This window comes from Vicugna pacos, chromosome 5 (genome assembly GCF_048564905.1).
Source record: "Vicugna pacos chromosome 5, VicPac4, whole genome shotgun sequence".
NCBI lineage: Eukaryota > Metazoa > Chordata > Mammalia > Artiodactyla > Camelidae > Vicugna > Vicugna pacos.
Window position 1 is genome coordinate 75,579,184 of NC_132991.1, and position 144,179 is coordinate 75,723,362.

A 144,179-nucleotide genomic window follows, 5' to 3' on the forward strand; every position below is an offset into this window, starting at 1 on the left:
GAAGAAGGACAGGATAAAATATATCTAGGTAAGCATTGTTAAACATAATTGTTGTATCTATGCAAGATTGTATCTTTGAGATATATAAACCAGCAGAGTTGCTGGGCCATAGGGAATGCCGGCATTCATTTAACTAAATGGTGCCAGATTACTTTCCTGAATGCCTGTGGCACTTTATACTCCCACTACTTTCCAAGGAAGATTTTTATTTCTCCATAATCTTAGGAACACTTGACATTATTCAGCTTCTAAATTTTTGTCAGTCTAATAGTGCTAAAGTGCTACCTTATCTTTGCTTTAATTTGTACTGCACTGATTACTGATGAATTTAAACATGTTTTCAAATGTGTTTTGGCCTTTTGCATTTTTCTATTGTAGTGTTTCTATTCATGTCTTTTGCACTCTCTCATTAGGGACTCAACTGTTAGGGCTGCCATAACTGAGCATCACAGAGTCGGTGGTTTAAGTCAGGCAATTATTTCTCACAATTCTGGTGCTCAAAGTCCCCGATAGAGGTGTTGGCAGATTTGGTTTCTTCTGAGGTCTCTTTCTTTGGCTTCTTTATGGTCATCCTCTGTCTCTTCCTATAGTTTTCCCTCATTATATGTCTTTGACCTAATTTCTTCTTATAACGATACTCATCATATTAGATTACGGCCTCATTTTAACTTCATTGTTTCATTAAAGCCCTATCTCCAAATATAGTCATATTCTGAAGTACTTGGGATTAGGATTTCAATATATAAGTGCTTGGAGGACACAGTTCAGCCCATAACATGTGTCGTAAAAACTGCTGAAAAGATTTGAGATCTGAATAACTACAAAATAACTGTAAAATACTATTTTTTTTGAGTAAATACAGGGCTACTTACTATACTTTCTCACTTACATCATTAATTTCTTCATACAGCTTCACTTATGACTAAATGAATCATAAAACAGGTGAGAGAAAGGATATCTATGTTTTGGTATTGATTAAAAGATTCTGTAAACATCCTTTTAAATTATTATCTTCTGTCTCTGGCCTTTTAGTACTTAAGCAATAACTGCTTGTTATATTTGAATTTAGGAACCTAACACAAATTCAAGGAAAGGCATATACTTTATATTTTCTTTTAATTTAGAAATTTAGATATAGCAGATCCCATTAAATATCAAAGTATTTTTCTAGATTGCACAACCAATAAACAAGAAAACCTTTTTGATCTTAGCACAGAAAAATTGCTGAACGGACAAAAAACAAAAAGTTCTGCCTTATAATGCAGTCTTAGTAATACTTAGGAATTATTTCAAAATATGACTAATATTCCATGAATTATGTAAAATTTGAAACAGATTTTCTAATTTCATGAGTTTTTATCATGTAAATTTAAATTACATTAAAAGAAGAGATAAAAAAGGCCCACCAAGTTCTCAAAGTAAGAATCTAAGAAATAGCCCTTGTGGCCCTGGCAAGGGAGGGGAACACAACCTCTCTCTAATTAACAACACATAGACAATCTCCAAAGCCAACATAAAAACAAAGAACTAAAGGAATATAAAGTCTTGGTACTTGTAGCCTCAACAAACTTAAATACACACTAAAGAGAAAGTGCTAGACCTGGATGACTTTACTGGTGAATTTTACCAAACTTTTAAGAATAAAATTATATCAGTTCTTCCCAATTTCTTCCAGCAAAAACTAAACTCATTTTATGAGGCCAATTAAAGGAGGTCAAATTAAAAAATCATGTAAGATAAACACATTATAGAAGAGAGAACTATAGGATGAATATCTTTCATTAACATAGACACAAAATCAACAAAACATTAGCAAATGGAATTCAGCAATATATAAAAAGGGTAATACATAATGACTAAATGGTGTTTATTACAAGAAATTAAGAGTGACTCAACATTAATGAATCAATGTAATAATTATTAAAAGGCTGAATAAGAAACTCATGAATAAACATAGTTATATCAACAGATACAGAAAACAACAACTTTAAGCCCACTGATAAAAAATCTAAATTTAGAAGTTGAAAGCAAGACCCTTAACCAATAAAGGAGCTATAGTAAAATATGACAGCTGGCATCCTATTTATTTAAACATTCAGAGACTGAACCTTTCCCCTAGGATAGGATAACATGATTTTATGTATCACCAATGCTATTCAATATCCTGCTGGAAGTCCTGGCTAGAGAAGTAAGTCAAGAAGAACAAATAAAAGGTATATAGATTGGAAAAAGAAGGAACAAAACTCTTAATTAGCAAATTATATGAGTATTTACTTAGAAAACTCTAAACAAATCTACAAAAATTACTTTCTGTAATTAACAGACTATTACAATATCACAGAAATAAAGGTTAATGTACAAAGCATAAAATAAAATACACAATAGATGCTCAACATCATCTGTGATTCAGAAATTGCAATTAAAACCATAATAGAACCCACTACACATCAATTCTAACGACTTACATTAAAAAAATTGACATTATCAATTGTTAGCAAGTATATGATGCAACAAGAAATCTCATTCATTGCTGGTAGGAGTGAAAAAAGGGTCCTAAGCAGTGATGGAAGGCAGTTTTGGGGTTTCTTACACACCTAAACATTGACTTACCATACATCCAGCAATCATGCTCCTGGGTTTATACCCAACTAATTTGAAAATGTGTGTCCACACAAGAAACCTGCACATGAATAGGAGGTTTATTTATAATTACCCAAAGGGCAAATAACTAAGATGTCCTCCAATTCATAAATGGTTGTGCTTGCTTATGATTAAATACTAGAGTGATAAAAAGGAATGGGCTCTCCACCAAGGCAAAAATCTAGATGAATCTTAAATGCATATTGTTAAATGAAAGCAGCCAATCTGTAAGGCTTTAAGATTCATTTTTATGGCATTCTAGAAAAAGCAAAACTATAGAGATGTGAAACAGGTTAGTGGTTTTCATGGGTTTTAGGAGGGAGGCATTCTGAATAAGTGAAGCATATAGAATTTTTTAGGACATGTGCTTAATAAAAGTGTTCTGTATGATACTGTAATAGTAGATAGATGATACAATCTTCTAAAATCAATAAAATTTTACAGCACAAGTGTATCTTAATATATGCAAATTTTAAAATTAGTTGGTCAGGGGATCCTAGGTGGAATTCAGACTTTTACAAAAGACTTTACCTGTATTACAAATTCATTAAATTTTCTCATAGAAGAAGCTGGGGGGAAAAGATGCTAACTTTAGAAATGAGTAGAGATTGTAAAACTAAAGGCAAAGGGAATTTTACACAAATTCTGTACTATACTTGGTAAAGTGCCCCCTCCAAAGGGTACAAATCAACAATTCTGAAACCACTGTATACTAGAACAAAGCAATTGAGTAAATGGATGTTGGATGGTGGGAGCCAGGTTATACACCGCTGGAGTGGGAGTTTACAGACAATCAAGGAGATGCCTAGAATGATTCATGTGGTAATGGGTTAGAATTGGGTCATCAGTATGAATTCGTATTTAGTTTAATATAGAACTACATACATGGAGATACATAAATATATTTATAGATATGTGTATATTCATAAGATAGTATGTAGGCATGTATTTTCTTTTTCTGCCAGATGACAGAGCCTAGAAGCAATGACATCTCAGGAGCAAGGAGCACATTCAGTGATCCATTTTAATTTCAAATATTGTTCTCCAACAAAAGGAACCAAAACTTCTCAGAGAAATGGCTGATATTAGGACTTGGACAGGGAATACACGGAATGAGCCTGGAATATCTTAGTATCCTACAGTATAAGAATTTAAAACATATTAATAATAAAAACAAGAATTGAAATATGTAGCAGGGTACAGTTGTCAACTGAAAGAGCTCCTAATTATAAAAACTGGACAGGTTTGAGTAACAAAATAAATAATATAAAATTTAATTACAACTCAAATTATAAAATAAATATCCATGAGTCCATTCAGATATAAACAAATTAATGAATATATAAGTGAGGGAGAATAGACAATCCTTTTATAGAGAATTCCAAGTCATTTATACAGATGTTGCTCTTATAAGAGAGTGAAGCATAACCCCTCATTCTTTACATTTGAGCTATGTAGACTGACTTCTTTCCAAATAGTATAATATTCCAATAAGAATGAGGTAGAGAAACCTGACAAACACTACCTTAGCCAGGTGATGAAGGTTAGCATCAACAGTGATACCATGTTGATGGCATGTACCCTTGGTTTGATGTGATGAGAAGGGAACTTTATCCCTGTTTCCTTTCTTTGAAAACACCATAACCCTGTCTAACCCTGGGGAAAACATCAGACAAACTAAAATAGAAGGACATTTTATAAAATACCTGATCAGTACTCAAGAATGTGAAAGTCATCCAAAACAAATTCCGAGCAACTATCACAGAATACATCACAAAAGAGATTGAATTAGTAGTTAAAACCTCCCCACAAAGAAATGCCCAGGCCCAGATGGCTTCATTCATATACACTGGTGCCCTGATGTTTGATAATTATAAGAATTATCAGAATTCTTATAATAAATTTGATAAAAATTGTGTAAGATTTATACCTGAAAACGTCAAAATATTATTGAAATACATTTAAAAAGACCTACACTAAAGGAAATATATCTCATGTTTGTGAGTCACAAGAGTTGTTAAATGGCCATAATCCTCACACTGATTTCAGATTCAATGCAATGCCCCCCTTTCTATCAGAGTCACACTTAATGTCTTATAGAAACTGATAAGCTCATTCTAAAATTCACAGACACACAAAAGGAAACAGAATAGCCAAAACAATATGGAAAACATTGAAAGAGAAGAACAAAATTGGAGGACTCAAAATTTCTGATTTTAAGACTTTCTACAAAGTAAGTTTAATGGATGGTGTGATACTGGCATAAGGATATCCATATCAATCAATGGAATAGTATTTAGTAATCCAGAATATAAGACCTCATATTTATGGTCAGTTGATTTTTCACATGGGCCAGTTCAATGGAACAAATGGAACTGAGACAACTGCATACCTAAATACAATGAAATGAATTTAGGCATCAACTCACATTACACATAAAAATTAATTTTAAATGGATCATAGATCCAAGTGTAAAAGATAGAACTAAAAGGCTCTTAGAAGAAAGCAGAGGAAATATTTTTTTGAACTTGGTTGGATCCTCTCTTTTTAGATAATGACACTGAAAGCATAAATGATCAAAGGAAACATTAGATGAACTGAATTTATAAAAATTAAAAATGTGCAGTAAACAATGCTGCAAGGTGAAAAGACAATCACAGAAAGGGAGAATATATTTGCAAATTATATATCTGATAAGGGAGTTGTATATAGAATACATAAAGATCTCGTACAACTCAATAATAAAAAAGACACTAATCTGATTCAGAAAGAAGCAAATGATCCCTACAGACTTTTCTCCAAGGAAGATATACAAGTAGCCAACAAGCATATGAGAAGATGTGCAACATCAATAATCATTAGGAAATTGCAAATTCAAATCACAACCAGCTACTGCTTCACACTTACAAACATGTAACATCAAAAAGCCAACAACTAAAATGTTGGCAACAGTGTGAAGAAACTGGAACCTTCATACAGTGCTGGTGCAAATGAAAAATAGTTAAGCCACTTTCAGAAATAATCTGGTAGTTCTTCAAAATGTTAAACACAGAGGTAGCATATGACCTAATACTTTCACTCCTACGTAGCACTCAAGAGAAATTTAAAAATATGGCCCTTCAAAAAATTGTCTATAGCAGCATCACTCATTGTAGTCAGAAAGTGGAAATACCTAAATATATATCAACTTTTAAGTGGATAAATAAATATGGTATAGCTACATAATTGAGTATTATTTGGTAATAAATAAAATGAAGCATTAACATATGCTCAGCATGGATGAACTCTGAAAATATTATACAAAGTGAAAGAAGGCAATCACAAAATATTACATATTGTAAGATTCCCTGTACAGAAGTGTACAGAATAGGCAAATGTATAGAGGTAGAAAGTAGATTAGTGGTTCTATAGGGCTGGCTGACAGAGAGGTATGTGGAGAGTTATGGTTTCTTTTGGGGTGATTAAGTCTAGATTTAGATTGTAAGAGAGGTAGCACAACTTTATGAATATATTAAAAACTACTGAATTGAACATGTTAAATAGGCACAACTTATGGTGTACATAATTTAATAAAGCTGTTTAAAAGTAGGTCATGGAATAGGGGACAAAATGTAGGATGGTGAATTTGTTTCCACATTATGTGAATATTTAATTCTTCACTAAACTACAATACATAGATCACACTTAAAAGAAAAATAAGTGATGTAGCCAACCAAATAGGAAAGGATTTTTAAGAGAAACTGAATATGTAGAGGCAAAGATATTTAAACCAATTATTAATCCATTTTACTTAAATAAATATCCTGTATGTGTCCATGTCTGTGTTTGCATTTCAAGAATCAGCATGAATTACTTTTACTAGTGGTTGTGTTTATTTATTGAGATGTATCTGTGTCAAAGAAATGATCATATGATACAAACTGTTTTTGCCAAATATTATTGATTGTCAGTATATCTCATGATGATTTTTCATTAAAAAATCTGTTACATTAGGTTACACTGACAGTCAGTACACTTTCTGGCTAATCAGACAATACAATATACAAAATGTTGAGTAGTGAAAGCATGACACCCCAAAAGCCTTTTGTAGAAAGGAGCCACATACTTCAGAAAGAAAAATACCTTCATAGTCCATTGATTCTATTTACTAGTGATAACTAAGATTTTATGATAACAAGCTACAAACTAAAATGATGGATATAGCTTTGCTGTACTTGTTATGCTTACATTCACCATCTTTGCTTCATATATGAATTCACCATTTATATTTAGGATAATGAGAACTGTTATCTCCTTTGCTTAAAATTAAGAAATAAACACTAAGTAGTAAGTTTAAAAATCACGGAAGAGAGTAAAAGTGTGTGTTTTTATATGTATATTATAAGACTGTATATAGTACATATGCTAGGATGTAAAACTAAATACATTTAGTAGAATTTCATTTGTTACGTTAATTACTATTAACCTTAACCTTGTATAGCAACAACAACAAAACATCACTCATATTTCAAGGTATAAAACAAAGTACTATTTTTCCATCACAGAACAAAGGAAGGCTATAGGTATTCTACTAACTTAAAGTCACGATAATAAAGCTCTTTGGTTTTTATTCAAGTGTTCTTACATTTTTGTTTTCATTTATTCCATCAGTGAGTCATTTCTCCCAACTTTTATCTATCTGTCTGTCTGTCTGTCTGTCTGTCTGTCTGTCTATCTATCTATCTATCTATCTATCTAGTATATATGAGCACCTACCTGGCCACTTGGATATTGATCTGCACAAGATGCTAAATAAATATTTGAAAGATATAGTAATTTGCTTTTAGCATGAATCACAGGCTATATGCTGTGCATTTATTCTTTCTTTTGACCATATGATTTCCTCTGTGACTTCCCAGAATAGTAGCTTTTCTGCTGACTCAGGTACAACCTTGCCATTATCTTCTTCTGGGAAGAAGTTTTATAGAGGCATATTTCTCTTCTATCATTTTCTGCTCTCCAGAAGACTAAGTGAAAAGTCCTGTATTATAAGTTACCTCTAACACTGCTGCATTTCACTTGGAGTTACCTTTTAGAGAGTAGACATTCATTAAGACTAACAATTACTAAACAGATGGTAATAGAGATCTTAAAATAATTACAGATATCTAACACATTAATATTTATTGCATATACACCACATGTTAGACACTATTTTTAACTTCCTGGATTATCTTATTATTGAATCACTTTCATTATTTCATGAACTAATATATACATTTACAGATGAAGAAGAATTCACTTTTATGCCTTTTTCCTCACTCTCATCCAGTATTACACATCAGATTTTGTCATAACCTGTCATAACCTGGAACCACACACATGCTGAAATTTAATGTTGTATGCTCTGTTTTCTGGTTACAATTTCCTGTTTATCCTTCTTTCTCACTTTCTTTTTTTTCAAACATTAGAACCTTAAGATATAATACAAGCAATCAGCTTATTTTTCAACATGCATCTCAATGCACCCAAAATTCAATGATGTAAACTTTTAGCTATTACTCTTCAAACTCCTACTTTTTTTTTTTAATTCTAGATAAGCCCTATCAAACACTAACTCTAGGACAAACCATTTAAACAGAGGAAAGTAGGTTAAAATAATTAACCTGAAGGATGACAGCAACAAAACAATGACAAAGGCTAGATACTACATACGTAACACTAATTCCTGGTCTTCAAACAGTTAAATCGTTATGCCATTTTGTATATCCAGCAATCTTTCCAGAGGACTCTAGTCATTTTCTTTCCCATTTTCTCCACTAACCACCCTAAACTCTAATTTATAATGTGATGTACCTTCATCATACCAATCACTTTCAGAACTTCACTGTGAAAACTGAAGCCTTCTGACAAGACATTCCTTTTAGTTCTTTGTCTCTTGCCAATGATTTCCATTTAAATACTCCTACATTCTTATTTGTGGTTATCTTAGTGGACTATGGGGTTCATTTCTACTTTGCTTTTTCTCTTTATTTCCTTGGCATCCATCTTAAAATAAGAATAAATGTAATAATTGAATAATATATTTCTCTCTCCACTTACCTATATTTATATTGCCACTTATAATGTCTAATCCCCACATATTATTTACTTCTCAAGTAATCACATTCATCCTGAAATGACTCTTTATAAGATCATCAGTGACCCTCCTTCAGCTCAAGAAAATGGAGAATTAACTCATAAACTTTCTGCAGTTTCAGAACTGATCATTCTGTTTTCTTAAAACTCTCACTTTTCTAATTTGCTGTGTTAATTTATTCTTTGGATTTTTGTGTTGCTGTATTGGCCATATTTTAAACTCTTATTTATGTATGCATGTTACTCTGATAATGCCTTAAATATTCTTAAGGGCTAATTCTTTAGTTGTTGCTCTTTGAAAATTATATACTTACTCAGATATTTCCTCTAAATCATTTTTATTACCTAATAGACTGTAACATCTGTGCAGTCAGAGAGTGATTTGTTTTAATATAGATACTCCAGTTCTTAGCACACTATGTAGATTTTCAACATGCTTTTTTTTTTCCTTTTAATGGTTACAAAACCATTAAAGATTTCTCACTGAGCTCCAGACAATTATATTCAATTTTCCATTGGACTTTTCTATGTGGATATCTCACAGCTACCTCTAATATATCTAAACTTCACCTTTTCCTCAGATCTATCCTCCCACACAGAAACATGTAATTCCATTTCCTTTCATAAGCATCACCATCTGTACAGACCTTCTAGCTAATGGGTTTGCTACTCTAGACCTTCACACATGTGATTTCCTTTTCCTGATGTGTATATATTTTATTGGACTTTATTTGCTCAATTCCTACTTGCATTAAATAATTCATCTCAAATTAAGCTCTCCTGAAATGTATTAGCTGAACCCCTACATTATACTGATCTGTGTTCTCTGCTACCACTTACCACTTTACATTGGAAGAGTTCTCAAATGGTTTTCTTTATAGTACTACCTTAGAGATGGACTTCGAAAAATGTTCCAGAAGCCAAAGAGCTGTCAGAAATGTTGCTATGGCTTCTTTCTAGATTTTGGATTTTGTCTATGAGAAATTTCTTAAATTTCACAGTCATTATGTTGTCTTATTTTAAAAATGAATACAAAGCATAAAGCATAACACCTGACTGATACATATTTCATGTAAAAGTTATCTAATATATTTCCCATTATAATAACAAAGTTGATTTTGTTTACTGATAACAGAATGGTCTTTCTAGGTCTGTACTATCCTATATTTTTATGAAGTATTTAAACATGCTTATATAATTCCATGAATTTTACTTTACCAATGATATCTTTGTTATTTCAATTTTTAAATGTATTTTTGTAAATGAGAAAGGTTATTAAAAAATATTTCTATGAAACAAAAGGTTTCCCAATTAAAGTACATTTAATACACATGTCTGGGTTGGGAATATATGAAGGTGTTTCTCCAACACTAAAATGGTGAAACATTCTGGAGCAATTGAGAATATATTTTAATTATCTTGATATAAAGCTATGCTAATAAAACTTTTAATTTTTTATAGAAATTTCAGCAAGAAAATGTGTTACTCCACATTACAACATAAATTTTTACCTTGTCTCTGATGTGCTTTAAGATTTACAGCTTCTGACATTTTCCTTACAATATCTATTATGTTCAGCCAGTGAACACTTAATTGATAATGATGAAAATGATCTCTATATCTGTGGCATATGTTGAGCATCTGTTTCAGGCCATGATTTTAAATTGATGCTTTGTGTTTAAAACTCAAGCTTTGAGAAAATAAATTTTGATTTTTCCGCTTCTTTTAAAAATTTTTGACTGACCAATGAGACTAAAATTATAGTAGAGACTTTCATTTTAAAATTGGTTATCTCAAGAAGAATACAGAAGAATCAGAAGCACAATCCATTTAATTATAAAACATGACCTATAAAATAGTTATCTTTTCCTAACTCGTATGTATCTGTAAATATTCACCTTTGTGATCATATGGGCATGCATATTTAATTTGCCAAGTTTCAAACATCTATCCAAAATTCACTGTTCAGTAAAGTGTATACTGAGACCTATGTGCTCATCTTTCCCATTAAAGTGTCCTGAAAAGGAAAGAAGAGTGAAGTTTAGAAATTTCCTATTTACAAATTCTTTTGCCTCGGCCAAAATGAATATACCTCATCTTTCTGAAACCAGTAATACTTATCCATATTGTGAACATTTTCTTCTTTTTCTATGTGGCATCTCTTTCCCCTTCTTTTGGTAAAATTACCTTGTATTTCCTAAAGCGTATTTTCACACTTCATTCTATCTGGTTCTGGGGAAGATTCTGTTCATAGAAACTACTCCCCTCTGACTAATACCCGCTATAGCGGTAGGCAGGTGATCCAAATAAGGCCATCAATCTTTAACTCCCCATAAATTAAATCCTGAGTACAAAGTCAAGTTGAGGTAAGGTTACAGTCAATGACCCCAATGTACAATCCATGTGTTCCTGACTGAAAATTCTAGAACTCTGAAAATTCCTGTTCTTCATTAGAAATGGTTATTTATTTTTTCCTTACCCTCTTCCCTCTATCTTTTTTTTTTAAAGTTATAACTATTTGTTAAGCTAATTTCCACTTAAAAAATTATGGTAGCCAGTGTAGATTTCTGCTCCTTAACACAAAAGAATTCTATCCAGTTCAGTACTTCACAGAGCTATTGTGAGAATTCAATTTCACTGACTGAAATAACATGTGAAATTGCCTATTTAATTTGATTATCTGATTCTAACAGGGCAGGCTGAATAATTACTTTTTGCCACCTTTGCTACATCGGCATCTTCTCCGATTCCTATTAACTACTTTCATGATTGTTTTAAGCACTTCATGAGTTTTGTTTTAGTATTTGGGAGTCATGGAATGTCATGTCTCAGACCTTGCTTAGTCTGAATTAGACTAGGTAGATTAGAATCTGTCTCAGCCAGGAATCTTACTGTACAGTAGTTAAATACCAATGTAGAATTTAAATACTTGTCTTTGTATTTGAGGAAGTTGTCCATGACCATGATTTCGGCATGTACCTTTCTGCTTAAAGACAGAAGCATTTGATTAGTCATTAAACTCATGGACTGTACTTGAGATTGTTTGTGCGTGTGGATGTAGCCTACAATTCTCGGAATATTACTCCAGTACCTTAAACAATATTTGTCACACAATAGTTCTGAGGTAGATTTCTGTTAAGGGAATTATCATCTTCGAATGTTTCTATTTATAATTCTACTTCTTAGGTTTACAATGATCACAACCCTTTTGTTTCAAATAAGTCACAGCTTTCATCTCTTATTACTTAACAAAAAGTAGCAAATATACTTAGCTTAGTAAAGACATGTATGAATTTATAATGTGCAAGTAAACATGGTTCAGGAATATACATATACATAGAAGTAGAGATAAAGCCAAAGATAGAGGTGTAATACATTCCATCAGTGTTGTTCTTGATGAAAAGTCTGTTTACCATGTCTCTGGAGATAAATCTGATTTATTAATTTCCAGTTTTAAATGACATTCAATGCAAAATTTAGAGTACTTTTTCCCAAAATATGTTATAATATTAAAATGTAATAACACCTTCAAATTGACTATTAGAAAACTACAATTTTATAACTCTTATTTTTTTTTAAATATGTACTATATAACCAGAGTGGAGTAACAGGGTGGTTGTAAGTATTGTAAGGTAGAATAATATTGAAAATGAGAATAAAAACTTATAATATTATAATTATGTATTTTTATCCATAAGTAATATATCAAAGTATCCAAATAAAATTTGTTTAAAAATTAATAAAATTTACCATAAAATATATGAACTTATAGCATACAAATTTGCTAATGTGCCAATATAATAGTCTTATAAATAAGATGAAGAGTAAGGAAGAAAAGGAGATTCAATCCCTTAAGTAGAAGCTGAATTTGTTTTGTTATTTTACCCTCCAAATGGAGCACTCAGATTTACTTTAATGCTTATCTGCTTACAAGTACAGAATAGAAGTGCAAAACTAGTTCCATTAAATGCAATGTTGTTGAGAGTTTCGCTAATCTACCCCATTGTCTTGCTGCCTGAGCAGTCATTTTGTTTGACCACCGCGGTCTGCAGGAACCTCAAACTGACACTAGCACCTTCATGAAAATGCATACCTAGATAAAAGCGCACAGAGTACAAGCAAATAGAAGTTTCTGACGTGATTTCTCTAACAGCCCTTGTGATCAACAGTCTCTCACACCTCCTAGAGTCTTCTCACTGTGGCACTCCTTAGATAAGACCCCCATGGAGCTTACCAAAATCCCACTCATTCAGTTTGAATTGACTGATCTGGCCTTAGCCCAAGAACCCCAAAGCACCCTACTCACAGACCCTAACAGAGGGACATGCCCCAGATACTATCACTGCGCTCTGTATTAACCTCCCCATGTGCTCCCTTGAGGTATGATTTCTACTTCCTCCAGGACCTGTAACAAACTTCTCTATTTCATTTTCTTTTGTGGTCTGTTGATGGACAGCCATTCACCATCCAGCACCCTGTGCTCCTCTTAACAAATGTTAATTTAACAAAGTTATAACAAATGCAAAAGAATTAAGAAACATAAAGAAGATTGTTGGCACTGGGATAGTAGTCTGTGAACGTCTAACCAAACTCACCGTGAATAAGAAAGCCTTGGTGAGGGAAATTAATGAATTTACTCAGATTTATACAGTTGGTTATTTGAAGAGTTAGTCCTTCTGTCTCTTCCACATGGTTCTGAACCTTCTCTTCTGGTCATCCCTTTTCTTGAGCATTTTGTTCACAGATCAGCAAATTCAGGTCTCAGATTAAGTATCAAATCTTTAAAAGGAATCCTGGCCACTTAAAAACAGTGACTTCCCCTCACCCATACTATTTGCTCTTTTATTTTTTTTCCGAATTTGTTATTTTGTTTGTTTATAGCACTTCATGTTTAAAATTAACTTACTTGTTTTCCTCTGGCTCTGGCTCTGCCTTTCAAGCTCCATGTAGGCAGGGGCCTCACCTCCCTTGTTTTCTAGGGCCATATCTCTGTAGCCTAAAACAGTAACACACAGGAAGGATTTAATAAATACTTACGTAATGACTTGTTGAGAATTGCTCACATCTAAAATACCACCTCACCAGAGGCTTTTTCTCACCATCCTGTCCGATGGTAGCCTCAAGGCTGTCACCAAAATTTGCCACATGCTACTACAACTGAACAGCTATTAATAGAAAAATTACTATATATTCATCTCTTGCTGCATATAGTTTGACCATTTTAATTTAACTGAATTAGTGTGAGCAAGTTAATAACTTTCGCTATTATTTATATATGTGCTCTACTGATCAAGTTAGCTAAACAAATTCTGTACTATGTTGAAATATTTTAAATAAAAACTCTCAACTGATGAGAAACAGCTCATCAGACATACTGCTAGTATCAAGATGGACTTTCTTTCATTTTTTACTAAGTGCCTGAAATTGTGAATTTTTTATTGTGATTACTGGAATTCGTAACATTTTAAGGCATGTTGGGCTTTGTTTTGGTATGCAGTTCACTTACAGGTCAGTTTACTCCTCTACAATTTTATTTTTAAGCTTTGTTAGGACACAGAATAGACTACTTTAGTGCTCCTCAATGAAGGCATAAATCTTCTGAGGATTCTACCTAATCTCCCTTTTACTATGAGGACTCTCTGACTCTTGGGAACATGAATAATTTTAGTTTTATGTGAGCTTAGCCAATTGTTCAGCCTATTACTTTCTAGTGGGCCTTTTCCACCCTCAAGAAGTATTGCCATACAGAAGAGCAGATCAATGCACAGGAAAGGAAGCTAGGATTAAGGATATTCCTCTTCAGATCGCCAAGTGCTCTCTCTACAGGTCTCCAAACACTGGCATTCTGCTCCACAGATCCTAACTGCTTTGGCCTCCCTCTATCTGCCCAACTTAGGTCGTTGGGTCCTGTTTGGGTTTTCTCTCCCTTCACTGCAACTTTAAAATGATCTTCAGGCAGTATTCGAGGTAACATTTAGGACTCACATTATAGGTTTTTCTTCTATAGGGGACAGAGTCTAGTGTTGACCCTAGTTCAATGTCTGAAAACTTGTTTCATGTACATTTTTTCTAGTTTTCCGTTTACAAAGAGAAGACAACCTCCCTAACAATAAGCCCTTCATAGCTTGAGGCAGAAGTCTTGGTATAATTTTTGATTTAGTGTTTTGGCCTAAGTGGGGCAATTTCAGAGATTTATTCTTCAGTTTCCCCATTAATGTAGCTATTATATGACAAGCCAAGAAAACAATGTGTGGATTCACTCAAGTATTTTAGACCAGGCGCATTACCACTGATTTGGTTTGCAGACACAGCAGATCCTAATCCCCTTTTATTATGAGGACTCTCTACTCTGACTCTGGGAACATCATCTGGTAGACCTGGTCCAACACTCAACTTATTATGTACCTCCTGTATGACGCATTGTAACAGAAGGCCATGGCAATGCACTATGTCTCTGGATATTAAAGCTAAATTAGACCCATTATTCAATACTCCACAAAATATCACTTTTTTCCTTGTCCCCACTATAGTACCCATGTTAAAAGACATAAGTCTTTCAAGGATGTGGGGAAGAGTTATTACATGCATTTTCCACAGTGATACAAGTCCTCTCTCCTAGGGACTCAAAGTTTCCATCTGATGATGGGTTCTGGAACTGAGAATAGACTCCAGATTAGAAAGTAGGCAAGGTATTGTGACTTTTTTTTACTGCTGCCACTGTTCTCTGTGCTCTGTTTTATTTTATAAATCAAGTCATCTTTGATTTATTTTCATTGCGTAGATTGAGAAATTCCTTTGTTGCTACTCTGTCTTTTCCCTAGGGACACCATGCCCAAGAGCCATCTTGATAGCTCTGTACAAGACAAATCCGCTGGCTGCCATTCTGTCATTGTCACTTATTAAAATAATTTTGTCTGCCTTGTTTCTGGTTAAAGACCACTATATGGAAGTTATTATATAAGGATCCTATATTCACTTTTACCCTTAGGGGATCCAGTTCTTAAACAGCTTCTCTTTGCTTTGGCCTACAAAGAGAAGGCACCATTGAGTTTCTCAGAGGTACTCATATCCTTTCAAAAGCAAATTTCTTCTCACTCTGGAAAACAGATTTCTATGCCATCACACAAAATATAGTTGGTTTGTATGTTTTTAGCCTTCTGAGATATCCTGCTATTTTGCTGAGCTTTTTGTTGTAATTTATCACTGGCTTCCATGGAAGTTCTGGAATTTCTACTTTCATTAGTATAGGCCTTTAATAGTTCCAGGCTTTCAAAAATCAAAACAGCTGTATGTAAACAGATCTCTCTCTTGATTCTACTTCCACCTCTAGATCCCTGACAAAGTTTTAAATCTCATATCCAGAGAGTGCTTCCATAATGATAACCAGCTCCTTTATTAACTTTATGTTAAATTCCACTCTTAATCCAGGGAACTTAATATTATTCTAATGGTTGTGTCAGGTTCCTGCAGCTCCAATGGGGTATCATGCTTTTTATCTGTTAGGTAATGGTGTGAATTGAACTACTGGTTTTATAGCTAGGAAGAGAGATGGGGGCAAACTCTAATAAATATTTGTATTATTTGACAAGGCAGAGGTGGTTATGTTTCTTCAGCAAACGTTAGCCTTCAACTGAAAGGACTGGGTCATTTTTATAGGCCCAGAATGTGCAGGAGGATCTGTGACTCAAGATTCTCAAGTACTTTAATTCAGAGATCCCCGTCCCATATTGCAAGTTTAAAATTCTACACAAACAGTCCTCTGACATTGGCATAGCAGACTTAAATTAACAAAATATTAACATTTTCTTATAACTCTGCTTCTTCCCAATTGTGAGGCTCAATTAACAGCTCTTAGTACTCTATAGTTGAGGTGTGAACTTTTTTATATACTGCTAAAGAGGTCCTCTGGCCGTTACACTTCACCTAAAATGGTGATTGATCACCCTCAGTTATTCATTTCTATTCTCCAATGCATTTATTGTCACCTAACTATCAAATGCCATCCTTCTTATAATTAATACTTTCCTCCATACCTTTCAAAGACCTGATATGCTGCACCCTTCAGAGAATTAACCTCCACTGGTATCCTGTTTTGGTTTACCATCTGATACGCATGAAATTTAACAATGACATTGATAGAGAATTCCAGGAACCATATATATTCACTATACTACCAGTGAGGCAGCTTTCATTGCCAGCTGATGATGGGTGATTTAACTGCACAATTATGTATCAGTGTTAGCTTCCTAGGACCCTGCAGAAAGAAATGCCCTAGGTTTGTGTTCTTAGAAAACAGACTCTGAGATTTGCATGGAGAAGGTTTCATGAGAAGCACTCTCCTTTGAAGTAGAAGCGGTCAGGGAGAGAGGCTGAACTGTGGTGCAGTGTTAAAGTGGCTTCAGTCAGTCCTACAAAGAGTGGTGAAGCTAAAACGGCCTTTTAGAAATGTCCTCCATAGAGCCAAGGGGAACACATTTTATATTGCCTTACTGACCAGATGAAAACACGTGTGAGGTAGCTACCTTCAACACAGAAATCAAGCCTAGGTCATCAATACTCAAAACCTCAGCTACTGGGTTATCAGTGGAGGATCAAGACAGTGCACCATACCAGGCACTATAGGGTTACAAGGTATTCAAAGAATCAACTGCAATAAGTTGTCATATGTCATATGACTATGAAGGAGAATTAGAGTATGTTATAACTGAATATATTTGTCTCTTCAGCCAAATCAGGGGGCCAGGGGATTCTTTCTGAAGAGAGATACCTTTATATTGAAGGCATATAACAAGTGTTTTCTAAGCATGAAGAAAAGATTATATGTTAAAGAGTCAAAGAAATGGCTTAAATATTAATTATATTAGATAATACTCAGGCAAAGAACTCAGCTGCTTTATAGCCATTAATAATAATGCAGTCAACTATGCAAAGAATTGTGTGCCTTTTGAGTTCCAATAATATGCATATAAATATGGGAATAAACTTTCCAATAATTTTAATGTTTCATATATCTAAATTAGTGTTCCCGTAAGAAACAGTCAGTGCAGGTGGGGGGGCTCCATAAATGCTGAAAAGCATTGGTATAGAATGAAACAAATCTTTTGTCAGTGACTTCTGAAAAACAATCCCATTGTTTTGAATCATACCACAAATTTCACCAGAAACCACAACCTTGACTGTTAGGTGAGAATCTGAGTGAGTTTGAGGTATTTGTAATTATAAGTTATTATCAAAAGAATGAAAACATTGGCCATTACTGGGAATCATCAAAAGAATATGACATAGGATTTGAATGAAAATTCCTACAACTTATTGCTTCTTTATAATAAAGTCACTGAATTCTTAGTTAGTATCTTTGGACACTAGATGACATTTTTTACTAACAATACAAATTCATCTCCTTGAAATAACAGCAGCTGATATTTACCTCTTTCTTCACACCCTACCAAAAAATCCTCCTAATTCTTGTCAAGTCATGCTGCCTTGTATTCCTTATTTTTCATCACATTAATGAATATATGGCATACTAGTTTAAGAACCAGGTGCTACAGCAGCAGACAGAGCAGAAGAATAAATGACTTGTAAAGCACTTACAGAAGAATATCTGTATCTACATATATACAAATGGTAAGACACATTGTTAAGTAAATGAACACACAATATAAAGGGGTTTGTCACAGGATATGTTAGGTTTACTTAAATTCTCCTTATATAGTCTGTAATCAATGAAACTAACTTAATGAACAGTGAGAAGTCCAATCTTACAATCAAATATCTTTAATCATTTTCCATATACCATCCTCTCTATCTCCACATTTTCTTAAAAAACGAGTTTCAGTGGTCAAAGAGTAGAGAAAAAGTAAGTGGAAAAAATGCATCTCAATGGGGAATGAGTGTAAATCCATCACTAACACTGAAATAACTAATCCAATGGATCAGTGGCATCGTTGTTATATGTGCAGAACAACATATTTCCCCTGACATCACCTCCTGACTCTATGGAAACAGTCAGCAGGTTATGGTGGCTGTGCTGCCACCAATAAATAAACTATGGAATCAAGATGTTAGGAGTGGTTATCATTATTCATTTTTTCTTACAATGCCACATTTTTCATTATGTTTTAGGTGCACTGCAAGGGTGTATTTCAACTCTAACCTGCACGGCACTGAGCAAAAATAAATGTAGATTTCAGTAAGTGAAGAGCAACATTTCATTGGACAAAACAGCCTTTCAACTTTAATGATAACTGCTTTGACTAAAAACTGGCTTTGTTCCTCTACATTTGCAAGTGTGAAATGCTATATATTACTCTCACAGTTAGGGATACTGGCTTTTAACTCATCCTTCCAAAATATCACCAGATACACAGTAAACACATGTGAATATTGTATTTTCCTGAATGTATAATAACTTAGAATACATAATTAATTACTTGCTTATTTTTAATCCTGTTATACATATGTCCTCAAATGTCAATTACGGACTACAAAGAGCTTCTGAGACTCTTTCAGGGGACTTGCAAGATATAACTACTTTCAAAGTAATTATTATGTCATCTGACTTTCTTCGCTTGTTGACATTTGAAATGATGCAACATTAATGGTGGGTGAAGCTGCTAGTACCTTAACATGCACCTAGGTATTTACTCCAAACTGCTCTAGTAGTCACCATACCTTTCACTGACACACATACACAGTTAAAAATAAGAAAGCTAGTTCCAATTTAAAATATCCTTGTTTAAACAGTATAAATTAATTTTGTCATTTGACCATGTATCTTAGTATTTTCTGTGACAAATGACAGGTGTACTCAAAGCATATAGAAATGTCAGAAATGGTTTCAAGAAAAAAAAATACTTGCAGAACTGAGTGGCCTAAACTAGCCACTTTTTTACACTGAATAGTGTTTTTGCTGAAAGTCACAATATGATTATCTCAGCTTGGCATCTGGCAGATATAATTCTGAAACATTTACAGGTCATTAATATTGAATTCAATTTCATTGATTTGGCTGGATTTATTTCTCTTAGTTGACCATTTGTTTTCTGTTTTTCTTCCTCTTATTAACTGAATGCTTTTTTTTGGTAGTCCATTTGAATTAACCTATTTGGAATATAACTTACAACTCTCTTTTTTTCCTCTCTGCCTCTTCTCTGTCTTTTTCTTTATCTCATCACTCTTTGTATCTGTCTCTGTCTGTCTCTCTCTATATATATTTATACACACATAATATACACATATATACACATAATATATAGAGATGCATACATATATATGGATTACAATTTCAACCTTTTCTATTTTATTCCTCTCCTATCATTTATGCTGTTATTGCAAAATAATACCATGTTATAAATACCACAAGACAATATAATACTTTTTCTACAGAGTCATGTATATTTTAAACATTTAAGAAAAAGAATACAATATTAGAAGTTTGTCCTCAAGATAATTTTGTTAAATTTAGAATATGCAACTGATGTATGTTAGAATTGCATGGTAAAGAATGATTAACTAAGTAGAACACTGAGAAAATACTAAAAAGGACACAATATATGACTGTGGAATTTTTTGTATAAATGGGAAAGTAACTTCACTTTGATAGAAACAGAACTGAAACTTATGTCTAGTTTTAGAAAAGAATATTCTCCCCTAACATACATCAGTGGTTTCTATAGAGTAGGAATCAGTATATATATTTTTGAGATAAACTGAATTGATTCATAAAATAATGTTATAATTTTCCTCGACTGAGAATTTTATATTCTGAAGGTGTCCTTTAAAACAATCATTTAAAAAGTTTATATATAATCTGAAAATAAGATACTATAACCAAAAACTTTTCATACATTAGTGATTAAAACTCAGACAGTTAGAACTGATTCACATGCTTTATGGAAGAGTTAATAAATAACAGATTTGAACCAAAAAATAAAAGGAAAGAAAATGATCACAAGCAAAGAGGTGGCTTGTAATTAAGAAAATGACTGTACATTTTCATCTTACCAATCTACATACTATACTAGTTACCCCGTCTACCTTCAAGTTAGTTCTTCAGGAAGCCAGAAATCAAAGGATTGGGCTTAATAAATTGCCAATGGCTCTCAATTTCATCATTTTCTTGTGTCTTTTGGGTGGGATATTTTAGATCATTTTTGAAATGATGAGGACTAACAGAGAAAGTCGAAAGTTGTAGAGGAATTATTAATATTATAGAAGAGTAAAAGGTTGTGAAATGATTAGATGCAGCAAGAATTGTACTTTGTTGCTCAAGTTGCAAGTCAAATTAAAACAAAACACTAAAATAATGACGGTTATAAATACAATATTAATGCATTCTATTTCCATAGACTTCTTTTTTAAATTCATCTTCTATTTATTGATATAACAAATCACTAGGAACTTAGTGGCTTAAAACAACACAAATTCATCACCTGAGAGCTCTGTTGGTCAGAAATCCAACACCAGTTTCCTTGAGGTAAGATCAAGGTGTCACAGGGAACTATATTCAGTATCTTGTAGTAACCTCAGCAGGTGGATCACAGAGTCATTCTGGTGTCTTGCTAAATATTCTCTTCATTAATTTCCTTTGGCCACTTGTCAGATGGGCCAATAGCAGAACATGGAGGTTAGGAGAAACCATTTCCAGAGACACCAAGTGGAAGTTGGTGAGGGTCTTCCAAAAATTTAACACAGTAGGAAACATATACAAATCTCAAAAAACATCCTCCTAAGTGAAAGAAGGCTGACCTAAAAGGCCACATATTTTATGATTCATTTATAGCAATTTCTTTAGAGATTGGTGGTTGTCTAGGTCAAGGGATGGCAATGAGTATTAATGGCAAATGAGCACAAGGGATATTTTTAGGAGTGATTTTAAAGTTCTAGAACTGGAATGTATTTACGGTTACAAAGTCATGTTTACTAAAAATTATTAGACTGTACGCCCAAAATCTGTGATTTCTGTGTACAAATTAATTATGCCTTAATAAAGTAAGTAAAATATAATTAGGGCCAGATCAAGGTGTAATTTAACTAGCTGTACCTTAAAAACAGTCTTAAATGTCTGAATTATTTTACTATCAAATCATAATCCTCTAAAGTATAGATATTTTCTGTACCCTTTGTTATCCTGGGGCTCAGTTCAATACCTGGTACACTACAGACCATTATAAAAATATAAAGGCATACATCAAAGATATGGCAAGTTCAATTCCAGACCACAACAGTGAATTAAATATTCAAATAAGGCTAGTTTTTTGGTTTCCCAGTGCATATAAAAATTATGTTTATACTACACTGTAGTCTACTAAGTGTGAATAGTGTTATGCTTAAAAATCAATGTACATGCCTTTATTAAAAATACTTTATTGCTAAAAAATGCACACCACCATCTGAACCTTCAGGGTGTTAATCTTTTTGCTGGTGGAAAGTCTTCTCTTGGTGCTGATGGCTGCTGATTGATCAGGATGGTGGCTACTGAAGTTTGGAGCTGTTGTGGCAATTTCTTAAAATAAGACACAATGGAGTTGGCCACACTGATTGACTATTCTTTTCACCTATGATTTCTCTGTAGCATGCAATGCTGTTTGACAGTATTCTACTCTCAGTAAAATTTGTTTCAAAATTGGAGTCAATCCTCTCAAATCCTACTGCTGGCTTATCTTCTATGTTTATATAATATTCTAAATCCTTTGCTGTCATTTTAGCAATCTTCACAGGATCTTCATCAGGAGTAGATTCCATCTCAAGAAAATGCCTCACTTCTAATTCTACTTTTCTTGCTATTTTCCACTAGATCTGCAATTACTTCTGCCACTGAATTCTGAGTCATCCGTGAGAGCTGGAATCAATTTCTTCCAAATTTTTGTAATGTGGATATTTTGATCTCTTCTTATGAATCAAAAATGTCCTTAAAGAGATCCAGAATGGTGACTCGTTTCCAGAACATTTTCAATTGACTTTACCCAGATCTATAAAAGGAATCACTATCTATGGCAGCTCATTACACCTTTATGAAATTTATTTCTTAAAGAATACATTGGAAGTTAAAATTACTCCTTGATCTATGGGCTGGAGAATGGATGTAGTGATAGCAGGCATAAAAACAACATTAATCTCATTGTACATCTCCATTAGAGCTCTTGGGTGACTAAGATGCATTGTCAGTGAGCAGTAATATTTTGAAAGGAATCTTTTTTTTAGAGCAGTAGGTTTTGACAGTGGGCTTCAAATAGTAAACCATGTTGTAAACAGACGTGCAGACTTTGTTGTTCTATTTCTAGGGCACAGGCGAGAAGATTTAGGATAATTCTTAAGGGTGCTAAAATTTTTCAAAAAATATTTTTATGAAAATATTCAGAAATATCCCTGTAATTATTTTTGTGAAATACAGCATATTATAGTTTAATGGAGTTAAATAAATAATTCTAAGTAGCCAATTAGACACTGGTATAAGTAAAATAAATGTGAATAGATGATAAAATTAATGTAGACATGCTTTTCATTCATTACTATGTTATCTTACTCCAGTCATTGTTCCAGATTTTATAACTGACCATAGCCACACAGCTAAAAGCACATATATTCATGAAATCCATAATTTTCTTCTGAAACTTATGAAAAGTAACAATATCTATAAAAATATATTTATATATTACTTTTATATATTGTTACATAAATTATACATTAGACTTAATTATACACTTAACACACATAACATGTTTCATATTATATATTATATTATAAAATATTTTTAAAACATAATTTTAAAGCCAAAGTTTTCTAAAAATGTAAAATAGGTTGCAATTAATTTTTATAGAAGAAACATAGATAAAACTTTACTTTAAATTTTTTATCCAAATGTGTTACTTGAGAATTCCATCTCATCTGCAATGCCAATGCACTTAATAGGACTAAATGGAATATCAATAATATCAGGGATTATGTCTGTTTTATTTACAGTTTTATTTATTTTAAATGGTTCCTGGTACATTATAGGCTCTCAATAAATTTTCTAAAGTGAATGAGTAAATAGTTCCACGTGCATTAAATGTATTTAATCTATGTGCTTAAGTACAACAGACTTTTCTGATTAATCAGTCCAGAAACAAACTACCATTTTATATTTTGTATGTATATATGTCTTATATGGCATGTAGCAGATGTTACTTCAGTACTCCAAAAATTAGATGTAGTTAGGATTTGTGTCACATGATCTTGTGAATATGTATATTTCCACATACATGTTAGGAATATTACAATTATTTAATAAAATAAAACAACATTTTCCAGTTTTACAGTTACATATCTGCATTTTATTATTTTTTTCTATTCTTAATTAAAATGTTGTCCCCAGTAAAAGCTTTTTATATTCAGCTGCTTTCATTAAGCTTATTTTGTTACTTCAGTGCATTTAGTCCCTTCAGTAAATTCAACCTGCATTTCTGTAGTCATGAAGGTCAATATTTATACTATTCCAAAATGCTAACTTCTCCAAGTACACAGACTATGCTTTCTATCCTGGAAGGTGACAGTTTGCTTTGCTACTTTATTAAATCTACTGTCAAAAATAGAAAGGAGGAGATGACCCTGAGGAATAAAATCTGAGAATATTTTGTTATCTTTATTGACACTGAAAATTTTATGCATTTTTCTGACAAGAAATATTCACTATTTTTTAGTGATACACCATAAATTAGCTGATGGTTAGGAGTTCAAATCCTTGAACATTTATGATCATTTTCTCTCACTAACTTGCAACTAGAGAACTTGGCAGTGGGGGCAATTTTGTGAAATCCTGCCACACATATGGAAAATTATTATTGCTACTACCTTCTTTGTACATACTTTGTAATATTTTTTAACTATGCCAGGAACTTTAAATACTAAAATGTAATAAAAAACATAGAAGTGGCCAATGTTATAAATATTTATATGTAAGTATAGTAAAGCTATACTTTTCTTTTTACCATTAATCCAAAAGCAATGCTAATTTTTAGAGAAGTAGAAATACAGTGGAATTAAAGGAAATTTTACCTGTTACCCTGATATTGACTTGAATTTTTAAAATCAAAGCCCTTTCCAACATTTTATATAATAATTTGTATTACATAGGTAAAACAAGGGTTGGCTCTTTATATAGCTAATTCTCAAAGAGCTTTTATAGCTTATACATTTTCTTAGGTGGCAGCAATGACAACTGCCCTCGGGCCTCTACTGTTGCCCTTCATTAACCCCAAGAAATGGGGTGATGTAGCTGTGTAGCCAGGGCCAGAAATGGGCAAAGCTTTCCTGTAATATAGGAAAAGTTTGGGGCTTTGTGGACCAGGTTATCTGTTGCAGTTACTCCACTCCACTGTTAAACTGTGAAAGCAGCCACAGACAATATGTAAATGAATGGGTATGGCTGTGTTCCAGTAGAGCTTTACAGAAACAGACTGCAGACTGAATTTGGCCAAGGGCTTTAATTTGCTACTGACAAGTGCCAGTATTGGTATCCTTTTTTTGTTTCTTTTTTTGTTGGTTTTGGCTTTGTTAAAATATTTTCCATATTCTGTAAATTTCAGGTGTGCAATATGTTCATTTGATACATTTATATATGGTGACCTGATTGCCTCTGTAGCTATAATTAGCACCTCTATCACTTATGGAATGATCCTTCCTTTTCAGTGGTTGGAATCTTTAAGTTCTGTCTCTTAACAAATCTGATTATATTTTTTACACCCACATTCACAGATTCATCAGGTACTGAAGCTATAATATAGTTAAAAATTAACATCATAAAGAATCAGAAATCTTTCTGAGTAATATTTTGTACTTTATCCTGTAAATAAGAAAATGCTAATCATGAGACATATATCTGGTGTCTAACAAAAATATTAAAAGTAACTATAAATATATTGTTTTGCTTTATTAATTTTATACCTCATTTTTTTCTTTATTGGTTTGTTTCTTTGTTTTGGCACAATAATTTTATTGTATGCTGAATTTTGTATTTGTTCCTTAACTAACATACATAAAATTACTTTCAAAATATTATATTACTGAATTAGGCATTTTATTAATAATCTTTAACAATGATACACTAAATATTGAATCATGCTTAGGACAGTATATCAAGATAGCAGAAATCCAGCCCAGCTCATTTGAAATCAAAGGGCATATAATCTCACTATCACTTACTTATCATCAACAAACCAAATATTCTGAGAAATTTTCTGTAGGATAAATGACAGCTCTATTTGACTGATGAAAAAACAGTAGTGAAGAAAACTTCCTCCAAAGCACTAGCATAAAATGATTTATCAGATGGTAGGTTTAATATGGAATATTCAGAGATAAGATTATAGATTTAAGCTTTGTTAGGTAACATTTGGTATATTTGGGCCGTGTGAAAAAATCACATGCTATCACCTAAACTTCTGATCACAAGCAGTAATGATAATTTATCACTGTTGTAGTAAGGCAGTGTATGTGGATTTAATGGTTAGAAAATGACCATAGGAGTAGGAAAAACTGGCAACTCTCAGAAGTGTAGTGTCTCCCAAATCCCACAACAAGATACTAAATCACAATAGCCAACCCAACAGTACATTCAGAACCTTTAGCAGGATCACCAAATGTTTGAGAATTCTGCTACTAAATGTCAGTGCAAACTCAAGAATCAACAGGGCGTGAAGACAGATAAGAGACTCTACAAATAGTAGAACTTATAGTTTCACTGAAACAATTAATAGACAATTTTAAAAGATTGTTAAATATGTCTGCTCTGTTGAGTGAGACAGCATTTAGAATTGTAACAAGAAGAGATAACAAAGCAAGACCAAGGCCTAAATTGCAATAGAGCAAACTAAAATCCTTAGCCAAGAAATTCTTCTAAAATATTCCAGAGAGATATCAAACACAGCAAGCAGAAAATGAAACACAAATTCATGGAATATAAACCTAAATATTTCGATATCTAATAGTAAATACAAAGGGAGAAAACAGACAAATAGACGAGAGAACTATCTGAACAAATAATGTAAGAAAGTTCTCAAATCTTAAGGATCCACTAAGAATTAGAAGTACAGGATTAAAACTCAAAAACAAAAATTAAACAAATTAAAAGTAAAATGAGAAAAAAGGAAAATAAAACAAAGAAAATAAATATTTCAGTGAAATTTCTGCACATCAAATTTGATGAAAATGTTCAAAAGGGATAACAGATAAAACAGTTGCCTATAGAGGAATAAAAATCAGATCAACAGTGTATTTCTCATCAGCTACATTGATAACGGTAAGAGATTAACTCTATACCAATTACTGAGAGAAAAATAAATTCAAATTAAAATACAATATTAAAATAATATTTAGTATCTATGAAGACATTATAAGCTTCTGAGGAGAAGTAGATTATATCCAGTTACTCTCTGAAAGCACAACTAAAGAATCTAATTTGAATTTAAAAACTGTTTAGAAAGTCACCTCTGTTTACAGACAAAACAGAGTATCAGGTACTGGATTTATCCTCCTACCTAGGATAATAGCAACAACCCAGAAATGTGACACAGCAATCCTGAGACACTTTACATTGGCAACAAAGGATTATTAATCATTGTAAGATGGGAAAATAAGTAAAAGGAAGCCCTGCGATTTCACCAGCTCATTGTCTTGATGCAGATTCCAGCCCATGTTGCAGGTAGGGGAAGGCCAAGACAGAGAACCCACCTTTGCTAGGGAGATGGAGCTGAGTGTCTGGTAGTACAAGGCAGCGAGAGTTCACAGACTGAAATAACAGAGGGGAGAGCTTCACAAAGTACCTCAGCTAAGTACTAATCAGAGAGTGTTATGTGAGGAAATTACTCAAAACAAGGGAAGATCTCCAGTAAAAAAGTTAGTGTTTGTTACCAGTACCCAGACTGGAAAAACTCCTAATTCATGAGGGATTTGATAGATTGCCTCAGTAAAATCTCACCTCATTTGTGGAGCATAATTACAACTACCCTTAGACTTGGCTGTGTTCTGGGCATAACAAGCAAGTCACATAGGTGAGTTCTAAAGGGATCAAAGGTACAGTTGACCCCTGAACAACACGGGTTTGAATTGTGCAAGTCCACTTATACATGGATTTTTTTCAATAAATATAAATAAATATAGTACTGCACAATTTATAACTGATTGAATCTAAGGATGTGGAACCTTGCATACAGAAGGCTGACTATAAAGTTACATGCGGATTTTTGACCAAGCAGGGGTCAGTGCCCCTACCCCTATGTTGTTCAAGGGTCAAGTGTAGCTTCATAAAGAAGAAAAGCTTAAGAACAGTTGTAGCTATACCAAAATATCTAGAACCCAACAAGGTAAACTCTCAATTTATGGCATTCAATCCAATAGTGTCAGATATCCAAAGAAGCAGAAAAACACAACTTAAAATGAGGAGAATTTTCTATCAATTGAAACAGACTCAAATAGTGCCAATATTCAGAATTAGCAGAAAAGAACAGTAACATAGTTCTTTAATTGGTATTCTATATGTAAAATATTAGAGACAGAATATATTTTTAAAAAGAGACACAGCAAACTGCTAGAAAAAAAATTACTATTTCTGAGATGAAAAAATATCCTGTATGATATTAATGGTAGATAAGATATTGCAGAATAAAAAAAGTTAACGTGAAGACAAAGGATAGAAAATGTTCAAGTGAAGTACAGAGGGACAAACAGTAACATTATAAAAAAGTACACCAGAGAGATATGTGAAAACATTAAATGGTCTACTATATACACATTATTACTTCTTAAAGGAGAGGGGAGAGAGGAAGGAACAAAAATATTAGAGAAAAAAGTGTTTCCAAATTTGAATAAATATTACAAATCCACAGTTCCAAAAAGCCTAATGAACATTACGCAAAAGAATTATGAAGAAAATCATGCTACAGGATTTCATAATCAAACTGATCAAAATTAGTGAAAGGAAGAAAAACTTAAAAAGAGCCAGATTTTTTAAAATAGGGGGATCAAAGATAAGGCTAACAGCAAACCTTCATTAGAGATATGTTTCAAAATGAAGGAAATAAAGTTTTCTATAAAACAAATACTAATTTAATATAACCAGAATAACTTCTTAAGAAATGTTAAAGTCCTTCAGGCAAAAATAAAATGGTACTAGCTGGAAATATAGATGAAACAAAAAAAAAGAGGACCAGGAATCATTCCGACATAGAAAAATGCAATTTCTCTTATTATTCAAATATTGTTAAAACATAATATACTTTTAAACAAATAATTTTATTTATCAGGTTTATTATACATGTGAAAATAAGTATGACAAGAGCATAAAGATTGATGGGAAGAATAATAATAAGTTTCTTATACTTTATACGAAGCACTATATTATCACTTGAGGACAGGCAGTGATAAGTTAAACATGTGTACTATGTACCAATTGTCAAATATAATTACATATTATACTTTAATAGCTAATAAATTGTTGGTGAGTCAACAATGGTGATGAAATGGAATCATAAAGGTACTCAAGTAATCAAAAAAAGCCCCCCCAATAAAAAGGAAAAAGTGAAAAAGAAGAGATAGTATCAGTAAAAAAGCATTTTGCAAGATGGTAGATTTAAACACAACTACATCAATAATCATACAAAATGTAAATGATGGTCTAAACAAGGCAATTAAAAGGCAGAGCTTATCAGACTGTACTAAAAGTCAAGATTCAAATGATGCTACCCCAAAGAAACTTATTTTTTAAATTATAGCATAAACAGGACATAAGTAAAAAGGATGTAAATATACATACACCAATTAAATAAAGATGATGAAGCTGTAATAATACCAGGCAGAGTGGAGGGTCATTTCATAACTTTAAGGTGCTTATGTCATCAAGGGGACATTATAATCGTAAAAGTTTTGTATGTAAACAGAGCACTTTAAAATACATGAAGCAAGCACAGGAAACTTGTTCAATATCTTGTAATAACCTTTAATTGAAAAAATATGAAAACGAATATATGTATGTATATGCATGACTGGGACATTGTGCTTTACAACAGAGATTGACACATTGTAATTGACTGCACTTCAATTAAAAAATTTAAAAATAAATAAGATACATAAAACAAAATTGACATAACTATAAAAGGAATATACAACAGCAAAATTACGAGAAGAGCTTTTAACAGCCACTTTCAACAACTGGTAGATGAGAGACTAAAAAGCAGTAAGCTATAATAGGGCTCATTCAAGTAATACATAATATGTTTTCTGACTACTGCGTAAGTTAATTAAAAATGACAGAAAGATACAAACAAAGTTAAAATATTGGAAACAAATAGCACATTTCTAAATAACTCATGGATCATGTAAGAAATAAAAAGGGAAATCAGAAATTATTTTGAATTGAATGTAAATAAAAGAACAAACACAACATACCAGAATTTGTAGGATATCACTAAAGTTAGACTTGGAAATTATACCATTAAATGTTTTTTTTGAAAAGAAAAATAAAATGTCTGAAATCAATAAACTCAGTTTCTATTGTAAGAACAAAAAAGAAGAGCTAAATAAACCCAAAATAAGCAGAAGAAAGAAAATGAGGATCACAGTGGAAAACCTTACAAGATAGTAAAACAGAATAAATCAATGAAATCAGAGCTGCTTTTTCCAAAGTAAATAAAATTGATTAACCTCTAATCATAGTGTTTGATAAAAAAAAGAGAAAGGACACATTACCTATACCTAGACATATTTACTGGGAAATTATATTACAGATTTAAGAAAAAAATATGAATTACGCTCAAAATATTTTAGAAAATAAGAGGACAGAATAGTTCCCAATGAGTTCTATCAGTTCTATAGAAATCCAAAAAAGAAATTCCAAGGGAAAAATACTAACCAATGATATCTCTTGTGTACATAAATGTAAAATTTCTTAACAAATTTTTGGTAAACAGAATCTAACAACATATTACATTGATAGTATATCATAGACAATGGAGTTAGTTTCAGGAATACAATCTTGGTATAACACAAAAAAATCAGTTAAAGCTAAATTCTTCGTGATATCTACATTATTATCAAAAAGTGAAAAAATAAGAGAAATCTGAATAAAGTGTGTAGTGTAGGCAATTGTTTTATACCAAAGTAAAATTCTTAGTTTTCACAAATGTACCATGGTTTTATAAGACGTCAGAGTTAGGGAAAAGTAGTGACTGGTGTGCCAGAGCTCTCTATACTGTCTTTGCAACTCTTCTATATTTTTAAAAATTCTACAATAGTTTATTTAAAATAAGTCAATGTAATTCACAATATTAACAGACTAGATGTGAAAAACCTTAATATTTCAGGTTTTTTAAGGAATTCTACAAAATTGAAATTCCATTTCCGGTAAATACTGTTAGCAAACTTAGGATAGAAGTAAATTTCTCCAAGTTAATACAGAGTCTATGAAAAAATTTTCCTCTTTCAACAAATAGTATTGCAACAACTTGACTTCCACATGCAAAAAATGAATATAGACACAGCCCCTATACTTTTCACAAAAATTAACTCAAAATGAATCAAAGACTTAAACATAAAACACAAAATATAAAACTCCCAGAAGGTAACATCGGAGAAAATCTAGATGACACTGAGTTTGGCAGTGACATTTTAGATACAACACCAAAGGCACTATTCATGAAATAAATAAATTGGACTTAATTAAAATAACGAATTTCTGTTCCGGAAAGATGATGTTTAAGAGTATGAGAAACAAGCCACAGACTGGGAGAAAATATTCCCAAAAGACATATCTGACAAAGGACTATCATTGAAAATATGCAAAGAACTCTTGAAATTCAACAATATAAAAGCAAACAATCCAGTTAAAAAATGGACCAAAAAGACCTCAGCAGACACTTCATCAAACATATACATATGGTAAATAAGGTATCTTATTTAAGATGGCTAAAAGATGCTCCACACTATATGTCACCAGGGAAATACAAATTAAAATAACAAGGAGACATTACTACATAGCTATTAGAATGTCACAAGTCTGGAACACACCACCAAATGCTGGTGAGGATGTGGAGCAACAGGAGCTCTCCTTTATTACTGATGGGAATGCAAAATGGTACAGCTAATTTCAAAGAATTTGATAGTTTCTTATAAGACTAAATATATTCTTACCTTATATTTCAGCAACTGTGTTTGTTGGTATTTACTCAAAGAAGTTGAAAAATTATGCCCACACAAAAATCTGCTTTATTAATAACTGCTAAAACTTGGAAGCAATAAAGAAGTCCTTCAGTAGGTAAATGGATAAACTATATTATATCCAGATAATGGAATATTATTCAGCACTAAAAATAAATGCACTATCAAGCTATGAAAAGACCTAAAAGAACCTTAAATGAGTGAAAAAAGTCAATCTGAAAAGGCTACATACTGTATGACTCAACTACATGACATTCTGAAAGGAGCAAAACTATAGAAACATTAAAATAAAAAGTGGTTTCCAGGGGTTAGTAATGAGGCAGGGATAAATAAGAGGACAACAGAAGATTATCAGGGCAGTGAAACTACTCTATATCATACACTCATGGTAGATACATGTCATAAATTTGTCTAAATAGACTATACAAGACCAAGAATGAACCCTGATGTAAACTACAAGCTCTGTGTAATAATGATGTGTCAGAGTAGGTTCGTCAAGTTTAAGAAATGTACTAGCCTGGTGTGGGATCCTGATAACGGGGGAGGCTATCCATATGTGGAGTCAGAGTATACATGGGAAATTTCTGTACTTTCTGCTCCATTTTTTTTGTGAATCTAAAACTGTTCTAAAAATAAAACCTATTAAAAAAAAAGAAACTACCACTGGTATCATATTTAATGGTAAAAGACTGAATTCTTCTCTCAGAACTCAACAATTAGAAAAACATTGTAAAGATAGGTGGAACTCAAAACAGATACTTCACTAAAACAGATGTATGCAAGGCAATTAAGCTCATAAAGAGATGTCACCATTATTGATAATTATAGATTTACACCTTAAAACCACATTGTGAAACGCATTTATGAGAATGTCTAAAATTAAAAAAACTGGCCACAAGAAGTGTTGGCCAGGATGTTGAACTCTCATACACTGTCAGCAGAAATATCACATAATACAAACACTTTGGAAAACGAGCAGGTGGTTTCTTCACAATTTAAATATATGATCTAGTCATTCCATTCATTCACAGAGGAAGGAAAACAAATGCCCACACTAAATATTCTACATGCATATCCAGCACAACTTAATCTGTGATAGCCCAAAACTTGAAAGAACCCAAATGTTTATCAACAGGTAAATTGATACACAAATTTTGGTACAGCAATAAAAAATGAACTACTAATATATGCAATAATATGGATGCATCTCAAAATAATTATTCATAATTAAATCATTCCAAAACACTACAGAAAATAAATGTGTCTGAATTTAGACAGTTTAATAATACTTCTGAATCACTTGAGGCTATAAAAATACACCATTTTTCTAATTAAGTGTAACCTACAATGATATATCTAAGAGAATTTGGAAGAATATTCTCTTGTTTTTAATAAAGTAGTGATTTGTACCTCAATATTTTTTATCTGTTAAGATATTCTTGCTAGAAGTCTTCTATGTCATACTTTCCTTATATTAAGAACATAAGACCACATAAAAGTTCTTTATCGTATTTGTAATCTACTCTAAAAGAATTCATTCAATTTAGGCTCCAGGAGATTAGCTTTTTAAACCTGTGTTATAATGAAGGTAATACTGATTATTTATTTCTTTTTCCCCCCTCCATGGAGCAGAATTCTACAATTGATCTTGGGATGCTAGATTTGGTGACATTCACAACTTAATTCAAATCATTACACTGGGTGCCATAATTAGGGAGATAACAGATACAACTTGAAATTTGCAATTTAATTGGTAGTGTCCAATGTTGGACTGAGTTTACTTGCTAGTGTTTTACTTTTTACTAATACAATATAGATTTTCTTGGTGATAGAAAGATGACTCTCAATTGAATTGTGAGAAAACAGAAGTCACTGCCGTATAGAAAAAGAGAGACTTTAAGCTTTTGGAACAGCATATATCTTTGACAAAACTTGGAATTCGGAAGCTAGTGGATATAAAAATATCAGCAAAATGTCTGAGCTTACTTTAGTTTTTGTAGTCTCTGCATCTCTGTTTTATATAGATTCTGATTACTAAATTTGGTAGTAGGATTTTGCCATGTATAATAAAAAAAATTTTTATCCATATATACTCCATAATTAAGTATGCTTAGACTCTATGCTAGTACTTTTATTAGGTTTTGTCTGTCAAAGATTTCAAATACCCAGTTTTCTATATTAAATTCCTTTCAGAAGCGGAAATAGCTGGATTTTCTTTTTTCTATCCAAAATCCTACACATGAATACCATGAATACAGGATCAATATTATTAAGTACATGTCTGCAGAAACAGTTTTTACTTACAAATCCATTTACCAAATGTTTAAGGACAAAAGATGTAAGTAAGCATTTTCTGTAAACCAAAGACATCGTCTTTAATATGATTATGATTTATTAGAAAGTAACTGTGGTACAGTGGAGAGCAAGGACATTATATAAAAATAAATCAAATTCATGAGAAGAAAAATTAATAAAATTATGAATGCAAATTATTGATTAAAGTAATTATTAAATAATAATTATTATTTAAATAAATCAACCTTGTTTAGAGCTAATTATTTCTAAGTGGTGCTCTTCTTTTAAGCAAATAAATAAACCTATCATAGTTATTCAGAATACACACACACATATGTACTTCAATTTGTCTTTTAAGAGTGACATCAAAAAATTCTACTTTACGTATTTTTGTTATGTTTAATTCAAAATTGGAATACCAACAACTGATGATTCAACAGGAAATACAAAGTCTTGCTTCTAAGAATGAGGAATAGCAAAGAAGATACTATTATTGCTTAAAATAACATTTTTTACATTATATTCAAATTATGCCATATTGAATTGGTTACATAGTCATATACATGTTATTTACAATTTGAATAACTGCAGTAGAGACAATTCTATATCTTCAACAGATCACTGTCTGTCTCAGTGAAGCATAAGTTTAAGACTACGTTTCCTAGTCATTCTTACAGTTCTGGTCAGTGGAACAATTAAAAGTTAGGTAATATACTTCCTGAACTGTCCATAAAAATGTCCCATGTGCAATTTTTTTCGTGGAAACTTTATTGACCACCAGTAAGTAACTGGAACGAGAATAGGAGGTGCCAGTATCTCTGAATCACTTCTTGTAGAAATCCTGCCTACAAGAAATATCTAAACTGGATTTGGCATGAACAAGAACTAAATTGTTCTTATGTTAATATTTAATACACTGATTTTCTTGTGGCTTATTACAGCAGAGGACATTTTTGCTCTGATTATTACAGCATTTATCCTAATAATTCTCTAGGTATCCTGAAGGAAATAAAAACTTTGCCTCTGCCCAGAAGCCTGCAATGGGACAGCTGCCTACGGAAATATTTTGATTTTGAAAATCATTTTTCATGGAGCCTTTTCAAATGATAATAAAAGAAGCAAATAAGAACAGTTAATCTGTGTGCCCTGGCAGTGTAAAATCTATTTTCATATTGTATTTGAAGGAGGATTAATAAAAGGTTAAAAAACTATGGTAGACTTGAAAATACTAAAATATTATTATCCAGGAGAGAGATTAAAGTGCGAAAGGATACCCACGAAGTGTAGTAAACTCACAAGTTAAGGGATTTTTATTTATTTATATGCTCTTAATTGAGAGATCGACTGCCTTGGGGAAAATTGGCTAATAAATTATGAGTTATTTTATCTACCTAATTGAAGAATAGAAAAGAGGCATGAGCCAATTAAAAAAAAAAAAAGAAAGAAAAGGTTGCACAGATTTTTAATAATCTGTTTTTATACAGAGTAATAATTAAGCATTTAGAAAATCGAAATCTATTTATTTTGACAGTGTGCCAAATAAGTGTCTGGATGATAAATACCATGAAATTAGAGTGCTATTTCTGATTCTTAAAACTACTTATAACTCAACTATTGGTCAGCTTTAGGGTGGCAGTTTCCCTGTTTTTCCCCTTTTTACGGATTTTAATGTTTACTCTGTATTGACTTCTATTTCTATCTGTAGCAAAAATGTTTTTAAGGAGGGACGCAAAAAGAAAGAGCATGACCTGCTAACTTTCTAGAGCATGTACTTGGTTTGAAGAAATTTTTAGAGAATAATCAATAAGTTAATCAGAGGGGAAAACAAACCAAATGTAAATATGTTTCTGAAAAGTACTAAATGCATCTTTCAGTAAAACTTATAATGTCAAAAAATTCTAATAGTGATAAAAACTGAACACCTATTAGATAATGTTACAATGTACAGTGTCAATAGCCTTAGAAAAACAACAGCAAACTAGACTTGCACATTCCAAGTTAGAAAACCCAGGCTTCTGACTTGAATGATTATTTTCAAACATTCATTACTTCTAATTATAGACAAAAACCTATTATTTCTTTCTGCAAAAAGGAAGAGTGATCATCAAGCACGATTCCTAGGGAATATAATTTTCAGTTTACTCTGAACATCAGTTAATATTTACTGTACCACGGCCCAGCTAAGAATTATGTATTTGCTCTTACCAAAGCAGAACTTCTCCTAAAGAAGCAAATATAATTCTTAACTTACTCTTGATTCAATTGATAGTTAATAATATTTTTTTAAAGATAAATGGTCTTGGTTTTCCTTTATATCACCTCCTAGTCCTAAACTCCTTTCTGGAGCACCTACAGTAAATAACTACGCTTAAGTTGCAAATGTTGAATGCCAGATAGTAGACCTAGAAAGAAGCTATTACACAAGCATCTTCATTTACAACATAATAATATAATTTATATTATAATAATATGACATTTTTCAGAGCATTAAATCACAATGCTATAGGAAAGAACAAAACCATCTTCAAAAGGGGAAATCATGGATTGTGACAGTAAAAAATGTTTTTTAATTATATAAATTTCACAGAGTTCTATTTGTGTACAAAAGTAAATACTATATATTTTTCACATAGATTCTGAATTCCAAATTGTTAAAGAAAAATATTCAATGACAGTTGTAGTAAATGATAAAGTAGACTTTATCAGGACCATAGTACTAGGTAAAGGGACTACTACAATGGGAATTTACAGTGGGGGAGATTGGTTTCAACTCTCGAAACAACAAGCGCCTGTGGGAATTTATAGCCAAGGAGGGGTTATAGTCAGTGGATGGAAAATTATTAAGAGGAAATATCAGGTATAAGGGTGATTCTGGCTAACCTAAGAGGATTCTTACTGAAGGCACGCCAGGGTAATCAGATATCACCTGGGGGATGATGGAGGATGACGATCAGATGTTGAGGGTGATCAGGTATTCAAGGTTGGGGGGCTCTGGTTAAACTGAACTAGCAGGTTTCTTGCTAACACTGGACTTCACAAGAAAATGCACAGGTGGGCCTAGGAGGAGATTCAGTAGACTGACTAAAGTCAGGTCAAACAACAAATTTTTGTCAAAATGAAGAACTGTGTTTTAGCTTGATGTACAACTTTTTGATCTTTGACCTGTTGAAACCATAAAGCATTATATCAAATATAATTATAAGAATGGTTAAAGGGTTTTGAAATTGGATTAGACTCCTAGATACATTAAGAATCACAACAATAACAAATAATATTTGCTAATGAATGATCTGAAAAAGTAATAGGAAAAAAGACTGAAACAAATAAAAAAAGGAAGGCTAGAACCAGTGGAATCAAAGTATTGTCAGGGAGAATTATAAGATGGTTATGATATTTGGGATTTATATTCTATGGTGACTGGCATGAGCATGGAGAGCAAAAATCACATTACAAGGGTAAATGGAAGTTAGAAAGAAACAGTAAGCAATAATGAAGTAAGATGAGTCCTTGGAAAATAGAAATAATATACTTTTAGGATAGATTTGGGAGGCAGATGAGAAAAGAAAATGAAGATGGAAAACATTTATTACTGTTTTAGCATAGTCAGTAGAGAAGGAAACAGAAACATGAACACAGTTTGAAAACCATGTTAAGAATGGTGGTATATAACATTAACTCTATGGAGTAAAATTGGAAAATAAAAAACATATGGATTATTATTTTTTTCTCTTAGATTTACAAAACTGATGCTATTTATAAATATAAAACTTTCTACCTCTCTAATAAAACCTGGCATAGTCTATAAAACCATGTAATACAAATATTTACAAAATTAGTCTATAGGGCTATCTGAAGGCAATTAGCTTACAATTAAGACAGATAAAGGAGATAACAATCAAAATTTCACTTGAGGTATAATGATACAGGGTACTTTTAATCTTATAAGTTGCCCAGAAAAAAAAGTAGATATATGCTAGCACAGAGTTATTAGAATAATATTTTTAAGCCATACATGTTCAAGAAAGTGAAATTAAATGCACTGAAGAATTTATCATTATTTATTAATGGATTGGCTTAACTGTCTAAATGTGTGTGAATAATATAAAACAGGGCTGCTTATTTAAATACTCCAAATAAATAATTTTTGTTTTTTATATAACCACATTTTAACTTTCGGCAATATTTCTGCAGCAATATTTCTTGGGCTTCAATATTGCATAGCCATAATTTTCCATGATATAGAAGAGTCAGTTACAATTTACAGAAAAACATCGCTTGTACTGCCAAGAGAATAACCAAATTTTAAAAATAAATAATGCATTTTCAAAATAAATGCACTTTTCTTAAGTATAAAAGATCTTCTAAATTCTGCTAGAATTTTATTAATGTGTTTATTTAAACACAAACACTTGGATGCTGAAAACACTTCATTAATAAATCCATACATCCATAATTCAAAAGATTAAATCTAATTGATGTTGTTTTATTTTATACATATGACTATATGTTAGAATCAGAATAAGTAGTGCTTAAATGTACTGTGTGATGAAATATATTTTAATAAATAAGAGTTAATGTACAGAATAGTTTTCATTTATCTTAGAATGAAAGACAGCAATAAAATAACACTGAAAAATAGTAAGCCCTCTATTTCAAGGTACTGCAGTTTACTGAAATAGTAAAAATATTTTACAGTTATTCCTGCACCCCATTTTCTTGCCAAATATAAACAGAAAAATATGTGTAAAATACATTTTATTTGTTATGTAATTTATTTTCTTTATAAATATACACAGAACATCTGCATTTATATCCCTACCTTTAAATAAAATAATGTTGCTGAGATAGAATCAGAAAATAGAGCAAGCTAAAGTGCAGTATAAGAAAGTAATACATGCAAAGAGGTAACATGTGAGAGCAAGACCCTAAAAAATGAGATAAGTTTGATGAAATTAATCAAAATGCATTTTTAAAACAATGTACTTGTGAAGAATAGGTAAATTTAAGTCTTACAACTCTAGTGAAAGGAATAGCTGACAATGTACACAATTCTTAAAATCTCAGAGATTCTAAAATTATTCTAATGGAGAATAACTTCCTGATAATAATGCCGAAAAAAATTCTCATTGCATGATTCCGTACAGAAGATACAATGCAAAGAATGAAACACATTTTAAAATGTCCACATATTTAACAGATAAAAGAAGAAACTTCACTGCTTATTATTGGAGGTCCAGCTACTCTTTTACAACACCAAAACAAATCCTTCGCCATGGATACAATTGTCCTTGAGACAAGAAGAAGCATATCTTCCACGTGCAGTTAATAGAATATTGAAGACAGGGGAAGTTACTTCTGAAATTTAGAACCATGAATACTGAACATACTGTGGCATTAACTCAGTTCTTGTCAAAGACGAACTGTCCCACACAACTTGTCAATAGTGCCTTGGTGGAGAAACTATATCTAAACCCTTCTTTAATCATTCATTAACCTATGGACTTTGAACAACTATTAACTATAGTTTCCACATTTATAGATTCTTAAGTTTATGTCTACCTATTTTGCAGCAATCATGCCCCATTCACATTAACTAAATAATATAAAATATTTGGAATCTTATGAAACTATTTTCCATTGTAAGGTATAACCTAAAATTAAATCGAATCATAATTAAGTAGGCTCTCTCAAATTTTTTCAAGTTATTCCTTACTGCCACAAATAAAATTTAAAGATAATTTTGAGAAATCCAGTGGAGCTTAATCAATAGTAATTTTTAAAGTTATATTATCTTATAATAAACATAAGATCTACCAGTTTTCCTCCTGTATATCTTAAAAAGCTCATTTTCTTTTAAAATCATAACAAAGAATGATTTATTTTAAATAGTGACTGGTTCTTGGTTTAAAATACTATCAAGCTAATAATAGTTTATTTTGTATCTCATCTCTAGTCAGGAAACTAAGAAAGACAAGAAAGACAAACAAACAAACAAATCTTGAAAAAATATGTGAAATAAAACTTTTGACAAGACTGCAAGACTATGGGAAGAATTTCTAGTAATTATAAAAACTTAATTGTTGAACTAAAAGTCTAAATGAAGATTCAAAGAAGATGTCTGCCTTTGCATCATAGACGTCAAGATAAATTAACTTCTGAGATAACTAAGGTCCTCTTACTCTAATTTTCATAATCAATTCTAAACATAATGTTAATCACTCTGTGCACAAACTTCCCAGAGTAATACTCTGCCTTGCTCAGGTGACCATGACGCCTATCCTTAGCCTAAGACAGTGAGCAACTGTGCCATTTAGATTTAGTAATAAAAGTGTGCTTATTTAGTGCAAGTAACAGATAGGAAGGGAGGAACAGAAATACAGTAAAAGCAAGGATTTTTAATACCTCACTTTCAAAAATGAATATATTATCCAGACAAAAATTCAATAAGTAAATAATGGACATAAGCTACAACTTACACCATTTGAGTCTAAAAGACATATATAGAACACTGTATCCAATAGCAGTAGAATATACATTCCTCTCAAGTAAATATGGAACAATCTCAGGATAAATCATATGTTAAGTCACAAAACAAGTCTAAGTAAACTTAAGAAGACTGAAATAGTATCAGTCATCTTTTAAAAAGGCAATGGTATGAAACTAGAAGTCAATTACAAGAAACCTGGAAAATTCACAAAAAGGTGAAGATTAAAACGACCTGCTCCTGAACAACCAACGCTTCTTCAAAGAGGAAATAAAAAAATAAATAAATATCTTAAGACAATAAAAATGAAAACACATACCAAAATCATGAGATGCAGCACAAGCTGTTCAAAAGGGAGGTTTATAGTGATAAACATCCATATTAAGAAAAAAAGAAAAATCTGAGATAAACAATCTAATTTTATACCTAAAGGAACTAGGAAAAGAAGAACAAACAAAGCTCACAGTTAGTAGAAGAAAGGAAATAAAGATTGGAGCAGAAAAAAAAGTGAAATAGAGACTAAAAAGATAATAGAAAAGATCAATGAAACTAAAAGCTATTTTTAACAGATAAAACTGACAACCCATTAGCTAAGATTACCAAGAAAAAAGAGAAAAGATTCAAATATGTAAAATGAGAAAGAAACAGAAGACATTAAAAATCTATGCCATAGAAATACTAAGTATTACGGGAAACTATCATGAATGAGCATATAACTCAAACTTAGATAATCTAGTAGAAATGGGTAAATTCCTAGATATATACAACCTACCAAGACTGAATCATGAATAAACAGAAAACCTGAACAGATCAATAATGAATAAGATGATTGAATCATTAATCAAACTCTTCCCCAAGAAAGAAAAGTCCAGGACTAGATGCCATCTCTGGTAAATTCAACCAAATATTTAAAGAATTAATATGAATCCTCCTCAAATTCTTCCAAAAACTGAAGAGGTAGTAATACTTCCAAACTCATTTTTATTAAGCCAACATTATCTTGATACAAAAGCTAGACAAGGACATTGGAAGAAAAGAAAATCACAGACAAATTTCCCTCATAAACAAATATAAAAATCCTTGACAAGTAACTAGCAAACTGCATTCAATAGCATATTGAATCATTCCTCATAATCAAGTGAGATTTATCCCTGGGATGCAAGGATAGTTCAATACATGCAAATCAATAAAATTGATACACCAAATTAATAAAATGATTAAAAATCACGATTATCTGTAACAGATGCAGAAAAAGTATTAGATAAAATTTAACACCCTTTCATGTTAAAACTCAACCACATGTGTATAGAAGAAATGTAACTTAACACAATAAAGTGTATATATAGGGCATATATAACAAGGCATACTTAACATCAAACTCAAGGGTTGAAAAGCTGAAAGCTTTTCTTTTGAGATCAGGAATAAGATAAGGATGTACATTCCCATCATTTTTGTTCAACACAGCCCTGACACTCCTAAGCAGAGCAACTGGAAAGAACTGAAATAAAAGGCATCCAAATCACAAAGAAACAAGTGTCTCTGTTTGCAGATGACATTTGAGGTTATATGTAGTATATAATCACTAAAATTATCCAAAAACCCATCAAAGAGAATAAACAGAGTTTTGTTTACATAGTAGAATTCTATGTTACAATGTAAATGAACAATGAACAACTGCAGAACAAGGAAGAATCTCACTTATATAAAATACAGGAAAGAAGTCAGCCACAAAGATATATCCTATAGAAAAGATACATATACTATAGAAAGATATATACTATAGAATTACATAAGGATAAAATTTAAAAAAGAAACTTAAAAAAGGATAACACTTCTCTTTAGTGATAGGAGTAAGAACAGTAGTTCCTTATCAGGGACAAACTAACTAGAATGATCATGAAAAACTTTTTTTGGGTGATGAATATATCTCATATCTTTCAAGCCAGATAGTAAATATATCAAGTTAAGGCTCAATTTTAGAAAATCAGCAAACATTAGGCCAGATGCCAACTTTAGAAGCCAGATACAAATTTGGATCCATCTTACAATTTCATGTTTGTTTTATTAATGTTTCCTTAATTTTTTCATATTTTCACCTTTATATTAAAGTGTTTCATTTTTGAAATCTTACTACAAACATATCATCCAATCATTCACATTGTCCATATCAGAAGCTGACCTTTTCACTTCTGAAGTAAACCAACTGTTCATGTCTGCCATGGTCTAGAATCTCTAGGACAGCACAGAATACCACTGTTCTTGCAGAGACCCTGTGTCTTTCTTGCACTTTGTAGGAATGATTTTTATATTTCACCTACAATTGTGATGTTTCCTGGATATTTATTTCAAAAAATCAAATACACAAAAATGTTTTAAAATTGTTAATGTCTACTTTTGTTCAGTCATCTAAACTAGAGAATAAGAGCCTGATCCTTAAGTAAAAAAAGTATTTGTGTCTGGATTTTCCCAATACTTTTATACGTGAGTGAAAGAGAGGGTAAAGTTGGTCTTAAGGGACTACATGTCTCATCAAGAAGAAAAAGTTACAGAATTGAACTTTAACTTCAAATAAATTCAAAAGGAAAAAGATAATGTGTGAATCAACAAATATATTCCAAAGACCCACATTATTCATGCAAATTGCCAAAAATTGCTAAATTTAGAGTTTAAATGGAATCAGATGACATCAAGTCCATTTAATTGCCATGAAAATTGAGGTCTGAGTGCCTTATGTGATTTTCATTGCGTGTGTGTGTATAAAATTATTCCTAAATTGTTATTTGTGTATATGCATGTTTTTCTAATAAATGCTATTTTACATGAAGACACTTCTTGAAGCATCCATTTTCTAGGTCTGTAAAGATTTGATTGTCAACCTTATATCTAATAAGAAACTAGCCCAGTCTTATGACAATTACTGCCATGACTATAAGCAGTCTCCTTAAATAAGAAAAAAAAATCCAAAAATTTCCCTTAGAAATTCAGTCTCTGTATTTCTAAAGATAAATATTTTTGATATTACATAACTTAAGTGCTTTATATACTTAAGCTTCACCACTTTCCATTGGACAAAAGTGATCATAAATATGTAATATATGCTTTAAATACCTAAAACAAATATTTCGTCAATGAGGATAACAATTCCTGTCATTTTTATAAAGAACAAATGAGATAATAGAAATAATCATGGAGGTTTATGTGTAAAAGTAATGTATACAATCATTTAGTGCTTTCTCTTCTTTACATGTATTAAATTTGAGGTATAAATATATTAAATATGCTAATAATTACCACAGCTATTTATGTTTGAAAATTAAGACTAGAAAATTAGCTTCTTGAGATTAAAAACAGTATTTTCCCTTTTCATCACATTGCCAATGAATATGTATATTACACTGGAAAGAAATGGTGTTTTGAAATATCCGATGCCTATTAAACCAGAAAAATCTGGGGCCAATTTCAACACATCCCCCTACAAACTATGTGATATTGATATATTAACTGACTTTGAATGACTTGTATACCTGTGCTTTAAAATACATATAATGATAATGAATTACTAAGGTTGTTACAATACTTAATTAAGCCAAAATCTATAAAGGGCCAAACAAAAGTGTGGGCATTCAACAAATTTGTTTGTCTTCTATTTATGTTACTATGGCATTTTGTCACGTGGTATTCTCTACCCCCCCCCTTTTTTCCATATTCTAAAAGGTTAGGTCACAGTGATATTTATCTATATTTCTTTTTCTAATTTGTCCTGTGTTATTTAGTTTACACATACATTGCAAGAATGAAACTTAAATGAAATTAAATTCACCTTATATAATATTTTGATTTTTTGTTCTATTCAGATTTTTATTCACTGTGTTATGCTTAGAAACTCTCTACTGAGTTAAATGGACTAGAAAGTATTAAAATCAGGACAAATGCTAATAACTTTGCTCAGTGAAAACAAATAAGGTTAACCTTTGCTCAGATCAAATATATAACCGATTTACACAAGGGTCTTGAAACAGATCCCACTGGTAAGGTCAAGCTAAATGTCTTCTTTCTATCTCACTAATATATATCTGTATATATTATTTATGAAAATAATATATTATCTGCATGTAATTATTTAATTACAGTTTCTTAAGAAACTACTCATATTTGGAAACTATTTTTTAGTTTTCAAACAGGGAAGAGTGCAAAAATTCCTGGATTAATAAGAAAATTGTCAATAGGAATACATCCCTATTATCTGTATTCAATTAATTTGAGTATAATCAGGAATTTAGTCTAAATGACATACAGAGAAACAAAGAAAAACAGTTACACACTTCTTTTACTGGAAAATTCTATTAGAAATTTTTTCTCTCATATAACTATTACTTATTATATTCATCCAATTTGAAATTTGTATCCCAATATGAATACTTGATTTGAACAGCTTGGAAACAAAGAAAATCTGATTTTATGAAAAGTATGAAAGTTTACATATTATATACGAGCAGCTACCAACTAATTTCATTAGTTAAGAGACTAAACTACTAGTTATATATTACATAATATTTTCAAATGCCAAATTCATCCCTATATGAACTTCAGCAAATATAAAAAAACAGCAAATGTATTAAATTACCAAATAATTATGTTTTAATACTGTGTTAATATTTAATCATATAAACTTGGCAATTTCATAAGTTCTTTTTTATTTTAGTCCTGTAAAATAAAACATAATTTTATGAGGGCAAGTCTCTGAAGATAGCCCTCAGTGAATCCTGTGTTGATAAATGTTTTAATGACTGGTTTCCCAAAATAATTTTAAAAATTTAAAATCCTTAATTTGTGATGTTTGCTAACTTCTGTGGTGTGTTTCATGAAGTCACAGAACACAGGATTAAGAAGACATATGCATAATAACCTTCTAAAAACTTGTTGTGTTTGTTTTCAGTGAACAGTGTTTGCTAGTGGATTCATTTCATATAACATGTAATTTTATTGGGTTGAAGTGAGTAGCATGCTACTGATCCAGCACTCATTGGCTACATAAATTTATCTTCACTTTTCAGTAAATAAGAGAATTATGAAGGCCTTTCCACAATTGTATTTACATAGTTAATGAGATTTTAAATGAGTTTCATTGCCAATAATCTCTAGAGGAGCAATACTTTAATGTGTCACTTTAAATAAAGCTTTTTCAGAATCAGTTATGCACTATGTTACATAGTAATCATGTTTTAAAATTAATATTAATACTTAATTATAGTTTTTAAATTACAGCAGCAGCAAACACAAGCTACGAGGCATTAGAGATTCATGATTAGATGACTGATTACATTGACTACACTGGAGAACTGTGATTATATGCCACTTTTCACCTACTTTAATATCATCTCAGTTTCTCTATTCTAGGGTTCTAACCAAAGAATATGTATTGTGTTCCCTTTGAATCCTTAAAAATATTAATATAACTTCAAATTCTTGAATCAGAGAAGCAATTCTAGAATACTATGTTTAATATTCCCATGTTTAATAAATTATAATCTTATTTCCTTGACACTATTTTTGATTCCCAAATCGTATCATCCATTGGTTATACAGGAACACAGAAGCCTCTCTAAGTATTAAAGGTAACAAAGGTTTCACATATGTATTAAGATCCAAGACTTGGTAGAGCTGTAGGAGCAAAAGTTAGGAAATTTAACACTGAAAATTCCAGTTTGAAACACTGAAGCAGAAACTTCTCAAAAGACAGAAAGTTCCTGCATTTAAAAAAATTTTTTTGGTTTTGAAATAAGTTTAGACTTACAGAAGAGTTGCAAAAATATTGAAAATTGTACAAGTTTCTTTCACCCAGCTTCCACAAATGTTAGTATCTTATATAACCACTGTATAATTATTAAAACAAGGAAATTAACACACATAATACTATTAAATAAACTACAGATTTTATTCAAATTCTATCTCTTTCCTTACTAATGTTTTTGCTTGTCTGTTTTCTGGTCCAGAGTCCAACGCATGATTTCACATCAAACTAACATTGTCATGTCTCCTCAGTGTTCCCTATTCTTTATATTCCTTACATTTTTGTTTGTTTTGTTTTGTTTTTGAGACACTGTCAGTTTTACAGAGCACTGGCAGAATGTCCTTAAATTTATGTTTGCCTGATATGTACTCATGACTATAGTGAGGTTATGCCACAAGAAACGTCATAGTCTTCTCAGTGTATCATACCAGAGGGTATATGATGTTGATGTGTGTAATTACTGGCAAAGTTAATTTATTGCTACAATTCTAAAGCAACTTTGAGAAGCATCCAGAAACTGCCTTAGCTGGCTCCAGTGAAATGACTGACTCTCAGGAGGTCATCAGAAAGCTACTGTTAATTTTATGTCTGCTACATCTAGCCTGCATATGCCTCTAAAAATTAATGGCAATTCTCCTTTTTTGCCTTTCAAAACTTGTACAGTTTATTTTCATTGGAATTTTACCACAAAATCTTGCATGCAAGGAAATTTTGATAAATATAGCTCTGTATTATCTTATGTAATATAAAGAGAATCTATAATAGGTATGATAGTATCCATTTTTGACAACAGACATCAGAATTAAATCCTACTTATGTGTTCACCCCTATTTACTAGGAATTTTAAAAGGAATATTTTGAGCTTAAATGATAAGAAAGTAAATTATTTTTACAGTAACAACACATTTTTACATTCATATTCTTTTTGTGAAGGAATGTGCAATTTAGAGAGCATGTTTCCTATTTATTATCTTTACTGAACTATTAAAACACCCTGAAATTTAGGCAGTGAAGGAATGTTTCCCCTATTTTATCAATGAGGAGGATATAGGTTATTGTTTACATAATATATCTAGTAAGTGAGGTAACCTGAAGCTCTAGAATTAATCTAGTACCAATCTAGTACTTTTTACATTCTATTATACTTTCTCTACCTAAATCTTGTGAAGCAATAACAATTACTTTAGAAAAAGCCATGGTAGACTATCTCATTTCTCTTTCTCACCAAAAAAAGTAAGCACTGTAAAAATAACTATGTTAGGAATTAATATATTTTTAGAGGCTCTAAACCTTACTAAAACAAAAGGGTACTGAAACTGAAAATCACAAGCCCATAAAGGAGATAAATTGGTTAGTTTTTCACATTGCTTAATAAAAGATACCTATAAGAACCTATACCGTTCTATATTTAAGAAAAATACATCAATATACATATATATGAATTTGTATATATATGTATAAACATATATAATATAGTTATTCAAGAAAACCTTAGTTCTATATAATGGTCATGCAATGAGAGAGAGAAAAATAAAATTCAGTAATAAGATTAAAAGTATAGTAGAATGGAAGGAAAAATGATGTAGAGATAAGAAAAAGGGAAATGCAAAAGACAAAAACAGGAAAGATATAGAGCTCACTAAACAAATCAAAGACAGACATTAAAAAACAATATACTTAGGTTCTAAAGATGAGCTAATTTTTACAACAATCTGCAATAAGTCTGCAATCTGAAATTGGAAGCACTCTGAGCTTCCAATTGTCATTACTCTTTGTTTTCCCACCACTAAACTAATGGTTTAACTGGTGCTGCTGTTTTCCTTTTGCTTATCTGAATGGGTTAATAGTAGGCTCAGTGCAATGAAAACTGCCTCAAGTCTACAGCAACTGTCAAAAAAACACATTCCTTGTGGAAGGGTTGAAATCAAACAAACCCCAGATAAATTTCCACTATATGTTTGTTGACTAAAGCAGATAAGCAAATGACATCTGTTAAAATACTCTCTAAAGCTACAACACAGCCACACTAAAATTTAGATTTTCCGGTCTTTTATTTATATGTATACATTTGCAGGGGAAACAAAAGGGAGAGTATTGTGTGGTTAAATATTTTATTTAACCATTTTAAAACACTAAATTTTAAGTACATATGAATTGTCTTCACTAGATTAATTTGACCTCACTCACTGTTTTAGAAGACTTGCTTCTTACTTCACTTTGAGTGGTAGGTACTATCAAATTATTTTACACTACTGAAAATAGGAATTGTGTGTTCTTCAGTTGATCAGAAATTTCCCCTTCAAGCATACAATAATTCCTCAAAAGAAGTTGTTGACCCATAGTAATTATATACTGTGAAGTACATAATTTTGAAGAAATGGATTAAGATATATAAATTATGCATATGAAATATATTTAAGTTAAAACATAAAAATAAAGCTGTACAATCATAAATAAATAAACCCACTGCAAAAATAATCACATTATTAATCCCTTACTCTTTCTATTTGCAATATATCATCTATTGCGGGACTGATTATTATATATTACATTTTATGTTAAGACTATAATTGCTAATATATTTTGTTTTTAATGAAAGCAGATAGCAGCATGTTTTTTATACATGTTGTTAACATATAGTGACATGTTTCCATGCAAATTACTTAAGTATTTTTGAGTTTGAATACACATATCAATGCATTTTTACACGTATTAAATAATATATAAATTAAAGATGCTATCATGAACATAAGGATACTACATGCATTACATGCATTACTGCTGGTAAATATTGATAAACTTTTTTTATGTCATCCAGAAAATACTACCAGATATGTTATAATAATAACTAAAAATGAGAGAAAAATCTCTAAACTAAAAGTCTCATAGAATATCCAAACACGTACAAAAAATGGCTTATGAAAACAAGATCCTGAAAGGAAGAATAAATGAGGATAAGACATTAATGAGAACTAATGATTAGAAAGTTAGTATCTAAAATAAGATGAGTCACTAGAACATATTACATTTTGTTTTATATGGTTATTCATATACTGAATTAAATTTCCTTTTCACATTGAATTACTCCAATGATGTGTGCAAAAGACACATAGTATGGCAAATGTTTATTATACTTACTAGATATCATTGGTATTAGTCAGTTTCCAATGAATATTTTTAATAAACTTTATCTAATTAACTAGACATTAGTTTAATGTTAAACTGACATATATGTATTGTAGCTCCATATATAATTCAATTATTCTTAAATTTTAAAATGTAGGAATATTCTATATTTTCAAAAATATTTTAGACAACTCTCATTTTATGAGAAAATGTATAGAAAAATCCCAATGAACAATGACTGCCCAGAATTAAGGCAAGTCAGTTACCTAATTTTTCAGGCAGTTAGAGTTACTGGCATATTGTTCTCAACAGGTTTTCACAGCTTTTAATGTACCAAGAACTTTGGAACTCATGTTTGTGTCAGAAGCATTTTCAGTTACCAACCTTTATTTTCATAGGTAACCCCTACAGAGGAATTAACCATATAAAATGTAACAGGAATCTTATCTAATATCCTGATTTTGGAAGTTAATATAAATCTCCATAATTTTCTGCAGTAATTCAGGTCATTTTTCATTTAATGTTTGGTCAAGGGCCATTGTGTAACTTCTCATTTAATAAATTTTTGTCTTCAGAGTGAAAATTCTTACTGGAAAATTGGAATCAATTAGCAAAGACACATTCAGAATGGAAACATCTGAAGAGCATTTCTAAATTTTCTATCACATTTCTTATTTTAAAAATCAGAATAGACACAGAAAATAAATTTATTAAAGAATATTAAGTATCCCTCCTCAAGGCCATAGAGGCCCTAAAGCTCTCTGGAAGGGTACCCAAGCACCCCTCATGGGCTGCACTAATGATACAGCTTGGCAGAGGACATCAGAGCCCTTCCAGTGCTACACCAGAATAAATATGCATTTCTGTTCTGGCACAGGGACTGATGCCCTTTCATGCAGCTTGCTTCTCACCTTGTTCCTTCCTGAAACAAAATTTCACATAAATGTGTCTGATTGGCTAAACTTGCACTTCTTAGATGTAGGTAGTCTGGAAAAAAGACTTTCCTGGTTTCTACATTTGAACTGTAAAACTCAAAACACCAGGAAGGAATTGAAGGAGGTTTAGTGACTTCAAATGTTCCATATCCCCTGCAATAAATAACCTCAACTCTGAGGTAGATATAAAGTGGTAAGGGAGCAGGAGAGGATGACGAATGTGTGTGTGGCTTGTGATGTAGTTACATCAGTTACTAACAGCAAGTGTCTCTTGGAGTAACTAATTTGGGGGTTATTCTGAAAGAATCTTAAAGATACCAACTATTTACTTCTCCCCTACCAAGTTTCAAGAGAAATGCTGGCATTTAGCAGAAAAAAGAAGATAAAAAAGATGAATGGCCACGCATAGTGATCTGACATTTCAAAGTGTGCAGAGGGCTACAGGAAGTTGTCAGTCTCTCACAGATATGATAGAATACAAACACTGGAGTTATTAAATGTTTCAACGTGTTGATTCTAAAGCTCCAGGAGCTAAAGAAGTAACTAATATTATATTATTTGGAAATTTCAATATTTGTTTTAAGATTAAAATCAGTATTAAATATCATTTTTCTCATATTAATCATATTAAGCAATATTAATGTAAATAAGATAGCCATTAATATTCTTTCATAGGTCAAATCTATCATGTATAATTAATTATTATCACATAGGACATTTTCTAACTTATTGATGGTTTTCTATATCCTCTCTTTTCTTGTGATTTCAAGTTTATTTAAAGTTCTGTTCATCTTGCTTCTTGAACTTATTCCTAACAAAAATAGGAGAATTCCTATTCTCCTCTCTGTGTCTCACTGAAACCAGAATGAAATCAGACGGAAGAAGGGGATTTTAAATACACATATACTTGCATACACATACATACTGGATAGAACTGTATACTGCCTGCTACATACATGAATTAAGGATTAAGCCACTGGTGTTCATCATTCTACTTTATTTATTTAATCCATCAAATATGTATATTATTCACATTCACATATTTACAATTTAGTTTTATACATTAATCAACATGGTGTAGCACATTTTTAACCTAATATCAGAGATTATGAAGTTTATATGGATTCATGTTGCTTGTTAACAGTTCTTATTTTCAAATTTGAATATTCCCACTGACTTGAAATAGAAGTTTTCAAACTTGAAAAATTATTTGAAGCCAATTATTTAAGAACTATTTAACTAAGTTAAAGTTGAGAGAAATTGCTCAAAATATTTTATTTTTGTAAAAAGAAAAAATAGTTAATTGTTTTAGCCTGAGCAAACTAACACATAGATAATGCATGCAATCCTCCAATCTAGAAATATTCTGTAAATAGAACTGACATGATCTTGGGAAGATTACTTTTAAAATCAACTGTAAACTCAATGCTGCTTATTTGGTAAACTATTATGCCTTTATTTGGGAGGAATCAGGCAGTCTATATGGCATCTTATCAGCCTATGATCCATATATAAATACCTTCTAGGCTGCAATTATTTAACTGAATATTTCCTTCTAATTTATAGATGAAAAATCAATAAACTAGGTCAAGATATGTTTTTAAGCAGTCTCTATAAAATGTGTTAATGTCTTACCAGGAGAACATAATCACTGACCAGTCTCCATCTGCAGTAATATAATAACTGAGGTAAAAATGGCAAAGCTGAGAAAAAGTTATATATATAATTTAAATATATTTTGTGTTTATGGATACATATACAGCATAAAGACCACTAATAAGGTTATTTCTGTCATTATTCAATGTTCATCCATTCATTCCTTAAATATATTTATGGAGTATCTATGGAATTGGACATACCAAGACAAAGAAAACTAAGTCTGTGATTTTGAAAAGTACAGATTCTACTGAATAATATCCAAACACATGGAAGGAGTATAGACAGGGCAATCATGTGAGTGCACATATGAAGCCTCAAACCCAGGGTGGTAGATTAGCAGTAAGGAAACAAGGAACAGTTAATCAATTGTTCAATAGGAGAATTTAAGGAAACATTTTGGATAAACAAAGTAATTTGTGCAAAGCAGTTGAGGTTAGAGGGAACACTACAGTTATTTACCAGAATTTGGCAGGGCAGGGCAAAGAAATGAAAAGTTAGACAGAAATTATAAACATATCAGGAATCAAAGAGTTGAGAATTGTCCACAATATGCACATAGTCATGGGGAAGCTCCTGAAAGTTCTAAGGTATAATATTGCCAGATTTACATGTTATACTGTTTACTGTGATCACAGGAAAATTGATAGCAGTGAGATAATGCTGAAGGGAGATGAGTCACTCTCTGAGCCACTGTAATGGGATAGCTGGAAACTGGTTAGTCCTTTCTGTAGAAGAATAACAAAGAGGATACTGCTAATGGTTATGTGGAACAGATAAAACATGAGAACCAATTAAAAGTATAACTTACGGGAAAAGGAACAGTCAATATATGTTGCTGTTTCTTCCTCTGACATAGGAAAACAGGAGTGAAGAAAATTTCATGTGCCCAATAAGGAATGTAGTTTTGTGTTCTCTTGTGATATTAAAAATAATTTATAGATAGTTCGTAAGACACTAGTATAACTTTATAGTCTAACATGTGATAAAACAACAGAAAATTAAGCTACAAGAAGTAAGTTAAGAATTTGCTATGAAATTTGAAAATGGGATTATGAGATTGTAAAAATAAATGACTTCACAAAAATAACTTGAAAATCATAAATTCACTATAAAACTAAAATATACCTCCAAAAATGCATGCAATATACCGGACAAAGAAGGAAACGAATACTCTAAGAATAAGGTAAAAGATGAACTGCATGGTTTTACCACTTAAGATCTTTTACAATCTAATTTTCCAAATTGGATTTCTACACTCTGTCTCATTCAATTTTGACTCCTGAAAAAATGTCATTTATTTTAATTAATGTTAATTTCCATTTGATATATATCTTAATATTTCAAGATACCTTTTGTTTTAAAAACCACAGTATTTACACACTGTATTACTTACAAGATGAAGCCATTTAAAAAATAAATTAAAACTCTTCAATAATATGATATTCCTCAGAATATTTAAGTTAGTCATACACTTCAAATGCCTTGAAAGTTTTATAGAATATATTCTGAAGGAATTCTTGTTATAAAGTATAATTTTCTATAACATTATTTATATTTTTTCTTCCTATTTTCTTATTTGAAGTCTATTCTAGATTTGTAGTAAACAAAACTTTTTATTAGGTCTTCAGGAATCATAGTTATTTTATAATTATTTTAGTGTTCACAAAATATTAATAGTTTCAGAGTAAGATCACTTTAGTATTTTAATGTATAGATAAAAGTCAAGAAAAATGATCATAAACAAATTCTGCTATACAGTTTCTTTTCATATCATTACCCAGTGGAGACTATCATCATAGTTTAATCTTCTGAACCAAAACTAAGTGTAACTTACACATTTTAAATAAAGTTAAGGAAATAGTAACATTTCTTACATTATCAGTTTATTTCAATTAGTCCAGTAAGTTAGGCACATATTTGATAAGATAAATTGCATGATTAATTGAAACATGAGTTTTGTTTGCCTCACTTTGTATAGCTGTTCAACCCTACAACATACTGGGCAAATACCCCTTCTATTCAGATAGGTGTTCCTTTCTGACAGTAGAGATAGTAAACTAAACCAAGTCTATTTGGTATACATATTTTTCAGTGCATGAAATATGGCCATCGAAGCAGATGGTAGTTATAAACTACTAGAAATCTGAATTACAATAGAGCTAAATCTATTTCTGCAAAATTATTCCTCTCTGATGAAAAAAAGGAAAAAACAATGGGTGTAGTTATCATATAATATAGTCAGCATGCCTAAATGCCCTCACCTGGGGACAGTCAATCATCAGTATTTTTCATGTGAATATTAAACTCACATTGGGACCTGAAGAGTCAGATTTATGTTGACTTGTTTTAAATAATTATATTCATAACAAATTTATGAGAAAATAAGTACAATTATAAAACCATAAAATGTATTGTTACTGCATTTTTATTTCTTCTACTGTCTTCTATTCCTAGTTATCCTGATGTAGAGAAATGTTTAGAGGAGCATCTCAAACTGGAGACTCAAACAGTGGTGACTCTAGTCTTAATAATCAGAGAAAAGAGAGCAGAAAAATTTTGTAAACATACTATTTTTAATATAATATAATCTAGAAGGAAAACAGGAATTAATGATATGATAAAATATTGATTAAAAATAAATCCTACTGTCTCCTTTGTAGAATATAGATTATTATTATGGTTACTTTTTATTTTCTGATTTGGCAACCATTTAGTACTATAAGCCTAGGAGAAAAGTTAATATATTCAAGATATATTAATATCTGAATATGAATATGCAAAGTATTTTTAAAATGTGGTATCATAAAAATTAAAGTCCTTGAGCATATGCTGATAGATCATTTGTCTGTCATTTCATATTGAAAAATAGACATTTAAAGGTTAGAGACATAATGATTTCCCCTAAATCGTCCATAAACATTTTGACTTATTTCTAAACTCCATGATTTTGCTTCTGAACTATTCCAAAAACAGAAACAAGAAATACAAATTTAGACAACATAAAACAATAGTTTAGATTGTAACATATAAAACATCCTTATGAAAGTGTCTTATACTTACTGCATTTAGAAAAATAAGACCCACTGGGGTTTTCCAATGTGCAATGCTGAGAATTGTAGACAGTATCTCAATGTGACATACTATTTTAGGAGCCTACAGACTCTGGTAGGTCCTGGGCATACATTAATTGTTTCATTTAATCCTCCGAGAATTCATTTAACTAGGTATTGCTATTCTTATTTAACTAATGTTGGAAACTGATGTTTAGAGAAGTTAATAGCCCTCGCATTCTAAAAAGATATCCTTAAGTAACAAAATTGCAACTAGGCACAGGGATAGTGCAATGACTGAAATTCAGAGCTCCTGAGTTCCCGGTTTCCTTCCAGTAGTTCCTCCTTGCTCTGAGAAAAGCCTAGTTCCTTCTGGTCTACTTAACAACAAGATTTGCCTGGACTCATCATCTCTTGTCAATTCATTATTAATTCCCCAATTTATCTCACATTTTAAACATAAATTACTTATATGTCCTGATCCAGAAACTCATCCTCTGAACTGTCTCAATGATTTGCTGGATCAGCTATGTCCGCATATCTCTAGTTGTGCCCATGGCCCTCATGTCTAACCTTAACAAACTATCAACACATCACAAAGGCTAGAGCTAGGGCCAAACAAACAGCATGAGCATACTGTAATACCATTTCTCTATTCCATTTTGAAGGGAATTGTAGTTTGAAAAAAATTAAAACTAGGAAAGTTACAGATATAGTATGATGGAGCCCCAAGAATTCTTCACCCAGATTCACAACTTTGCCACATTTACTTTTTACTTCATCTTTCTTTCCCTTTCTTTTCATACAATGTTGACAGTGAACTACAGTTGAGTTATGGGCATGGAACATGTCCCTACTCCAAAAAAGCTTCCTTAGTTGAAAAAAAATTATTAATGCCTCCTCAAGCAAAACTGCAATCTTATACACAAATACTTATAACTATTTGTAATTTCTTAAATGTCATAAAAGAAGTATCCAACTTTGTTTGAAGAGTCTGGAATAAAACCTAGAAACAACAGGCTAATTATTTAGCTGAGATTATGTTCAATAAAAATAAATATTCCATTGGTTTTATGTCTTTTATATAGCCCTTAGCAATCATTTTAAAAGAAGACAACTTAAAAAAAATTTAAAAAAAATAAAAGAAGACAACTTAATAGGTAACAAACTTTTATAGAACTATTTACAAAGAGGTAGAATTTAAGTTACTACACTAAGATTGACTAATGGAAAACACTGATGCCTTTGTTTTCACTGATGCTTGCTTGGAACCCTAGAGTGGTCTGTTTTCTTTATAAAGAAAATATATTTAATCAGCTTCATGCTGGAAATTAAGTATGAAATAAAAAGGAATATGAAATTGAAAAGTTTCACTTGACTCTCTAAACTACTTATATGTCAGCAACCCAAGTTTATATCCAAGTGGACTTACATATATTTAAAAATTAATAAAGCAAGAATTCATCATGTGGTGAGTCTCTCCATCCTCCAAGGAACCACAGGAACATCTGGACTCCAAGAATCACTTGGAAAACTTTGGGATTAAACAACTGAGAACAATTGGCTAACAGCTTTTATTTTTCCAGTACTAAAGAATTTAAAACAAAAATAATTTTTCAAACTTCTCAGTTTTTATACAAGAAACAAAAAGTCCTCAGTGACAGAACAATTAAATCACACATTTATAGAGAGCAAAATGTTTGGATAGAGCTAGAAACAGTTGCATTAACTTATTTTCCTCAAAATTTCAGCTAAAATGTTAGCAAGATGTTTGGAAGCGTTTTTCTCAGGGCAAAAAATCAACTACAAAAATAACCGTAAGCTGAATTAAATATGAAATTAACAGAAAATTACTGCCAATGGTGGCAATAACTAATCGTATAAAAGCATTATTACTGATTTACTAAATATTTTATTAACATATTCATAGTTCTTATCAAAGATTTATCTAGTACTAGAAAATATTACTGAAGAAAAGTGTGAAAAATAAACTAATGAGGTAATTTTAAGTGCACTGCCCACTGTTTTCAAGTGAATGATGTTAAAGGTATCTTTGGTATAATTCCCAAGTATGTATTCTGCTTCCAAATAAACGTATTTATAGAGATTTTCCCTACTATATAGTCACAGGAGTAAATACATGTATGTATGTGCAGCCACATGGATGGATAGATAGATATCCAGTTTCATTTCATTTAACAGTGAAACATTCAAATGAATATGACATGGTATAAATATTGCAGGCAGTTTCATTCATTCATTTCATCCCTAAATAAGAAGAAGAAATTCTTGCCAGTAGAGTAAAATCATTATTTTTCTCCTTTAATGTACATTTTTAGCATCATGAATTGAGCAAGACTGGACTTATTAGGAATAGATAAGTAAAATTGAGGATGCTGAATTAGGCATGTCAAAATTGTGTGCAACGTGTAAAGTTAAAGAAGCAGGTCTGATTCATTGGTGTGCTAGAGCTAGCTTGTATCAATTTGTGAGATCTAATTGTTCACATTTCTTCCCATCTCTGTGTTCAGCAAGGTACCTTGGAATTGTCCATGATGAGAGTATCTGTAGCAGGGAAGTCAGTTATAAACTCAGGGATCTTCCCTAGCGATTCTCCACTCCCATTCCAGACAGCTGGTTGTTCAACATTTACTAGCACATCAGTGCTTTAATCCAGCTTCTGTCTCTCTTTAACATGGAAATTGCACCACAATTACTTTACTGCTCTCTACATCATATTTCTCAATTGCCAGGGAACAGCAATATTTATCTTAAAGAAATGCTGGGACAACTAAACACATTTTTTTTTTTAAATCACCTGACATTCATTAGATGCTCAAATGAGTTGATATGTAAATTAAGATGGACTTTAACAACAAAGAATTCAGAAGTCACTGTTTAATCTTATGACTATCAAGTATTACATATTAAGGAAAAAACACAGCAGGATTTAATTCATAAGTTGATATTAAAGATACAGATGTACAGGTATATACAGTGTGTATAAAATGCTACAATTCTAAGTATGGGTCTAAAAATAAGTGCAGTAAACAGTACTCAACAACACAACAAAAATATATATTGTAATTTAGCAGAAAGTCAGAACCCAAAAGGTAGTTAAATCAAAGGCTCTAAGGATTTACACTAGAGGACCCCAAAAAAGAAAAAAAAAGAAATAGCATGTTTTTCACTCATGCCTTTGTTTTCTATGCCAAGATACTGAATATCTATTAAACATTAGGCATTACTCTGAATGGTGGTAATGCAAAATATAAAATATTAAAGTTCTGTAAAACCAACACCAAGCTATAATTCTTGGCATACAGATACACAATAATTACTAACAGTTTTATTTTTTTGCAAGATACTACTCTAAATATATTACTATTACCTACATTTTACAAAAGAGGTAAGTAAAATAGTAGAAAGTTATTTAAAAGTTGGAAAATGCTAGATACCATGTTTAAAGTTAGAGAAGAAAACATATATAGTCTTTTGAGGAATCTCCATACTGTTTTCCATAGTGGCTGCACCAACCTGCATTCCCACCAGCAGTGTAGGAGTGTTCCCTTTTCTCCACAGCCTCTCTAGCATTTGTCATTTGTGGACTTTTGCCTTATGGCCATTCTGGCTGGTGTGAGGTGATACTTCACTGTAGTTTGAAAATACTAGGAATAGACTTATCATATGACCCAGGAATCCCGCTCCTGGGCATATATCCAGAGGGAACCCTACTTCAAAAAGACACTTGCACCCCAATATTCATAGCGGCACTACTTACAATAGCCAAGACATGAAAACCGCCTGAATGTCCATTGACAGATGACTGGATAAAGAAGATGTGGTATATTTATACAAAGGAATACTATTCAGCCATAAAAATGACAACATAACATCATTTGCAGCAACATGGATGTCCCTGGAGAATGTCATTCTAAGTGAAGTAAGTCAGAAAGAGAAAGAAAAATACCATATGAGATTGCTCATATGTGGAATCTAAAAAAAAAAAAAAAAAGAACATAAATACAAAACAGAAACAGACTCACAGACATAGAATGCAAACTTGTGGTTGCCAAGGGCGCAGGGGGTGGGAAGGGACAGATTGGGAGTTCAAAATTTGTAGATACAAACAGGCATATGTAGAATAGATAAAGAAGATTGTACTTTATAGCCCAGGGAAATGTATACAAGATCTTGTGGTAGCTCACAGCGAAAAAGAATATGACAATGAATATATGTATGTTCATGTACAACTGAAAAATTGTGCTCCACACTGGAAATTGACACATTAAAAACTGACTAAAATTAAACGATTAAAAAATGTTAAAAAAGTAAAAATAATAAATAAAGAAAATATATAATTTTAAATCAATAAAATAAAATGCATAATCCAGCACACACCTTTGGTTTGTTTTAGCAAAAATTGTAGATTCACATGCTTTTGTAGGAAATGAGACTGCAAGAGAAATAACATATATCCTTTACCCAGTGTCTCCCAATGTAACATCTTGAGTAAGTACAGTAAAATACCACAAGCAAGAAACTGACATTGATACAATCCATCTACCTATTCAGATTTCATCAGTATGAAACATATGTGTGTGTATTTAGTTCTATGTAGTTTTAACACATTTGTTGTGTTATACTCAGGACTTTTATTCATTTTGTTAGTTGGAAGAGAGTGGAAATGGAAAAAATGTGACCACTTCATCTTGGCTAAAATCAGAAGTCCACACAAGTTTATGTTGATGAATGAGAACAAATTTTTAAAAATCAATTTGAGGATTAATACCAACCCCAGGTATTCTTCTTAAATTATTTACTTTCAAATTAGTATTATCATTTCAATTTCCATTTTCCTAGATAATTAAGCCTCAAATAATTTTTTCTGCATATCAAAGGCATTTTCTACAATTTCACCATGAAGAAGTATCCATATAAACAGCTCACATATGCACAATGGGTATTGAATAAGAAGAGAAATGTTCTAACTCTATAAAGAGATTTTGAAAATTGCTTTAATGCTTAGCTAAACTAATCAATTTCATGTTTATAGTCTGTAATATATTTAATAAATTTCACAACTACTCAATTATATAACTTTTTCATTTTTGATATCCCCAGATATTCTTGATTGTCCAGTTTTCTTAATGTTTTAGTAGGCTTAGAACATTAATCAACATAGTTCAGTTAGTAAGTGAGGAAAGGTCAGGACTCTTCTTATGATAATCTGAAATGATTTAGCCTGGAGAATGCTTATGATTAAAAGTATAATATCAAATTGGACATCAGTTTTAAATATTAGTATAATTATATCTTGTAGTATTTGAAAAACTAGCGAATCTAAAATTCATGCTTTTAGAGGTATCCTAGCAGATAGCATTTTTATTAATTATATACCAAAGTATATCTGATAATATACAACAAATTATAAACCAAAATGATATGCTTTAATATTTAATTAAAAATCTGAAAAAAACATTATTTGACTATATAACAATAGGAAGATTTTATAATCTTTGTTAAAAATATTCTGTAGTAATATTTTATTGGGGGAGTAATTGAATAATATTTATTTGAGGGGAAATAATATAATTTAATGAATAAAGTTAGTATTAGTACTGGATAATAAAGTCATTGTTGCACACATTTCCTAATTCAGATTTCCTTAAACTGTATACCATCTAGTGATCTAGTGACAAAATTACAACTTTTAAGTCAGTGGATTTTTTTGCAAGCATTGTCATCAGAATGTGATGAACAAAGACAACAATGAAAAACAATTTATTTAAGCTTGAACTGAACATCTTACTTTGGTAAATAACTTTCTGGGAAATTTTTCGAATACTCAGTGATTCCTATTAACCTGCACCTTAACTGATAAAGAGAACTCAAGAAAAAGGCAGGAGTTACTATGGACTTCTGTGATTTTGTTATTTATGAGAAATACTTATATAAATGTTATAATACATGCTCATTTTTGTCACTCAGAAGTAGACATAATATTTCAGGATTGCTATATAATTGTACTATACATAAATATATATTTGATATACTCATATGCTCTTGAGTTTCTGTTTCATATAAATATATATTGGATAAAATGTTTGCTAAACAAATAGAAAGGAGTAGAGAGAGGCAGATATTAAAAACAATTGGCATAGTGGGGAAAAGGCAATTTAATGTCTTCTTACATCTCTCTCTCTCTTCTATACAGTTTACTTAAGTAGATGCTCTACATTGGCTGCCAGAAAAAGTGATACTATTCAGATTTCCTTATCATTTATGTCAAAAATATTTAGAAACTGAAATTTTTTTCTAATCCACTAAATATCCCTGGATCCACACAAACTTCACATTTCTCAAATTCACAATCTAATCTTCATTTCCTCACCTTCAATATATTACCTAAAACATCAGGTTCATCTGACAGCCTCTTCACCTCCAAGTGCCTTTATGTCTTTATCCTTTGTCTCCAATCTAACATGAGGGGTAAGCCTACTTCCTCCTCTTCCCTTTCTAAGGTTACTTTCTTTCTTAATTCTAGTCCCTCCTTTGTTCTCTGAACCTTAGTTCTATCAAATTCTTCGTTGCACTTAATGGCAGCAAGCTCTGTGTCTGTAACTCCTTCATGTGAATTCAAACTTTATAAAAACAACAATAAGACAAAATACTAAAATCTCACTGATTAAGGTATCCAGTAGTTTCTCTATTTTCTTCCAATCTATCAGACATACTCTTTCTAGATTATTTCTTATAAGCAAAATCTAACATTTCATACAATCATTTAATCTTGAATTTTTTATTTCAATTTTTCGGTAATTGGTCTTTTTACGCAAAAATGAAATAAAGTACTATTCAAAGGATTATATCTTTATCCTTGTTCTCCATCCTTTTCCTTCCTTCCAATCCAAGTTTTTATTTATTTTTTTAACTTATAAATTGTCCTCAATTTTTTTAAGTTTTAAAAGTGTGCATTTTTGTGTGTGATAACATACTATTCACGTTATTCTCCACCACAGTATTTCTTACTTAAAAGTTTTATCCTGGTGTGGATACCATGGAGAAAGAGTTTTCAACCTTGGCACTACTGAGATTAGGAGCTGGATAATTCCTTGTTTTTAGGGACTGCCCTACGCATTGTTGGATGATTAATAGCATTCTTGGCCTCTACCAACTAGATGTCAGCAGGAACGCTAAGTTCTAACGATCAAAAATGGTTTCAGATGTGTCATAGGAGTGGGCAAAATTACTCCCCGATGAAAACCAAAGACAAAGTAATATGTAAAAGATATCTCTCATTTCTTTTCATAGCACCCATTCTTAAAAATGTATCATCTTTTGTTGACTAGTCCCTAGTGAAAATTCTGGGTCACTTTGTATTTTGGTTATTATTAACAGCACTACAATTAAAAGCTTACCATGTTTTAAGAACCTGTCTCTAGAATTGATTTTTAGAAGGCAGACCACTAAAAAAAAATGTAACTATGTAATATCCCTAGATGTTGCCAAAGTACCTTTCATTTGAATTTCCATCCCTCACACATGGGTCAGTGAATTTTGAGTACTATACCTTTACTGAGAAAACAATTACCTATTTCCTACTTGACTGAAAACAGTGATCCTTCATCCTGATTAACTCTCTTTACTTCCTGTCACACTTCGGTGAATACAATGTTTAGTTCCATATTTCAATATTCTCATTGATTTAATATTTCAATTTGTAGCTAATTATTGAAAATACATGATTAGAATCTATACTACTGCTAAAATAAGAAAGCAGTTTAGTTCTAAAAAGCAAAAAAAAAAAATCCACTGGGAAATTAAAATTTAAAAAATACTCATGCTGATTGCCTGTCCTACTCATAGCTTTAAATGTGATAAACATAGAACATGAGCCACATAAAATACAGTTTATTTTGGACTCACTTACCTAGTACCTCATTTATCTTTTCATTTACGCTTTTTGTCAAAAACTGAAAAATATACTAGATGCCAATAGTATGAATAGTCAATAAATAAGAGGGACCAGACAGAATTTGTACCATAGAAAACCTATAGAATTATAATTGAAATATATTTCCATTTATAATATATCTTCATGTTTCACTTTAAGTTTTTCATTATACTTTTACAGTTATATAAAATAGTGTCTCTGTCTGAAAGAGGTTCTTTGGATTTCTAGCACAAGGTCTCATTTAATGAAAATTTCACTAACCTATTTACACAGGGTTATTGTGATGAGAGTAGCATTCTATGGGGGCAAGTCCAGTAACCTTTACTATAATCAAAGGCATTTCAAAAGAAATTAGCAATTCTTTCTTACATTTTTAAAACAAAATAAAGCAAAACATTAAAATTCTAACACTGGGCAAAATGAAGAATGATTTTTATAATTTTTTTTTTGGTAAATATAACTTATTTTTAAATGGCACATTTTCTAAATATATGTCACAATTTTGTTTAATGTTCTGAGTTACTGGATGGCTCCCACTGGTATTCTCTTCAAATTACCAGATTTGTGTTTTTTCTTCTGTAAGTTCTGGGCTTTGCATTTGTTGTAGAAATAGGTCCAAGACTGTCAGTTTCAAAGGAGAAAAGACTGGTCCCCTTTAAAATTTCTAATAAAACACCTGTAAATCTTTAACATTTAACTGTTTCATATTCACATAAAACTGGAATTCTGCATGGCACAGCCACACACTTCACAAACCAGAAATGTCAAATAAACCCCATCTCCACGTCGTCACTCTCACATTGTGATTTTTTTCAGTCCACCACTGAATAATACATGATGATAAACCAAGGCCTCTGGACATCAACCCACCTGACCAGGTTAAGATACCGTGAAGAAGCAGAGGAGAATCTGCCTGCATGTAAATTCAATCCCCAGAGAATGGGGAGGAGTTTAGCCTGCAGGACATTCCTCCTTAATCACCACTTAAGAAATAAGAATCAATTTTATTCTTCAGGTTTTCAGAGGTATCCATATTTTAACCAATATTAATTTAGATTTATTCCCCCCAAAACAAAAAAAAATAGTCTAGGATTTTAAAGTAAGAGCATTAATATAAGAAATTGGTAAGGTGTCACAAGACAGAGTGGTCAGATCTCTGCAATGCCGGCAAGGAGACAAAGCAACTGATCATAGGGCTAAAGGAACAATGAGAGAAAGACATGGAACCTAACCCAAGAACCCTGGACCTTTTGAGGACTAAGAAACCACAGCCATATGAGGGGTTGCTTAGAGAGAGAGGTGGAATTCTATAGGAATGGGTACTTCATTGGCAGCGAGAGCCACAGAGAACAGAGCAACTGCTGGAGATACCAGAGACAAAGAGAAGACACTTCATTTTCTCTTCTTCCACCTCCCAGTCCCCCACCAATGTTTTCTTTTTGCTGGTCCCAGTTGGAATCTGCAGAGATCAGTCTCCTTGTTATACACAGTGGAATCAAGAAAGGGTAAGAAAAATATCTGAAACCAGTCAGGCAAATGACCTGCTCGAAATTCCTTCCCATTCTTGTTATTATTAATGGTCCTTTATCAGCAGAGAGCCTCTAACTAATTGAGAACTAGCTTCTTTGTCGCTATTCTTTTGTGGCTTTTAATATAATTGAGGGCTTTTGTTTTTGTTTTTTCTTACTCTGACATTATAACTGTGCATATTTTTATTACTGCAACATTATCACTCTGTAATAAAATGCCATAAGAACAGGTATGATCCTTCTATTTTGTACACTGCTCTGTCCCCCATAGTTAAAAAAGAGCCTGGCCTATATTAGTTGGTCAAAACAATGTGGTGAATAATAGATGAGTGCATATATCCAATTTATTAGAGAACAAAACCATGGGTAAAATATAACATTCTGAAATTTAATTTAAAAGAACTATTATTCTGGCTAGTGTGGCTTCTTATTTGAAATTTGAAACACAAACGCCATTGAGGATGTTGATCATCTTTTGATCAGAAGATACGACATGCACACATCTCAGTATTTTAAACACAAAACAGTATTTTGTCTTTATGTTTATATCATCTTTACTTCAAAACATATTATCTATCAACTTATCCAAAATGTTTCTGAAACTTTCTAGTGTGTGTGTTTACCCTTTGTTGTATTACAAGAAACTTAAAGAGTCCATCTAAAATTTTTATATCATACATGATACTTGAACAGCTAAGTAACCAACAGATGATCCATAAGACATCTGATTGTTCTTCTTAAAACTAAAAATGTTAGAAAGGTAATTAAGATTATGTATTCTAAAATATATCCCGAGAATAAGAGAAAAAAGTATCTATGTAGATTTACAGATTACATTAGAAAAATGAAGTAGACATCCACAGAAAGAAAAAAATTTGATGTTTTCTAAATACTTTATGTAGAATAATTAAAAAAACAGCAGTTTTATCTTTAAATTACTGAATTTACAGCACATACATGTGATAATATTTTGAAATAGGAGGACTAAGAACAGCCTCACTGTAATATGTCCTTAGAAGTGATGTGTGTATTTTAACATAATTTTGTCAACTATGGCTAATTGAAGTCAGAGAATTGTATTTAAATTGAGAGATTGATTATCTCTGATAAAGCTACAGTCCTGGATATCAAGTTTGGTTTTACTGTCCATGACAGCAAGGCACTTTATAGCAAAAGTAATGTTGAACAAAAGTTACATCACAGGACAATACTTTTTCCATTATTCTCAGAATATTATGGAACATGCTCATCAACCACAAACAATTTGAGAAATGTTTAAATTTGCCTTTTTTTTTGCATTTTTTGCAAAGGCTCGGGTACAAATCTACATAATTAGGATGGTTTAACTTAAAAATATATTCAAACAGCTCCTCTCCATTATATATTTATCTAGAATAATTATATGGTTAACTTGATATGTATCAATATATCTGTCCCCAGGTGATTAGTAGTTATCACAGTAATTTTCACAGTAATTCAGCTGCATTTAAAAAAAAAAAAAAACTGTTGTAACTAACTTGTCTGACCATAGAATCTCAATGTTATTCTAATTATAGAGAAAAAGATTTGTTTGAGATAAATTGTTAGTCTCCAAATAATATTTAGGTCAAATATTTAAAAATGTAAACATTTAAAAATCTAATTATAATTATAATTAAATGATTCACCTTTGACTTTCATATCATACATGAGACAGAATAAACTTCAGAGTTTAGTCACTGATATAATGAGAAATTATAATTAATTAGCTTCTCAGTTTGATTGTATCCTCATAGATATTCCTATCAATAACTGAGCTCAATTTCTTAGATTAAAATGATTCTTTGGTCAGAGTACAATCTATTCATTTCATTCTGTCAACAAAGAATTTTTAATAATAATTCAATTGTCCTTTAGGGAACAGCTTGGTACTTATTCATATTCACGAAATTGACATTTCTTTTCTATTCTTGTTTATCAGAAAGCAGATGACTTCCTGACTCATGTTTTTACAAAAAATATAATAAAGAACAAATTACAGGGTAAATCAACCAATGTTCTTTACAAATGCAGCCACTCTAACTAGACTCAAAATTCTATCAGTATGTATTCTGACATACAAAATACCGAATGAATCAATCTGATCATGCATATGTACAGAAGAATTTTTGCTAATATACTCATTATTTTAATTTAAACTATATGATTACAACAATAAATTAAAAATAAATTTCCCTATTATACTATATTTATCTCATAATCCTTAATTATCTTATCATTCTATCATCAGGAAGTTATTAAATATTATATTTTAAGTATTACTTTGATTTTTTTTTATATTTCCAACCTTAGACAATGTTGAAAATAAATCTCCAATCACCTTAGTTTGTGAAATCTATTGTAGTTCTCAATTGTCTTCAAGCATTCATGTAGCCAGAACTCAACCATAAAACAAAAGAAATCAAACATAAAAAATATGAATTTGATAGGCTTTTAAAAATTTACAGAAGAGGAAATATAAGTGTCCAAGACAATATGTGAAAGGATGTTCTACCTCACTAGTATTCAAAGAAATGAAAATCAAATTTACATTGTGACATGATCCCTTTTGTTGAACTCATAACATTGTAGAAAACTATCCCCAGCTTTTTGAGAGTACAGGGAATATTTACTTTTATTCCTGGTGGCAGAACATATCATGCTGACATGCCTTTTGGAAGACATGCAGTTTAAAGACTTAAAAAATGTTTATATTCTGACACAGCAATTCAAACTTTAGAAAGGCACAAGAAAAACAGATGTGGTTTACCTCACAAATGCATTCACATGGTTATTTATTACAATATTGTTTGTAAGTAAATTATTAATATACATCATTTTTATTTTCAAAAGTATCTCAGTTTGCACAGTTTTTCATGGCTACCTTATTTGCAGTAAGGCTTTTAAAATTGCAAATCAGTGGAGGAGGCTGTAGCTCAGTGGTAGAGCACATGTTTAGCATGTACAAGGTCCTGGATTCAATCCCCAGTACCTCCATTAAAATAAATAAGAAAATAAATAAAACTTAATTACCTCTTTCCAAAACAAAAACAACAAAAAAATTTTTTTAAACTAATAATAATAAAATTGCAAATCACTTTAATGTCCAAATCGAGTCTTGGTTCCATAAATGTTGATAACTCAACATTACAAAGTAGCTACTAAATAGCTATAACGTATCATAAGGAAATTATTAGCAACATAGGAAAAATTATCTTTTAAATGTGCATCTGCACAGGGATATAAAGACATGTCTACATAATCCTTTTAGAAGTAAAAACTGTTTAATTAATGGTAGAATTACAAAAAAGCAAGGCTTTTTATCAATATACATTTTCCATTTTAATAACTTTATTTTTTAAAGCTAATGTCTTTTTTTTTAAAGGAAAGGCAGAGACTATTTAAAAATATTGGCTGTGTAGGTTAGTATCATTAATATTTGAGCTTGAGTTGGATTGCTCTATGAAAATTAATCTTTGATGAAAGTTAATAGAAATTTATTTATATTCCATCCTAAGTTGGTAATTTAAGTACCAACTAACTAATGTTAACTTATGAATTCACACAAAGGACATTTGCTTAATACATGTTGTCTTTACCAAGTCAGAAGGAATCAGGATTTCAGAGAAGAATGAGCAGGCTTATGTCTTCAACTAATTCATGACAGAATGAAAGAAACAAACATAAATACCTGAAGTACATGGTACAAATAAGTGATAGTTGTAAGATAAGGGAGATTAATTCTGACATAGGATTTTAAAAGACATCATGATTGAGATAATATTTAATCTTGAGAGAGAGAGGATATACAACCCTCCAAATTAAGGAAAATTCTTTGTGGGGAAAACAACTTGGGCATGGATATAGAAAAGTACAAAGTTAGTTGCAGGAATGCTGAGTGTCTGAAATATAGACTGGGTTTTCAAGATACGGAATGGAATAAATTTGGTAAAGTAGGTTTTGGTTAAATTGCAGAGGATGATAAATACATACTAATAACCATATAAAGGAAAATATGGAGCTTGGTTAGCAGGGTGTAATATAAGCAGTATGGAGCTCAGTTCGCAGGGTGTAATATAAACAGAGCTGATTCAGAGAAGATGGATCACCTTTCCTGCATATAATGGAGGAAACTGAAACCTGGGAGACTATTTGGGCAGCCTTCCAGAACTTTAGGCAAGTGTTAATTTAAAAATTACATTAAAGAGAACATAAACTGGAATAAAACAGCCAAATACTAAAAAATAACAGTTAATTTTAGAACCAATACTATATATGACCTATTCCCCCTAAAACAAATTCTGAAGTCCTTTGCTTTCTATTTCTCTGGTTTCAAACTTTAGAAGCACTTTACTGAGAAATAAAAAAACTGATTAGGCTGGTCACTCAAATTATTAAAGGTTTCGTTAAAAGCACACAAAACAAAATTTTCATGTAATGATATCTCTAGCACCAGTATTTCTAATACTTTTTTATTTATTTATCTTCATTTAAAGTGCTTCACATATATTTTAGACACTTTCACCACTTCTTGGGTTTCAATGTATACAACTAATAGAGATCATTCTGACAGACTGGATTGACTTACTGTTCCTGGTTATTAAATTTCTCATAAGTCAGAATGTTGAAATGAGTAAGTGGAAAGTAGTTTGAACTTCGGATCTCATAATTTTATTATTGTTTCCAATTTCTTCTGTTGAGCCTGAGAGATTTCTCTTAAGACATTTTGATGTTTTGGTATATTTAAATGAATGTTTTATTCTTTTAACTTCACCAAAATTGTCCTGCTAATCTTTTAATTCAAAAAGCTTCTAGTTTTCTTTACACTTTTTTTTTCTAGTCCTGTATACTCTCAATGGTGGTAATCATATACTACTTCATTGCCTCAATCAGAAAATGTGGAATTCTTAATTGTAGATATCTCAATATGTCTGCAATTTGGCATGCTTATTATATTTTACATGCTTTTTGGGGACATTTTCTAGCATGTATGTGGAGCTCCATTTTTAGTAACAAAAGCACAGAGATAATTATTCTTTATTGTGCATTCAAATGTCCTTTCATAAATCTATTATTTTTTCACACTGTATTCATATATACAGGATACAGTCTAAGCTGCATTTCAATAATAGTAATTTAAAATCTATATATCTTTCTTTTTGTTTGACAAATTAGTACTAGGCATTTTGATCTTAAAAATCACATAAGGTGTATTCTGAGAGGAAAGATGAAGTTTGGATATTTTCCAGGAACATTTTATCAAGCAAGGATGCAAAGTTCCAAATGGCTCTTATCTTAAAATATCAACTTTTCCCTGATGGCACTGGAAGTTAGTCATAACCATATACAATGGGATATAAAAACATAATTATCTCTCTAGTTCGAATAGTAAAGACTATGTTATACCTAAATAAGATCTGACCAGAGTGTTTTTACATATACTGTTGCATTGTAATGAGAAAAATACAGTGAATGCTCTGGCATGGAGTTCTATAAAAGGATGTTATACACGTGTAAATTAAAAAGATAAGCAACTAAAAATGACATATTTGTAATAAAACATCTTAAATAAGTTGAAAATATAGAGAAAACTTAATGATAGTGGTGGCCTTTGGTGTGTGACTGATAGAAATATAACAGGGTATGTGGAACAAATAATGCTCTATCAAAATAAAACATTACCATAGTTTGTATATAAATATATCCTTTAGGGTCTCTAAGTAAAAATAAAATAAAATAATTAAATATCTTCTTTTAATCAAGTCTAAGCAATATATATATCTGAGATTGAAGTTTTATCCTATATAATTTTAAAGTAGCAGGTATAATATAATATATTAAAAGGTTTGTAACTTTACATGAAATCTGGCCAAATATCTTGCTCTGATTTTAATGTGATATCATTTTAATATAAAAGGAATTTATAAGCTATAATTTATTCCTATTAAATCTTTGACTTTTCAATTAATTTTGAATGACTGTTTTCTGAAACCATATCCAGGGGACTCATTATCTTTAGGTTTTGCAGGAAATTATTACACAATTTCTTAATCCCAAATTCCAAATTCTCTTTATATTACATATCAATTTTCACCACAATAAGATTACAAACAGTAATATATTTTATGTCATGAATTTTATCAACAATATTGTCTCTGGTAATCTTAAATTTTGTCCAGATAAATCACTAGACCTAATTTAATATGTACCCTTTCTTATTTATTTACCATGTTCTTTTGACTCTAAAGTTGACTGCTATAATTTTGATGCATAGTGTAATCAAATATATTTGTATCCAGGCACTTAGAGTAGAATACACTATGAATGCTGTACTTGGTTATATATTTATTTTAATTTTTACATGTTTTTCTATTAATTTGTTTCTTAAGAAATTCAATGATTTTTCCCTATAGAACCCATTTTTTTAATGTAAATTACAGTGTAATGGCTTAATAGTTTAGGGTAAACAATCCCGTTCAAATCTTGCTTCTGCCTGTTAATGACTATGCAATTTTTAAAAGACATTATGACAATTAAATGAAATAATCCCTGTGAGTGCTTTTAATATAAAACCTGTTTCAGCAAGCATGCAATCAATGCTGTTATTTTAGTAATGTTAATATTACTTTCAATTCATCAGTATGATATCCACATTAAATTGATATTTTTCGCTTTAATGTGTTATTCATCCTACATGTATGTGCCTGATTAGTGGTTACATTAGGGTAAAGACAAAAGTGACAGTATTTAGAGTATAGGAAGAGGTGAATGCACTACTTTTAAAACAGGACAATTATTTTTTAAATTTTCTCTAGAATATATGAGGAAAATCTTTAGAATTGTGCTTTATTGTTTGTTTTTACTTAACCTATGTGACTATCTTTCATTTTTCCTCAGAATTTTAAAATGTTTACATGATTAGGGTTAGAATGAGAAACAAAGGAAACAAATAGTTTATACCATTTTGCTAGTCAATTGGGAGATTGTTGAAAAGCATGATGCTGGATAAAACTTTTATTTGAGGAACAGACATATCATTCTGCACATCTCTGAACCACATCAATGTTACTTGGTTTTTAATCTGTACTTGGGTTTGATGCCTGCAATATTTACCTGATTTCCTCATCCTGCCTTTTGACCAGTAGGGGGATTTTTTTCTTACTTGTTAATGATTGGCTACTCCTTTGGCAGAGTTCTGGAGAAGACTGGAACACAAAGGAACTTGCATGAAGAGAGAGACAACAGCTGACAGAGAACAACCTACATTTATTCATGCCTGAAACGTGTACATTGAAGTACTGCCCCTGGTTCCTTAAACCAGCATTATTTCCTTGTTAGGGAAAATTATAATTTTTACAGTTCCAAGTCTTGATGGCAGCTTTCTAAATAAAGAAACTAAAAGGGTATTAGTTCTGTGACTGTTTGTAATCACTTGTGTGATTTTGGACAATCATTTAACGTGACTAAGAATCAATGTTCTCCTCTTTATCTGAAGTAGTTTGGGCTAAATGATCTGAAAATTCTTATCTAGTTTCAAAGTTCTATGATTTTAACGAATGAAATAAAGGCTGTTTTTATGCACTGATTTGCTCATTGGTTTCTGTGGTACTATTGTAATAAATAATGATTTAAAAAATGATTCTTAAACCTCACTAACTGATGTACAGTTTTTCACAGAGAATGGATATGCAAGTTCAGTGCATATCAAATTATGGTCCACATACGTATTTCCTTTTCTCAATTCTCTTAGGGATTTTTGGCTATATGTACACTAGCTTATCTTCTATGAGATAAAAAATAGAAAATAGGACTCTTCATCTAAGTGTGTTTGTGTGTGTATTGTTATAATATTAATTTTTATGTAGAGTAAACATTACCTTTCAAAAAAATTTTACCTTTACCCTTCCTTCACGTAACAGTCCTCAGCCCATCAGCTTCCTCCTACCTTCAAAATGCAGTAACTGTAGGGTGAACTAAACGAAAGATGTGAAACAACTCCTTCCAAAATAATTTTGTGCTAAAATCAATGAGAAGAAACTTCTGGACTCTGGGATAATGCTATTGAAAGAACATGAACCTGGTTTTTGTTCACTGATCAGGTAGTTGTTTTTGGTTTTTTGGTTTTTTGGTTTTTTTAACTCACAGGTTATTTGTGGACTGTTAAAGAATGAGGCCAATAAAAGTAAAGAAGAGCTGGAAGAGGGAACAGCAATGGTGGTTCTGATAATCACTCTGAAGCCCTGGATCCAGTTTTGCTTGAAAACAATAGTATCAACCTTTATTCTTCCATGGTATATTGAAAATAAATCATTTAAAATGTTGATGGCTTTTTTTTTAACATAAGTTAATTTGGGTTAGGTTTCCAACAACTAAAGGAGTCATGTTTTTCAAATACATATATTTGAAAATATATCAGGTATAAATCTTATATGAGCACATGTTTAGAAGGACAGTTGGTTGAACAATTATTCATTAGGACAGCAATCTTAAAATGGTAATTTAAATGGCCAAGTACTTACTCTATGTAGGAGTAGAAGAAACAATATACATTTATATATTATCTTTTCAAATAGCTTGGGTGGGAAAAAATCAACCCCTATACTCTCTTATTAGCTTAAACTTTTATTTTAAATAATAGACAACAAAGAAAATGTTATATAGGAAAATATAGAAAATATAGGAAGATTTTTCTATTCTCCATATGTGAATAGAATACAGATCATGAGGCTGTTGTGGTAATGAAAAATAACATGCTTTCCTAGCTACATAAATCACACAGTTCCTCAGGAAAGAGAGACACACCACTGTTTACTAGCTTAAGATCAGCCTCTATCTTGGTAATTAACTGTTATTTCTTGACTACATCATCATTATAATAGGTGCTTCAAACAAATTACACTATAGCATTTTCCACCCTTATGACATAGTAATGTGAAAAGGTAGATTCAGCTGTTCATTGAGTGCTCTCCCAGACTGATAGTATCATATATCTAAATATATTTCAAAGGCAGCAAACACATTAATTGATATGGTAAGTGAGTATGTTCTCAGAGAAATGTAAAAAGCACTGCATGTTAATATTAAAGAATATTCTGCTTTCCATCTGTGACAATTTTCTTAAATCGTCTATGTCTTTATCCATATGAGTAATATACTTAGACTTCATAAAACAAAATGTCTCTTTTTTATCATTTACCACTCTGTGTGCCTTTGGAACAATATTAATTTTCACTGATATATAATTCAGAGTTTTAAAACTGATGAATCAGAATATGTAATATTTAAAATGTATAGTTTATCCCAATAACCATATTTAAATATAATTCAGTATTAAGGAATTATGATGAGAATTCACAGATTATATTTAAGAAAATAAATTACATGTGCCAAAGGTTAACAAAGTAAGGAATGTGTAGTTAGAATAGCTGAAATCAATTAACTAATAAAATGAATGAAAAAAATGGAGTTACTAAATCTCTAGCTAAATTAAAATTTTAAAAAACAAGTAAGTTCACAAGGGTGCTAGAAGATAAGTTAAAAAAACTGTTAAAAATAATATTGTTTGTATGATAAAGAACATGCAGTTTAATGTAACAGTTTTGAGAAAAGAGGATTATTACAAGTGAGAAACCCTTCAGATTTGTTTTTATTAGGAAGGGTACTGCAAAATTACTGTAGTTCTTAGTTTCAAAACATTTTCATCATACCAAATAGAAAACCCACAACCATTAATTAGTCACTCTCGAGTCCTCCCTATCCCCACCCCCTGGCAACTACTAATATGCTCTCTGTCTTTATGAATTTAACTTTTATGCAAATTTCATACAAACAGAATACACAACATGTGATCTTTAATGTTTAGTTTCTTTTACTTAGCATAATGATTACAGGATTCATCATGTTGTAGTAGGTACCTGAGTAATACTCTATTGTATACTTCTTACATTATATTTTGTTTATCCATTTGTCAGTTGATTAATATTTATGTTGTTTCTACCCTTTGGCTACTGTGAATAGTGTAGCTATGTACATTCTTGTAAAATGTAGAATCAAAAGTTTCCAATTCTTTAAAGTATACACTAAAAGGAAAATTTCCAGGTTAAACGTAATTCTATGTTTCATTTATTGAGAAATTAAACTTTCTAGAGTGGCTGCAACATTTTACATTCTTATTAACAATGTATGAGGGTTCCAATCGTTCCACATGTTCACAAATACATCTTACTTTTTGTTGTTTTGTTTTAAGCTATAGCTATTCTAGTAGGTATGAAGTAATATTTCATTGTGGCTTTGATATGCATTATCCTAATGACTAATGATATTTAGTATCTTGTCATATATTTGTTGGCCATTTGTTTACCTTTTTTGAAGAAAGGTCTTTACAAGCTCTTTACCCATTTATTGCTGTTGTTTTTTTGCTGTTGTTGAATTGTAAGGGTTCTTCATATATTCTGGATACTAGAATCTGATCAACAATATTATCTGTAAATATTTTCTCTTTCTGTGGGTTGTCTTCTGTCTCTCTTGATAGTGTCCACTGATGAATATTTTTAATTTTGATGAAGTCTAATTTAGCTATTTTCTCTTTTGTGTTTTTGTGCTTGGTGTCATATCTAATAATGCTGGTGAATCCAAGGTTACATAGACTTATCCCTATGTTTTACTCTAAGTCTTTAAGACTTATCTTTTATATTTAGAACATTGATTCTTTTTTAGTTAATTTTGTAGATGATCTGACACAGGGTCCCTCTTCATTCTTTTGCAAGTGGATGTCCAGTTTTTCCAATACTATTTATTAGAGTCTACTCTTTTCCCATTGAATAGTGTTATCTCTTTGTCAAAAATGAATTGCCTGTAGACATAGGAATTTATTTCTGTACTCTTGATTCTACTCCATTGTTCTGTATGTCTCTCCTTATATCAGTGCCACATCGTTTTGATTAATGTAGCTTTATAATAACTTTAGCAATCAGGTTGTGTGAATCTTCCAACTTTGTTCTTTTTTTCAAGAGCTTTTGGCTATTTGAAGTCCTTTTAAATTTTGTGAATTTGAGGGTCAGCTTTTTTTATTTCTGAAAAAAAAGTTGAGATTTTGATATGGATTGTATTAAATCTGTAGATCAATTTGGGTAAAACTGCACTCTTATAATGTAAGTTCTCCAAAACTTGAACATGGGATACCTTTTCATTTATTATATTTTTCTTAAATATCTTTCAGAAACATATTGTACATTCAGTGTACAAATTTTGCTGTTTCTTGGTTAAACTTGTTCCTAAGTATTTTATTCTTTTTTATTTTTTTGGTGGGGGTAGGTAATTTTTTGTTTTTTAAGTGTTTCTTATGTTGAATCATTCTTATATTCCTGGGATAAATTCCATTTGGTCATGTTGTACAATCCTTCTAATATGCTGCTAGATTCACTTTTCTAGTATTATCCTGAGGAATTCTGTTTCTATATTCATAAAGGATATTGGTCTGTAACTTTTGTTTTGGTGATCTTTGTCTGGCTTTGGTATCAGAGTAATGCTGACTTCTTCTATTTATTGAAAATGAGAAATACTGGTATAAATTCTCCTTAAATGTTTGAAAAAACTTATTTATGAAACCACATACTCCTGAAATTTGGAATTATCTTTGCTGAGAATTTTGAATACTGATTCAATTGCTTATAGGACTGTTTACATTTTCTACTTCTTCTTGAGTCACTTCTGATAGTTTGAGTCTTCCTATATTTTTCTGTTTCCTCTAAGATATCTAAGTTGCTGGTGAACAGTTGTTCCTAATACTCTCTTATAATCATTTTCATTTCTGAAAATTGGTAGTAAATCTATACATTCATTTTCAATTTTAGGGATTTAAGTCTTCACTCTCTCTCTTTGGTCAATCTAGCTAAAAATATATTCTTGACCCTTTCAGAGAACCAACATTTGCTGATTGGCTCTATTGTTCTAGTCTCTATTTTAATTATCTCCACTTTAACTTTATGATTTCCTTTTTTCTATAGGCTTTGGTTTTACTTTCATCCTTTTTCTAGATCTTTAAGGTGTAAAATTAGGTTGGTGATTTGAGACATTTATTTTCTTTTAATGTTGGTATTTATACTTACAAATTTCTCACTAAGCTCTTCTTTTGCTATGTCCCATAAGATTTACCATATGTTTTATTTTCATTATTTCATAATATTTTCTAATTTCTCTTTTGAATCCTGCCTTGATACATTGGTTATTTACAAGTATATTGCTTATCATTTACATATTTGTGAATTTTTTCTATGTTTTTGCTGTGATAGATTTTTAGTTCCATTTCATTTGTGAGTGTGTGCGTGTGTGTGTGTGTGTGTGATAACATATGACCTATCCTGGAGAATATTTTATGTATATTTAAGAAATATATGTATCCTGTTGTTAGAGTATTATGTATTTGCCTGGTAGGACTAAGTTACTTGGTAGTATTATTCATATCTTCTATTTCCTTATTGATTTTCAGTTAGCTTGTTCAGTCCACTATTGAAATTGAGATATTGTAGTCTCCAATTATTATTTTAGAACTGTCCATTTTTCCTTTTATCCTGTCACATTCTGCTTCACATATTTTGGCGATCTTTTGTTGAGTGAGTACATGTCTAGAATTGTTGTATCTTTATGGATTTGCTCTTCTAGAAATATATAATAATCCTCTAGTTTTATGTAACTATTTCAACTTAGAGTCTATTTTGACTAATATTAGTATATCCATCCCAGGTCACTTTTAGTTACTATTCGTATGGAATATATTTTTCCATTCATTCAGTTTCTTTCTTTTGTGTCTTTACATCTAAAGCAAGTCTCTTTAGGGAGCTTATAACTGGATCAAGATTATTTTTACCCATTTCAGTCAATTTTGCCCTTTGATATCCCATTTGTATTTAAAGCAGTTTCTAAGTTGGAAATTACCATTTATATCATTTTTTTCTATATATCTTATATATTTTTTGTTCCTAAATTCCCTCATTACTCTCTTCTTTTTTTGTTTAATTTATTTGTAATTTGAGCTCTGCCTTTATGATGGTAAATCATCTAGTTTATTTAATAAAATATATTAATTAATTTCTTTGGTAACTTTTTTACTAGCCCTACAACTAAATTTGCAGAACTATCAGGATTAATAAAACCATTTTAAAGATAAGAATATAAAAAAATCAAGGCATAGAGAAACAAAATTAAATATATTTACAACAGGAAATTTTGTATTTTCAGGGTAATTTAAAAGTCACCCCACCATCCAGATGTTTTGCTCCCCAAATTCCAGGAACCTACTGTTGTAATAGCTACAATTCTTGAAATTTCAGAGAAATACTCTGTTCCAAGGACCAGGAGATTGAACTAATTTGTTTCTGAAGCCTGTTTTCTGGGGATGATAAAAGACAGGTCCAGCTACTACAACAGATTTGTACAGGGCAAAAAGTTCTCTTCATAAATGCTCGTGTCTATAAAGTGCCATATTTCTTTTTCTTCAAACAAGCAGAGTATAGTCTAGATAACAATTACACACTATATGAATCTCTTCCTCACAAACGCAACTGATACTGATTTGTTTAGAGAAAACATTTTAATTCTATTTTTGAGCAACACATGATCTCCTTCTAACATCACATTGCATCATTATGTTCTTTTATTCCAATTATTCTGCTTCTCAGAGTGTCCTATTATTATCCTTTCTGATCATGAAAATACGCACTGGTAATTTTCAAAAGTCTATTTAGAGACTCATCACTCATTGTATCAAATAATAGGTTTATAATATTCCCCTGTGAAGTGCCATTTTTGAGCATAAATTCATTAAAAATATAGCTTAAATCTCAGTTTTACAGAAGAGATGTCAAGCCATTTGTTAATTAAAGGCCACTTAAGAAAACTAAATAAGCACAAAGTGCCACAGACTGATGAAGGTACATAAATATGATGACATGAAAGGAAAGAGCTAAAAGCATTTATTTATATACGACATGAATCTGAACCTACCCAGAGAGTGCATTTTTATTAACTTAAGAAACAAATCACCAGTAATGATGTTAGACTGCATGAAAAACATTGCAGGTTGCCTTTAAAACAAGAAAAAAGCTGATTTTTTAAAATAAAAATTTCTTAAGTTTATAATATTGTGATGTTGACTAATATAATTCTCTCCTCTCCAAACTATACTTACCCACTAATGCATTCATAGGTTTTTAATTATTCTAAATTAAAAGTAATCTATAAAAAGGGAATTAAAAATCTCTACTTTGAAAAACTAATATAAAATTTTCTTTATTTATAATGAGGAATTTATCAATTGTTTTTTTTCTGCTCAGCATGTATGCCCTTTTCCTCTAACATTAGTATTTAAATTTCTCTTAAAGAGATCATTACTCCTGCATGTCCAGTAATATGATTTAGTGAAGACTTACTATACCTCAACTTGGGCACGGCATGGCTATGGCCACTTTACTGTTACTATTTTTATAAATTAAAGTCCCATCAGAGTGATATTAAATAGGGATTTGTTATAGGGATTTGAGTTTATAGATTCATCATAAGCAAATTACATTCCCAGTAAGTTCTTTTTAAATGGAATTCAAAAACTGATTATATTATGTGGAAAAGTAAATACAGTAGAAAAAACAAAGGCAGAAGACTCAACACCATCTTAATTCAAGACCTAAAATAAAGCTAGCATTATCAATACAATATGAATGAACAAACTTGAATTGTACATTGTGGACCTATAGACTCTTATGTATATGTTCAACTGATCTGATACAAATGTGCCAAACAACTCATTTTAGTCAGGTAATGATAATGGATTAACTGGATATCATATACAATCAAATGAACCTCAAATGTATACATTCTGCTACCCACTCCCTCCTCAAAAAAAACCTAAACTAAAAGTCAATCATAGACCGAAATGTAAAACCTCAAATATATGCAGTCTATAAGAAAACACTGGCGAGATTCATTGTGACTTTGGGTTAGGCAAAATTAAAACATTCACAAACTGGACTTCGAAATAGAAACTTCTAACTTTCGAAAGTCACTATAAAAAATTAAACAAAAAGGCACAAATAAAAAGAATTTTCAAAATGTCTGTCAGATAAAGTACTTATATTCTGTATGTATAAAAACTCAAAATTCAGTAATAGTATTTTTAAATGACAGATGATTTTCGTACATAGATACCAGAATGAGCTACCATGACACACCTAATAGAATGACTGGAAGGGAAAAAAATAAAGGCAATTTGACAATACCAATTGAGGAAAACATAAACTCTCATACATTAATATTGAAAAACAGTATAGGTACTTAGGAAAACCATTTGGCAGTTTCTTATACATTTAAATATGCCCTAAATACATGACCCAGGAGTCTCAGATATCTTACATATTTGCCACAGATGAATGAAAAGATATGTCCACTAAAACAATTGTACATGAATATTTATAGCAGCTTTATTTAAGACCTCCAGACCTGAAAAAACCTGTGTGTCTTAAACTTGTAAATACGTAAACAGACCCTAGTTCATCCATATTATAGAATACTACTCAGCAACATAAACAGATGTGCTACTGACACATACAACCAAATAGTTGCAATTTGAAAGCATTATGGTATGTAAAAGAAGCAGAATCAGGACATTTATGCTGTATAATCCTATGTATATGACATTTGGAGCAAGCAAAACTACAGAGAAGAAAAATCACTAACTGCAAGGGAATGGAATAACAGAGGGGTTTCAATGCAAAGGGCTTAATGGGACTTTTTGGTTTATGAAAATAATCCCATGTCATGATTATGGTTGCAACATGACTGCATTTTTTGTCAAAAAGCATAAAACTATAAAGTCTGACATTTACTCTATGTAAATTAAAACACAATAAATCTGATTTTTTTAATGGAGTACACAATGAATAAGAAGAGATCATTGCCTCAGAAGATCTGATAGCTTAGTGGAGAGACACACAGCTATAAATGGATTATTTGAATTACAATGTGGTAAATTCCACAATAAAAGTATAAGGCTATTTAGAAGAGAAAACAATTAAATTTGTTTGGAGAAACATGGCGAAAATCTTTAAAAGAGAAAAAAGGGCCTTCAGTGTTTTTCCAAGAGGAAGAAATATAAGAGAAACATAGGCAGAGGGATAGCATTTGCAAAGACAGCAAACCTTCTTTTGAAAGATACGTTTAAGTAATAGTGAAAAGTTCTGAGCAAACTATACTTGGCCAGAAGTGGCAGTGGGGATGATTGAAAACAGTTACTTACTAATAAAATTTCAAGATTTAAATTAATTCTAACTTTATTTTGTACCCATTCACTGTTGCTCACTAACTTCCATACATGATAGTCTTTGGTAAACTCAAAGAAACTGTTTCTCAAATCACGGTGTTTTCACAAGCTGCTTTTATGTTTGAAATGCTGTTTAGCTACAACGTTTTCAGAGTCAGATCCTTCACAGTCTTTACATTTCAGCTAAAACATCATTTCCTCAGAGAAGCCTCTTTTCACACAAGTGAGATCCCATGGCTCTGTCATTCTCTATTTTAGTCATTAATTTAGATTCTTTCATAGTATTTACCAAATTGTGTAATATCTCATTTGTTTACTTACATTTTTTTCATCCCTCACTAGAATATGCATTTCAATAGAACATGAACTATACTGCTTTTTGTTCATTATTTTACCCAGACTGTCTTGAATATGAAGTTATTAAGAGCTCAGTAAATCACAATAAAGGTTTCAAAACTAAGGAAAGAAGGAAGCAAAGGAGGAGGAGGGGGAGGAAATAAAGGAGAGTAAGGAGTAAGGAAAGAAGAAAGGTAAGAGGAAAGGAACGCGGATGGGAGGAAAGAAAGAAGCAAAAAGAGAAAGGAAGGAAGGAGAGAATGAAGGACTTTTGAGTCGGGCAGCCTTGGGTTTCAATTCTGATACTAATTACCCATTAACTTAATTGAAACAAACATTCCCCTCATCTGTACAATGGGATAATATACTTACTTAATTCTATTGCAAGTATTACATGAACAAATACATGCAAAAGCTCTCCATGCTGTCCTTTCTACAATGAACACTGAAGACAATTTTGTTAAAATAAAATTATACTGTAAACAAAAATTATGAGGCAATGTAACTTACCAGTTAAGGACACAGGCCCTGGAGTCAGACTGCTGGAGTTCAAATTCAACTTCTTTGATTTAACGTCTCTGTGATTGACAACTAATGTCTCTGTCTTCACAGAATTTATACCTAGTAAGGAGAGAAGAATTATAAGCATATAAATCACGAACCAGTCAAATAATATATTTGCAGTGAGGAATTCTTCCAGTGAATATAATTAATTCACTATGTGAACCTTCTTGTTCTAACAAAACTGTGAGTTAGGCAGTTCACAAACTCTCCTCCTAGAAGTAGCTAGAAATGAAGCCAAATTAAAAATGAAAGAAGAGTAAATAAGAAATCTGGCTGCCTTCCCAAGAAAAATTCTTAAATGCAAATTAAAACATTAATGTGATACCACTACACACCTAACAGAAGGTCTAAACTCCCAACAAACAATACCAGTGAGGATGCAGAGCAACAGCTCTCACCAGCCACTAGCGGGAATGTTAGATACCATCACTTTAGAAGACACTTTGCAGTTTCTTGTAAAGTTAAACACAGACTTACCATACAATCCAGCAGTCGCAGTCCCAGTGTGTAAGGTGAACAATTTGAACAGCTCCACAAGCAGCAGGCAATGTCTAACCTTAACAAGGAGTCCATCACCGGCAAACCCCACTGAGGTTCCCCAGAAAAATAAGATGGAATCAAGGCCATAAGGTATCTGCCCCTCTTTTGTCCGTGGTTTAGCTCCACTTGTATGTAGGGCCTGTGTGCAGAGGCCTTGCACCTAACGAGTTAGATTGGCGGTCCTACGTAGAAAGGCTGAGCCGAAACGCCAAACTGCAGAGCCCACTGCAAAAGCGCTCAGCCCACCTCCACTCAAGATGGCGGCGGCGTGAGGTGTGCAGACAAGCTGCACCTGGCGCCGCAGCCTGAGGTGCCGTGAGCAGCGCGCCTGCGCAGAGAGGCTGCGTGGCACCACGAGGACTCCGCCCCGCCCTCCGCGCGCCGGTGGAGAACCCTGTAAAGCAGCCCCGCCCTTGGCCTGTCCGGGAGAGCGCAGACGCCCGAGGCCGAGCTCCCGCCTCTCCCTTCTGTGTTAGAAGAAAAAAACTCTTTTCCTTCCAAACCGAGGTTGGTGTCCTTCTATTGGCATGAGGGACACTCGGCAGAAGGATCCTTGTTGGGAGCCTCGTCAAAAGAGTTGGTAACAAGTCCTTTCCTTGGCAAAAATTACTTGATTAGAACTGGTAACAGTTTGTTTATCAAATTCTCTAGTCCTGGCCACAGATTTTCGGCTGTCTTTCCAATTTCATCAGTTACATAATGTTAATGATAACTCTCTTAAAAGAGCAGGGGAAAAAAGAAGTTAGAAAATGTAATAAAATCAGTGTTTGAAATACAATATAAATAGAAGAAAAAATAAAATTTCTTGAAGAAACTGTAAATCCTGAGCATTTGTATTGTTATAACTAGAATTCATGTAAAAATATTGATTGTAATTATAATCATTGTTGTTTTATGTTGCTGTTTAAGGTGTTCAAAACATGAAAATGTGTAATTTAATAAAATTGAAATTGTCATCAAATATTCAGAAGTATTTTTGATTAAATCAACATTTTTAAGATGGGGGAAATCTAATTTGTCCAATTCATAATTTTTTATTATATTAAATAGTATGTGATTAATGAGATCAATGTTAATTGTTTAATAATGAAGAAATTGGACATTAGTCGAGGTATAGCAATATTTTACTTCCTGTGAGAAACTCTTTAAATATTAAAGAATATATCTAGAATAAGATGTTTATCTCACACTGAAAGCAGGATTATTAAAAAAGAAATCCACAAGGGCAGCTTAGCAAATGTTAGTAGTTGTACATCCCTGCTAACAAATATGCATACACAGACACACAGACACAGAATTATCTCATATCTCACCAATCCCTTCTCTTTTGTCAGCTAACATTTTTCCACTTATCTTTTTTCGAACTGAACCAAGGTGGGTTTTTTTTCTTGGCCTCTACTTTTCTTCTTAAATTCTTCCATATACGTTTCAAATAATTGGTCTCAGACGTCACTAATTTCTATCAGAAGGGTGTCATAAATGCTTTGCTCAATAAAAAAAATACTCATTTTATTCAGTTAACAGAAAAAAAATTATGTATATTTTAAGCACTACCTTGGTAGTTTTCAGGCAACTAAATCGTTCCCTGGAGCAAAAGATATTTTCACTTGTTTTCCTCTCTTTAAAATGTCCCTGTGGAGCTTTTTAGAGTATCAGGTAGAAATACTTCTTTGCTGAATTTGTACACCATTCACCTAGAGCAAGTATTCTTTGCAGTGGAAGTAAAACATTTCAGTTTGCATTGTTCTTCTCTACCTGCCATAAATATCTAGTCAGCTGTAAGCACTCTATTCAGTGCATTGCTTGAAAATGCTTCAAACATTTCTGGAATAATGCTGCTGGAGAAAAGCATTAACAGTCTAGAAACTATGTGAAAAGTAACTGGGTTCTAAGGAGATAGGCTATTTAAAAACACATACACCGGAGGTCCATATAACACACATCACACTTGATACTGCATTCTAGCTAAGGTTCTGGCATAACCAAATAAATGCCTAGATCAAGGTCTTCTCTCCATTCTCCATTCTCTGTAACGACTGCTGCAGTTTGACAAATGCTGAGGACAACTGTATAAAATATTTAACATTCTCCAAAATCGACACCATTTTTCAACTCAGACACCGTAGTTGGCACCTCAATGCACAATTATTTCACTTTGGTAGGCACTTAGGCAAGAAAATGGGTATTAGCTTAGCTAAGTATCAACAAGGGGGCTCAAATATACAGCTTATGTATGTCTTTTAAATGCTGGGTTTTGAAAATTTCAGCCTGAATGTATTGACAAGTAGTGAAATTTGCCACATACATAAAATGATATGATTTGACCACTTCAAAAATATCTTTGAATATTGTGAGATTGTACTAAAGCACCAGCACAAGCAAAAAACATAAACATTAAAATTAAACACTTATTTCAATAGTGAGGAATCTACTTAAAGAACAGATTTATGACTTGACACATAAGTAAATCGAGTGTAAGTAACTGTACATTGTGACGTTTTATTTTCCCATAATTTTACACCGATAATTCAGGGCTCTTTATAGTCCAAATTCCAAGATAATAAAACATAAGAGCTACTTTTCACCCTTTCATTTACTCTTTTTTTTCTAATGTATAAAACAATTCATACAAGCTGGACTGTAACCATTTTAGAATTCCTAGAGGGAGGCTAAGTGCCCTTTTCTACAATGGTGATGATGATGATAGTAATAATGCCTTTTTTTTGCCTGCCAGAAGTTGTACAGCACTCTAGTTGAATGATGGCATGTGCTTTTTCAGCCAAATGTGAAGTTCTGTTGAGTACTGCAAATAGAACTTCAAATAAGAAATACATTACAGTTGCTGCTGTTTTAAGTTAAGCTTTTTTTTTCCATCAATGTAGCAAAGTTATTACTCGATCTATGTAAAAATGAAAACAATTTGAAAGAGTTCAAACTTTTTTGACTCCTTGGATAAGTTACATTTTAATCTTTGCCTCTTACTGACAATAATAAAGAAAAATAAATTTATTTATATTTTGTATTCCAATTTCTCTACTCTCCAATAATATAATTGCAAATAAGTATTTTTTGTTGTCATTAAGGCAATACAGAAAGTTCTATACCATATCACTTATAAGTGGAATTAAAAAAAAAAAGATAAGTGAACTCATTTACAAACAGAAAGACTTACAGACATAGAAAACAAACTTATGGTTACCAGTAGAGGAACAGGGTGAGAAGGGATAAATTAGGAGTTCAAGATTTTCAGATACTAACTACTACATACAAAATAGATAAACAAGTTTACTCTGTATAGCACAGGGAACTATATTCAATATCTTTTTTTAACATTTTTTATTGATTTATAATCATTTTACAATGTTGTGTCAAATTCCAGTGTAGAGCATAATTTTTCAGTTATACATGAACATATATATATATATATATATATATATATATATATATATATTCATTGTCACATTTTTTTCTCTGTGAGCTAACATAAGATCTTGTATATATTTCCCTGTGCTATACAGTATAATCTTGTTTATCTATTCAACAATTTTGAAATCCTAGTCTATCCCTTCCCACCCTCTGCTCCCTTGGCAACCACAAGTTTGTATTCTATGTCTATGAGTCTAGTTCTGTTTTGAATTTATGCTTTGTTTGCTTGTTTTTGTTTTTTGGTTTTTTTTTTAGATTCCACATATGAGCAATCTCATATGGTATTTCTCTTTCTCTTTCTGGCTTACTTCACTTGGAATGGCATTCTCCAGGAGCATCCATGTTGCTGCAAATGGCGTTTTGTTGTCGGTTTTTATGGCTGAGTAGTATTCCATGGTATAAATATACCACTTCTTTACCCAGTCATCTATTGATGGAAATTTAGGCTGTTTCCATGTCTTGGCTATTGTAAATAGTGCTGCTATGAACATTGGGGTGCAGGTGCCATTTTGAAGTAGGGTTCCTTCTGGATATAAGCCCAGGAGCAGGATTCCTAGGTCATATGGTAAGTCTATTCCTAGTCTTTTGAGGACTCTGCATACTGTTTTCCACAATGGCTGCACCAAACTGCATTCTCACCAGCAGTGTAGGAGGGTTCCCCTCTCTCCACAGCCTCTCCAGCATTTGTCATTTGTGGATTTTTCAATGATGGCCATTCTGACTGGTGTGAGGTGATACCTCATTGTAGTTTTGATTTGCGTTTCTCTGATAATTAGTGATATTGAGCATTTTTTCATGTGCCTATTGATCATTTGTATGTATCCCTTGGAGAATTGCTTGTTTAGGTCTTTAATCCATTTTTGGATTGGGTTGTTTCTTTCTTTCTTATTAAGTCGTATGAGCTACTTATATATTCTGGAGATCAAGCCTTTGTCGGTTTCATTTGCAAAAATTTTCTCCCATTCCATAGGTTATATTTTTGTTTTACTTATGGTTTCCTTTGCTATGCAAAAGCTTGTAAGTTTAATTAGGTCCCATTTGTTTATTCTGGCTTTTATTTCTATTGCTTGAGTAGACTGTTCTAGGAGAGCATTTTTGAGATGTATGTCAATGTTTTGCCTATATTTTCTTCTAGAAGGTTTATTATATCTTGTCTTATGTTTAAGTCTTTGATCCATTTTGAGCTTATTTTTGTGTATGGTGTAAGGGAGTGTTCTAGCTTCACTGCTTTACAAGCTGCTGTCCAGTTTTCCCAACACCATTTGCTGAAGAGACTGTCTTTATTCCATTGTATATTTTTGCCTCCTTTGTCGAAGATTAGTTGACCAAAAGTTTGTGGGTTCATTTCTGGGCTCTCTATTCTGTACCATTGATCTATATGTCTGTTTTTGTACCAATAACAAGCTGTCTTGATGACTGTAGCTCTATAGTATTGTCTGAAGTCTGGGAGAGTTATTCCTCCAGCCTCTTTCTTTCTCTTCAGTGATTCTTTGTCAATTCTAGGTCTTTGAGGGTTCCATATAAATTTTATTATGATTTGTTTCAGTTCTGTGAAATATGTCCTGGGTAATTGGATAGGGATTGCATTAAATCTGTAGATTGCCTTGGGCAGTGTGACCAGTTTAACAATATTGATTCTTCCAATCCAAGAGCATGGGATATCTTTCCATTTTTTAAAGTCTTCTTTAATTTCCTTCATCAATGGTTTATAGTTTACTGTGTATAACTCTTTCACCTCCTTGGTTAGATTTATTCCTAGATATTTTTTTTACTTTGGGTGCTATTTTAAAGGGGATTGTTTCTTTCCTTTCTTTTTCTGTTGATTCATTGTTAGTGTAAAGAAATGCAACTGATTTTTGAACGTTTATCTTGTAACTTGTTACCTTGCTGAATTCTTCGATCAGCTCTAGTAGTTTTTGTGTGGACCTTTTAGGGTTTTCTATATATAGTAATGTCGTCAGCATATAATGACACTTTTACCTCTTCTTTTCCAATTTGGATCTCTTTTATTTCTCTCTCTTGCCTGATTGCTGTGGCTAGGACTTCCAAGACTATGTTGAATAGGAGTGGTGATAGTGGGCATCCTTGTCCCAGATTTTAGTGGGAAGCTTTTGAGTTTTTCACCATTGATTACTATGCTGGCTGTAGGTTTGTCATATATAGCTTTTATTATGTTGAGATATGTTCCCTCTATACCCACTTTGGTGAGAGTTTTTAATCATAAATGGGTGTTGAATTTTATCAAATGCCTTTTCTGCATCGATTGAGATGATCATGTGGTTTTTGTCCTTTCTCTTGTTGATGTGATGTATTACATTGATTGATTTGCATATGTTAAACCATCCTTGTGTCCCTGGGATGAACCCCACTTGGTCATGATGTATAATCTTTTTTATGTGTTGTTGGATTCTATTTGCTAATATTTTGGTGAGGATTTTGGCATCTGTGTTCATCAGTGATATTGGCCTATAATTCTCTTTTTTGCTAGTGTCTTTGTCTGGTTTTGGTATCAGGGTGATGGTGGCTTCATAGAATGAGTTTGGGAGTATTCCCTCCTTTTCAATCTTCTGGAAGAGTCTGAGAAGGACTGCTATGAGTTCTTCTTTGTATGTTTGGTAGAATTCCCTGGTGAAGCCATCCAGTCCCGGACTTTTATTTGTAGGGAGGTTTTTAATTGCTATTTCTATTTCATTTCTAGTGATAGGTTTGTTAAAGTGGTCAGTTTCTTCTTGATTCAGTCTTGGTGGACAGTATGTTTCCAGAAACTTGTCCACCTCCTCTAGGTTATCCAGTTTGGTTCCTATAGTTTTTCATAATATTCTCATATGATATTCTGTATTTCTATTTTATTTGTTGTAATTTCTCCATTTTCCTTTCTTATTTTGTTAATTTGTGCTCTTTTTTCTTCTTTGTGAATTTGGCCAGAGGTTTGTCGATTGTATTTACTTTTTCAAAAAACCAGCTTTTGGTTTGATTGATTTTTCTATGGTTTTTTAAATCTCCATTTTATTTATTTCCTCCCTAATCTTTATAATTTCCTTCCTTCTGCTGCCTTTTGGGTTTTTGTTGTTGTTGTTGTTGTTCTTTTTTCTAGTTCTTTTAGTTGGTGGGTTATATTGTTTATTTGAGATTGTTCTTTTTTGAGGAATGCCTGTATCACTATAAACTTCCCTCTTAGCACTGCCTTTGCTGGGTCCCATAAATTTTGTGTGGTTGTGCTTTCATTTTCATTTGTCTCAAGGTATTTTTAATTTCAGCTTTGATTTCCTCATTGACCCATTGGTTTTTTAATAGCATGTTGTTCAATCTCCATGCTTTCCTTTTTTTCTCCTTTGCTTCTCTGTTGTTGATTTCTAGTTTCATGGCATTGTGGTTGGTAAAGATGCTTGAGATAATTTGTCTTCTTAAAATTGCTGAGGTTCCTTTTGTGTCCAAGTACATGATCAATCCTAGAAAATGTTCCATGTGCACTTGAAAAGAATGTATATCCTATTTATGGGGGGTGTAATGCTCTGAAAATATCCACCAAATCTAATTTTTCTATTGTAGTATTTAATTTCTCTTTTGCCTTATTTATTTTCCATCTGGAAGATCTGTCTAGTGATGTTAATGTGGTGTTAAAATCTCCAACTATGACTGTATTCCCATCAGTATCCCCCTTTATCTCTGTTAGTAATTGTTTTATGTACTTAGGTGCTCCTATATTGGGTGCATATATATTAACGAGTGTAATATCCTCATCTTGTATTACTCCTCTAATCATTATAAAATGTCCTTCTTTATCTGTCTTTATGGCCTTTGTTTTAAAGTCTATTTTGTCTGAAATCAGTACTGCAACAGCTGCTTTTTTGGCTTTTCCATTTGCATGGTATATCCTTTTCCATTCTTTCACTCTCACTTTATATGTGTCCTTTTCCCTAAAGTGGGTCTCTTGTATGCAGCATATTGAAGGTTCTTGCTTTCTTATCCTGTCTGCCACTCTATGTTTTTCGAGTGGAGCATTTAGTCTATTAACATTTACAGTGATTAATGACAGATGTGTGTTTATTGCCATTTTGAACTTATTTTTGCAGTTGATTTGGTATTTCCTCTTTCTTCCTTTCTTATTCCTTTTGTGATTTGGTTATTTTCCTTTGTATTATCATGGATTTTATTTAGTTTTTGTGACTCCCTTGTAAGCTTCTGGCTTGTGGCTACCCTTTTTTGTAAGTCTATTAGCCCATAACTGTAACTGTTTTTATTAAACTGATAGTAACATGATCTCAAACCCATCCTACCGAGAACAAAAAATTTAAAAAAGAAAGAAAGAAAAATCCTGTATTTTCCTGCCTCCGTCTTCCACTCTCAATGATTTGTATGTCTTGTTTTATAATTTCGTGTTTATTTTATTTGTAATTCATGAGTTATCACCTTTCCAGTTGTGAGTTTCTCATTTCTGTAGCATCCTGCTGCATTTCTATTTAGGGTAGATCTGTCAATATTTCTTTTAGCATGGGCTTACTGTTGCTAAACTCCTGCAGCTTTTTCTTGTCTATGAAATTCTTTACCCCTCCTTCTATCCTAAAGGATAGCCTTGCTGGATAAAGTATCCTAGGCTGCATCTTTTTTTTCATTCAAGACTTTGAATATATCTTGCCACTCCCTTCTGGCCTCTAGTGTTTGTGTAGAGAAATCAGCTGAGAGCCTTATGGTGGTTCCCTTGTAACTCACTCTTTGCTTTTCTCTTGCTGCCTTTAGGATCATTTCTTTATCCTTGACTCTGGCCATCTTGATTATGATATGTCTTGGTGTGGGTTCTTCCTGTTTGGGATCCTCTGAGCTTCCTGAACTTGGGTATCTGATTCCTTCTTTAAGTTTGGGAAGTTTTCAGTCATGATTTCTTCCAATACCTTTTCAATCCCCTTTGATCTTTCTTCCCCTTCTGGGACCCCTATTATGTGAAGATTGGCACGCTTTATATTTTCCCATAGGTCCCTTATGCTATTTTCATTTGTTTTTGTTTATCTCACAGCTGTTCTGATTGAGTGCTTTCTGTTGCCCTGTCTTCTAGGTCACTAATTCGTTCCTCTACATTATCTAGTCTGCTTTGCAGCCTTTAGATCAGGTCTCATCTCAGCCAGTGAGTTTATATTCAATATCTTGTAGTAACTTATGATGAAAAAGAATATGAAAATGAATACTTGTATGTATATGTATGACTGAACAGTTATGCTGTACACCTAAAATTGGCACAACATTGTAAACTGAGTATACTCAGTAAACATTAATAAATAAATAAATATTCTAATAAAATTTTCTTTTACTACCTAGTACTGATTGGAAAGTTTGAAACACATGAGGAATATGTGAATCACGTTGACTCACTATCTAAGAAAACCAACAATACTCACCAATATTGGTACAGGTGGTTTGAATTTTTTATGAGATTATCTAAATGGAGAAGAAATTTGACTAACCTTAGTTTAGATATTTATATATGGGAAGAAATATTGAGTCAGGTAGTGTAATCTGCTCATTCCTTGGCACTCTGTAAGCCTCTATAGGAATCAATTATCTAATTTTGATCGAAATATTGATTAACTTAATGAGTATTTATTTAGTGCCTACCTGGTACCAGAAACTGTGTTATGCTTTGGGAATAAGGAGAAAAATAATTTCTCCAAACTGCTACAAATGGAATGAAACATCACTTATAAAGGGATAAGTTGTACTTGTGAAAAATATTTATTTAGGTAACTATTTGCTTGTTCAAAAATGTCTTAGAAAAAATAGTCCAAAACAATCAAATATTTTGAGTATAACAATATATATCTTCAAAAATTAAGTGAATTTATAAGTGTGACATTTTTCAATGATTGTAAAATTTTGATATTTTCATTGATCATAATTCTAACTTATAAGGCTTGTGAATAATGTACTTTTTCTGAAATATTATGTGTATTTCCACACAGACTACCTTTGTTTTCCTCAATTGCTTTTCTCCTCTGAATATTGCTCATTTTATCAATGTGAATACAGATTTGCATACAGTGAAATTAAATGGAGATAAATGGAACTAACGTGATGAATGTTCCCAAATAATTCAAAAGAACAGAAAGTTGACCAGCCAGACTATGGGGATTGGTAAAAGAACAAGAACTATTTATACACATTATAATGATTCAATGATAGGACATGGATTAGAAGCATATTATTTAAAATTCATACAGAAATATGTTTTCTCACTTTTAAACTTAATTTTACCCTTCTTACTCTTGAAGATTCTTGCTCATGCTTATCTTTTCTCTAGCATATTTGATCTGTTATTATGTTACTTCTTCTGTTGATTTTTCTTTTTAAAAATATTCATTTCAATTAATTTTGATTCTACTGTCTTTTAATATTGTTGAATTTCTCTATTTCCTAAGACTTTCTTGGGACAGCTGAATAACAATTATGTTCTCTTTTACTTTTAAATGTTTGTTACATATAAAACAAATATAGCCAAGCCATGTATCTTTTCAGTTTCTCCAACTTCAAAACTTTATTTTGAAGTTCTACTCTTTTAGTTATTCTCTCACAAGAAATTTATATATTTCTCAAATTGTTAAGTATTTTGATTTTTACTAATATTTTGGTTTAAATTGCATTCAATTTGTTAAATATAGGTTACTTAGTAATACCCGGTATTTCTAAAAAGGAGCATAGTATATTTATTTATGTATTTATGTTTTACCTGCCTAGGGAGGGTAGACTTTTTATATTGACTACTTCTTATGGACAGTTCATTTTTGTATGTATGTATGTATGTTAATTTTGTTAACAGGATTTTTTCATTCCATTGTATTTTTTTTAATCTGGTCATGAATCTTACACAGAGTGTTTGAATTCTCTATGTTTACCTTTACACAATAAACACTGCTAACTTTTTTGGTTATTTACTGTCTTCTTTTCTCTTGAGATTGGGGCTATCACCTTGTTGAAAATGTAGAAACAAAAGTTGAGATGCAAAATAATTTACCCAAGTTCTGATGCCTAGTAAGTCTCAAGATTAAAATTCACACCCTGGTATGTTGCATGAGAGAATACATTAAGATAGAATGAATATTAATTCTAAGTGTTCATTAAGGTTTTCTTATTCTTTAAATATATCATTTGTGTCTGTGTGTAACAGTAGCATGTTGTGTTATCATTGCCTCCTTAAATATAATTTTAGTGTTTTTTTATGTCTATTGTATTTCCCAACTTCTAGAATGAACTTAATTTAAAAATTTAAGGTTCTACAATCAAATGACAACGTAAGCAAACAAAACTCTTAAAGGAAACTGAAAGGAAATGTTTATAACAGATATAATCAAAGGTTAATATTTTATTTTCTAAATATAACTAAAAATAGTCTAAAATGTAAATGAATAAATAATATGAACAATTTCAAAATATAAAATGTTCTAATATGCACAGAATTATGAATAATCAAATAGAAATTAAAGAAACATTATTTCTCACTTATAAGACTTTCAAAAATAAAATAATACTAAAGCATGTATTAATTATGAATCTATGAAGAGTGGTGAAATCTCAAATGCTTTGGTGTTAGTATGATTACCTATAATATTTTAATAAGTAACTTATGAATAATACTTACATATTAAAATAATTTGGGGGAGGGTATAGTGCAGTGTTAGAGTATGTGTTTAGCATGCACAAGGTCCTGGGTTTAATCCCAGTACCACCATTAAAAAATAAACAAATAAACCTAATTACCAATCCTCCCCGACCACCAAAAACAATGTAGTGGCTTAAAATAAATTTGGCTACTTAGCTGGCATTCTCCCTTATAGAAAACCGTTCTACAGAAATAGTATAAGATATACCAATATTGATATCAATGATATAGATATCATTGTAGATTCATGTACAGACACAGTTGATGTTACAGATATAAATATAGGTACAAATATGAAATTATTTATTGCCAAATATTTTAATAAAAATTGGGGAAATTCCAAAATATTATCAATATGAAATAGTTAAACAGAGTATGTTTCTACTTGTGCAATGGATAATTGTAAAACTAACTAAAGGAATGAGGTAGAAATTGTACATATACTCTGGAACAAGATTTAACTCATATTCTTTCAAAGGAAATGCACATGTAAAAGGTTTGTCTTTGGTGACCAAAAGATGAGTAGATATCTGCACCTACCCACCAGAATCTTAAGAGTTTATACAGAGGCTTTAACTGGACTCAGTCATGTATACTGTCTAGGTGGCCTCAACACCATCTTACTTTCTTAGGGCCATCTCCTTGAAACAGCTCCTAGTGTGGAAATGTTGGGCAGAATGTACATTCCAAAGTTAGGGGAGAGGGTGAGGAGCCTTCAGTTGCTTGGATCCAACTCTTGGGTTAACCCACAGTCAAGTCCTGTCTGTTACCTCCTCCAACACCTTCCCAGATCATCTCATCTAAAAATAACAATTAACTTTCCATGCCTTCTTACTGGAATAAAAGCTCCAATAAGGACAAAACTGCTCTGCAGATGCTAGATAAATATGTATCAAATGAGTGAAACTAATGATTTATATTGGTTTATATGATCGATGAACTAGAAAAGAGTCATTTATTCATACTTCATATCTTAATTAACAGTTTAAAATAATATAATAAAAATGAGTTATATTCACAAGCACTTACTTGGAACATTCTGCCTCTGTGTTCTCCAGAACATGTATGAAGATAGATTCTTCAGTCAGTGCCATTGGCATTTAAATGAATTCCTACATTTAACATGACATCAGTCAATACAAATAGGGAAACACTGACAGAAAATGAAAACAGAAATAATAGACTTACTAATTACAAATTGTACATTTTTAAATATCAGTAATACTATCTTAAACCTTATAATTATACTTAAGACTGAAGAGTTCGAAAAAAGAAAAAAAACAGTATATTTTGTTTAGAGGATACATATATGACACATTTCCAGCTTTTCTATATTTTTCCCTTAAGTAAATAAAGTAACTTTCAGGTTCTGCTTTATTTTTATAAAAAAAAATTAAGGAATTAGATTCCATAATTTGTTAAGTCTACGTGAACAATCACATTTTCCCCCACTGACTTATTCCTTTAATTATACTAAAGTATTTTCCAATTTTGGATAATTTTCCATTCTTGGCATAAACTTCACTTGATCAGATTTAAATATTTTAAGTCTTTATAGCTAGATATAATTTTATAGACAATATTTTGCACCAGTTCTAGAATGATCTGGCCTGTAGTTTTCTCTGTGATATTTTTGTAAAGACTTCTTATAACTATTATCCGGATTATTTCAAATTTAGGTATAATCTGTCCTTTTAAATCATCTGAAAGAGTTTAAATATCATTGGGATTACTACTCACACAACTGTATCATCGAATACATCTGTGAAAATAGCTAGTGTTTTAATGAGGAAAAGTAATTCAATACTTTTGTTTCCTTTTGTATAACTTCACTTTAAAATTGTTTTACCTCTGGGTATCTGTTTGATGATTTAACCTTTGTTAAAATATTTTCATCAAAGACTTTAAGATAATTTCCAAGAATTTGAGAAAAATCAACCACATACATTATTTTACTTACTTTGTACTTATTGTTTTATCCTTATTCTCATGCATAGTTTTGTCATTTACTTATTTTTAACTTTTTTGAATAGATCAGATAAATTTATTTTATAGTTGTTCATTATTGTTTTTAAACGAGCCATCTCTGGGATTTAGTTTTCAATTTTTCCTTTAATTCATTAATCTTACTTTCATTACTTAGACTTTAACTACTCATGGATCTTTGTGTATTTGTGTCTGCAAAAATTTAAATCTCACTCTTTTCAGTGGCCATGATCAACAGCTTTCATGCTGCTTGCCAAACACAATCTGTCTTCTATGTGTTTCGTAAGATTATCTTACTTCCAAGAAATTTGATATTTTCAAAAACAAGCTGAAAAGTTTGGCTGAACACTAGTTTTCTGAATGATTAATTTTGGAAATGATTAATTTCCTTTACAAACATTGTGTTTAGCCTATATAGGGTCTGTGGCAATTTAACAGTTTGCATTGGATGGGATTTCTTTATACAGTCATCCTGCAGATACTGTGGGGAATTGGTTCCAAGACCCCTTAAAGCTACCAAAATCCAGGGATACTCCAGTTCCATAGTGGGCCTTCTATATCATAGTTCTGCATCCACAAATTCAACCAACCTTAGATCATGTAGCACTACAATATTTATTGGAAAAAATCCATGTATAAGTAGACCTGCACAATTCAAAACCATGTTGTTCAAGGGTTAATTGAAGTTTTGAAAATGTCTGTGAAGTTTTTGCTTTTCTCCATCCCACGTTACTGGTGCTTGAAGGGAAGTGTTTTCTGATTCAAAAAAGATAAGAAGTATTATGACATAGAGACTTGGCTATCTGTCCCCAAAATGGGGGTGTGTATGGGCAGAAAATGTTGACTAAGATGGTCTGAGAAAGATGGACCAGACTTGGGAGCAGAGGGGACACTTCAGTGGGGACATGGGAGTTGAAAGTTAGAAGGTGGAGTCAGTAGGAAAGAGAATCTTAGGATAGAGCAAAGGGAAGGTGGGAGGGCATGAAAACTGGAACTTAATACTAGAGAAGAAACTGAAGGTATACAAGAAAGAAATTGAAAGCAAGAGGAGAATGTGAGGGCCCATGATTCTCAGGTGCCCTGATTTCATAACCAGTATAATTCTTAGTACAATTTATAGGTAAATACAATAAACAAGTTATTACCATGTGTGAATTTGTTAAATATAACAAGGATATTCTTCTCTTTATAACTGAATAATATATATTATATTATATATATATTATATATCATATTATATATATATATATATCACATAATTTGTTTACCCATTCATCCATTGATGGAAATTTGGGTTGTTTCCACCTTTTGGCTACTGTGTATAGTACTGCTATGAACATTTAGGTATAAGCATTTGTTGGAGTACCTGTGTGAGTAGGATTACTGGGTCATATGGTATCCCTATAGTTTTTTTTTTACTATCTAAGGAACTGCTGAACTGTTTTCCTCAGTGGCTGAACCATTTTACATTTCTGCTAGCAATGTATGATGGTTATTATTTACCCACATCCTTGCTGATACTTGCTATTCTCCATATTTGTTTTTTGTTTGTTTGCTTATCACTGACTATGAAGTTGTATCTTTAAAATGGCTTTGATTTTCACATCCCTAGCAAATAATTATGTTGAGAATAATTTCATGTGCTTGTTGATAATTTGTGCATTTTTAGAGCAATGTCTTATGACCATTTTCAATTTGTTTTGTCTTTCTGTTGTTGAATTATAATTTACATATATATATATATATACATATACACACACATATATATACACTAGAGCCTTATCAAATATATCATCTGCAAATATTTTCTCCCATGCTGTAGGGTGCATTTGCAATCTTTTGATAATGCTCTTTAATATAGAAAAAATTAATAATTATGAAATCCAACTTTTCTATTTTTTCTATTTTTCTGTTCTTATCCCTGCTACGCAAGTAACATGTTATCATATTTAAAAATATGTTACCAAATTCAAAGTCATGATTTATCCCTATGTTTTCTAAGATATTTATAGTTTTAGCTTTTATATTTAGGTCATTAATCCATTTAGAGATACTTTTCATATAAAGTTTTAAGTAGGGGTCAAATTTTATTCTTCTGCATATGGATATACACTTTGTCCCAGAACCACCTGTTGAAGAGATTATTCTTTCCTCCTTAAATGCTCTTGACAACCTTGTCAAAAATCAGTCGACCATAGATGTATTTATTTCTGGACACTGATTCTATTCCATTGATCTATATGTCCATCTTAATACTAGTACCACACTGTTTTGATTACTATAGCTCTGTAGTAACTTTTGAAATTTGAAAATGATTCCTTCAACTTTCTTTCTCTTTTTCAAGTTTATTTTGCAATTCAGGGTACTTTCTATTTCTATAAGAAAGCCACTGGGATTTTCATAGGGATTGCATTGAATCTGTTTTGGAGAGTATTACCATATTAACATTAAGTCTTCTAGTTCATAAATATGGGATGTCATTTTATTTATTTAGGTATTCTTTAATTTATTTCAACATTGTTATATAGGTATCAATGTACAAGTCTTTCACTTCCTTGGTTATCTTTATTGTTGTGCATTTTATTCTTTTGGATGCTATTCTAAATTTAATTGGTTTTCTTAAACTTCCTTTTTGATTGCTTATTGCTGGTGTACACCTGATTTTTGTGTGTTGATCTTGTACTCTTTAATTTTGTTAAACTTATTAACTCTCATAGTTTGTGTATGTGAGTGAAATCTTTGGTATTTTCTATATAAAAATGTCATTTAGAGGTAGATATATAGTTGGTTCTTTTCATCCACAGGTTCCATATCCAAGGTTTTTGCATCCACTGGTTCAAACAGCTGTGGATTGACAATATTAAAAGATCTACATATCTTTGGCACCAAGTAGCTAGTTAAGATAAGGAAAAGAAAATGATTGTCATCTATATAACAGTAAAAGTAGTTATGACCTTTGAAAAAAAGAAATGCTATTCATTAAGAAAAGGTAAAGGGTGAACCTCTGATTTACTGGTATTTGTGTGTATCTCTTAACTTGAGTGGGTTGTGGTAATAAGTTTATGTAATCCATGATGCTGTACATTATGTATTTTATGCATTTTTAGTTTTTTGTTTTACATTGAAACATTACATTTAATCATAAAAATATAAAATTACTTAAAAATAGGACAAAAAAGTAACTTGTATATAGTTAAGGGGGATGAATTTTATGGTAGCTTAAATGTCATAAAGCACAAGTTTGGTGGGCCAAGTAAAAGTATTTTAAGTCTAGAAAATGTAATTGCTTTTCCAAGCTGCATTTTTAAAAAACAATGATTCTTTCAAAGCAACTTGTTTTGACTTATTTGTATAATGATTCTGTTTTATTTTAAATACATACATATCTACTTCATTTGTAGAACTTAATACAGAAAGCAGGTATTTTCTAAAAATTATAGGTGTTCAATTTTTGAAATGTATAACTCACATACACTGATTTTTATAATTGCAAACAGAAACTTATTTTCTGTATAATATGATTTGTATTCTATTTGTGTAATATAAATCTATGTTGGTTTTCAATACTGAGTATTTAAACTGTGACTTTCAAGACACTAACAGCAATAATTTGCTAATTCTAAATTTAAGTATACAAGTAATTGTGTTTTATATTTTTTTCTTTATAAGTGGTCTGACACAGACTTCCTCTCTGATACACTGACACAGATAAATGCATACACAAAAATGTAAATATAATATTAAACATAGGCAGTAACAAGCAAAATCAGTAATTACAATATTTATATTGTGTAAAGTTGCTTATACAATAACACTTAACTCTCTTGATACTGTCATCCACGCCCATTCTTGCTCTGCACACAGGCAAAGAAAAATTTGGCTAGGCTTCAAACAACTCATATATGCTAACAGAATGGGATGCATGTAAAGAAATATGAGTCTTCCTGTAGAATGTTTCCTAGTGTCAATTTTAATTAAACTGTATGTACACATGTTTTCTATCCTTCTGTTCATGAGCAATTTTATGGTCTTAATCACATTTCTACCTTATGTCTCAATGTCTAATCTCAATACTCTGTATATTTGATAAACACTGTGATACACAATGGGTCTGTAGAATAAACTTAAGTCATGGTAAAATAAGTCAGAAATAAAAAATAGATTCATACAGTCATGTTAATAAAAACTATGGCATTTCTATATGACATAAATAGACAAAGAGCAAGGTAAGAAATATGTTTGCAACATTTACATGACAGTTAAGAAAATACTTCCTTACAACAGTTGCTATAAACATTTGTTCTTACAAACACTTTGTTCTTAAAAACAACCACCACCATAACAACAACAAAGGGAAACAGTCTAAGTAAAGATAGATTAAATAACTGAGGTTCATATTTATATTAATTATTTGTATGTATAAAAATCATATATGAGAGCTGCATTTATTGACCACAGAAGAAGCATCGCAGTAAGATATTAAGGTTTAGAGAAAAGTTTTCATTACCTTAGAAGGATGGGAGGAGGAAAGAGGAAGGGAAAGAAAGAAACAAAATTTCTACAAATGCTATAAGTATAATCTTTAATCAAGTTCATGTTTTCTATGTTATCTCTAATGAGTGTTGCAAATTTATAAAACCAGGTAAATTTTGAAGAGCATATCTCCATTGAATGCAACATATGAAACTTGTACATCCATTGAGGGACTTGCATTACAACTATGTTGACTACTTTCCCGTTCAATTTCTGTATATAGTGATAAGTATTACTAACAATTCTCATATAAAAAGTATATTTTGCACATAATCCTGAGTATTAATATTTTTTAAAAAGAATAAAATAGAATGAGAAATGGCTGATTACTTCTCAAATTAGAGTTCTGTCAGAAGTTTAATATTTCTAAATTATTATTCATAGCTACAACTATGAAACGTCATGATAAACATCATCCACATGAGTCTACATTTCAAAGAGGAAAGCTTACAAAATATATGTACGAGGCTAGCTAAAATATATTTAACATTTACTAATTGCCAGAAAACTTTACATACTTTCAATTATTTAATATTTCCATCAATCCAGGGGGTTGATGCAATTATTACTTCCATTAGACAATTAGGAATTTTGAAAACTAAGATAGGTTAAATAATTCAAAGATCACAAAGACAGGAAGTGTCTAGCAGGGAACCACTGGATCAGGGTTCTGGCTAATATATCAGCCTACATATTAATTAGATAAAATATTTAAAATATTGGTACGATAAACAATTTTATGTTTATTGAGTGATTCTATTGTTTGTATGTCTATAGATTTACTTGATGATTCTATTTTTATGCATAAGTCTATTTGTATAATGATATTCTTTAATATAATGCATTTTTCTTAATATATTAATACATTCATAGGTTCCAGGACAAAAAGTTCAGGATTAGAATGATCCATTCCATCTAACACTTACTGTGATACTTCAGATAGTAACATATCATTAGGTTTTCTCATTATTATATAATAATCTGCCTTTAAGAAAGACACGTTAGAAGGTAATATATCTTATAGCTTCTGCAATGTTTGTGATATTACTAAAAGTGTTGCATGTTAAATATATAAAATCTATTTGGAATACTTCTTTCAGAGTTGAGTCATTGGTAAAGCCCTTTGTTTGTATATGTACATGTGTATGCTTTTCCAGTATTCCAAGATCTTCTGTTAATTTGTCTCTTTAATACATTAAAATAATTAAATTTGTTGGTAAGTAAATTTTGGAAACATCTAAATTTCAAAATTAAATGTCTAAGGGTTGTAGCCATACCTAATCAATGAAAACTTTGAAAGGGAAATATTAACCATAGATGTTCTAACTCCAGATCCTTAATTGCCCAATTGAAGAGTCTTACACACTACTCCTAAATTTGATTAATGACATTATTGAAGGATTCTCACCCAACCCCTCAGTTTATAGTAAGTAAACTAAAGGTAAAGAGAATTAGTGAATTGCCCAAGACCAGAAACCTAAATTAAATACAACATCTGGAAAAAATATGTTTTGTCTTTGGTAATACTGCTCAGAAGGGAAATATATTTTCTTGAAGAAGTTAACAGTTAAAAATAAACTATGTTAAATAAACAACTTTATGGGTGGCATTGGAGGCAATACACAACGTAAGAAAGCTGTACTGTTTAATTTGTATGAAGAGGTGAGGCCAGAACACAACTCCTAGTGGAACAGACAGCTGGCTGAGACTGGATTAAGTAGGCCTCATGTAAAGAATGAATTTTCTTAAGGTTAATGATAATATGCTGAGAAAAGCCATGCAAAAATGAAGTAAACAGCAAAGACCAGTAAATTAATGATCTAGCTATCTCAATCTTGTGAGAAAGCCCAAAAGGAGTTTGGTAGATGTTTGCTGTATAGAAAAAGATGATATCAAGAATGGGTATATTTAGGCCAGAAATAGAAAAAATTATACTTGGCCTGAGAGCGTTTCTTGTTGGACCGTTTATATCCCACTGATGAAGAGGCAGTCTGTGTAAATTCTGTATTTTAAAAGTGAGACTTCACAGGCTCAATAATTTTCTTAACAATAACACTGTACTCTAGTCCACATTAAAAACAGTGTTATCTACCTACAGCTAAAATACAATGACACAAAATGATTGTCTTGGTGCAGAATGAAAATCCAAAACACTGCATATGTGCTTGTTGATCAATAAAGGCATATTTTCTTCATTATGATGGGAAGTGAATAATAAAAATATTATCAAAAATTCATAAGCAATATTTGAAAAAAATTGATTCTGTCATTTTTCATCAATATCAATTACAATGATACATTTATTGTTTCAGTTCTTAATATAATCTTACATATAACCTAAATATCACTTAATCCATAACTCCTAAAATAAGCCCATATTATTAAAATTTAATTTGACAGTAATGATAACATTATCATTGTTCCACTTTATCAGAGACTTACATAATGAAATGATACATTTCCAATATTACACTTTGGGTTTTATTCCTAGCTTCAGAAGTTACACCAAGCCCATAAAATAAGCTCACTGATTAAATTTCCTGTTGTGCAAACAATGAAATTCTCATATTACACAGTATTCCCACCAAAAATATTCTTTGAACTTTGGTGTACAAAGGTGGTAGTGATTTTTTTAATAGACTGAATTAGTAACTTTGTAGACTTTAAATCAATATACATGGACTATGCCTTTTGTCTATGACTCATAATTTCTTTGCAGTGCCAGTTATTAGCTATGGTTCAGCTCTAATTTCTGTGCCAAGGATTAATTAAACTTATGGTAAATATTCCATAGAAGAATTCTACCTTTAACTGAACAGAAATTAGCAGTGTAATATTATTATACCAAATATTTTTTTAAGAAAAACTTTTAGCTTTTACTGTTTTCTTTTGTTTTAATATATTTCAAGTCAGAGACAGTAACTTTTTAGAGATTTGCCATCATCCATTTTACGCACATGACTTAACCTTCAAAGTTATGGTGTAAAAATCATTTCACATGCTAGAACACTGACTTTATTTATATTTATACTTATTAAGCATAAACACTGTGGTAAACAAAGATGCTATTGAGATGGGATTTTTTTCTGTCTATATGTGTGTATATTTGTGTGTATGAAGATGTATATGCATGAGTGCACATTTAAGAATGGACTTACATTTACCTCTAGTGGGACGGCCAGGAGACTGACTTGAAATTTGGATAGCACTATATTCTGCAACTCATTAAAAGTTTTGTTCTTCATGTATTTAGTTTATTATAACCATTTATTTATCCATTTAGTTAATAAAAATATTTTAATACCTTGTGCCAGATATTCTCTAATCTTCCCTTTCTTATGCAAATGTCTGGGTAAAGAATAGAGGAGGGCTCAGGAAGTAAGATGTCGCCTATTCACCACCTTGGTGAATACGACATTGTAATAACTGTCAGAAGATCTTTATTTTCAGTTGAATCCAATGTTAGGGAAAAAACCCATGCCTGTTCATCAAGAAAAAGATGCTAAGAAAATAAATGATGGCAATAAAACCCGAATAAAATGGTATAGAAAGAAACAAACAGTGAAGATGTGAAGGATAATTTATACGACTTCTGAGTGATTTCTGGAGCCTGTGTCTACTTAGCATGTACATCTACGGACATGCTATGCACGTTTTTAAAAGTCAAATTAGAATATTTGGTCTCCAATGAAAGGTACTTGGAGATATTTTTAAAAGCATCCATATACTACATCTTCAGTGTAATGTCTTTGGTTGACAAGGATACACAGAAAATGACAGATGGAGGATAAGTACAATGGAGAAAGAAAGAAAAGGAAGAATATCTTTCTAATGAGTGATTCAGAAGTAGGCAATAGACAAATAGAGGAAAGACTATTTTCGAAGAGATAAAAACTGAGTGGATTTCAGATTTGAAAAAAAGACAGGACTATCAGATACAGAAATCAAAACAAATCTCAAGGAGACTACTATAAGAAATCCACAGTTAGACAAGTATTAGAACTGAAAAACAACAAAGAGTAGGCTGAGATAAAGTAAGCTTATATATGTCAACTTACAATTTAACCAACAGCTGATTCTTAATGTCAATATTGGATGTCAGAAGACAATAAAATGATATTTTAGGATTGTCTTGAGGATATAATTATGCCAAATACCTTATATATAATTAAAATATCTTTCACAAATGAAATGAAATAGAATTTTTCAAATAAACAAAAGCTGGAAGATTTTACTACAAATTCACCCTCATCGAGGGGACTGCTAAATGATGTGCTTCAGGAAAAGAGACAATAAACCCAAAATGAAGATTTCAGATGTAAGAAGGAATAATAAACTGGGAAAATGAGAAGTATCAGGTTAAACCTAAATAAACATTGATTATGTATAATTGTATCTAATTTGGAAGATCACACATACAGTATAGTGCACAAAATAAGATGTAAATTGGAAGGCAGTGACTGGAATCAGCATATTCTAAGGCCATAATATTCGGTAAGAGCATAAATATACTGACTTACATTAGATACTGTTAAATTTTAAAGAAGATAAAAAGTACCATAAGTAGAAAGTATTAAAAGAGATGATAAATATGATCACATTGGATATGCTGTCTGTACTACTCTATGTAATTTGTAGCGATCATATAGCTGGAAAGTCAGAAAAAACCTTTTTAAAATACATTTAAAAGAATGAAAAAGTGATCAAATAAATAAATAATATGGAAATTTAGATTCAAAGGAATTCAGAGTGATTAGCAGAGATCTAAAGCCTTCTTTTTTCCCTGAAGGCAGCTTCCTATTCTGACAATTTGAACTTAGGTTTTAACAGTTTTTTGTAACAAGTACAACAAAAACAAAGTAGTGGATATGTATAAACTAGAAAGACCACTAAAGGGCCCTTTTCACGATAATTGTACCTTCAAGGGAGAAAAAGATTTCAGAGTAGAGAGATGTGGAGGTAAAAATGCCCCCTCACTCCAGTATGCTGTTATAAAAGTTGAGTTTGTGTGGAGCAAGGAGAATGATGTGTTACTGTGCTAATTTCAACCCCGATTTATCACACCTGAGAGATCCAAATAACATCAAGTGAACAATTTACTTTAAAGTATCCCAGCCCTGGCATTGTTTCCACGAATTTAAGAGAAGCATATTCAAACCCTCTCTTCCCTTGGATGAGGGACCATTATCCCAGATTTCAAATTCACATAGATACATTTTTTAAAAGGATGGACAGAAAACATGTTAAGATAACCAAATATATAAGGCAACTAGGCCCCAGAGTGAGATTCAGCAGAAATAACATATATAAAAAGGCATGAAAAAGAATATTTTATAGCAACATTGTAATTTTTTTAAAAATTTGAGACAATATAAATTTCCAATAACAGAAAAAATAAATTGTGGTATATCCCTCCATCGAATGGATTAGCAAAAATGCAAGTTACCAAAACTACAGTTTACTTCCATATATTTAAAGTTATAAAAGGCAAATGTATATATTGCTTTGCAATACATATATCTGTAGTAAAATTTTAGAGAAACACATTAGAGTGATAAACACCCAGTATAAGATAGTGCTACCCCTGGGGATGGAATCAGGAAAGAGCACTCACGGTGCTGGCTGTGAGGTGAGTACTTCGGTGTGTATTACATTACTCATTGTATCATTACACTTTTATTGGATGTTTACTAGTACACGTTAAAAAAACTATGCATGAATGAATAAAAATAAAATTCACCAAGAAAGTGTCTTTATTTTTTAGAAATATTAATTGCAGTATACACAGAGTAAAAGTTGAAACTAATTTAATGACTATACTTTTTAAGAATAAATGTTGATTTTTATTTTCAAATAGTGATCTTCTGATTCTCGGCTATTGAAGCCTAATAAAATTTTGAATATTGTATATTAGCTATTTTCATGAACATGTATCAATCAACTGTATGGAAAACTAAGTGATATGCCTGTCTTATTATATAAACACAGACTTTATTGTTGTAATAAAATGGGGGATTTGATAGTGCTTTTAAACTTGAGATCAACTTCTGATATCCATCTGTCATTTACAGCTATGTATATATAGAAAATAACCTCAAGATTCATGTCATATCACATAAATGGATATACATATTACTACATATATTTGTTTAAATAGATAGAACTTGATATTTTTTATAATAAAATGAACATATGCCATAGAATATTGCATATGAAGGGGTATATTCTGTTTTTAACTAGTTTTTTTCATAAAGTTTAATTCTGATTAAGATCCACTAGCCTACTTTTAAGGTTAAGGATTTCCTTACTCTATCTCTAAAAGTAGGATTCTCACAGTCAGCTACATTTGCTAAAGGTCAGTATTGACACCAAAACATTTTGTTGGCAGGTAGGATCAGTTATAAGTTCAAATATTTTTCATAACAATATATTTTGATATTAGGTATACATAATCATTGTTACCATGATGCTCTCATATTTGTAAAGACTAAGATAATAACACTACAAATTATACTGAGTTACTAATTGACTAAATTACTGTTTAGGTGTACTTATATTGAAAGAAAACATTATTCTTATTTTAATCTGAGTTGCTTTAACTACTGCACTGTGGGTGTGACAAAGTAGGGAAGATAGTTTGTGTTTCTGCACTGGTAGGACATTCTGAACAAGTTTTACTGAAACCTGAGGCCTGGGCAAAAGCCATGTCTTGAAAGGTAATTTATGACTAATTAGAAAGAGCTCCAGAGAGATTCATCTTCTGAGTTGTGGATTTACATTTCAATGTAGGCTAAAACCTGGGACCTTGAAGAAATTCAGGGTTGTAAATCTGGAGACAACGAACTTATTTATCTTTGCAATGGAGAGATTTATTTATATTACATGGAGCTAGAGTAAGGAGCCAGTATCTTTTCCATTATATTTCCAAGGAGACTGTTTCTGGATAGGAGTGATACAGCATGTAAATAAGTGCCCAGATCATTTTATTCAGGGTTCCTAACTGACAATACAGACTCCATGTGTGAAGCATAACATTTGCCTCCTATTGCATCACCTCACATATAAGGACTGGAGAACAGGAAACCAGTAGTCATTGTTTGCTATAAATAAAGAATAATGATCTACTCAGCTCTAGCCAATTTATGTGAACATTCAAGATAATATTAATAAATACAGATTTTAAAAACTTACTAGCAGGTGAATTGAATCATTGTCTGCATGTGGTTAGCTAATTAAATTTTTTATGTTCATTAGTATATTCATAGATTGAACTGCACCTCTGAATTTCTTGATACGTAAGAAGCCTGCTAAAAAAGTATCTATATACATGTTCTGCTTTGGCAAACAATTGAATAGAGTTGTATAGTCTTCCTTTTTCCAGCTTCTCTGAGATATAATTAACAGTTACATATTCTTTATTACTGCAGGACTTCTTGCAACTTTTACTATGTTAGTATGTTATGATTTAAGGAAGAAGGCATTGAGTGACAAGGGTTAAATATTTGTGCATCCTGACCATAGTTGTCTGCAAAAACTTTTTTTTACATAGAATATCAATAAATATTTCTCAATCTAGTCTAAGGACCACAATTTGGGAATTGTCTTACTTTACTTACCCTACATAGTCTTGGCTAAGTTAATTCTCTTCAAGTGAAACTTCAGTTACTACCACCAAAGGGGAAATATAAGGTTTTAAAAATATATTCAGTCCACTTATTGTCCAATTTTCTTGTTTTTGTCTAAGAAGACAAAACAATCCTTAAAGGATATGTCCCTATCAGTAGAGTATCAAAAATTTTAAGGGAAAAACCAATAGAACTGCAAAAACAAATAGAAGAATCCACTATCATAGTTGACAGTATCAGCAAATCTGTGTCAGAAATGGACAGATCAGGCAGGCGAGAATCAATAAGGACACAGTTGAACTCAAAATACAATCAATCAACCACATACAGTTGCCATCTGTAGACTACTTCATTAAAAAACAGAAGAATACATATTTCTTCTCAAACTCACATGGAAAATTCACTTAGACCACATTCTGGGCCATAAAACACATTTAAACAAATTTAAAAGAATAAAAATTATACAGTGTCTAGTTTCAGACCACAGTGGAATGACTCTAAAAGTCTCAAGAGAAATTAAAAGATTTTTGGAAATAAAAATATAAACACAACTTATCAACATTTGTGGGATAAAGTAAAATAGTGCTTAGAGGAAAGGATAGCAATGAATGCATATATTAGAAAGAGAGATCTAAAATCAATAATCTAAGTTCTACCTTAGAAAAACTAGGAAAAAAGTGCAAATTAAATCCCAAGTAAGCAGAATAAAATAAATTAGGGTTAGTGCAGAAATCAAAGAAATTGAAGTAAAGAAAATTAATAGAGCAAATCAATGAAACCAAAAGCTGAGACTTTGAAAAGATGAAGAAAATCAAAAAGCCTCTAGTCAGGCTAATTATAAATTATAAAAAATGCCACAATAGGATCAGAAATCAAAGCAGGGACATCACTACAGATCTAATGGAAACTAAAAGGATAATAAAGGAATAATATGAGCTCACAGATCTGACATAGTAATAGAAAGAAATAAAAAGTACACCTATTAGAAAAAAAGAGTTAAAGCTGCATATATTTTCAGATAATATTATTACATTGTAAAATACCCCGAGTAAATTATAATAAAACTGATATCTATAAATATAAATAGGATTTTAAAAAAAATCACTTAATATTGTAAGCTTTCAGGATGCTAACTGAATATATAAAAATCAATTATACTTAAATATACTCACAATGAACAATTTAAAAATAGAAGTTTAAAAGCAATTTAATTTGCAGTAGCATCAAAAAGTACACAATTCTTAAAGATAAATTTACAGTAGAAATGCAATAATTATATAACAGAAATTAGAAAACTTTGCTAAGATAAATTAAAGACATAAATAAATAGAGATATTTCAGGTTCATGGATTAAAAATTCAGTATCATCAAGACAACGAATCTCTCCCAATTGGGTCAAAATTTTATCTCAAAGGCTTTTTTTTGTATAAATAAAGAAAAATTCTAAAATTTATATGGAAACACAAAGATAGAATAGTAAAATGGTTTTTAAAAAGACTTAAAGGACTTGTACAACCCCAAATCAGAACAAACTATATAGCTATAATAAGATAATGGGTGTTGCAACAAAGTAGATATATATATATTAAATGGAAGAGCATTCAGAGTCTTCAAATGTAGATTTTTGATGAAGATGCCAAGACAAAATAGGGTAAGAATACTATTTTCAACAAATAATTGTTGAATGATTTTCACATCCATAACAATTAACTTAAAGACACTTTTCTCACTATACACAAAAGTTAGCTCAAAATGAATCACATAAACTACTGTAAAAGCTAAAACTATAAAATTTCAGGAGCAAATACTCAGGAGCTGTTTGTGCAAAAAGTTTTTAGATACATCAAAAGTAAATTTTATGAAGAGAAAAAATATAAAATTTGGATTTTATGAAAATTTTAAAACATGTGCTTCAAATGATGCCATTAATAAAAATGAAAAAAGTAAGCTACAGATTGAGAGAAAATGCTTGAAGAGAAGTTAAAGGACTTCTCCTGAGTTTACAAACAACACTTATAACTCAATAATAACCCAAAGATATAATAAGAAAAAAAACTGAATAGATATTTCACCAAACAAGATGCAGACATTAAAAGATATTAAATTCCATTAGTTATTAGAGAAACATAAATAAAAGTCACAATAAAGTACACCACACAAATACAAGAATAGGCACTTAATATAGACAAAATACTGACAATAAAGTGTACTGGTAAGGAAGTGGAGAAACTGGAATCAGATACTGCCGGTGGGAATGTGAACAGTGTAGCCAATTTGGCATTTGGTCATTTCCTTAAAAGTTAAACTTAAACTTGTTATACGATTCAGTATTTGCAGTCTTAGGACTCTTTCCAAGAGAAATGAAACCACATATGTTTGTGAAAGTGCATAGCAGCATTATTCATAATAGCCCCAAACTGAAACAATCTAAATATATCTCCATTATTGAATGAACATACAAAAATAGGGAAAAATGGAATATTATTAAAATTTAAAAGCTAAAATGTATGTTTTATGATATAACATAGGTGAATCTCAAAAACATTATGCTAAGTGAAGAAAGTCAGACATAAAGAATATATATTTCATGATGCCTTTCACATTAAATGTCCAGGAATGCAAATCTATAGAGATGGAAAGCAGATGAGTGGTTGCCTGGAAATGGAAGGTGAGACTAAGAAATAGCTGCAAACAGACACAAAAGAAGTATCTCAGATGAGAAAAATGTTCTGTAACTGAGTGTGATGGCAACTGCACAGCTCTATAATGATTTACTAATATCACTGACTTGCACATGTACTATAATATTAAAGGAAATTAAATAAAGCCTAACTGAATGAAGAGATGTTTCATGTTCAAGATTCCATATTTTAAGGTCACAATTTTTCATAAATGAATTTTCAACTGTATGCAGTTTTAATCACAATCCTAGCAAGCTGTATAAAGAATTTGGCCAACTGATTTTAAAATGTGTGTGAGAAGACAAAAGATAAGAAAAAATGTTGAAGAAGAACAAATCTGGAGAACTTATGCTACCTGGTTTTGTAACTATATTATGATGTGAAAATAGACATGAATCATCAGAGCAGAATAGAGTCCACAGATAGTCACATATTCATACTAGCAATTTAATTTCACAAAAGTTCCACAGTAATTCAATGGGAATGAGATCTAATTTTCAAAAAAAACAGTATTATATAAACTAGGCAATTCTATGGCGATAAATGTACCACAATTTTTTAAATCCACATTATGTATAAAAATTAACTTCAATTGTATTATAGACCTAAACAAAAGAAATAATTTCATTAATTTTAAGAAGATAATGGGTAAAAATTTCAGTGACATTAGGCTAGTTTTGTTTTAATGGACACACAAAAAAATGATCTATGAAAATATCTATGAAAGTAATTTTATAAAAGACATAAATATTTCCTCTTCAAAAGACATTTAAGAAACTGAAAAGGGATACTTAAAACCAGGAAAAGTCATTTCCAAAATATAAAAATATCAAAAGGTTGCATTCGAAATATATAAAGAACTTTTACAGTCCATTAATAAGATGGCAGAAAATTCAACACAAATGGCAACGTACTTGAACACAGACTTCATAAATGAAAATAAGTCATAAATTAGCAGATGAAAAGAGGCTCAACTGTATTTGACATCAGCAAAATGCAAGTTAACACCATTACATGTCCACAAATATGACTAAAGTTAAATGCCTGGCAATACCAAGTGCTGTTGAGTTTGTGAAGCAAGATGCGTCTCCTACCTACTGTTGGTAGGAACAGTGGTTCAGTACAAATTACAAAATATTATTCAACAGTAAAAATGAATACAGTAGTCAGACACACAACAACATGGATGAGTCTCAAATGCATGCTAAATGAAAGAAATCAAGTATTTATAAGAAATGCTAGAAAAGGAAGAACTCTAGTTATAAGAAACAGACCAGTGTTTGGATGGGGCTGGAATTCACAGACCAGTGTTTGCCTGGGGCTGGAAATCAGAGGCTGGGTTGACAAAGTGGCATGATAGAAATGTAGATGATGAAATTGTTCCACATGTTGGTTGCCTTGGAGATTATATTACTGTAGAAAATCATAATATCAAATTCCCCCATACATTAATTTTATTGTATTTAAATTTTACTTTATTAAGATTATTTAAATGTTATGGCACAAATATACAGTTTTAAAACCAGTGTATCTTAATGGTAAGTAAACTGGATAAAATATTAAAAAAATAGTGAATAATAATTAGTATTAGTTAATGGAGGTTAATATTTTGATCCTCCCAGGGGAAGATATTGAAGTAGAGAAATTTTTATATCTAACCTAAAAGAATAACTAATGAAAGAATGTCAAAATTTCCAGTAAATGTATGGTTAAGTAACTATGTAAATTAACATACAAATTAGGACTTTTTAAATAACAAAATGGAGCAGATTTAATATTATGTTGGAACAATAGATGTAAACTGAGATTTCATTGGGTATCCTGGAATATGTATCACGTATGTTCAACCTAGTTAGGAAAGAAGACATGTATTTTCAGAATTTCAGTATGAAATCCTTCTCCAGAAGTGGATCATGCTTACTTGCTTATCTGTGGCCTACATTAAAATCTCGTATTTTTTTCAACAAAGGCTTGATCTCCAGAATATATAAGCACCTCATACGAATTAATAAGAAACAACCAAACAATCCAATCCAAAAATGGGCAAAAGACCTAAACAAGCAATTCACCAAGGGAGACATACAAATGATCAATAGGCACATGAAAAAATACTCAATATCACTAATTATCAGAGAAATGCAAATCAAAACTAAAATGAGGTATCACCTCACACCGTCAGAATCGCCATTATTCAAAAATCCACAAATGACAAATGCTGGAAAGGCTGTAGAGAAAGGGGAACCCTCCTACACTGCTGGTGGGAATGTAATTTGGTGCAGCCACTGTGGAAAACAGTATGCAGAGTCCTCAAAAGACTAGGAATAGACTTACCATGTAACCCAGGAATCCTGCTCCTGGGCTTATATCCAGAAGGAACCCTACTTCAAAATGGCACCTGCACCCCAATGTTCATAGCAGCACTATTTACAATAGCCAAGACATGGAGACAGCCTAAATGTCCATCAACGGATGACTGGATAAAGAAGAAGTGGTATATTTATACAAAGGAATACTACTCAGCCATAAAAACCGACAACATAATGCCATTTGCAGCAACATGGATGTCCCTGGAGAATGTCATTCTAAGTGAAGTAAGTCAGAAGGAGAAAGAAAAATACCATATGAGATTGCTCATAAGTGGAATCTAAAACAAAACAAAACAAAACAAAACAGAAACAAAGCATAAATAAAAAATAGACATAGAATACAAACCTATGGTAGCCAAGGGGGCAGAGGGTGGGAAGGGATGGACTAGGATTTCAAAATTGTAGAACAGATAAACAAGATTATAGTGTATAGCACAGGGAAATATATACAAGATCTTATGGTAGCTCACAGAGAAAAAAATGTGACAATGGATATATATATATGTTCATGTATAACTGAAAAATTATGCTCTACACTGGAATTTGACACAACATTGTAAAATGATTATAAATCAATAAAAAATGTTTTAAAAAAGTTTAAATTAAGAGGGGAGGAAAAAAAATCTCGTATTTTTTATGTTTATTTCATTAAAAAAAGCAATATCCAAAGAATAGAGCACCATTTAGTCTATCCTTTCATTCAAGCACATTAGGAAAAGTTAAGCTATAATTCTATAGTTCCACTTTAAAAATATAAGTAGAAAAAATTTTTTTTAAGATGCATGATCCTTAACTTATTTAACTGAAGTTCTCTAAAAAGCACATCAGGTTTGCATATGTGTCCTGGATAGTACATGTATTTTTTAAATATTCATACTTAATTTAAAGAAGAAAAATTATTCTAATATAAATGTATTTAATTCTGTGATAATTTAGGGGTAGGGATAATAGCTCAGTAAGTTGGACAACTAATGCATGTCTTTGTAAGTATATGTTTTATAGCTGGCATTTAGGTGTATATGCTCTTTAACCTGTTTGTTTGCTTTACAGTTTCATAGTGATTCTTATAAGGAGGCAACTCTGAATACACACACACAAATATACAGAGCAAAAGAAATACTTGTATTTATATGTAAGTTTAAATCAAAGTAAATGCAATTTGTAAATGTTTCATATTTTATCACTCATTTAGTACAATAATGTTATAAATACAATAATGTGATAAAGGATATAGTTTATGTCTAGAAGATATAGAAAGTTTTTGCTATTTTTTACTCAAAATATATGTAACTCAGCAAGAGAAATTATTCTAAATAATGACAAAAATTATTGAATAAATAACTTCAAGCATTAGCATGCTGTATAATAATTTAAACAGCACCCTTAAAAATTTAGACTTATACTTGTGTATATAAAAGAGCAAAAACTATTAATTATCTTGACAGAAGACTGCTTTAATTAAAATCTCCCACCTGGGACTTATCCTCATTTTTATACTAAAATTAGAGATTTTTACCTTACTAATCCTTTACTATCTTACAGATTTTTGGAGACAATTAACATGTTTTGAGAACATCAAACTACCAACTATTTCCAGATTTTCACAAAAAGAAAGGAAGAATGAGCCTTTTTAAAAGTATTCATAACCTGCATGAAGTATACTCATGCAAATAAGCATTTGTTAAACTCCTATGCACGGCATTGGATTGGTGATTCCTGTGTTCTACTAAAATCCTCTCTTGGATAAATTTAACTCTACAGTCTAGGACAATTTTTCATTAGATCCACTAGGTTACCAGTTTTTCAATTACATTATTGCTATTTTATTTAAGTTATTAAATGGTAATTCCAAGAAACTTGATCCAAGAGACAAGTTCCTTTGGAACTTGTAAAAAGGTTAAAATACTTATTGCTATTTTCAGTTTAGCTCCAATTATTATCAGACTATCAGGATAGTGACATAAACCTTGATTCAAGAAAAGCAGATGAAGGGATTTGAAAGTAAGTAGTAGGTTTACTGTACCTCCAACTCACAATGAACCAACGAAGACTCTTGACTTTCTACCCAAATTATTTTGCACTCTGTCAAAGAACAATAGTCTGTGGTTACACAAAACATAGTGTAGGTATATTTCCCAATATCTAGCAAGGGAGTTGTCATTTACCAAATAATCAATTAGTATATTAAAAGCCTGTATGTGGGCTATGTGATATGTGTCAGACAATACAAAGATTAATGAGCACTGTCATATCCTCAAGAAACTCCAAATTTTGGGGGAGAGAAAGCCAAATACACACATATATGTATGGAAGGTGGAATAGTACAATATCAGAGATCCTTCCAGCTTACTGAAAATACACAACTTACTCTCAGCCATTAAATATGTTTTATCAAATGCTTAATTACCTTGGGAAAATATCTTTTCTTTTTAAAAAATATGTTGTGATGTTCATTCTTCATCTAATAATAACTATTAGTGTTTACTGCTATTAATAATATAATGCCACAATTATTATTTAATAATTATTATTATATAATTATTATCATCATCACTGATGTAGAAGTAGGTACAGGTGAAACACACTATTCAAGGAGCTTTGTGGAACTAGTCTTCAAAGAAACTGCTGAAAGTGGAAAAATAAAACAATTTAAAATCTCTGGAAATGTTTTTAAGGGCATACAGCAAGTGAAGAAACATGTATTCAAACTTGGTAAGAACAGTGATAATCTGAGACATTTGAATCATGATCCCCTTCCTCCCTCCCAGATCAGTATAAGACAAATTCTACTCCAGGTTTGTGCAGCCAAGAACACAGAGTTCTTTATGTCCAAAACTCCTAGTCATAGAATATGATATATCCTGGGAGAGGCTGGATATGGGCAATTTGCATCCTATCACCCCCACCTCTCCATTCTCTGTCCCAGTATCTTGTTCAGCGGGTAATTCTTGGAGTCGCAGCTAAGTTGAGGTTGCAGAGGCTGTACTACTATCACAAAATATTGAAAATACTGGGGTCCTAATTGCCTTCTCCCTGGCCTATTCATAGTGTGGAATTTCCACATTAGGGGACACAAGCCAAGAAGATCAGAGGCTCCCTCCACCAGCCTAGTACTCAGTTTCTAAGACAGAAAAGTCATTTGGGGAGAAATGTGCCACTATCCCCAACCCCACCTCTGGAACCATGGCTGAAGGATTTTTTTTTTCAGGGTAGAGACAGGTTATAAAATGCAGAGATTCAAAGCCCTTCCTGAAGGAACTTCCATTGAAAGAGAGTATGGTGAACTTCACGTCTAAGGGGGCTCTCAAAAATAACAAAGCAGTTACAAGAAGACCGCAGATTTATTAGAGATATATATCAGTTAAAGAAGAGGCCAATATATTTTACCAGAAAGAACCTGAAACAGACAACCAAGAAGAGTTCTCCTAGGGCCAAAACAAACCTCAAACACTGAATTCCTAAACTAACACTGCAAAGAAGCTCAAATTTAATTGAATCAGTCTGTGGGACAATTTATCCTTTGGGTCATTGTTGAAAACAATACAGTAATAAGCAAACAATTAGTAGAGCTTTACAGTAGAGTTGTATATGGTCAGAAAAAAAGAGACAAAGAGAGCACTTGTAAGCCACTGCCATATCACCTGCCTGTGGGTTCATCACCAGTCGTGGGTTCTGGCCAGCAGAAGTCCCACCAAAATGGAATGAACTACTCAAGACTCTGTGGAAAAAGTCAAGAGAGCGAGAGGGAGTCGGGAGCCAACTCCTGGAACCTCTCAATTGCTCCCACATTTATTGTCTACAGTCAAAGGAGAAATCATTGACCATTGTGAGACAGAATGCAGGAATTTAGGAAATCACTAACCATTGTGTGATGGAATGCAGGAATTTAGGGAAAGACAGGGTGGGATTTAGATTATAGAGTCTGGCTCAAGGTCAGAAGGTCCTCTAGGTTTTAGCAAGTCATATTTGTGTTGACATCAGCGAGCCTTACAGCTTATCAGGGCAAAATGTCTGAGAAGTAGCCGCTTTAACATTTTTCTTGGACTCAGGTGGCTGTGCCTGTCTTAGGTTGCCCCCCTCTAGGGGTCTTACCCGTCATTGGCTAACCAGCCTTTTCACCTCTGAGTCTGAAGCTTTTTATAACTTGTTTATCATTCCAGCCCAAGACTCATTTCTTTGGGGGCCTACAGTTTACCTTTAAGGAAGTCATGGGGAGAGGGGAATAATATACAATCTTATAGATATGTTAAAGCAGACCATCAGCCCAGAAGCAGCTGGGGTCTGTTACAATTTGTTAACCCAATCATGGGCTCCCACACCTGCCTGTGCAAATGCCAAGGCTGCACCCTGAAGGACAATGTCAGGGTCTCTGCACTACAGGGAAAATGGACTTCATTAACATAATCCAGCCAGTCACTAAACAGATAAAGAAACCAACAAAAACTACAGTATGGGTGGTATCAAGAATTGTTACAATATATTAACTGAAATGTTCAGTTTTCAAAAAAATATTATGCAAAGAATCAAGAAAATATGACCCATAGAGAGGGGAGAAAACAGGCAGTAGCAAGAAGCAAGGAGATCAACCAGATGTCAGATTTAACACACAGAGATTAAGTAATACTTAGTAGCCACTATAAATATTTCCAAAGAATGAAGGAAACCATGGTTAAAGAAGTGAATGAAGCTATGAAGACAGTATCTCATCAAACAGAGAAAATAAAGGAAGAGACAGAAACTGTTTAAAAAGGAAGCAAATAAAAATCTGGAGTTAAGAATTATAATAACTGAAATAAAAAGTACACTAGAGGGGATCAATAAAAATAAAAATTAGCAAAATTGAAGAAAGATCAATACAATAGAGATTATACAATCTGAAGATTAGAGAGGAAAAAATGAAAAAAAAGCAAAGCTCAGAGAAATGTATGTGACACCATTAAGCACATATTAAGCACATCCAAGAGCAATATACAAAAATTAATCACTTTCAAAAAGATATACAAAAAATGAAATTAAGAAAATAATTCCAATAGCATCAAAAAGAATAAGAATTAAATTTAAGAAAAGAAGTATAAAATTTATACTTTGAAAACTGTAAGACATTATTGATGTAAAACTGTGAGACATTATTGATGTAAATTAAAGGAGACCTACTTAAAGGAAATCTATAACATATTTATAAATTGGAAGATATAATACTAAACTTACTAACATGACAATGACTCCTAAATTTATCTACAAATTCAATGCAAACTCTATCATTTTCCCAGATGGTTCCTTTATAGAAATTGATAAGCTGAGCCTAAAAATCCTATGAGCTTACTCAAGGGGCCCAGAAAAATGAAAACAACCTTCAAGAAAAAGAAAGTTATATGACACACATTTTGATTCCAAAAGTTACCACAAATCAACAGTAATCAAAGCATGTGGCACTAGGATAAGGATAAACATACAGGTCAATGGAACAGAATTAAGGATCCAGGAAAAAAAACACTTGAATAAGGTCAATTGAATTGTAAGAAGAGTGCCAATATAATTGTCGGAGGAAATTACTTTAACAAATGGTGCTAGGACAGCTGGATAGCCACACACAAAAGAATGAAGATGGATGCCTATCTCACAAAATATATAATAATAACTAAAACAGATTTGAGGACAGATATTAGAACTAAAATTATAAAAGTGCTACAAGAAACACAAGGGTGACTTTAGATTTAGCAGTGTGGTCTTACATCAAAAGCAGAAGCAATCAAAAAAATTACTTCATCACAATCAAAAATATTTGTGACTGAAAAGATATTATTACATTTATGTGTTAAAAAAAACACATGAAATAGGAGAAAATATTTTCAAATCATATAGCTCAAAATGAACTGACAGCTAGTATATATAATGAATACTTACAACTCAATAATAAAAAGGCAAATAACCTGATCAAGAAATGGGCAAAGGAACCGAACTGGCATCTCTACAAAGAGATATGCAAGTGACACTAAGCATATGATAAGATGCTCGGCATCATTAGTCATCAAGGAAATGCAAACAAAACCACAATGAAATATCATTTCATATCCACTAGGACAGCTATTATAAAAAGTATAGATAATAATAAGTATGGACAAGAATGTGGAAATATCAGAACCATCATATATTGCAGGTAATAAGACTGTAAAATGGTTCAGGCACTTTGGAAAACAGTCTGGCAGAAACTTAACAGTGTTGAAAATGTTCCTGTTTAAATCAGTAATTCCACTCGTTAAGTATGTAACCTGGATAAATGAATGTATGTCAACACAAAATCATACATGAATATTCATAGCAATATTGTTCATAATAGCCAAGAGTTGGATATAATCAAATGTCCATCCACTGATGAATAAACAAAATGTGGTATGTCAGTACAGTGGAGCAATAGTCAGTCATAAAATAAATTGAAGTACTGATACATGCTACAACATGGATGGACCTTGAAAACATTATGCTAAGCGAAGTGACTATATATAATATAATTATATTTATATGAAATGTCCAGAATAGACAAATCAATACATATAAAAAGTAGATTGGTAGTCACCTAGCACTGAGGGGAATGGTGAATTGGATGTGATAGTGAAAGAATATGTGATTTATTTGGGGGGTGAGGAAAATACTCTAAAATTGATATAGTAATGTTGCACAACTCTAGGATTACAGTAAAAGACATTTTGTTGAGCACATTGAGTGACTATTATGGTATGTAAATTATATCTCAATAAATCTGTTACAAAAGTAGGTAAATAGGACATTTGTCTCATGGAAATGGCTGTCTCACTAGCCATCATTGTGCACTGAAAATCTCATTTTCTCTGCCACAGTTGGGCCTATTTAGGAGGGCTTGTATTTGTTTAGATATAATCAGTTTTGACACATATTTTCAATATCTTTCTAAAGGATGGAACATACTATACAACACATGAAATTTAAGGCATTATTAGATGGACTATCAAAAAAGTATAAAATGTTTAATATTCTCAGGTAATGTTAACTTTTAAAAAGCGTCTGACATAATGATTTGGAACAACAGAAAACGAGCAAGGGTTACTTGGTTAAGCATTTTGCAAAAATAATAGAAGAAATAAAATAAAACTGTCTACATATAATTAGTTTTCAAAAGCCCACTGTGAAATACTAAAATCAGAACTCAACCATACTAAGGAAGTGAGGTTCCTGAAAGTGCGGCGAATGAGAGTAGGGAGGCAAAATATTGTTTTCTTATTAAAGATATTAGAAGGTCATTGGTCCTATAAAGGAGAATTGTAAAAACCATCTTGGACAAAATTAAATAAGTTATAAAACAAAAGGAAAAGCGGTCTTTGTTGAAAGAATAAAATTTCTGTAAGCTAAATTGGTATAGTTGAAAGAAAGTGAATACATTTTATGCTTATTGTAGTTTTCACATATGATGTTGCTCTTGGCAGTTGTCTGCTGGCATAAAAAATAAACTTCGAAAAATTGTAGAATAGATGAACAAGATTATACTGTATACAGTATATACAGGGAAATATATACAAGATCTTATGGTAGCTCACAGAGAAAAAAATGTGACAATGAATATATATATATGTTCATGTATAACTGAAAAATTGTACTTTACACTGGAATTTGACACAACATTGTAAAATGATTATAAATCAATAAAAATGTTTAAATAAATAAACTTCAAAACTGATAATTACAATATTAGCAAAGATGGTTGTAACTGATGTGCACAAATACTTTTTAAAAAGAAAAATAGGTTATTTCTATTAAAGCAAGATTTAGAAGAATAAATTTGTTGAATGTATTTATCGAAAAAAAAAACCAGGGTGTGTAATTAGGGTAATTTATAGCTGTTGTAGATTTATACTTATAGAAATCCAGTCTCATGATTTATGTAATTTTGACCCTTTGGAATTAGCTTTCTAAACTTAATTTGCATTTTTAAAAATTTTAAACACTTTTATTTAAGTATAGTTGATTTACAATGTTGTGTTAGCTTTTGGCATACAGCATAGTGATTTAGTTACACATACATACATTCTTTTTCATATTCTTTTTCATTATGGGTTATTACAAGATGTTGAATATAGTCCCTTGTGCTATGCAGTAGGACCTTGTTTATCCATTTTATATATAGTAATTTGTATCTGCTAATGCCAAACGCCTAATTTATTCTTCCTCCACTTCCCCTTTGGTAACTTTATCTTCTATGTCTGTGATTCTATTTCTTCTTGTAAATAAGTTCATTTGTACCATTTTTGTAGATTCCACATATAAGTGATAACATATAATATTTGTCTTTCTCTGTCTGACTTATTTCACTTCTGATAATCTCTAGGTCTATCCATGTTGCTGCAAATGGAATTATTTCATTCTTTTTAAAGGCTGAGTAATATACCAGTGTGTGTATGTGTGTGTGTGTGTATCTCACAAATTCTTTATCCAATCATCTGTTGGATTTAGTTTGCTTCCATGTCTTGGCTATTGTAGATAGTGCTGCTATGAACATTGGGGTGCACGCATCTTTTGAATTAGAGTTTTCCTGGGATGTATGTCCAGGAGTGGGATTGCTGGATTATATGGAAACTATTTTTAGGCTTTTTAAGGACTCTCTATATATGTTTTTCATAGTTGCTATGCCAAATTACATTCCTATGAACAGTGTAGCTGGGTTCCTTCTTCTCCACATCCTCTGCAGCATTTATCATTTGTGGACTTTTCAATGATTTGATTTGCATTCTTAATATCATTACAGAGCTTATTTTTATGTCTTGCTAAATAATTATATTTTGGCATGTTTTGTGACATCATAAATATCTTTTATAAATGGAGAAGACTCAGTAAATTGTTTAATTTCAAAATTTGGGAAAATGTTTATAAAAGGAACAAACAGAATTAAAATTATTTTCTACATTAATGTGATTTTTTCCTGGATAATTAAACAGAAAATGTTTTGAGTTAGAGTGGCAATGGGGCAAGTGGTAAGAGTGCTTACTTGAGTGTTTTTTATCTAAACAATTTACACAACAATCTTAAAAGCTCTTGCTTCACTTTGATACTTTAGGTTTAATTATTAGCAGAACAATTTTACTTTCATTAAATATTTTAAAAATAGAATTACACACCTCAATTTGTAGAAGCCATATTATTGCCCATTACAGTATTATTAGTCTTCAACTATTTGAAGTCTAGCAACTAGACATAAATGCTTAAGTTTTGTCATTAAATTTTCATACATGGTGAGTTTCAATTATTTGTATATAACTTCTCAGGAGATTATTTCTGAAATCCATGACTTCTGAAAGTTGATTTTAAAAAGAGAGAGAGAAGAATCAAAACAACTTAATCATTTCTAGCACTGGCTGATAATGGTTTGTAGGACGGTGTGAGGTGGCAACATTGCAAAGGTAAGGAGTTTGTCTTTTAGAGTAAGTTCAGATTCAGTTTGCTATAGTCTATATATCTGCAGACTGGCAATTTAATACAATTCATCAATGTCATAATCTGATGACTGAAGGGAACTGACCATAAAGCTTAGGAGGATACTCCTCTCATTGTGTAGAAAAAGTGAAAAGATCTTTTCCCTCCAAAATATATTCATTGGCATCTGAGTTCAATTATATAGCATATTTTAAAGTGATCAACTTGAAATAATATTTTTAATTTCTGAAATCCAACATCTGATTAAAAACATCTTCAGAATTTTTGTGAAATACAAAGCATCCCAAACTATTAATGGTAAGTCAATATACAAATGTTAGAGAAACACCTCTGCTGTTCACAGGTAGCAACTGTACATGACAGTCAAAACGCCAACATGTTAAATTTCAAAAACTGCTTCCCACCTGTTGTCTGCTTTATTCTTTCATAAGATTTGTTGTAAAATACCTGTGATAAGGGCTTAGACACAGAGATTGAACAGATCTAATATTTGCACCCTTTACAAATTTTAGATTTTAAATACAGTATAAATTGAATTGAAATGTCAGACATTAGAAGAGATACTTGGAAAGTTTGAATTGAAGTACTTTTGATCATCTATTCCAGGTAAATCAAAGAAAAAAATTCATGAAGTCTACTTCCTCAAATGTTTATATCATTTAAAGTTGGACTTCTGTGGAAAATGCATCAACTATTTTAGATTATAAGTATAATAAAATTTAGAAAGAAAAGCAATCTTAGTGAATATACATATATTTTCCACATTTGATCTACTAACAGATTATATTAATTTGTCAAATTTATGGTAATTAAGATAGGTGATCAGCAGATTTAAATGTAACATTTTATCATTGTTCTAGTTCTAAAACAAATTGTTATGTGTGGAAAAAATTATCTTTAATTATTCTTGAAATGTGTGTGTGAGTGTATGTGTTTGTATTTATAATAACCATATTTATTTGTTAAATATAATTAATGACATCTTTATGTACCTGTTTTTCTTAGTTAACCTATGCCAAGTGAGGCCTAAACTCAGTGCCATTATATTCTTAATGAATTAAGATAAGATCTAAAACATCACACCGTGGAAATACTAATTTTCCACTCGAGCCTAGATAACATAATACTTTTACCATGATTAAAGGAATGAGGATATTTCCTATGGCAAGTGAGCAAGGCAAGGGAAGGGTGAAGAATAACAGAAGAAGATATTTTATGAGACAAGTCAGCTTCCTTCCCAGCTTTCCTCAGTGACTGCAGGGAAGCTACCATCAACATAAGCCACTACACGTTATCCCCTTGTACTTTAAAATTTGAATATTTGTGACTTCAATATATATCAAGATAAAAACGAGTTGTCACTTTTTCAGTACATTAACATTAAAATGGAAAGGACAGAAGAATCAATGAACTTTGAAAACAGAACAAGTGAAGTTACTTCTTCAAAAATAAGCTGAAAAAAATTAAATTGCATAGAGCCTCAGGAATAGGATATTATAAAAATGTTGTGATATTTATATCATCTGAATTCCGGAAGAAAAGAAAATGGTCAAGGCTGAAAAAAGATACTTGAAATAAAGGCTAAAATTTCCCAAATTGGCAAAAGATAGAAACCCACAGATTCAAGGTTAGAGAACTGAACAGTACCATCTATCAACAGGTTCTAATTGACTTTTATAGAACACTGCACAAAGAAACAGCAGAATATATATGGTTTTCAAGTGTCCACAGACATAACAAGATACACCTTACTTGGAACAACCACTGCTCATTGCTTCTTTATATGAGCTTATGAAAATTCTCAGCTCTTTCTCTCAATGGAATTGTATTTTTCCTCATCAGGTAATTTTGAAGCTATTTTTTTTTTGATCTACATGTGTGATTTTTGCAATCCTGTGAAATGTCAACTCTTAATTTAATTCAATTTCTATTCTAGTGAATGTGACCGAGATATTTATGTGCTAAAATTATTCCATAGAGGCAGGTTTCCACTCTTATAATCTATAAGTGTTTCTGTTATACAGAAGTACTATCCTACTTGTCATCATTAGGGGATCAATTGTGTACTCTATGCTAAATATTTGATATTTGTTGCTCTAAGAAATAAAAAAATACCTATCAAAGCTTTTCAGATTGGAAATATATAAAGAAATGCTCAAATGAAATGTTTCTGAACTGATTTAAAAGTTTTCCTGTGTTGATAATTACTCTAGAATAATCATACACACACACAAAAAAAGGTGGATTTGCAGGGTGTTCATAGAATAGTTATCTGTAGTCAGGGTATCAACCTTGCAATACTGAAAATTCCATGCTAAATCAATAGAATGAACTAAAAAATACTTTGGAGGTTTTCTTTTTTGTTTTAAAAATAATTGTTATGGTATTCCAAAGTAGCAATATATAAAATTGTCAGCAAGTTTTAACTTATTCATGCAGTCCACTCGTTCACTCAACACTGGGCAGGTACAGGGAATATAAAGAAAAAAACAAATGTGTCTCTCTTCAAAGAACTTAACTTTTAGAATGGGATTCAGATTATATAACTAATAACTTTAAATGTTTTAAGTACTATAATTTTAGAAAGTTATGATGAATATAATATAATTAATTACAACTGAAACATAATTTACAAAAATACTCAAGACTGCGGGTTTATTAGTCGGACAGTCACATACGTTATATTTGTTCATTGCAGAGGTGTCCCTTTACCTATTTGCTCAGTTTAATTGTTTAAAAAGAAATTAGGCTTCCTTTGGATTCTTACAAAAGCTGTGTGAAGCATTCCTATAAATAAATAATGACTGACATGTCATATTAAAATATAATATATGATATCATAGTAAATAATACATTATGATTTATCAGATATTCCCAATATAGTTAACCCCGGGCTAAAAGAAGGGGACATGATAGATAATTATTTTGTTATTTGTAAATAGCTACGTAGTGATCTTTGTAGAGGTAGTCTTATTTCTTAAACTTTCCATATAAGCATTTAATCAAAATTTTTTCCTATTGAGTATTTCACTTGTCTTGGAAAACATAATTTATGTTGTGTGCAAATGACACTTGTATTGATTCTTATAGGTTTTAAATATATATTGTGTTTCTTGAGTTTTAATTTCCCAGGTTCTAATCTTTTCCCTTTAAGAGTAGGAAGACAGGATTCTAACTTTTTCAGTTCATCAAAAAATGATTACTAAATTGGAATTTCACTAAATTTAATGAAGCAAATGCAAAGTAGAATAAGATGTTAATCTTTCTTTTCCGATAATCTGAAGAATAGCTATCAAATGTGTTAGGCAACTTCTTAGACAGTAAAAAACAGATTACTCAAAAATAGATTGTTCAGCATTAAGATAGTGTGAAATAGAGTAAATACTATGGATATATTCATTCACTCATTTAGTTTATTATTGAATATAAAACTATTTTGTGACATTTGTGATAACATATGATTCCAACATCACTTTACTAATGGGCTTTTGTTTACTGTATTCTGACAAAATGCATAAAGTGTTATTTTTCAAATAATATAATTTTCTAATGGTTTAGTATTATAAATAAATAATCAGATATTTATTATGTGCCCACTGCATTCTGAGTATCAGTTTAGATAATTTCACACATACTATCTACTTAAATCTGAAAATAATTACTTGTGGTAGGAATTATTAATCACAATCTAAAATCAAAAGTAAGATTTACAAAAGCTAGTAGTTTTCCCGTATACCTTTCAACAAGCTACATTATATCACAGAAATGCAGCTGTGGAAATAATACTTCCTACTGAAACTACTTTAATATACAAAAGAACATCTGATTTAAAAGTGCAAGATTGCAAGAATGTATGGCTGCAATTGGAATAGTGCCCATCTGTTTAGGAAAATGTGTCACATTGGAAATCTTATTTATGTGCAAAAGGCTACCTTATACTTTGATTATCACAAAAGCCTTTCTCTTAAAAATATTCTGAAACTTTAGAAGGAAAGAAGGGTCCAGCTGAAGTATCCTCTGATACTAAAACTGACAGGTAAAAAACAAGATTATGCTTTACTTCTTCGGGTTTATAGAATTACATACCTAATTCATTGAACATTTTTAAACATTCTTTTCACTCTTGCTCTGGATTCATTGTGAGAGAGTCAATTACTGAAAATCCCACTTTGCGTAACATTAAGTAAGCAACTCTTTGTGAATATTTTGCTACTCCTTCACTATCAAGTCAACCTGTGTTTTGAGTTATCGTTCCCAAAGAAGATGGACCTTCAACTACTGTTTTAATCTAGTCCTTCTTAAAGCTAATCATTAAGCAGAATTAAAAGTGCTCCATCTAGCCAAGGATATATTCTCTATAATGTCAACTGGCTCATGTGTATTAAACATTCAGTCTTAGCTTCAGTAAGATTATGCATCAAGTAACTGAGTGTCTCATATACAGAAAAGCAAATTACAGTTTTGGGAAACTGGTTGGAAACAAATTTCACGTAAAATAAGATTAATAAAAATCCAGTGTCATTTAGACAAAATCTCTTACAATGAGAATGTTGTAATATCCTTAAAAATTTCCCTAACTAAAAAATGCAATTAGAAAATATTCCATTTGACTTTTATTTTTTTAAGTTTAGGATGCGTTTGAAATTATAACCATCCTAATTCTGAAAGAAAAGCAGCATCCTCATCTGATCTAAACACTTTCCTGAATAAATTTCTCAAATAAAACTTGAGAACAAAGGTGAATTCTGACAAGTTGGCCAGGTGGATAGAAAAGGTCTCCATGAAAAGTCTCAGAGTTAGTAGTTTCATTTGTTTTGATAAGGTAAACACACAAATTATGTCTTTGGAACAGGAGGATTTGTTATTATAACAGCATACCTAACTTGTTTGAGCTCTCTCCTTTTTCCTTATATCATCCCCATTAATAAGGATCAGGATATTCAGGTGCTTATCGTGGCACTGGTGAAAAAGCTCCCATAATAAAACCCAAAACACAAGCAGACAGAATGTTTAGACCTTTTATCTCTGTTCTCTTAGCACTGGTTTCTTATAGAGAGTCAGGCAGACCTGATTTTTCATTCAAAGTATGATATTCACTAGCTGTGTGATCTTGGAGAAACTATTAACTTTTAATGACACTTGGTTCTTTTCCATCTATGAAGCCTTGATGATCTCCAACCCACACATTCTTGTGAGGTTGCATTAATATGTCATCTGCAAAGAACAAATCAAGAATATTTCTCTATTGTCCACTTTCTTTGCCTGATACATTATTTATGCTTCAAATTTAAGTTGTAAAATCCTCATGTAACTAACTTTTAAGCAAAGTTACTTGAATTATTTTCTATAATCCAAAACTTTGTTATCATATCACTAGAAAACAACAGTGTTTAACACAAGTTTGACAAACATTCATTGAAGATAATACCTCGTTTGAAATTTGATAATGGTACATTGAGATGTGTCCAGAAGTTTCTAAATATGCCATCTTAAAGCAACACCAAATCTTGAATAACTAACCAGTTTTTCCTAAGGATGCATTAGTCTCTCTATATAGAATTATTTTTCCTCCGAGTACAGCAACAATATTATTAGGGAACCATCTTAAGTCGAATATCTTAAGTGGATAAAATATAAAATGTTTAGTGTTAAAGAATTAGAGAATGCTGATGTTTCAGAGAGAAACTCTTTTGGTAGAGGGAATAGGAAAAGGGAACTAACAAATTATGCCTCAGGCACTGTGCTTACTTCATCCATGTTTATTCCCTAATTTTAGAGAAAGTAAAATTGGAAGAGTGGAGAATCATCTTAAAACAGATGGTAGCTGAAACCAAGATTTCAAATAAATTGGCTAAGAATTTATAATGGGGGGGGGGAAGCAGACAACTGAGAGAGAATATTGAAAAGGTAACCCTGGGCTAAGAAATGAAATCATCCTCAAAGTTTCATGGTTTAAAATTATGTGGCATCAGAGTAAATCTCTGAACTCCAAATGTTGACTAGCTGGCAGTTCTGGAAAGACTGTGCTATCTATGTCTTTCATCACTATTTCTTCAGTGTTCTATGTATTGTCTCCTCCCAAAAAATGTTCACTGAATGAAAATGTGTTCAATTGTACAAGGATCACTTAAGCATGTTTGTATAATGTTATCTTTGATACTCTGATAAGGACAAAGAGAAGCAAAGTATAGCCTGTCCTAAATAAGATTACTATGCTATTTTCTACATGTTGAATATAAGAAAAAATGAAAATATAATATGCTTTAATTAAAAAATTCCCAAAAAGTGAAATAAAAATGTGCAAATTCTAGTTTTCATTTCTTTCTAAGGCAATTAAAATGCCTATCTTACCCAAATGCGTGTGTTTGCTTTGAAATCTTGATGTTTTTATTGATACAGAATTCTTAAGTTAAAGTTTATTTAAGGTATATATCAGTAAATGTTTATGCAGAAATGCTTAGGAATACTTCTGTGACAATATTTAAATATTTCCTGTTATCATGTTATTAGTATTTAAATAGCAAGTTACTGTAGAAACATTATTCCTTGGGATGACATACTAAGTTTATTCTTGTTTCATCAGGATGCAATCATTTTTTTAATAATTACAGGAAGCCCAGAGCTTCTGAATTTTAAAACCATTAGTAACTGATCACTTCAAATGAGAACACTGCTGTTATGACTAATGAATGAATTGTTAATGTTTGTAATAGATGATATTTTGTACTGATAGAGAAATGACTATGTAAGATGATTTATCATCTGATTCTCAACAGGATACTGCAAAAAGAAAGATAATTACATCTTAATTCCGTTTTTCCTTTTTACATGTTTTAATAAAGTTTTGAAGCATAAGAAAAGTACTAGAGTTCAGTTACATAGGTATACTATATGATGACAATTTTCTATTTCAAAGAAAATTAATTAAAATTATCTGTAGATTTCTAGTGTATAAACATTTCTGACCAATATGCTTGTGAAGTAGGTAATTAGAGAAAACCTCACTTTTGTCTCAATAAAAACTTCCTAAAGGGCTGTTTGTTTACTTATCATCGGTTGAAGCAGTCATCTCAGGATGTTCTTTATCTGTTATTGTACAAAGAGTACTTATAAGCATGAACTATTTACATAAAACTCACAAATGCATGTGTATAGTATTGGTTTTCCAATTTATGTTTCAATTTTTTTCAATTCTTACATTATTTGAATACCTCTGACCATTATCACTGCTCTGTTAGACTACCATGTCATGTAGACACATAGCAAATGTTTTCTTAATGAATGCTCTCTGCCTTTCTCTCTCCTTCCCTTTCATTCACCGAAAGCAGACACATTCATATTCGACTATCTTGTCTCTAGTTCCTTTTTCCACTACCAAAAAGAGAAACATCTCCATTGGGAGTTTTTTGCTCCCATTAGTTTTCATAACAGAAATATTCTAATCAAATAACACAAATCATAAATAACTATCCTTTAGCTACCTAAATTTACTTGTTCACAGTTGTACACCTGTAAATAGAAGACTGAACAATAAATTACAATAACTGATTAAAATTTTCAAGTTTTTTTTCCCTTGTAACTTGAATCCTTTTGCCTCATCTAACAAGAGGTAAGTGTATAAATCATAGGATATCTTTCTGGGGGGTTTATAAACACAGTTTCATTTTATTTTATAACTTTTTTAACAACAAAATAAAATATACCACTGTCTACTAAATGTCAAGATCCCTGGTCTTAGACCCATCCAAGAAAATATTTTCCTACTTTTAATTTTTTCCATTGGTTCTTCACCAAAAAATTGATAGACTACATTCACCAATAGAAAATAATAATACTCAATGATCCACAGGGATATTTCCATATCTACATTAGAAGGGTAAAAATTGGAAAAAAAAGAAAAAGTAATGAAAGGTAATATGGTTATTAAAAGTTTCAATTTAATGTTGAAATTTTAATTATTTCAGAGAACTTTTGAGGTTTTCTTCATCTAAAGATTCTAATGAGAAGTTATTCTCAGAATTTGAGAAAAGGTATACTGTGAGTATTTCATCCCTAAAGTCAATGTTTATTTCTCTTGTTGATTAATAAGAATATATTATTTTTACCATCAGGAGGTATTGAAACCTTCCATACTGTTCTAAAATTTTGGTTTTTTTTTTTATATTTTTACACTTCTCAGAGAATTATATTTTAAGTGCAGTGGAAAGGATTATTTTTCCTGTGTTGTCATCTGTCCAAGAATTTTCCACTCTGGGAAGCAGAGGAGACCTTCACAAGTGAGAATACCAAAATAGAGTTAAATAGCTTTAAAAAAATTTATTTTATAATTCTCTAAAATTTTTGCTAGTAGAACTGTCATGGTGGGTGTGTGTGTGTGTGTGTGTGTGTGAATGTTCCATAAGGAGCTACACAATCATTTTGGTGATAGCTTATGGAAAAGTCTGTCTGTAAAAGTATAGCTGTAGTATCAAAAAAACTAAACATAGAATTTTAATGAATACCATAAAGTTTTTAGAGTATCAATATACATGATATGATAATAATTACCTGCAAGTACCATGTGCTCACATTCTATCAGATACTGTTTTGATGGATTTTCATGTATATTTTCATCAAAAACTTGCATCTCATGTTATGCATTATAATTATTTGTATATTGCAGATGCAATCATTGAAATTAAAAGAGGTTAGGAAAATAATCCAAAGTCAAACACTAATAAGTGGAAAATAAGACCCTGAATTTTCCTCAATGCCTGAGCTCTTAATTATAGGCTATCCCTGAAGGTCTTCCTCAAAGTTATTTCATAAATTAGAAAATTCAGAGTACGCAGACAAGCAAAAAAAAATTCTTGAGTCAAATTCTGAGCTCATTCTTTCCTAGTTTCAACAGATTTTTGTCTGTTAGGCTTGACATAAATTTTAAGTCAATAAAGGGAGAAATAGTTGACTCTATTAAATACACTTGAACTTCCAAAGTTTTTTAAGTTCAATACCAATTCTAACATGGTTTACCTTAGTTGTTGAACATGTTCTTTCTCTCTGATCCAACAGTTAGGTTTCAGGGAAACTAAAGTTCAACATACTCAGTTAAGAAAAATGAATGAACATGAACAGTTTGATATAAATCTGATGCTTTAATATTTAAATACAGTTTAAAATACCAAGAGCTTATAAGTACATGCTAAAACTATGTATAAGAATAAACTAATATGAAAATGTCTGAAAAGTCCACTCAAATAATAAAAGACCGTACTTATTGCTAACTTTGTTTTTCACAAAATCTACAGAAAAAAAGTACATGCACAGTATCAGCAAGTGTTTACATTGTGTAATTCAGTAAGGAAAATTAATTATAAAACTACAAATTTTGTTTAATTCTAATCATGTTTTGCAAAATTGCACTATTTGTCTGACACAATGAGGAATGATTTTCCACATTGTTCCTTAGTCCCCTGAATAATTCAGCCTTGAACCCATGGGACTTGGCAGTGGTTCACAAAAAGAAAAGCATTACCAAGTACATTTGACTTTCTAAAGGAAAAAGTTATATAGTATAAAAATATGAATATAGCAAATGGAATGAGATGTATAAATTATCACTGACAAAGAATATCTAGCCATCCCATGTGGTTAAAAATAAGCATTTTAAGAAAAGGCGATTAAGTAAAGATAATCAAAGTCATGTTTGGTAAAAGATACAAAAACAAGAAAAAGTCAAAATATAAATATTCAATGGGGAGAGGATATTTGGAAGACAAATGCCAAGGATACAGGGAGTGATGGTACACAGAGTAACTGAGAGAAAGAGATGCACTTTAATAGAGATTGTCATAAAATGGATAAAAGCCCACTCCCACAGGAAGCTTTATTTTTACCCCTACTCTGTCCAAATATAAGCTTATGAAGAACAAACTAATTCTGCCTGCTCTGCCACCTGCAACCTGCCTTAGTGAGAATACGATCCCATCAGTCTGGATTTCATGATTTTGAGATGCAACCAAATGGTCTCTGCAGGAATTTAGAAAAATGTTCTGTGTTCTTCTCCAGACCATTAACATGTTGGTTTATGCCTATTTGAATTCATTTTCTCCTTTCATCCAGTTTCTTTAAATTGTTATTTTTTTGTTCTATTTTCCTCTGTTTGGTCTTACTTATTAGAATATACCTGATATATCTGTGCTTAGCTACAATTATCCTCACAATACTATTTATCCTACCCACTCTTAAATATATCTTACTTAAACCCCCATATTAATTTCTTAATAAGACTTTATCTCCTGGGTTTTAGCAAAAGGGGCTGTAGAGAGAAATAAAAGCTATCATGAAACAATTTGATAACTTTTTATTACTGAAAATAACAAATACACAAAAAAGAATACTATAATAAACAGCAATGAGTCTATAACCCAGATCAGCAATTACCTCATGTTTCATCTTTATCTCCACCAACTCCTTATCCAAATTACTTAAATTGAGCCAAATTTTCAATCAACCTATATCCAGTGAGTGTTCAAATTTATCTAATTATCTTATGACTTTTTAAACAATCTTCATACATTTTAATGGATATTCTAATAATGCTCAAATAATTGATAAGTTTCTTATGTTAGTTTTACACATTAATCAATTTAAAAACATTATAGCCTATTTTGTACTCAACTTTAGACAGCTGAGTCAAAATAAAAATAAAGCCATAATATTTTAGAAGATTAGTGTTTACCACTCCTATGCCAAATATTTTACTGCATGTTTATACAAATTTGGGGTTGGTTTTTAATATCAAAATCATATTTCCTCAATCTGCTATCCCATGCAATTACATACCTAAGGAAGGAATTCTAATGAGAGATGTGTATGAAAATGACAATGCCTGTCTAAGTTCTAGTGTTGCTAAAATAAACCAGAGTTAATGATACTATAGGAGAAAAAATAAATATCATGTTCATTCAGAAATCTTTAGAAATTGCTTTCAGGAATCCTCGTGTTTTTGGAAATAGGGATTTTCCTCCACAAAAAGACCATGTTTGACTGTCAAAGAGTAAAATTAGCTGATTTTTTTTAGCTTCAAAGAGAAAGGTAGTTTGGGATGCTTTTAATTGCTCCATTCCAGGTAGAGGAGATTGTATGTTCTATTACTCTCTGAGGTGAAGAGAAAGATCATATTATAATCAAAAAAACATTTATGTTTATAATTCTATCTTATAGTAAACTATTTATTTTGTGTTAGGAAATATTTAGTGACTCTACACCTACCATACTGGAACTTTATATCTAGATAAAAGGGTAGAAAGGCATCAGTAATGAAAGGAACTTGATTTTGGTATCATGCAATTGCTTTTTGGCTGTGATTTTGGGCAAATTTCTTAAACTTTGAATATCCATTCCATCAATGTTATTGTGGGTCAAATAAATTTACACCATAAGATTGCTTGAAAATTATGTGTCAATATTTATAACACATAGAAAACAGTAAATATTATAAAAAATAATGTTTTAGGTATCATTATTCTGGGGAATATAACAAATCTCAAGGGATCCCCTGGCCTAGAATTCTGCTGCTAAAGAGAATATTGCTTTCATTAAATACATGCGTGAGGTACTTTACTGTCTTTTAATGTATGTGTATGTGTTCATGTGTGCATAATATGTGCATAAATGTGCATAAATGACTCAGTTAATGAGCTCCAGATGGTCTTGGCTGTAGGTCTGGGTGTAATTTCCTGTTTGTGCAATAGATGGTAAACATCCAATCAAAGGATGGCTCTGTTTTGAAGTGGAGACAGCAGGGATCTGAGTTAAGTGCAGCTAAATCAGTTGGAACTTGTGAGTCAGGGCTCCACAGAAGAAAGAGGTATATGGAGGGGGTCCCCATATCTCTGTTTTGAGGTTTGCCGTGTGGACTGGACTATGCATATGCAAGGGAGATTACAAACGGCTTATCAGAGAGCGGCTACTATAGATGTGAAAACTGTATATAAGTACTAGAAATCAAGTAGTGTGGGAAACAGTGGAACTCCAGTCCATCCGTAGTGTATATACAAAGCTAACAGGTCATTAACACCCTTAGAATCCAGCTGAGACACTAGGAATGTCTCACATTAGAATCAAGGATCACACTCTAGTAAGTCTTTCTCTAGACTTATCCTATCAAATCTTAAAATAAACAAGAGAACATATAGGAGACAGAGTTTGGAGGCTGGGGGGCTTGTGTAACATCTTGGATCATCTCTAAAAAACGTAAAACAAAGCCTACAAAAATTCAAGCTGATCAGCCAGTAATTAAACTACTTACTAGAAGAAGAATATGCATTTTTCAGAAGAAACTACCAGACCCCTAATCTCCATAACAAATCATGTACAATAATTAGTAGCAAAAATTACCAAATGAGCAAAGAAATAGGAAAATAGGATTCCTAGTCAAGAAGTAGAACATTGACAATAGGAAAAAAAATAAACTCCAAAACAGTTCACGTATTGGCTCTAGCCAAAATATTTTAAGGTAGCTATATTATATTCAAAGAACTAAAGCTCTTTGTGTTCAAATAAAGAATAACATGATCACAAGTGAACATTTTGGAAATTTAAGTAGAGAAAAAAAAAAAACTATAAGAAAATAAACCAAATGGAAATTCTAGAATTCAAAGCTACAATAACTAAAATGAAAAATTATCTGGTTAGATTTAATAAAGAATTGAAAATAGCAGGAGTCAGTAAACTTGATGAGAAATCAACAGAAAATATTTAGTATAAGGAACAAAAAGAAAAAACTTTAAATGAAATGCACAAAACATGAGGTATCTCTGAAAACACAAGAAATGGTCAAATATTCAGAAGGAGAAAATATTGAGAATGAGAGAAACATTTTTTGAAGACCCTGTGAGGGAAAATTTCCCAAATTCATTGAAAAACAGTGACTTATAGATCTAAGAAGTTTAAAAACACTAATTCAGAGGGGAAAAACAAGACCTAAGGCCATCACTGTCAAATTGCTGGAATGCTAATATACAGAGCAAAATTGAAAGCATACAGAGAAAAAGACATATTACCCTGAGAAGATCAAAAATAATATTTATTTTGAAGGAAATAGGAAAAATAATAAATATCAAACATAAAGAAATTTAAAAGATACACTAAATATGGAAAATTAGGAAAGACAGAGTCAATTTTTTAGGACAAATTAATAAAATTGTTAAGCCCAAATAAGATTATCTACAAATGAAAAAATATTATAAAAACTAAGAACAAAGATTGTATATGACTTCAAATCAATCAGAAATTAAATGTTAAAATGAAGCATTAAAAAAATTCATGCCAATGAATCTGACAGACAGTACTTTGAAATAATCTACCAACACTTACCCAGATCAGAAAAATATGAAGAGCTATTTACTATTCAATTAATAGTAAATTATGTTCAAATTTATAATCAAAATACATATGACAAATATCAGGCCCAGATGTTTACATTACTGAATTCTGTAAAATTTCTAAGAAAGTGATTATACTAATTTAGATAAACTATTTCAGTAAAGGGAACATTACTCAATTTACAGTATGAGGCCAGTGTAACATTGATACAATAACCTAACAAAGATACTTAAGGAAAAATCATTTATCCTCCTAGAGTATATATGCAAATATATTTAATAAAATATTAGTAAATTGAAGTCAGTACTATATAAAAAGAATAATCTATCATTATCAGAAAAATTTATCGCCAAATGAAAGTTTCCTTCAACAATCAAAAATCAATAAAATTCACCACATTAACAGGAAAAAAAGAACAGAAAGCACACAATTATCTCAAGAGAAAAAGTAAAAAGATATTTGAGTAAATATGCCACATGTTTATCATTAAAACGTTCAACAAACACAGAGTTAATCTTTCTCAACCCTGTGAAGAGCATCTACTAAACTCCTACAGCTAACATCATAGTTAATGGCCAAAGACTAATTGCTTTGTTTTTGAAAACAGCCATAATTCAAGGATGATCAACATCACCATTTTTTATCACTATTATGCTAGATTCCTAGACAATGTAATATGTAATAAAAAAAAAGGCATAAAAGTTAGAAGGGGCAATGAAAAAAGTCTCTATTTGCAGAATTTTTTTGCCTATAAATAATGTAGAATCTACCCATAAAATCTACTAGAATTAATAAGGGTAAGACATTATACTGTCAATAAAAATAATAACCAAAATATGGCAAATATTTTAAAAATACCATTTAGTATAGCATAAATATCAAGAAATATATGAAATTACATTTAAGAAAAAATTTGGAAGACTTCTACACAGAAAATTACAAACTAAGCTGAGGAAAAAATTGATATTTAAATAAAAGTGGACATATGCCATGTTAATATAGGAAAATATGTTTAAGATGTCCCTCAAATTTATCTACGGAGTCACCAGAATCCATTTCCAAAATCCCAACTGATGAGATGTTTCTAAAATTTATATTGTAATGCAAAAGATCTAGAACAACTAGGGTGAGAGGGAGGATGAGCCAGAGGGGAAGAGAGGAAGAGGGGGAAGAGTAAACTTGAAGGACTTAAACAACCTGATTTCAAAACAATAATTCATTAAAAAAAAGTGTAGTATTGGTTTAAGAAAATGACATTAATCAATGGAAAAGTATAGAGTACAGAAATAGAAAAAATACACATATGCACACACAAAAATATTATTTAATTTTCTACAAAAGTAATTCATGAGAGAAATAATTTTCTCTTCAGTAAGCCATTAAGAAAATCTTTTAAAATAATACAACTTGTCCATAATTCAAGGCATATACCAACATATGTTCCTAAATATAAACACTAAACTTGAGGTTCTAATTTTTTAAAAAATACATAGTTTATCTTCACAAGAAATAAATTACCTCTCATACAGTACACATACACACAAACACACACACATAAAAAAACCCATATATCTTTAAGAGCTAATATTGTGGAATATTGTGGTAAAATTGGACTTCATGAATACTAAGAGTTTTACTCTTCAAAATATAATTGAAAAAAACAAAAGAGCAAGGAGCTGGGAGAAAGTGTTTGCATAAAAATATCTATCAAATAACTTGTATCCAGAATATATAAAGAATTCTAGAAATTCAATAATAAGAGGAAAGACAATCCAAGAAAAATAGTCAAAAACTAGAACAGATATCTGACAAAAGAGATACACAGAAATGACCAAAAACACATATGGAAATAATATTCAACATGATTCATCAACAAAGAAAGAAAATAAATAAATGATGGGAATATTATTTAGCAATGAAAACCAACAGACTACTGAGCAGACAACATGGAAGACTATCGAAAAGTTTATGCTGATGAAAAGAAACTCCTGCACAGGAAACAAAATGCACATACTGTCACACCATGTATCCAGAGTCGTAGAAGCAGCAAAAATTAATGTAGGTGATAGAAATCAGATCAGTACTTTCCTGGAGTGAAGAAAAAGTTGGCTGCAAAGGGAAACAGAGAATTTTGGAGGGTGAAGAAAATGTTCCATGTCTTGATATAGGTTGGAGTTAATTTGTCAAAATTTGAACCTTACACACTTATCATGTGCGTTTAGTTGTATGTAAATCATATACCCAATAAAATTGATAAAATACAGGGATAACATGAGAGCAGATGTGAGACTCAAAATGACATATGATAGAGTGCTTTGTTTTTAAGGTAGGCATTCACTTTTAAATTTCAATTAATATCCACCACAGCCATGAAACATAGGTGCTGAATATGATATTACAGATGATGAAATCAGAATCCAAAGAGGTTCGTTAGTCTCAAGACCCTCACTTTTTCTCAAAATCCTCACCTAGTACCAGGATATATCAAAATTATTTCTTTTAAAGAGGAACTCACAGTTGAAAGTGTGTGTCTAATGAATAAGTTGTGTTATGCACAAATTGTTTTTAATCCATTTTAAGCATTTTTATAGGACTGGTAACTCTTTGCCTATGTAGTTATTTTATGCTCAACTTTTTTCTAAGTTGAGTAATGCAAAATTGGTATTTAAAAATATGAGCATCTTTGGAGGTAGAGAGGGGTTTGATTATTATAGAGACAACTAAATAAGTTGGAGCAGTTGAAGGTCTGGAAGAAAAACACCTTCAGGAACCTCAACTGTTGACATTATTGCCTCCAGAATAGAAGTGGCATGTATGTTTCAAAACTGAAACTACGTTATTTAGTATGTCATCCACTTTGCTGTGAAACTGCACTTAACTGCTAAACAATGGGAGTGTATATTAACATCCTGGATACTAATCCAGTCATCACCAAATTCCAGTTCTGCAGTGCACAGAGCATGTCTGACAGATGAAAACAAAACAAACAAAAGAAAAATAGAGAAAAGTCCATATTCTGTGCACCCGCACTTCCACCATTAAACTACTATTTATTTCTAGTATATGACAGCATTTCAATTGTGATAGTGGTTTGGGACTCTGAAAAGTCAAACTGTCTTGTCACATGTTATTCATTTCCAAATCAAGGAATTTAGCACTATACCTGATTAACTCACTTGCAAAAATATATGCCTTACTTATCAAAAACTGATGAATCTATTTATCAGAATTATCATAATTTAGTTACTGTATTTCTCTATTTATACAGGTCCTTAGTAAGGAACAAAGTGTTAACATCCAAACCCTTGGGCTTTAGAGTCTATCCTCTTTTTGCTAAGGCAAAAGGAAAATGCCACAGGGACCTACCAAATCCCCAAGTGAAATGACTTATTTCAAAGAATGTGCCCAGCCTTAAAAACATAAAAGGTGCATTTTTGCTAGCATTTATAATTGATGGAAGATGTGGGAAGAGGCAAAACACCACAAGTATCAATGATTTAAGATTGTGAAAAGAAAAAAGGAAGAGGTTCAATTTTTCCTGGTAGGTCATATGGAAAGAGGAGTGTTATTAATATTGCACATTCAAATCAAGGACTATCTTTAGAACGTTTTTATGTCACCAAGACTTTAGACACACTTCTAGTCATAACAGTTAGAAATAAATGAGCCATAGTAGATCACAGAGCTCATTCTATGCCATATTCACTTCAAATTTCCTGGGAGCAGATGTATGAATGATCTTAACCAGAAGGCCAGAAGAATACTCCATTTCAGAATTCATGGCAGTTATTATAATTTAAAAAAAATAAAAAGAAACAAAACAGATACCAATAACAGACGGTCTAAAAATTACTGTGCACATTTCATGTACAATCGTACTAAATGCTAGGGTATAAATAGAACAACAGAAAGGAGGAAAATGGAATATTAAACCTAGAGATCAGATAATCTTTAATGAAATTCTTACCTTGGAGTTTCATTCAAATTTGATAATTTTGATATTATGCATTTAATTTTGTAAAATATTTGTTACCCCCAAATCATCTATTTTATCTTGTATCATATAGCTTTCATCATATTTTGTATCTATTACTATTTTAAATTTCAGTTTTAAGTCATTACATAGCAAATTGCATGCCTACGTCACATGTTAAATGTCATTAAACAATTAATTTCCTTTAATTCATAATCGCATTTTGTATGTTTGACTATTGAATTTAAGCAATTGTGTGTAGTTAAAACATAAACAAACAAACAAACAAACCTAATATAGATCCAGTACACCTGACAATCATATAGCTGGTAATTCTGCAAAAAGTATTTTTCTGAAAACCTTAATGTTCTTCATGCTCACTAAAGCAAACTAAGGATTTATGCTTCCTTTCACCTTGTTACCTCTGACTCTCAGACTATTAGCCACATAACAAAAGCCTTCTCTTTATCAATGGAGACCTCTTTGTTCTTAGGACAAGTCATTAATTTAGTCTAATACCACAGTTAGAAACTTCATTTAATAAATGTCTTGATAAAAAGGCATGAGCAGTTCTTTCTTTACAAAAGAAGTAAATTAGATTGAAGTTCTGCAGGAGAAAAAGCAAGGGAAGATTCTGGAATGAATGATGGAGTTATAGGCCAAAGATATGTAGTGGGTTGATGTTGAATAGATCACCATCCCCAGAGAGGAAAACATGTTTAAAGCTCTTCAATGAATAACAACAGACATTTCTAGAAAACTGATTTTCTACCTTCTTGGCTAATTACTTCTGCTTTCCCTGTTAATCCTTATCTATCAACCTATCATCTACCTATCTATCTATCTGTCTATTACACTGCCACTAATATTAATTTAATTTCTCTCTCTGGATGCAAGTAAAATTTATTATACCAGCAATTGTCTACCCTTTAATTAGAATATATGCATATACATATAAGAATATATAAGAAATACAAGAATTTCTGTCACAAAATAGTCACATATTTATTCATTCTTTTAAATTTTGTTGACTAATGACATTATTAGATTAAAGAAAATCTTGATAATCAATTCTGAAAATGTTACTAGGTGTTATTATTTTAAATTCTAAAAAAATTGAAGTTAATTATAGCTTTAAAAGAAAGTATTATATGTTATTCAGTGTCTAATTGCTATATCTTTTAATTTTAGATACTGCTTTTTCTATTTTTTCTAAAAAGCATAAGCTAAATTTGTATTATTCAATTACATGTAATCCTATCCTTTTATGTTAATATTTAGGTTTCTGTAGTAACTCATTATTTGAGTGTTTCAGACTTTATATTTCAAACTTTTATAAGATATAAGAAGAAGTATACATTAAATTAAAGAATATACTGCAAGTAATTATCAGAAAAAATATGAGATATATCAATGATTACCCATGCAATTAAAAAAAATCTCAAAATGTTCTGATAAACTAGTTATGTTCTTTCATTAGATTATCATTCAGACACTCAAAGTAAATGGAAATTAATATGTTTATTTATTACATATTTAATGCTCACAATGTTTCTTTCTTATAGTGAGAAAAATGCAGAATAATACTACTTGGCCCACTTCCCTTCTGATTAAATAAAGACTGGCATATAAGTTTTTGCTTTCTTCTTGATGAAGTAATACACTTTCTAATTATACACTGAAACACTTTAATTCCCAGATGGCAACATCTGAGCAACTTCTGAGCTAACATCTTAAATTTCTTAATAAGAAACAACTAATGTTTAGCTATTCAATGACTTTTCATTAATAAGAACATATTGTCATTATCAAACTAAGAGAGAGAAAATGATTAAAATATACTTTAAAAATTGAGAATTTCCTCTTAACTGAAAAGCATGATTCTTCTGTGTTTTCTTGCACAGTGTTCTTTTAACTCAGTATTGCTTTTTTTTTTTTTTCTCCTCAGAGTGGCATTGCCTTCCACAATCCTCAGTGAAACTCTAGGTTTGAGAGAGTAGCTCTTTAGATATTGGCAGACTCTGGCTAAGTATATAAGGATTTCCCAAATCAAATCCCTGCTGGTAAATGTAAACGCAAAACAAACGAATATTAGTGGATTCTGGCCAAGTTGGCTTTCCAGGCTCTGTCTCAGTCAGTATTTCCCAGTCTTTATTCAAGACACTGAAATTATACTTTGCTAGGATCTGATCTCCACTTATCCCCTGTACAATAAAGTCCAAAGTAATAAATCATATATTTTCATGTTTACAGATTGTGCCCTTAATTTCATAGACTATTATTTTCTGCTTGCTGAAATAAATAATTTGATTAGTATGCCCAGAGATGCCTCAGGATTTTCCTTAATTAAAAGAGTTTTTTTTTTAAAGTTACAGAGATGTTCTGATAGAAAATTACTTATGTGTTCTATAGTCCAATAAGATTTATACTGGCATTAATTTTGTTGATTTTTAAATTGTCTTCCTAGAATTGATAAGGTCAGTGTCATGACCTGATAGTTCTCACAGTACCATCTGCCTCTCTCACCTGAGTAACTGTTACACTTCCCACGGCCCACATACACAAGCTTTAACACAGCTCTCTGACTGTCTTATCTCTTGATTTGTAGATATGACTTCACATCATATCATATTATGAGGTTAAATTAAAGCATGAATTCGGATTCTAGGAAATACCGCCATAGGGATAAAAATTAATTTTAGGAGTAAAAGTGATATGACTCATTTATCTATAAGTACAGGCATTCATACAACACATATCAGATGTACAATATATCTGTGGTACTAACATTTCTTAGGGGGTTTACTAGGTCAAAATTTACAATTCTCCCTTAGAGAATGAAATGAAAAAAACAGAAAAGGTTGAGAGACACTGAGTTAGCTTGAGGACCACACATGTACAACACTGGTTTTTCTGTTGTCTCAGATTGACAGGCTTAATGATTTGTCAGTAATCTAGAATGTGTTTATAGTCACGTATTTACTGGTATATGGCCCCACCACCATTTTGCAAAGCCTTACTTTGCTTTAAAACATTATCAAAACTGAGTCTGACTCAACTAGTGTTCTTCTTAGGTTTAAGGATGGTAAAGCCTACTTGTGAATTAATTAATCAGTTTTATTTCCTCTAAACAATTAACTGAATTCATCAAAAGTACAATAATGGTCATTTAGTTCCACAGGCTGGAAAGCTAAAGAAAGTCACATGGAGAAAAATATCAAGCCAGAAGACTAGGAGAGGCAAAAAAGCAAAGTGAACCATAGTCACCAGAAAGTACTATGACAATTTGAATATTCGGAGGCAAAACAAAGAAAAATAGTCACTTAAGCATTCAGAAAGAGAAGTTCTTGGGGCTATGATAAAATCTTAATATGATTATTAGGAACCAAAAATAATAAAATGCTAGTAAGTCCTTAAAATATTACTAATCCATCAAGTATTTGTATCAACATCATCGGTCCAAGTAGTAGGATGGTTCTTGTAATAAAAATTCTGGGATAAAACAGGCCAAAGGAGTTTTGGAATTAAACTATCAAATTTTCAGTTTATCTAAATTGGGAATGTTGGAAAGACCTTTGATTTTATGCTGAGTTCCTTTCTGAAGATAGTCAAGAAACACAGGGGACAGTAAGCACTAGCGACGTTGTGGCAGATGCTCAGGCAGCTGTGCATTAAAGAGCTAGCCAGGCCCAGGTGGAGCGTGGTATCACGGATCATGAGGCAATCACTCTTTTTTCAATAAATTGCTCTTGTACAGGGTGGCTCTTAAATTATCCCATTGGGAAAACAAGTCTTATACAGTGAGGGGAAAGGCCATGTGATAATTTCTATAGCACAACCTGAGCCTCATTTTTGGCATATAATTTATTTCTTCTTGACATGATGATATTTGGAGGATTGCCAAAGACCATGTAACATGTGCATTTAATGTAGAAAGGTCAGTTGCCAAGATATCCATTTTCATTGTCCCGCTCACATCAAAAAAAAAAAAATCAGCCATCATTTTACTATGTTAAGGACAAAAACATATGTACACTTTGAGGAAAAAAAAATCAACAGGAATTCCTCTTCTCTGTTGTTTCCCTTTCTTTAGTCTTAAACGCTTTATGAAATGTCTCCAACTCCTTTCCTTCCCTGCCCCACTCTATTCTGCAGGGTGCCACAGTGTATTTTCCAAATCTCAATCCTCAAAAACCTGTGGTAGAGCCCATTTCAAATAGTGTTAATTTAAGGTCCTCCCTGATACTCACCTTTCTTGGTGAGTTTGTATCTACCTGTCTAGCTTTATCTGGCACTTCTTTATGAGAACATTTTGCTCAAGGTAAATAATTTACTCTTTTAAGCATGCCATAGATTTTATTATTTACGTACATCTGTTTAATCTGTTCATACTCATGTATCTGCCTTTTCAAATATCTCCTCTATATTGTCCTTTTCTGACCCACCACTCTCACATTATCGGCTAAGAGCTTTCTTTTAATTTATCCTTAACTTATGTAAAATGCCATCTGACATAGAGCAAGGAACTTATAACTATTGGTTTTATGCCTTCTTCACTCCTAATTTTAGGACTTGCT

The 144,179-nt window shown here is 31.4% G+C and overlaps 1 long non-coding RNA gene across 1 annotated transcript; it reads right to left on the reverse strand.

Annotated features, from left to right (window-relative positions):
• Positions 1-13,665: 13,665 nt before the first annotated feature.
• On the reverse strand, positions 13,666-82,780 carry LOC140696658 (uncharacterized). Its single transcript, XR_012073168.1, has 3 exons — positions 82,478-82,780; positions 81,947-82,057; positions 13,666-13,753 (listed from the first exon to the last, which is right to left on the reverse strand). It is a non-coding gene; the product is annotated as an uncharacterized lncRNA (long non-coding RNA).
• Positions 82,781-144,179: the final 61,399 nt, after the last annotated feature.